Source organism: Haliotis rubra, unplaced genomic scaffold (genome assembly GCF_003918875.1).
Source record: "Haliotis rubra isolate DU_JTF1 unplaced genomic scaffold, ASM391887v1 Scf240, whole genome shotgun sequence".
NCBI lineage: Eukaryota > Metazoa > Mollusca > Gastropoda > Lepetellida > Haliotidae > Haliotis > Haliotis rubra.
Genome location: NW_025766448.1, coordinates 570,001 through 685,432, shown reverse-complemented (window position 1 = coordinate 685,432; position 115,432 = coordinate 570,001). Strand labels below are relative to the sequence as shown.

General features: G+C 39.8%; 1 protein-coding gene across 1 annotated transcript; it reads left to right on the top strand.

Annotated features, from left to right (window-relative positions):
- Positions 1–41,105: 41,105 nt before the first annotated feature.
- LOC124278710 (LIM/homeobox protein Lhx9-like) lies at positions 41,106–106,034 on the top strand. The gene is made up of 5 exons (XM_046714483.1): positions 41,106–41,493; positions 46,919–47,130; positions 56,633–56,970; positions 98,570–98,784; positions 101,564–106,034. The coding sequence occupies exons 1-5, from the start codon at positions 41,389–41,391 to the stop codon at positions 101,843–101,845; spliced, it is 1,152 nt and encodes a 383-aa protein (XP_046570439.1). The 5' UTR covers positions 41,106–41,388; the 3' UTR covers positions 101,846–106,034.
- The last annotated feature ends 9,398 nt before the right edge of the window (positions 106,035–115,432 follow it).

Below are 115,432 nucleotides of genomic sequence, written 5' to 3'. Positions count from 1 at the left end.
AATATGGACTCTCGGAAACCTGACATCCGCATGAACGTCAAAACGTTCGACACTTGTAAATGTCAGTTATGCGGTCATGTGACTGGTCTCTCGTCCAATGGCAAAGCCACAGGTTGTGTAAACGCCCCATTCAATATTTGATATACTACTCTTTCATTGCCATAGTTAATATGTCATGCCATGGTAGATCAGCTGCAGTAATATTAACGAAAGGGATTTTCCTTAACTTGTTTTGGGTAGTACTATGCAGCTATCGATGTTCCAACATGGTTATTCGGACTGACGAGGTTTCACTGCATGTATAGCGGTACGTTACTGAACTGTCTAAACATGCCTCTTCTTTGTGATATTACCTCTGTAATCCGGCTCTGTGTATCATCGACAGCGAGAATCTGTGTCGATCACCACTGTGTACAGCTGATATATTTAGCCTGACAAGTACTGACTTTCAGGAGCTATTCACTATAGGCAATGACTAGGGGTGACTATTAAGGGGAAACAACTATTGCGATAGCGATAGTCTATTGCGATAGCGATAGTCAACTATATTGCAAGCAATAGTGCAATACTATTGCAATAGGGTTTTTTCCTCGAATTATCTCATTTGAAGTCATTTCCCAAATGAATGTATAGTTTATATGAAATGAAACCAAGCTGAAGTAGTTTCAGTCTTTCAACTGACAAGAAAATTGAAACCCAGTTCAAGTTTGTTTAAGAGGTAACAGGGGCGGGTAACTTTAAACCAAAGTGAACGGATCTGGAACTTCCTGTATTTTGCGCTGCGCATTTATCAACGGAAGTCAATTACCAAACTATCGATAGTCACACATACTATCGATGCATTGATAGTTTTTCGTTTCTACCGTCGATTAATTGCTATCGGAGACTGAACAATTGCAATGCATTGATAGTTGGATGCATCGTTACAGCCCTAGTAATGATGACTACTTTATTACTTGTATACTTATTGTATGTTCGAATCCAGCTACCAGTGCATGCCAAGAAACGGTATCGGTGTTCCCAGAAATGACGTCCCGTCTCGACTGTCGACGCATATGGTTTTGGAATCGATGTATCAAAACGATTGTCCAACATGGGTACAAAGTGTGAAGCCCATTTCTGGTGTCGCCCGCCGTAATATTGCTGGAATATTGCTAAAAGCGGCGTAAAACTAAACTCACTCACTCACTCACTACAATGGCCTAGGACAGAGGACTCCAGCTTTCGGGGTCTTCGGATGGTGGTACCAAGCTTGCAATGTTCAAGGATAGTGGTTCATGAGTATACCAGCCGCAATCGGCCATTGGCAGTGTAACCTAATGATCATGTCATTACATTGTTCTCTTGAGATAAAATTCTTACATATTTAGAATTACGTCAGGATTACGTTATGTTTGCCTTTACACCCGAGAAGTTTTGAGCAAGACCGAAACTTTACCAGTTATAGAGACGACAACCGTAGTGCTGAAAGGATCTGTGAAAGTCTCTGAATATATACGAACGATATTAAGAGCTCTTGGTCAGTGAAGCCAGGGAATGTACACATGTATATTGTCGTGTAAACTTTGAATTTAGGGACACGCCCACTGCTCGTAATACAAATGATGCATAAATGCATACGTCTACATCATATAAATCGTTTCACTTATGCTGTCACACAAAAGGCTCTCCTCCAAAGAACCAGGGCCTAGATTTTCGAGATTTCTAAGATAGCCGTAAGTTAATGTTAATGTTCACTTAGCTATCTTAAGATAAAATCAAGCCGTATGTTAATGTTATTGTCGCGTGCCCTCTCAAATACAAGCAAAATGAGGCAAAATTAACGCGACTACAATCTGGGCGAAATGTCGCGTTGTCGCGATGTCGCGTGTCGCGTTTTGGTTTATTTTGCCTCATTTTACTTGTTTTTTGGGAGGGCGACAATGCGACAACGCGACAATGTCCCTTCTCGGATTCCATACCCATGAAACTTGCATGCATTTCTAATCAGTTTTGATAGAGTACTGTAGCCATGTTAAGTCCCATTGTCCTTCTGAGAACATTTACATGTGAATCTAACTCGGAAACGATATGCTGATTTCAAATGAATATTCTTCCAAGAAGGTTTTCGACACTGAGATATTAGAACGTCATTTATTCAAACTCGAATATCTTTGTTTTGAGAGTATATCAACTACGAATAGACACTTACAATGTAAGCTGTGTGATGGTACAAAGATGGAACATCTTTGTCACCTTCATAAAGACGTCAGTCCATTCTGAAATCATACGAATATGCAAAGTTACGGGTAAACGATTAACCCTTAAGTAGTACCGTCCATGTAATTACACCATGCTCTCTAAACAGTTTATCAGAAAGTCCTAACAGAGTCCAGATTAACGGGGGTGCTCAGTACTAATATTGTATTTAATTTGAGCGAAAGATAAATAAATTATTGACATATTCTTCAAACATTCGTCATTCAAATATTTAAAATGTCAAATTTAAAAAAATACGTCCAACAGTCAAAACATTTTGAATTAATAGACTTCAAACATGTTGGCTTTATATACATTCAATATAGCCAAAATTAGTTTGGGTCATTAACTCTCAAACTCGAGCTTAAATTCGCCTTTTCATTTGTCGAATGACGTCATGCTTACATCAAAGGAAGCTGAACCAGGATACAAGGATGGTCTAGCGGTTGAAAGCAAGTTCTGTAACTAAACAGAGACCTTCAATTATCGGCTGATAAATGTAGCCGATGTTTGAGTGATTTCAATAGCCTTAAAGGAAGCGAGATGAGTTTGATGCTGTTGAAAGTCCACAACGTAACGTAAGTCACTAGACGTGGTTTGCTCGCCCTTCGACGCATCTTTCTCCCGCTAATGAGCTCCAAACGAGGCTGCAGCGCGCGCACGGCCGACGCACAGAGCGCATAATTGGACGGTAATGAAGCCACTTTGGACGATGCGGCCCGGTCGACTTCGTGTATGACACAGAAGTCCGGCTTACCAAGCTGTAATTTTCCGGTTTTTCATTGTTAATCAATTCAACCCTACGAGGAAAAAGCCAGTCAGAGGATATGAAATCAATTGATTAATGGCCGATCAGGGAGGGAATATGTTTTGTCGCGCAATAGTATACCCGACGTGGAGATGATTTCGCGACAGGGCTCCTATTAATTCGTGTAGTGATTTGAGGGGCGAGCAGACGACACGAGTCTGAACAACCGCCATCTTGGAAAGGGCGAAGAGCTACTGTAATAAATCTGTTTGTTGTCGAATCCCGAATGACAAATAGCAGTCAAAGGCCGTTTTCTCATTCTTTAAAAAACACCAAGAAAATGTTTTTGTCCCCAGAAAGGCTAAAGGTTTCTTCCAACAGATGTGTAACAATTTTATTTCAGAACGTGGACGCCATAACGAACTATTTATACATTCGATCCGTAAAGCAAGACAATGATACTGCACGTTCAAAAGATGATGTTTAATCACATGATCTGAAAAAAGTTGGACCATAACGCGTTTTCAGATTTGTTTCATATTTGGCGCGCGGACTCGAAACATAAAACCAGTATTGAACATCTTTTGTCCTCAGAGACTGTCGAAAATCTCATCAATAGTCAAGAAAACGTTCGCAACAAATTTGTTGATGGGAAAAACATTTTCTGTTTGCCTCGTAGAAATAATGAGGAGATGAATTATTTCGCTTTTTTCATCCAATTATAAACAAAAAATCGTCAACCAAAGCCGTCAAGAAGTGAAAGATCCCAAAGGCGATGTGGTAACTGATTTTCTTTTCAATTGATACATATGTTTTAAACACACGTTGTTGTTTAACATTTGTTACGAATTGGGAACACTTATTGATCTGGAAGCCGAAATGGGAAGATAGAAACGTCGATACATTGGGCGTGATGACGTCATATAGACGAGTTCGATTGTATCATTGGTACAACACGTGCACCAATCAAGGTTTGTGTGTGCGTTAAACACCTATAGCTATTACAGAGAACATGAGCTTACTCTAAAAGACTCGTATGATTCTTTGTCAATAGTTGAGACGACTAACGGGATCGGGTGGTCAGGCTCGCTGACTTGGTTGACACATGTCATCGGTTCCCAATTGCGTAGATCGATGCTCATGCTGTTGATCACTGGATTGTCTGGTCCAGACTCGATTATGTACAGACCGCCGCCATATAGCTGGAATATTGCTGTGTGCGGCGTAAAACTAAACGCACTCACCAATTGTCAAGAGTTGTTCCAGGCAGTCAAGGTTATAACATATTCACGGTCATAGTAAAGATTTCCGAACCTTCGATGATGGAAAAGTGGAAGACATTTCCAACTGTGACACATCACTGACGAGTGAGTGAGTTTAGTTTTACGCCGCTTTTAGCAATATTCCAGCAATATCACGGCGGGGAACACCAAAACTAGGCACATCACTGGCAAAAATAATGTACCATGGAATTGTCTATTTTGAGTTGTTTTTGTGTTTGGTGTTTTGTGAAATGTGTCAATCCCAAAAATCCCATGGGTAATTTGAAAAATCGTTACGTTAAAACAAATCCTCCTTGTTTTAGTAACGGTTAACATATTGTAACGCCGCTTTTAGCCATATTCCAGCAATATCACGGTGGGGGACACAAGAAATGGGCACCTCACTGACGAAAATAATTCTCTATTTTTTTGACAACGTGTTCCCGTGATTTGTATGGAGCAGTTCACTAGCGTTTGCAAGTCTCCCCTTCATGAAAGGGTGTGTACTCGCTGTAGTAGGAATGCCGTTGAAGATGAATTACATTTTCTGGTTAACTGTGATTATTATTCAAATCTCAGATATGATCTTTGGAAGGAAATAACCAGTGTCCATCCTACATTCCCATCTATGTCAGCAGTAGATAAAATGGTATTCTTACTTACAAATAACCAGTTCGTAAAGCCCCTTGCCGCACTCATCCATACTATGTTTAGGCGCCGGAATATTTCTGTACAATAGTTAACTCTACAATGTACTTAGATAATAAGGTCAACATGTTTGCTATTTATGTAATTTATGCATTTTAGGTAAGAAAGTGTAAGTGTGTGTGTGTGCGCGTGCGTGCGTGCGTGCGCGTGCGTGCGTGTGGGTGTGTGAAGGTGTATGCGTTTTGTGTTTGTGCAGGTTCGGCCTGCGTGTGTGTATGTGTCGGTGTGATTTTATTACTAATGTTTTATACAACTGTGACATTTGTGTCTCATAGGCCTTATGGCCGGATGCTGCTTTTAAATTCTTGCAATAATGTACCGTCTTATTTTAATGTTCTGCAGCATGTGACACATTAATAAACTATATTTCTTCTTCTTCTTCTTCTTCTTCTTCTTCATGTTTTTGTAACGGGTGCAAGCGATGGGGCAGGATACGGTCACCTTTGTAACTGGTCACATCGCTATTTGATAACTCTTGATATGATATCTACTGACTCGTACAGCGGAATCAGCTATAAGTAGAGATTTCGTATGTTTGTGAGAAAGTTTTGGCCACTATATATTTTGACATAGTAATGTAACGGTCGCTCTCTTCTGAGAATAGTTAGTGTGTCATTCTTGACAATATCTTTCAACGCCTTGTTCTTTTTCTATTGTTTGGAATTTGTTCAATCTTTTGCTATACACTCATATTAATTTTAGTAACAGGTCTTTGATTTTTGTACTTTTCTTTGTCGACGATTTGGGGTGTGTTTGTGTAAAATTGATATATCACTTTTGTCGTTGCGATGTGTCTGAGTTATGGTAGCATTGTTACACTCACTAAAAGGATTTAAGGATCAATCAGCACATACAGCAAGGAACACGATAACCGCCGATCCTTATGAGTGAGTGAGTTATTATTTAACGTCACATCGGCAATATCTCAGCCATGTCGTGACGCAGATCCTTATGTCTCGTCGTATAAACTACATCATGACATTGGCCTCATTTTAATAATGTATACAATACAGACTATACTGTGTATGTTTCTCAATATGGTCGCAAGGCAATGGGTTGGTGGGGTAGCCTCGTGGTTAAAGCGTTGGCTCGTCACGCCGAAGACCCGGGTTCGATTCCCGACATGGGTACAATGTGTGAAGCCCATTTCTGGTGCCCCCCGCCGTGATATTGCTGGAATATTGCTAAAAGCGGCGTAATATCAAACTCACTCACTCAAGGTAATCGACATGTGATGTGGAGAAGCGGAAATAACAGTTGCCATGGAATAGTTCCATGAGTAACTAAACTGACTGACTGAGTTTGGTTTTACGCCGCTTTTTTGCAATATTCCAGCAACATCACGGCGGGGACACCAGAAATGGGCTTCACACATTGTACCCATGTGGGGATTCGAACCCGGTCTTCGGCGTGACGAGCCAACGCTTTAACCACTAGGCTACCCCACTGCCCCGAGTAACTAAACAAGCATGTCATTACATGCTAGTGATTATTTCGATTAATATTTTTCAAATGATTCTGCTATTTCTCGGGGGAAAAAAGGAAATATGTTTGCCGGAAAATGAATATAAAATATTCCCTTTTCACCTATTTTATATGAAAATATATAGAAGTGTTTAATCTTTTCCAGATGTATATACTTTAAAGTAACAGTCTTTCATTATGATTATTCATATGTTGTTTCTCAAGCCGTAAGACTCATTTGAGCAACAAATGCAGGGATTAGAATCAAAGTTAATCTCATTAGTATCAATAAGAATCAATATAATTATTTCATGTTACAAAGCTGTATTTGCCTGAATGCTTTTCTAGCTATTGTATTTGTGATGCATAAATTTGCCTCACTTTACACGCCTTGTAACAGAAAATTCAGAAAGAAAGCCCCAACGATTTAAGCAAATAACTATTTTACCTCAAAACTGAAAGTGTTCTAACTCGCATGGTATTATTTTCGCTGCATTCACCCTGCTTCAGGTAGCGAAAATTAAGGAGTATCAACCAAATGCAAATACACTCACAATGGCATAATTTCCTGTAATTTCGATAAATATTATCATTTCCGTACTCAATTCGCTGACACCATGTGTTCGCGCCACGGAACAGATGAGAGTGGGGGATACCCTCCAGCGCTCGCTATTTTCCTCGACAGTCGATCTGGAAGTAATACTACGCTTGCATCGCGGCGGGTTCCGAGTCGCGCACTGTGTTCAGCAAGGAGAGCTTTTCCCTCCCATCTCTTTTACTTCCACGGCGCATCTTTTGTACGTGTCTCTCCTTCTGGGCAATCGTCGCGGCCTTCCTGCAGACCATAAAATCTGACCTTCAGCATTGTCCACCTGCATATCCGCCGAATACCTCCGACGAGGGAGGCCCTACCCCCAAAGGATTTCTCGACAAGCCCCCACCCTCCTCGGGCTAAGTTTTCTTCCGACGAAATCTGGCATCGCCCAGGCTTGTGTGTCTCGCTCGACGTTGTATTGAGCGATTTTTCGGCTTTTAATAAAAATCAATACCTTCTCAAGATGCCCGAGGACGAACCGCTACGTAACATGAACGCTCTCCCTCTATATTTATTCCCAGACGATTCTGGTTTTGCTCACTAATTAACGGGCATTTTAATTAGAGAAGAGGACAGGATCTCCTGAATGGGTACAGATCACCCCTAGGCAAGTTATGTGGGAAGCTGAACATGTAGAAGAAGAATCAGATTTAACCTTCCAAGTTGTGGATATCTCAAAGATAAAGGATATTTAAAAATAAATATCGGACTATGATTCTTTTATAGATTCATCATGCAATAAACACAATAACTTACTTTTAAAAATTGATTGGGGGTCGTTCTAAACATGGGAGTTATATCTGAGATGGCAAACCGATATCTTAATATTCAAGCAATATGAATTAATTGTAAGAAGATTCACTTTTAAAAAAGCTAATTTCACGTGTACTTCAGCAGAGCGTTTCATTCACTGCGTCGATAATGATTTGAACTCGGGACAAGTATGTGTGTCTATTCATTAATGAAGTCATTATCCAACGTTTGCATGTTTGTGCGTTGTTTTGGTGCGCCAGTGAGATGGTGTAACACCACTTTGAACAGTATTTCAGTTATAACACTGGATGACTCGAACATGGGTTTCTTGTTTCTTAAGGGGCGCAACTCAACACAGCTCATGGCGGCGCCTTAGAAGGCCACATATGCCCGTATCTATATTGATAATGATAACCAATATAAAAATGTTTTCGGGCTCAAGTAATATTCCTTACAGAAAGTGACAGATTGCAATATGCTTTATACACTACTTTCCATAAATTCATGATCTCTATGGAGTGAGTGAGTGAGTTTAGTTTTATGCCTCACTCATCAATATTCCAGTTATATGGCGGCGGTTTGTAAATATTCGATTGTTGACCAGACAATCCAGTGATCAACAGCATGTGCATCGATCTGCGCAATTGGGAACCGATGACATGTGTCATCCAAGTCAGCGAGCCTGACCACAAGATCCCGTTAGTCGCCTCTTACGACGACAAGCATGGGTTACTAAGTCTAACCCGGAACTTCCCGGGTCGATCTATCTGGAGTAGCCAGTTTATCCCATAGTGTGTATTGACACAGCATTCTTCCTTGATCAAGACCTTAATAAACCTTGATCATTCAGCTGACTATATTCATGATGAATGTTGGTGTCAGTCATTGAGGTTGGTTTAAAGACACTTTGAATATTAAAAAAGTCGGGTAACGAATGTATACATTCATGTTTGATGGCAGATAATAATGAAACTAAAAAAGAAATGATTAATAAGCATGGGATGTATTGGATACAGGTATTCGAGTTGTGTTTTGGATCTTATATATGATTTTTTCGGCGACTTCTTTCAGCCTTCTTTCGTTTTGATAACGTTTGTATTGCTTTAGTGAAAAAAAAAGAATTTTAAAACGCACACTTTCTTTTGCCCGAGAGTATTTCGGATGTATCTGTTCTGGTGTCAACATTACGAAAGACAAGGAATATCCTCCGCATGCACTTTAATGGTACTGTTGGTACCAAATGAATAAGTTAAAGATTACCGTATTCGAGAAAAAGGGGCCTGACTTAAATTATAAACCACAAATAATATCGATGGTAACTACAGGATTATATATGGCTAGAACCATATTAAATGTATCATGGAATCTTTTCTCTAACTAAAAAACAAGCTATTACCCTATGGACAAATAATGCATGTTATACTACTGAAACGTTAAAATTAGTAACGTAATTAAGTACACTTCAATAAATAACATTCTTCCGAGAAATCCGTTTGATTTAGTACAACAATATTTACAGCCGATGTCTTTGCCGTTTTGCTCTCGAAAACGTTGATACCCATATTAAAACAGTTACTTCCATTGTCCTAGAGAAAAAATGTCAACACACCAGTCTTCAAATCATCGCAACCGTATGCAAAGATAATGGCTTGGCTCCTGTGTAACAGTAGATCGAAATGTACCCTAGAGAAAACCAGGGGCCCAGTGCTTGTCAGAGACTGCGAAATTTGAGCTGTTAACCTGCACGTGTCTCGATGCTTCCTAATTGCAACGCATCTTTCTCTCGCCGATTTTCGGCCCTCGAAAACTCCGTGTTCGAAACTTGATCAATCGTCTGTAAAGATGGCCGTCCACGTGCCCTTACTCAATGCACGTGCGTACGAACGCGCGTGCGTTTTCGGCACCTGCTCCTGTCACGTGTGTGTGGTTGCAAAATTTGGTATCTGAATCCAAAGACAGCACTCTATACTTAGTGTTGACACCATATAATCTAATCGGTCACTTTTGTCCTCCAAATATTTTTTCTTCTATTTTTGTTCCTATCTGATACGCCCTCTGAAACGAAGTAGCGGGCCGAATTTATAAGAAGTCGGCGGATTCAAATTAATTTGCAATCAGTTAATCTTCTGAAAGGTACTTATAGATTATATTCAAATCTTGAGAGGACTCGCGTGCTCAAAGTACGTGTAAATTTCTCTCACTCTTCATATGCACGTGCGATTTTAATAAGCTGAAAAAATGCATCTTAATTTTGAGCAGGCCATTAGATAAAAGCAGTTTCTGCATATTTGAATTTCAGGAGAATGATTCAAATGAGAAATGAATTATGATATTTATATTGTAAACACATCAATATTATTTATGACGTAAAACAGATTGTGTGATAGGAGAATATCGGAAATAGTCGGGCTGAATATCGGCTGAAGGAAACACGTTTATAAAGAAGCAAATCATACACCTGATTGGGTCAATACGTGTTCGGCAGTTTGGAAATGATTTATTCATATTTACACCCTGGACTCAATAGCTGTTACACGTATTATTGGTGTATTATTTAACTCAAACAGAGTAAGAAGGCGCATGCAGAGGTGGTAAGGGGGATACTAGAGTGGTGTAAAATGGAGAGTCTCGCTTCTGTACACACAGAAACAATGATGAATAGGAGCGTGAGAATGGTTTTTGACCGCTTTAAGCAGTATTCAGACAACGTCTTTGGTAATGTTTACGAGGTATCCGACTTTGGATCAGAGTGAGTGAGTTTAACGCCGCTTTTAGCATACGGTGGCGTGTGGTCCTGTGACTAGAGCTCAGGTCACAATCAGGTGAAGTTAAGCAACGTTGGGTGCGGAGAGTCCTTGGATGGGTGACCGTGTTTGGCAGCTTGACTCCTGAGAGTTTCTAGCATTACAGTCCTGCCCCACAACGAAGCACATGAGACATGTGGTATCTCCTTGGGCAAAGTGAGTTTGTTCAAAATTGCCTCTGTTCACCCAGCAGAAAATGGGTACCCGGTGGGATAAGGCATGTAACCACTAACCTTCTAGCGCCTCACAGGCAGCTTGGGTTATCCTTGGTAATAATAATCAGTTTGTTTGGGCGATTCGAGCATGCATTGTGCATGGAGAAATGCGCATGATAAATGAACTATTATTACAATTATTATTTATTATTCCATCAATATCACTGGTTGGTACATCAGAAAAGGGCTTCACACCTTGTATCCATGTGGGGAATCAAACCTGAGTTTGCGAACGTTTTAACCACTGGGCTACCCCACCGTCCTAATATAGTAGAAGAGAAGAGACAGGTATAAAACAGAATGAAATTCGTGAGAGCGAAGGCTAAATAACGAAGGTGGGGAGACTGATAAATAATGAATGAACTTAATAAACAGGAGAAAGGGTGTTTGAGTGCATGATTCATCCAGATGAATACTCAAGGAATAATACCACGAGGATACTTAAGTAATACAAGAATAACCGATTTCTCGAGAAATGTATGAATAATAACAGACAATGGGATAGCCTAATGGTTAAAGTGTCCACTTGTCACGCTGAAGACCCGAGTTCGATTCCCCACATGGGTACAATGTCTGAAGCCTATTTCTGGTGTCCCCCGCTGTGATATTGCGGGAATATTGCTAACAGCGGTGTAAAGCCATACTCACTCACTCACTCACTCTCAGAATGAATAGTACCAGGCGAATAGTCGAGTTCGAGTACTGTGAGACGCTTATTAGGTATTTTCTGTCTCAGAATTTGCAGAGGACCGTATACAAGGGCATGCCCACATGTTTGGACATGAAACATAATCTGAATATTCACCAGAAGAGGAAATATTTATAGATAATAATAGATTACGAACTCATTGTTGTTTCTTTGAGGTTTGTATCACGGAGTAAATCCAGCAACAAATGTAACAGGTGGTTTTACCTCTTACGACAAACAAAGACCTGTTTCTGACATGTCGTAAACAACCGGCCACCATCAGGCAGTGATGACATTGCCACATCAGAGAATCAAAAATAAATATTTGGGTTTCTTGATTTATTTATTTACGCTCTGGTGCCAATCAACAATTCTTGTTTCCATATTGCGCAGTCACAAAACCCCTCGCTTGCTTCGGTTTACACAGATGGGAAGGCGTGCATCTGATAACTCCTACATCTGAGCATGTGCGTAACAGTGCCCTCTACTGGAATTATGTAACACGGTAATACAATACTTCCTTGCTAGCAGTCGAGGTAGGGCTGAGTCGCAAGAAGATAAGTGCTTGTTCCGTCTTGGTCTCTTCGTCAGATATAAATGTGAACAACCGATTTCAAGATTAATGAAGACTGGAAATTACCTATAAATTTTTATCGAGAACCCGTGAATCTTTGATAAGAGCCCTTGCAATTGTTAATAAAATCTGGAAGTCCAGATCTGATTTCAGTTAGGGGCCGATGGGGTCTTGGGGAGGTTCATAAGGCGCATTTGTTCATAACGGAGTAACTTCTTCATTGTGATGGACACGACTATTCGGAGTATATTTCACACTAAGCACACAGCACACACAAAAAACAGGTAAGCACACAAACAATTAAACATTCGATTGATTTGTTTTTAACAATTGCAATTAGTTTTCTCACTACATGTATATAGTTTCCAGCAATATGTGAAATCATCTCCATGTTGGACTGTGAACCTCCTGCTTTCCAATTGTTGCATCCATGCTGGAGCTGAGCTTTGATGGAAGAAACTGTATACCAAACCGTCACCATTGTCGTGTATGTAGTTGTGCGGGATGCAGCGTCTCTGGAGCGTGATTCGCGAAGCCTCTCCAGTTCATTAGTTATGAGTGTTTGCTGAAGTGCCAAAGGTTTTCAAATTAGCGACATTGACTGCAATGGGCACGTTGAAGCGTCACGCTCGACGAAAGAAACCTACATATTGTGCTTCAACTTTCTGTAAAAGCATTCATTCAAAACAAATACAATTGACAGCACACGCTCGCCAATGCTATGTCACATACATACGATGTATCCAGCTCTTAATGAGTTGTAAATAAACTGCATGATTTACAATAACAAGGGGTTGTTCAGTCGCGGGCTCTTTCACACCGAAATATATTCGTGTCTATTTCACGGTGATAGATATTAACATCCAAATGTGTCAATTACCGCTGATATTGACAACCGGTACAATACCCTGACGTGTGGCACATGGGTCGGGTTGTCCGTGCACGTGTAGGAAGTCTATATTCGGCGGCGACAGGTACGGGAGACAATGCACGGGGCTGTCCATTATGGGGGTGAAGATTTAGCACCGTTGTTCCGCGTGCAGCGGATATTTCTGACAGGTGATGGGTGTCTGTCCTTGGACTTGTGTTTTGTCTGTGTCTGTGTCTGTCTCTGAGTCTAAGTCTGAGTCTGAGTCTGAGTCTGTGTCTGTGGTTGTGTCTGTGTCTGTGTCTGTGTCTGTGTCTGAGTCTGTGTCTGTGTTGTTGGTGGATGTAGTGACGGTCGCAAAGGGACTAGATAGATCGATAATACCTCATGCTTATATTGTACCAAAACAACCACCTTGTATGTACAAAAGGAGGGTAGGACAGAATCCCATAGGACAAAATCCCATAAGACAAATTGTCTGCACTGTGGACAAAATCCCAATAGTGTGAAAACTGACACAGAATTATTTTGAAACAGATATTTTTATTTTTCCTCACAAATAAGCAGTATTGATCATAAGCACTAATAACATGACTAAACGCAATGTCATAACATATATGCATCATCCTGGTGTATTTTCATGGTAAATGTAATCATCTATAGCATCATTCTAGAACATCATCATCTTTGTACATCTTATTTGATGTATGACTGGGTGACAATGAGATGTAACAAGAACCGGATTCTCCATTGTCAACGATGCTTGATGTACCCACGACATTCTAGAAATGCACTTTTTGTTGAACATTCCCACCAAATACTACACTTATTTGCAGTGTACAAATATCCATCAAATGCTATTGTAACTCCTTCTTTATTGCTCTCCAGTACTTCCATTTTGGAACACTGATAAAAACTGTCATCATCACAGACACATTTACACAATTTATCAATGCAACCACTGGCCTCTGTTACGAAAACATGCTAATCGACTTATCTCACTGGCTTCTGTCATGAAAACATGCTAATTAAAACTGGTGAAAAAGTGTAGCGATAACATATAAAAATGGGATTTTGTCCCATGTTGGTCATTTTGCGGTGGATTCTGTCCAAAGAAATTTTGCCCAATGGGATTTTGTCCGGTTGGGTCCGTACCCCGTACTAAGAATGTGCATTCTCATGTTCCCCGCCGATTAGTTGTAGAGCTAAAGGTTAATAAAGAATTGATTTGATAGATGAAGAAAAGAACAGGTAACAGGTAAGGTAAAGTAAATGGATAACAGATGGACATAAACAGTTTTGGTAGAACTTCGAAAGCCGGTATGGCCACACCTGTGAATATCGATTGACAACCAGGTCTCATATAACGGTCAAATCCATGAATCTCTGTCTGAACTGTATGGTTTTATGCCCAGCTTATAAAAAACTTTCGAGGGTAACACGAAAGTAGATCCGTCAAGAATGATTTGGCAAGCGTTGGTTGTTTAATCTCTGGCGTACAATTAAGTTAGTTCAGGACACCAATTGGATTTTTCTTATTATATTTCCATATTTCTAGAAGTAAATTTAAGTTGATTGTGTTGTAATCATCGATAATCAAAACACAGATGTAATACCTCACTGTAATTGTACAGAACATAGTACCCTGAGTTGAAACGTCGAGATTATGCCACTTTTGCGAAGAGCATGAACGAGTGCTTGATAATGATTCATAAATACATGTCCGTAATAAAGTAGGAATCTTACAGCGGATCCTGCTTTTAGAGACTTTTAATGAGAAAGGAAATGGTTTTGTCGCTTGTATCTACACTTTTCAGACGTTATTCTCCACAGTGATAACAGTGTTGGTGTATTCAAGCCAGGAATATCCAGAAGCAAGGGGCTCATCTTTCATATCATTAGTATGATGCTTGGATTACCTTTTGTATAGAACATGATTGATGGATGTAGTGGATAGTTGGTCTATAGCCCGGGGAAGACAGTCAGACCGGCTCTATCAGGGGGGAAGTGTCAGCGGGTAGGGGGAACGAAACCCGGGTGGTCTGTAAACTAAGTTAACGCATTAGCCACTGGTCAGTATCACCATGTCTGTCCACATGGTCAGTTACCAACACAATTGGTAGTAATTTTTAAGTAATACTTGGACAGTTTGTTACTGCTTCCTGATGTCAAGTACTTGAACAGTTTCTCATTGTTTCTGATGTCAAGTACTTGAACAGTTTCTCATTGTTTCTTATGTCAAGTACTTCAACAGCTTCTCATTGTGTTCTGATGTCAAGTATTTAAACAGTTTCGTCAAGTACTTGAACAGTTTCTCATTGTTTCTTATGTCAAGTACTTGAACAGTTTCTCATTGTGTTCTGATGTCAAGTATTTAAACAGTTTCTCATTGTTTTCTGATGTCAAGTACTTGAACAGTTTCTCATTGTGTTCTGATGTCAAGTACTTCAACAGCTTCTCATTGTGTTCTGATGTCAAGTATTTAAACAGTTTCGTCAAGTACTTGAACAGTTTCTCATTGTTTCTTATGTCAAGTGCTTGAACAGTTTCTCATTGTGTTCTGATGTCAAGTATTTAAACAGTTTCTCATTGTTTTCTGATGTCAAGTATTTGAACAGTTTCTCATTGTTTTCTGATGTCAAGTACTTGAACAGTTTCGTCAAGTACTTGAACAGTTTCTCATTGTTTCTTATGTCAAGTACTTGAACAGTTTCTCATTGTTTCTTATGTCAAGTGCTTGAACAGTTTCTCATTGATGTCAAGTACTTGAACAGTTTCTCATTGTTTTCTGTCATGTCAATTGTTTTCTGATGTCAAGTGCTTAAACAGTTTCTCATTGTTTTCTGATGTCAAGTATTTAAACAGTTTCTCATTGTTTTCTGATGTCAAGTATTTAAACAGTTTCTCATTGTTTTCTGATGTCAAGTATTTAAACAGTTTCTCATTGTTTTCTGATGTCAAGTACTTAAACAGTTTCTCATTGTTTTCTGATGTCAAGTATTTAAACAGTTTCTCATTGTTTTCTGATGTCAAGTATTTAAACAGTTTCTCATGTTGTCAAGTATTTAAACAGTTTCTCATTGTTTTCTGATGTCAAGTACTTCAACAGTTTCTCATTGTTTTCTGATGTCAAGTACTTAAACAGTTTCTCATTGTTTTCTGATGTCAAGAACTTGAACAGTTTCTCATTGTTTTCTGATGTCAAGTATTTGAACAGTTTCTCATTGTCTTCTGATGTCAACTGCCAACCAACGACGAGCTGTCCCGTAAAAGCAGTATCTTCCATGACGTAAAGAATATGATAATACATGCTTAACAAACTCAACAAAAAACACAATAATTGTTTCAAGACAATAAGTATTGTCTGTGTATATAAAAGGGGTTTTAGGAGGACGCACGCTTGAGGAGCGGAGGCGGTGACGGGGGCAGTAGCTGGAGGAGTGGGTGGTCTAAGGTTCTCGAGCTAAGCAAGACGGAAACCTGTCATCGCGGAATACCCCTTGTTATGATTCTGGTATTTTGTGGATTTTTTGCACAGCTTTTAAAACTCACCCAGTCTAATCACGGACACAAGGAAACCATTGCACACTTTAGACCAAGGAGGTACCCGAAACGATGTCTCCCAAATGACAGGTCAAAACAAACCTTTGGAAATCACGGAAGTACTTGTTTTATGTGAGTTTAGTTTTACGCTACTTTTGGCAACATTCCAGCAGTATCACGGCGGGGGACACCAGAAATGGGTTTCACACATTGTTTTCACACATTCGACAAAATACTACACATCTATAATCTGTACTTAAACTCGTATAACGTGAACATTGGTCAAGTCGTAAGAGTACGATTAGACACAAATATAGCCGCCACGTCAAGCAGTACGTGAATCTCAGATTTGCCTACAAGAAGTGAACTTCCCACCCCGTCGTGTTGGTTGTTTGTTTGTTTGGTTTGTTGTTTAACGCCGCACTCAGCAATTCCTGCTGTATGGATGGCGGCGGTCTGTAAATAATCGATTCTGGACCAGACAATTCAGTGATCAACAGCATGAACATTGATCTACGCAATTAGGATAACATGTGTCAACCAAGTAAGAGAGCATGGCCACCCGATCCCGTTAGTCGCCTAACATTGATCTTCACGGGTCTCCGTAGTGTTATGATGACACGTATTCAACCGATTGAGTGAGTGAGGCTAGAAGGCTGCTTTCAGCATTATGTTAAATATGCGGAATTCTCATTATTGGAGAAAGTGATTCAGGTGTGAGGTGTTTACCACTTTTGTGAAACCCACGGATAAAGATATGATAGTGAAAAGCCTAGAAATAAATCAGGGCGAATGATTTCCTTCTTCCAATGCAATAATAGACTTGGAAGAAGTCGGTGTCGAGAGTCATATTTCTCAACTTGAGATCCAGCTTTATTCAAAACCGACTTTTATAATCAAAAGGTTCTACTGATGAATAGAATCACGTTCTACTTTACAAATTTCAATAAATTAATCATTTCTTTTATTATTTCGACAGCATGTAGCAAACAATAAGCAAACAATTATCCAACCGTTTACTATACCGAATCTTCCATTTCATCACCGCACGGAGACCTTTCAAGCGACCAGTGTCTCAATTTCCTTCGAACATGGCTTGGATCAAAACTCTCGTGCAAAATCTCGCCAACCGCTTCCGCCAACTGCAACTCCGCACAGAATGACTGTTCCGCAGCAAATGAAAAGCCTCACTGCTGTTCCAAGCCCAAACATCACACGAAAAGGACCTTTTTCGGGATCTGAGGGCAGCGCGAGGCTCTGGTCACGTACATCTCCAATTTATCTCAAACCAAGGTCCCAGACCACCGCAACGGCTCCAAACACACACGGCTTCTTTTGTCGACGAAATCCTTTTGTTCCTCTTTTGCAATCACCCGCACAGAACTGAGGCGTTAGTCATGGAGCAAAGGTTAATTTTCGGAACGTGTTTCACCTTTGTGGAGGTAGGACCGTCAAGTCGCGGGGAGCTCGCCTTCACACATTCGACCCCTATTGGCGACAGGCTGAAAACAAAAAGCAAATTTGGGGCTCAACATTTCGGTGTCTGGTTTCAACCAAAGTGTAATTTGAAATGTTTTGTGTCAGTTGTGTCATTCAGAGACAAACGAGGGCTGTGATGTCAACATACACACTTTCAGGACTTACTGCTAAAGATTTCAATTTCTGAACCTGACATGCTCCTGGCTCTTACAGATATCACACCTGCTTGTTTCTCGTTGACCCTAGTTGCGGTTATATATTAGTACCTGGCGATGAATAGGTCGTCAGCTGCCCATAACGGAAGAAAACACATACATGTAACGTTGAAATAACACTTTAGACAGTGTAATTTTGCATATATATTTTATTTTTATCTACAAATCTGCTTGATCAATCAGGAACGAGGAAAAGAAGTTTCAGTTTAATGAAAGCAAATTGAGCGTTTTAATCACGTTTATTAATGTAAGCGAATCAGTCTGAGATAAGTCGTAATTATAAGTGTTCACATCACCAGTAGACAGGCTATATGCTAACCGGGGCGGTGGGGTAGCCTAGTGGTTAAAGCGTTCGCTCTCCACGCTGAAGATCCGGTTTCGATTCCCCGCACGGGTACAATATGTGAAGATTTGTTGTTTGTTTGTTTGTTTGTTGTTTAACGCCTAACATAGCAATATTCCAGTTGTGTGGCGGCGGTCTGTAATTAATCGAGTCATGGACAAACAATCCAGTGATCAACAGCATGAGCATCGATCTACGCAAATGGGAAACGGTGACATGTGTCAACCAAGTCAGCGAGCCTGACCACCCGATCCCGTTAGTTGCCTCTTGCGACAAGCATGGGTTTCTGAAGATTAATTCTAGCACGACATTGTGTGATATTCGATTCTGATTGGCTGAGAGCTCATCAAAACCGTACTTAAACGGCAGTTTAAAGAACGCTAATTAAAGTGACCGATTCACCGCGTATGAATACAACGAACTCGTTGATCCTATTGTTTGTAAGCAAACATGTCGGACATCGGCAATTTCAATCTCGGCAGCATCTTTGATGTTTTTGAAGTAAAAAGCGAATGGTTTGAAGAAGAATTTCTTGACCCTAATCCAAGTGAAGAATCTACGAAGCTGGAAAATCCGTCAGCAGCGCAAAAGCGGCAGTATATTCAAACCGGGTCCAGATCTACGTGTGTTGACGTCGACAACACACGTCGGCCCACACGTCCTAACCTGACCGCTTCCGTCCCGGCCGTAATGCCCAGTCCTTCCACTTCCACTGTCCATGTATCCCACATAAAACGTGGCATGTCAGGTCTTTTCCAAATTGGGAATAGTAGGGTGGTTATCAACAAAGTTAGCGGCGATTAAACTTAGCGGGTTCACGGCTTGAATTTGGGCGAGTCGATTGTCATACAGTAGTGGAGATCAATAATTCGCTTGAGAAAAATCAAATAATTGTACTTGCTCACAGTATAAACTGTATTTTTTATTTATGTATGTTACTTGTTACAAATACAAGCATACTGGTTCCTGAAATAAAGCAATTATGTTGTTGAAAATGTCTAATTTGTTCATTACACAACTTGTCCCTCAACGGGACGATTCCAAGCGATTTCCAGGAAAAAGGCCCCTTTGCGCCTTGTGTTCTTGCGCGCCAAACAGTTCGGTTTTAAAACGCTTATCAGTCGCGCTAGAATGAAGCTAAAGCTACTCTGTTTTCAATTTTGCGGTCCTTTATCGTTGATTTAAGACCGCTAAATGTAATTTAAAAACCGAACGCGTTATCTTCTAATTCTAACCAATATCTTCACGGGTGCAATATGCGGAGCCCATTTCTGGTGTCTCTCGTCGTGAACATGCTGGAATATTGCTGAAAGCGGCTTAAAACTAAAATCACTTACAATATGCTAACCGTTACTAAAACAGGGAGGGTTTGTTTTAACGCAACGACTTTACAAATTATCCATGGGATGTTTGGGATTGGCCCATTTCTCAAAACACCTAACACGTAAAATAGAGAAAAATATTCTCACAAAAGTAATGTCTCCTTTATTGTTTCTCTATTGACCACAGACTGTTTCAAGGCGGTGTGGTAATATTTCTGTTCATTTATCCCCTTCGTTCCAGTTGCTTTACGTCATAGTCACTAATCTAATGAGTCAATCACAAGTGTCTCTACATGGTCGGGTTTCATATCAAAATGATGTATAGAAAATCATGACAGGATCAGACACATTAGGATATCGCATCTGAGACGAACTCAAGAAAATGTCAACTTTTCGGATCACGCTATTTAACAAGAAACTGTCAAACGTTCTATTTATTTGTGTCATAGTAATTAATAATAAATATTGGATAAAACTTACAATGCCTTCACATAGATATCCAAAACAATTACCAATGTTCACGTAATACGAGTTTAAGTACAGATTATACATGTGTAGTGCTTTGTCGAATTCCAGATCTTATAACTCTTAACGTGATATGTTTCCTTTCAGGTGCTCAGGTAGTCTGTCGTACAGACCCTGAAGCAAATATATCCATGAAAGGCCACGCAAGTCTAGAAAATGTGGCAAGTCTAGATTTACTTCAGCTTCTGAAAATGAAGAAAGTCTCAGGGCTCCTTTTCATTATTAATTATTTTTTTTACTATGAACTTTTTTAGGTAAAATATGTTCATTTCAGAGACTAGTTGTTAGTCTAGTGCTCAGGACAAACGGGGCGATGGGGTGGTTAAAGCGTTCGTTCGTCACGCCGAAGACCCAGATTCGATTCCCCACATGGGTACAATGTCTGAAGCCCATTTCTGGTGTCCCCCGTTGTGATATAGCTGGAATATTGCTAAAAGCGGCGTAAAGTTAAACTCACTCACTCTAATTGGGCAACCTATATTAAGAAATTGTTATTTACCTATGGGTTTGGCCATGTTTGGCTGTGTCAAGGTGTTGGAAAGTAAGATAATTTTATAAAAATGTTTACTCTAAGAGTCATCGACTGTGCGAAGCAAAACTGGCATTCTGGACTATCACAGTACTAGGAAAGAAATCTTTATGTTGCTAGTCATCCATTAAAACTGTACTTAACAAAGAACTGTATATTAATGCTGTGAAGAAACAAAAACACCGAAGGTCATTACTTCTATTTAGAACAAATCTTAATCGTTTAAGAGTACAATATGTTCGAAAAGGTTTTAGTAATGCTGAAAATGATGATGCTGAATGTCCCCTGTGTAATGTATTAGAACATGATAAACATTCATTTTATCAATGTCGACGTCCATTATAATAGTCTCCGTATGGAATTACCTGTCCCTCTACAACGTAGTATACGTCCGGGTAATGTTAAACATTTACTGAATGCAAACGATACAAATACTTTGTTTATATTAGGAAAATACTTAGATAATAATGTTTAGATCCATCGACAATTGTAACGGGCATACGCATGTCATTCCGTATATACTTGTATGCATAATGGATCATTTGGTCTTGAAAACATATATTTATAATTTACGTTTTTAATACTTGAAACTTCACACCGGCTTCGAATTGAAACTGGCAGATATGCTAATGAAACTAAAGTTGATAGATTATGTCTTGTATGCAAAGAACGATATATTGAAGATGAATACCATTTTTTATTAGTATGTAATGTATACCAAGATCTAAGGTCTTTACTTTTGCCAAAGAAATATTATTTGAATAAATTTAACATGTTAATGTCAGAGATAAATCCAGAAACTTTAAACAATCTAGCAGTGTATGTATATAAAGCTATGCGTCTTAGACAGTCATTTGTACATATTGTAACATCACCGAACCGTATGTTATTGTTTATATTGTATATTGTATATACTCTCTCATAGTCAATTGTAAATGTAGAATGGGCCTGTGGCCTCCACTACAAGAAATAAAGATTGATTGATTGAATACTTGAAACTATCCCTGTATAGTATAAATACAAGTTAGTTTCACTGTACAGCACATTGTCATAAACATAAATCTGCTTGCACTTTATTAGCAGCTGGTTTCTGTTCTTGAATGAGGTTCGCTTGACTTCTCTACGTTTCACAACTTTGCAAAATAGATTCATATGATTTTATGCGTCTCGCACACTTTCTAATTTATGTTAAACAATCTGGCTTCATACGATTTCATACGTCTCACACACTTTTTATGGTAAACATGTTGCGGAAATTTACCCGCATCAGTATAAACAGAAAGTATGAACAGTACAAGTACACGCTATTTTACGTAATTCCCTAATTTACATTTGGAAACTTTGCTAAAGGCCTTACTTCACTATATTAACTGTGCACCTTTATTTGTTCTGAATACTATTTTCTCTGGTGGCTGAGGCTTATAATATACCCAAATGAAGGTTATGTTCATTTTCTCCTTGATTAACCCTCGAGATGTATTGAAAAGTTGACAATCATGGAAAATGAATGCTTCGAAAAGAATTAATATAAAACCTTTAATGATGTTTAAAACAGTCACTAATAATCCTGCTACTAGTTGTATACTTAGAAAACAAATGTGTTGGGGTTGGGGGTGGGGGTTGAGTGGGTGTAATTTTAAGTTTAAACACGCTTTTAGCAACATCACGTTGAGTGACACCAGTAATGGACTTAAAGAAGGAATTGGAGCATATCATTCTGAACTGTCTTTTGAAAACACACCTCGTAATTTCGGTTACACAAAATGTGTTAGATAAATTGACATATAATTGCAGAGTGTCGTGTCATAGCATACGACAAAATAATTAGAAGCATTTTAAAATATACTCATGGAAACGAATAAGGGAACACATGAAAGTACAAGTGTTCCTTTATTTTTTCCCAGGTTTCGTCACAAGGTGTGTATTGCACTGTGAGTGAAATTCTGGAAATAAATAAAGGAACACTTGTACTTTCATGTGTTCCCAAAGTCGTTTCCATGAGTATACATGTATATAAATCATCGTTTCAATTAGAAAGGTTGTTTTTGCGTAAGAATTTCGACTTTTTAAACATATCAAACCACCTTTCATTCTATTTTTATTAATAATATTTGTCAGTTGGTACTTTTATCTACAACGTGTCAGTTTGTACGTCAAACTTTCCACTAAAGTTCTGCATTTAAAGTTCTGCGCTTATATAATCAAGCCTGTTCTTACTATCGTTCCAATTAAGAAATTAAATTTTCACGTCTAATTTGAATTCAAATAATCACATGCAGCCACGCAATACGCCACGTGCCCCTCTCTTAGCTTCTGGTGACTTCCCTCGTAATTTCCCCGAAACCTGCTCTCAATGAAAAGCTTAAGAGACACTGGACCGGAAGTCCTTTTCCGCCATTTTTCTCACTCTTGCCAGCCTCGTTCCGGCATGAAGGAGTGGGGCGTGAGAGTGAAGAGAAGTGCGTCGGTCTGAGATTGTTTGATACTTTATGGTAATTTTTCCCAGAGCCCAAGTCACGTCTTGTTCACATCTGACCCTGGTAACACAGGGATAGCCCACCGTCTGGACCCCTGTGACACGGGCTCTCGGGAAAAAAGTTGTTTTGTTCTATTATTGGCCAGATTGTGGGCGTATGATATGATAATGAATGATATTTCCTGTACGTGTTAAAGCTATTGTAGGAATATTACCAGCCACGCGGGCCACTGTACTTATGACGCCTCAGAAATAGCGCCACCTATCATCAAATATATGTGCATGGACCTCGGGCAACTGGGGACCGCTGCCTGTACATGTGTTCGTATTGCAGTTAAATAGATAATAGTTATTCTGTATCGGCGAATGTTTTCGGTCCAAATACATTAGGAATAATTTAAGTGTGATCAAGTCTAGGAATTTGACTGTTTGTGTTGTGTGTGATTTCACGACCCCGGTTTGGGGTATCGAAACCAGAGTTTATAACGCGTAAACCATTTAACCACAAAGTACATCCTGCGCGCCAAGTCGATCGTTCATATTAAGTGAAGGTATGTATTAGTGTTTAAAACTGACAAAATTCCAAGCCAGACAGCCGGACTGGTAACTTTGAAAAATTACCAGTCCGGATACAAACTTGCCTGTCCGGTTTTCAACAATGAAAACCAAAAAAAAATCAGGTTTCTGAATACTTTACTGTTTGTAGGCATCGCAATGAACAACATTGCACTAACAGGCAATGCACCGAGTTTAGGTAAACTGAAAGTACATGTGTTGTGATTGGTTATTGCAGAATGAACTGTCCAATCGTAAATAGTTTAACATAATTATCATAATACCTTAAACACCTCAAACTGACGACAAGAGAACCTGTCTGATATTATGGAATATTTACTGTTAGGGGTAAAAACATCTACCAGACCACCGGACAGGCTACTTTTGAAATTTGACCGTGCGAGATGAAAATAGACCGTTCCGGACGGTCGGGCAGGCGGGAATTTTAAACGCTGTATTTATTACCAAATTATAGACCTTCATATGGAGCGAGGCCTATTCCTATCATCAACAGAGGTTTGGGGGTAGCTATGTGGTCAAAGCATTTGCCGAAGACCAAGTTTGATTCCCAACATGCGCATAATGTGTGGCAATCGTATTAAAGGAACGTGTTGATCATTCTTGTATCCGGGTTCAGCTATCCAGTCCTGCTTTATACACTGAACTCGCTGTTAACACCACGTTTGAACGTTCCAGGTTTTATAAAATTATATGAAGGTGTTTTACATCAGCAACGCTTATATCTAGAGTGAGTGAGTAAATATTGCTTAACGCCGAATCAGCACCAGTGTTGCAGCAAGGTTAGAGAGGGGAGAAGTTACTTGTTAAGTGGCCATACCAGCGAGTGAGTACAGTGAGTGAATGAATTTTGTTTAACGCCGCACTCAACACTATATCACGGAGGCATGTAAATAATCGAGTCAATGCGAGAACGCGTGACCGAAAACATGAGCAACGATCAACAAGCCCATCACAAAACCTTGCCACCCAATCCCCATTTTAGTTGTACAAGCAAGGTCTTCGGGATTTCCTACGAGATACATGCAAATAAACAGGTTAATACAACTACACTGATTGAATTGAAAATTAAGTCTTAACACCAAAATGACGCCGCTTTTAGCATTATTCCAGCAATATCACGGCGGGATACGCCAGAAATCTGCTTCACTCAATACTGTTCACGACTGTACTGACACCTTCAGTGTGGTAACCTTGATCAGGCAGCCGTTGAGCAAGGCAGGTATGACAATAATTGAAAGCTTCGAAAAAAGATCATTGGTTGATTGATTGATTGGTTGGTTGATTGGTTGGTTGGCTGGTTGATTGATTGGTTGGTTGGCTGGTTGGTTGATTGATCGATTGGCGCAGCTCTCAGCAATATTCAAGCCGCATGGCAGCGTACCCGACAATCCAGTGATCAACAGCATGAGGATCAATCTACGCAGTTGAGACACGATGACATGTGTCAACCAAGTCAGGAGGCCTGACCACCTGATCCCGTTAGTCGCTTCTTACGACAAGCGTTGGTTACTGAAGATCAGTTCTATCCCGGATCTTCACGGGTCGAAGAAAGAACATGTTTGACTGTACCTGTAAAGTTGTGGAGTGCAGTCATCAAAGCTGCTGGAATATTGCTCACCATATAGGAGACGTTGACCAGTGGAAACCGTTGTCTGTCGTACCACTTAATTAAAGCTTTGTTAAGTTCTGTATGCTGTAACCCTAAACAAACATCTTTAAGCAAAAGGTCAGGTAACGCCTTTTGACGTGCTACAAGTAAGACCTTTCTCGAATGTAAAAGGTTATTGATATTCGTTGTGAAATGTAAACAATAACGGCTGGAGATGCTCGCAAACGTCTCGATGTGAAGGGTAAACCGAATATTGTAAGCTGAAGGCATCCCTCTTCTCCCATATAAAGGCTTTGGTCACACTAAATATTTACAGATATAAACACAGACAAATCCATTTTAGGCCATAACATATAAAATACTTGTTTCTCATTACCGCCCGACCCAAAAATTCGACCCAACCCCAAGATTCTTTTAGATTTTTTACACTAGAGGAAATGCAAACTTGACTCTCAAAATGTTCATGAAATTTTCACGCTTCTAAGTTTTGATTTGGTGTAAATTTTGAAAAGGTGTAAATTTCCTCAGAAATCAAGGGGTTTTTTTACATAAAATAAACTAAAATATAAAAATATAATCCGCCCGCCCGACCCATGTTTTTGAAAAGGTGATAAGAAACAAGAATATTTTGTATATGGCCTGAGGGTGTCTACCCTATGTGGGTAAATGAGTGGAAGGGTAATGTCTATTAAGAAATGTATATTTCACATGTCATGTTTCTGTAAAATAAATATTACTATATTTTTTTAGAAATTTTTTGTAACTCCTAAATGTCAGTAAACTTTGATGACTGGTGCAGAAAATAAGAGTGTGATATTTACCACTAATGTTACGCATTAATCTGTTGATCTGTCAGTGAAGCATATGGCTCGCTTTGTGACGTTCACTATTGTGGTATTATGTAATAGCAGGAGGTGAGGGGAGATCGCTAGGATTTGACGTCACAGCTTACCTCCACATTTCACACATACAACGTGTTGATTTCATTCGCGTGGATGGGTTAACGCCGATGAGGGCGCTTCCTTTTGTTGTTAATTTCACTGATCAGTGACAATTACACGACCAGCGTGATCTCTTCGTAAGTTTGCGTAACTTTTGATAAAATACTTGATAAAGATACGCGGTGACAATGAAATTTCCGTTTTATTATGTTGTTCGGTCGCTATACTTTTGATACGAGATATTGATCTCGTGGTTGTTTAAACGCTGTGTGTGCGTTGTACTGTGCCCTTTGTTTTGAAAAATTGTAACTGAACATGATTTTGGTAACCCAGACCATAATATTTTTTATCAATTACAGTGCTCACTGTACAATTTCAGCCGCGTAATATAGCGTTTTATCACATAATGCAATTATTAGCGTTAATGAGCAAAACAAAACCAAATATGCCTCTTCAGGTAACGTGTGTGCGCGTGCGCGTGCGCGTGCGCGTGCGCGTGTGCGTGTGCGTGTGTGTGTGTGTTGGTTTGTTTCGTCGTGTGTGTGTTTCATTGTGTGTGTTTGTTGTTACATGCCACAATAATATTCCAGCTCTATGACACCGGTTTAAGGAACGGACAACCCAGTGATTAACATCATGAGCATCGATCCACGCAACTGGGATACGATGATATGCATCACAAAAGCCCAGGAGCCTGACTACCCGATCCCGTTCTTCGCCTCTTACGACAGGCATGTCAAGCTGAGTACCAGTTCTGTGTTTGTGTGTAGTGAGTGAGTGAGAGAGATATCTGAGTGAGTGAGTGAGTTAAGTTTTACGCCGCACTCAGCAATATTCCAGCTATATGGCGGCGAGAGATATCTGATGATGCACTAACTAAACATATAATTATACAGGATGTCTCAATCAACATGTGTACTGATCTGGGGAAATAAGTGGAATATTATAATTTGGGAACATTTTGTCCGGCACCTAATCGCCAGCACAATGTTACAGCTACACTAATACAGTTACATGTATTTCATATTTCTTTCAGTAATATCAATAATTATAAAATTCTTCAAAGGCATTTAGAAGTTGGCGTAGCAATACAAGATACGTGTTATGGATAACAACTTCTCGGTTTATAACATTAATCAAGAAGTTGTTATAATCCATAACCAATTGTCTTGTATCAATAATTATAGTATAGCTGGCATATGCCCAGTCACAACCGACTCGGTACTGTCTATGCAAATCCTTAGCATATACATTGTATGTTATTTGAGACGTTACTGTTGGTATAACGGTACAAGGACACCTCGCATGACAACAATGATCATGTTTTGTAGGGCTGTTTAATATAACCGGTTTACCGGTATTTACCGGTTCAGACATGAAATCGATACGTATTGCGATACGCTAATCGAAAACCGGTATTTCGACATGCATTCGGAAAACATCGTAACACTCGGAAATCTGGAAGTTAAGTTCGGTTTGAAGTTGTGTTCTTAATTTTTGTTCAAATGTTTCGCAATGTTTTGGATCTGAATGTTTTAAACCTCAGGGCTTTTTTGAGAGTGGAGAAACAAGTTCAAACTGGTAACCACTGTGTTGATGTTAAATCGTTCTTTTCCTTGTTTCCTCATGGTTACAAGTTTTTATTAAAGCTTAATCAAGCATAGAGATTTTGTTGTGTTTTAACTCGATCATAAGTAGTTTTTTGTTTTAAAAAGATTCTTGCAATATATGCTTTCGCATCGCAATATATCGCAATATGAAAATTCTCTGCAATACCCATCCCTAATGTTTTGACAATAATAGGTAAGCATCCCTATTGTGGCATGCTTCACTCCGAATATCGCACACAAACACTGAGTGAGAATGGACTGGATTCCTTCTGTGTCTACCGCCTAACACTGAGTGAGAATGGACTGGATTCCTTCTGTGTCTACCGCCTAACACTGAGTGAGAATGGACTGGATTCCTTCTGTGTCTACCGCCTAACACTGGGTGAGAATGGGCTGGATTCCTTCTGTGTCTACCGCCTAACACTGAGTGAGAATGGACTGGATTCCTTCTGTGTCTACCGCCTAACACTGAGTGAGAATGGACTGGATTCCTTCTGTGTCTACCGCCTAACACTGAGTGAGAATGGTCTGGATTCCTTCTGTGTCTACCGTCTAACACTGGGTGAGAATGGACTGGATTCCTTCTGTGTCTACCGCCACACACTGAGTGAGAATGGACTGGATTCCTTCCGTGTCTACCGCCTAACACTGAGTGAGAATGGACTGGATTCCTTCTGTGTCTACCGTCTAACACTGGGTGAGAATGGACTGGATTCCTTCTGTGTCTACCGCCCTAACACTGGGTGAGAATGGGCTGGATTCCTTCTGTGTCTACCGTCTAACACTGAGTGAGAATGGACTGGATTCCTTCTGTGTCTACCGCCTAACACTGGGTGAGAATGGGCTGGATTCCTTCTGTGTCTACCGCCTAACACTGAGTGAGAATGGACTGGATTCTTTCTGTGTCTACCGCCTAACACTGAGTGAGAATGGACTGGATTCCTTCTGTGTCTACCGCCTAACACTGAGTGGGAATGGGCTGGATTCCTTCTGTGTCTACCGCCTAACACTGAGTGAGAATGGACTGGATTCCTTCTGTGTCTACCGCCTAACACTGAGTGAGAATGGACTCGATTCCTTCTGTGTCTACCGCCTAACACTGGGTGAGAATGGGCTGGATTCCTTCTGTGTCTACCGCCTAACACTGAGTGAGAATGGACTGGATTCCTTCTGTGTCTACCGCCTAACACTGAGTGAGAATGGACTGGATTCCTTCTGTGTCTACCGCCTAACACTGAGTGAGAATGGATTGGATTCCTTCTGTGTCTACCGCCTAACACTGGGTGAGAATGGACTGGATTCCTTCTGTGTCTACCGCCACACACTGAGTGAGAATGGACTGGATTCCTTCCGTGTCTACCGCCTAACACTGAGTGAGAATGGACTGGATTCCTTCCGTGTCTACCGCCTAACACTGAGTGAGAATGGACTGGATTCCTTCTGTGTCTACCGTTTAACACTGGGTGAGAATGGACTGGATTCCTTCTGTGTCTACCCCCTAACACTGGGTGAGAATGGACTGGATTCCTTCTGTGTCTACCGTTTAACACTGAGTGAGAATGGACTGGATTCCTTCCGTGTCTACCGCCACACACTGAGTGAGAATGGACTGGATTCCTTCTGTGTCTACCGTTTAACACTGAGTGAGAATGGACTGGATTCCTTCTGTGTCTACCCCCTAACACTGGGTGAGAATGGACTGGATTCCTTCTGTGTCTACCGTCTAACACTGAGTGAGAATGGACTGGATTCATTCTGTGTCTACCGCCTAACACTGAGTGAGAATGGACTGGATTCCTTCTGTGTCTACCGCCTCACACTGAGTGAGAATGGACTCGATTCCTTCTGTGTCTACCGTCTAACACTGAGTGAGAATGGACTGGATTCCTTCTGTGTCTACCGCCTAACACTGAGTGAGAATGGACTGGATTCCTTCTGTGTCTACCGCCTCACACTAAATGAGAATGGGCTGGATTCCTTCTGTGTCTACCGCCTAACACTGAGTGAGAATGGACTGGATTCCTTCTGTGTCTACCGCCTAACACTGAGTGAGAATGGACTCGATTCCTTCTGTGTCTACCGCCTAACACTGAGTGAGAATGGACTGGATTCCTTCTGTGTCTACCGCCTAACACTGAGTGAGAATGGACTCGATTCCTTCTGTGTCTACCGTCTAACACTGAGCGAGAATGGACTGGATTCCTTCTGTGTCTACCGCCTAACACTGAGTGATAATGGACTGGATTCCTTCTGTGTCTACCGCCTAACACTGAGTGAGAATGGACGGAATTCCTTCTGTGTCTACCGCCTAACACTGAGTGAGAATGGTCTGGATTCCTTCTGTGTCTACCGCCTAACACTGAGTGAGAATGGACTGGATTCCTTCTGTGTCTACCGCCTAACACTGAGTGAGAATGGATTGGATTCTTTCTGTGTCTACCGCCTAACACTGAGTGAGAATGGACTGGATTCCTTCTGTGTCTACCGCCTAACACTGAGTGAGAATGGACTGGATTCCTTCCGTGTCTACCGCCTAACACTGAGTGAGAATGGACTGGATTCCTTCTGTGTCTACCGTCTAACACTGAGTGAGAATGGACTGGATTCCTTCTGTGTCTACCCCCTAACACTGGGTGAGAATGGACTGGATTCCTTCTGTGTCTACCGTCTAACACTGAGTGAGAATGGACTCGATTCCTTCTGTGTCTACCGCCTAACACTGAGTGAGAATGGACTGGATTCCTTCTGTGTCTACCGCCTAACACTGAGTGAGAATGGACTCGATTCCTTCTGTGTCTACCGCCTAACACTGAGTGAGAATGGACTGGATTCCTTCTGTGTCTACCGTCTAATACTGGGTGAGAATGGACTCGATTCCTTCTGTGTCTACCGTCAAACACTGAGTGAGAATGGACTGGATTCCTTCTGTGTCTACCGCCTAACACTGAGTGAGAATGGACTCGATTCCTTCTGTGTCTACCGCCTAACACTGGGTGAGAATGGACTGGATTCCTTCTGTGTCTACCGTCTAACACTGAGTGAGAATGGGCTGGATTCCTTCTGTGTCTACCGTCTAACACTGAGTGAGAATGGACTGGATTCCTTCTGTGTCTACCGCCTAACACTGAGTAATAATGGACTGGATTCCTTCCGTGTCTACCGTCTAACACTGAGTAAGAATGGTCTGGATTCCTTCTGTGTCTACCGCCTAACACTGAGTAAGAATGGTCTGGATTCCTTCTGTGTCTACCGCCTAACACTGAGTGAGAATGGACTGGATTCCTTCTGTGTCTACCGCCTAACACTGAGTGAGAATGGACTGGATTCCTTCTGTGTCTACCGCCTAACACTGAGTAAGAATGGTCTGGATTCCTTCTGTGTCTACCGCCCTGTGTCTAACACTGAGTAAGAATGGTCTGGATTCCTTCTGTGTCTACCGCCTAACACTGAGTAAGAATGGTCTGGATTCCTTCTGTGTCTACCGCCTAACACTGAGTGAGAATGGACTGGATTCCTTCTGTGTCTACCGCCTAACACTGAGTGAGAATGGACTGGATTCCTTCTGTGTCTACCGCCTAACACTGAGTGAGAATGGTCTGGATTCCTTCTGTGTCTACCGCCTAACACTGAGTAAGAATGGTCTGGATTCCTTCTGTGTCTACCGCCTAACACTGAGTGAGAATGGACTGGATTCCTTCTGTGTCTACCGCCTAACACTGAGTGAGAATGGACTGGATTCCTTCTGTGTCTACCGCCTAACACTGAGTGAGAATGGACTGGATTCCTTCTGTGTCTACCGCCTAACACTGAGTGAGAATGGACTGGATTCCTTCCGTGTCTACCGTCTAACACTAACACTGAGTGAGAATGGACTGGATTCCTTCTGTGTCTACCGCCTAACACTGAGTGAGAATGGACTGGATTCCTTCTGTGTCTACCGTCTAACACTGAGTGAGAATGGACTGGATTCCTTCTGTGTCTACCGCCTAACACTGAGTAATAATGGACTGGATTCCTTCCGTGTCTACCGTCTAACACTAAGTGAGAATGGACTGGATTCCTTCCGTGTCTACCGTCTAACACTGAGTGAGAATGGACTGGATTCCTTCTGTGTCTACCGCCTAAGACTGAGTAAGAATGGACTGGATTCCTTCCGTGTCTACCGCCTAACACTAAGTGAGAATGGACTGGATTCCTTCCGTGTCTACCGTCTAACACTGAGTGAGAATGGACTCGATTCCTTCTGTGTCTACTGCCTAACACTGAGTGAGAATGGACTGGATTCTTTCTGTGTCTACCGCCTCACACTGAGTGAGAATATGTCACCTCTATCGCCATTGCCTGGACATTATCTCAGCAATATTCCAGCTATATGGCGGCGGTCTGTAAAAATATCGAGTCAGGACCAGACAATCCAGTGATGAACAGCATGAGCATCGATGTGCGCAATTGGGAACCGATGACATATGTCAACCAAGTCAGCGAGCCTGACCACCCGATCCCGTTAGTCGCCTCTTACGACAAGCATGGGTTACTGAAGGCCAATATTCTAACCCGGACCTTCACGGGTCCACAAATTAAGAGCGAATCTAGAATAGAACTAGATGTTTTTGAGTTAATTATATGTTTTCCTGTTTCACTCAATACAGTCCAGGTATATGACGACGCTGCACCAGTCACAAACACACACAAACTGTGTCCAATAGATGTAGCAAGCTCGAGAAGAACGTGACATTTGGTATTATTTCCATGAACTTGGTTCTCGTTACACAGAAATCTTTAGAATCATGTATAAAACATGTACAGAATAAAGGAACCCCTTTAAAAAGCCTTTAAAAAGCAGGCAATTGTTGATACGATCCCTGTCGATATATTCATGTATGTTGTGGGTGACGTGGCGTCTCTTGCTATTGGAAATCGCTCGGAGTGCGCAGGTGCGCAGATACACCTATTAACGAACACAGCAAACATTGCTGATTTCATAAATGATTAAAATATTGTCGTGTTTGCATAATCCAAATATTAAAATGTTTCGTCAATAAACATGAAGTCAGTGAAAATATTGACAATAGTGAAAACCGCGCCAGACAATTTCATGACCATGATATTTGTAACATAAACCGAACCTGTTAATTTCAAAACAGCGTGTCTTGAACCAAATAACTAAAGAAAAGCACGTTATCAGAACAAATGAGGCATTTAGAAATCCCCCTTAATTGTATAGCGTATAAACCTATTTCAATTGAATAATCCGAAAGTGCAGCGATTGTTCTTTAGCAAATACAAAACGACCAAGAGGCAAGTACATAGCAAGATAATGTGTTTGCTTAAAGAACAGGACTTTAAAACATACTAAAAACCGAAGTTTACATTGGAGGAAGGATAAGCGAGTGAACATTGTTTTATGCCATTAAACAATATGTCACCTCTATCGCCATTGCCTAGACATTATCGTGAGTGAGTGAGTTTAGTTTTACGCAGCTCTCAGCAATATTCCAGCTATATGGCGGCGGTCTGTAAATAATCGAGTCTGGACCAGTCAATCCAGTGATCACCAGCATGAGCATCGATCTACGCAATTGAGAACCGATGACATGTGTCAACCATGTCAGAGAGCCTGACCACCCGATCCCGTTAGTCGCCTCTTACGACAAGTATGGGTTACTGAAGATCAATTCTAACCCTGATCTTCACGGGTAGACATTATCGAGTATGTGTAGGAAAAACAGTGGTGGATAACATGAGCAGCGACTCGTGTCGTCGGAGTACGATCACGTAGTCTTCGTGAGAATTTCACGCAAAACCATACTCACTCACTCCTATTCCAGAGTGTGAGAGTTTCTGCAGGAGGGAGACATACAGACAGTAACAAAAGCTTATAATTGTCTCAGACTGTACATGCAGGAAACAACTGATGCAATACAGAATCTTTTTGCAGAATTCTGGGGTTCTCGCTATAAGATAATACCGTAAAGCATGATCCACATAAAAGATGCTTTCTTCCATTCAGAACTAAGAATCTGAATTTGCCACCTCAGAACTAAAATCCTATAGTAGTTTTCGGACATCTTAATTTAAAATAAGCCATAGTCTCCTTTCTAGCATCGGTTAAATATCAATAAACTAAGACAAGATAGATATTGGTCGGGTATAGGACATCTTCTATAATTTAACAAAGAGTCACTTCCACCCAAATAGCTCGCATGGGGCGCCGTTAACACAATAGTTGTATATGAAATGCACGTACTGGTCTTTACGATAATATAGTAGTTGACTTCATATATACTACCCATCAAACGTTTATATTCACCTAAAGCACGTTCTATATGTTATGCATATATATATTTATGGTTAGATCGAAGATGACTTTCTCCACTAACATGAGGGAACCAACTGCAAACCTTATGCAGATGAATTGCATGAGGATCATGCATCAAATTGCTGAAAGGCATGTGCAAATATTGTACATGTGAACAGCTGCGTTTCGGTGAAAAGATGTGTGAAGAATTCTCCGGGTTTCATCATTTATTGAACCTATGACAATAACTTTTTCAACGTTACGAATTTGTTTTACAATACATCAGTTCATGTGTAAACAGCACCTTTAAACAGTATGGAATATTTTGCAAAATCTAGTTGAGAACAGTTGACTGAAGTATGTGGCTACATTTACACTAGTGAGTCTAAACTTTTGATGGGTAGTATAGATATATTCTGGAATGCAACATACAGTTTAAACAAATGTAGATTAACCATTACGACCAACAGAGCATTCACTTGTACATGTATAAAAGTGTTCAAGCTGAAATATCATTTAAATATTGTTTCGCTTAACATCAACTTCCTTTTGTCCTCGTTACAACGATAAATGTCACTTGAATCTGTAAAATTGTGTTTGTTGTTTAATGCAACAACGCTACACGGCTGTAATATCTCCTGAATGTGATAAAAGTCAGTATCTTAAATCAGAATTGAAAGAACATGATATAGTAAACAAAACTATATAAGGGGTATGTAATATTTAAACATGCTTGATACATAGACAAAGATTCATTTCAGAAAGACGGGGTCAGTGAGTTACGGGCGCTTCCTTCTTCTGTGTGTGTAGCACAAATACCTAGTCTGTCTCACAGTCCCTGAACCACATTATTTTCCCTACAGCCTAGCCTTCCCTGTAGTGCTAAAGCCCTAAACGAAGCAAATCTAGTCTGAATCTCTGGTCTCCCTAGGGCTCCTTTTCAATTTAAATGGGCTTGTTTGTTACTATCACAGTTATATATATTCAGAGACTAAGCCTTAGTCTACACAAATACCCTGCATAAGTCATGCCGGCACAACATGTGTGTATCCTGGATACTTGAGGCTAAAACTGATGGTCCGAGCAATATGGTCATTGTCGTGTATGTCCATATGCCATGCAGTTATCCTTTCGTCACGTGACAGAACGGGTCAGGTTGTTCTTAGATACTGGTTCGAGGTCCTGACTAATCAATTATTCTCTGACTGTCACATCAGATTCTCCTGAAGGAGTAGGTAATAGAATATACTCCGAAATATATCCTCAAATTACAGAAGTTGACATTCATAAATCCCCCATTATGTGTATTAATTTCTAAACGCCATTCAGAGATTGTATTCCAATATGATAACGTCACATATTACCGGTGTATATAACACCGTCAAATAGTTGCAGATTTTGAGGAGAAAAATGACCGATGTAATTACTGAAATACCTTAATGAGAAATAGTTGCTTGGTGTGTTCATACATGCATTAATCATCATGTACCGATAAAAAAAATACCTTGTCCACGTGTCAAATATGAATATTTGTCGGTTCAATGTATCATTTGCGTCCTGTCCGATTGCATTTCACTGTCATATATTGATCCTGACAATGTTCTTGAGTAGAAACGACAATTCCGTTTCCACGTCCGTAAGAAATCTCTGCTAAAAAGTACAGTGGGTTGTACAATTCAGATTGTATCATGAGTATGTGTTTTTTCGACGCCGCAGTCATCAGTATTACAGCTGTACGTCGCTGTCTGAAGACAAGCATGCCCGAATATGTGGCAATGTCACATTCTGCTGCAATAAATAAAAAATATATTTTGATACACTAAACAACGTAATAATTAATCGTAATATTTATATTCTTAAACTCGGAATATTTCCTTCAAAGGTTTTGTTAATCAAACAGAACAAATGTATTTTAAGTGGTTTAAATTTACGAATTAGACCCGAAGCAATTATTTTGAATTCATATTAAACAAATATCGACTTGGAAAATGTTTTCTTCCGTTCGCATTAATATTTAAAGACGATGCCATACATTATTCTATCACGTCCTAATCAATAAAAAATAACCAGACACATTGTGAGGCCTTGGTTTTTTCAGTGTATCGGATAAAGAAGGAGCGGTTTACACAGGGTTAAGTGTAACTCAAGCCCATTTCCACATGCTCTCAACTCTAACAATGTCGGCAAATTTGCACCTTTAATTAAATATAATCATGTAATTAGCATGTCCCAAGTCAGCTAAAATATAACGTGATACGCCACGCTAAAGCTGACTCGTCCTTTGTGGCTTTACATTGACCAGTGTCCCCCTTAATGGTACCAGGTGGTCAGTGAAGCTGACTGACAGAGTTGTGGTCAGGAGCTGGACACACTCAGTATTACGTTGTCAGTTCAAGGAAATTAATTACACGCTGAAAGGGGCGTGTCACGTCGAACAAGGTGTTACATTTAACGGCTGTGGGCGTTGTTGAGGCTGTTGAAAGATTAGTCGTGTTAAAGGGGTTTGGGGACGACTTTAATACAGTCTACGAATAACGGAGTTTTGTTTCGTTTGTAACATTTAACGGTCACGTCTCTGATGATAAGCAAATGCTAAGGAAATATGTTAAATATTCGGTTATAGTTCCAAATGTCCTATAAATAAGATATTTTCTACTAAAGCCGATGTATTCCATGTATTTGACCTACCTACGGGATATAAACGTGACAAGAAGTAATGTAAAATGTATTCGGACAGATTCCCTTTAGATAGGATTTATATTCACAGCCAATTGTTATGCTATGGTCCTACAGAATGAACGGGTTGTATTTCATTTATTATTTTATCAAAAATGTACAGAATGGAACTAAGTTCTGATAAAAGCAACTTGCTGACCCAGATAATGATTTCTAAATGTCTATTCTCGTTGTTGCACTCGTCTGAAACAGTGTGACTGTAGTTCGTAAATGATATGAAGAAAAATACATGTTCTGAAAGAAATTAAACATTAAAACCTTGGAGGAAACAAATACGTGACAGGTTCTCGAGAAACTGCACACCATTATTAGATATGGAATATTTACCTATGGTAAATGCCGCAAACAAATTAATGATTCTGATTCGATACTTGAAATTTGGATATGTGATAAATACGAATAACCCCTATTGACATTCCGTACAGATGTTTCAATATTTCACAAGGCATATTGATATCAGAGACACTGTGGCAGACTTTTAAGACGCAAACGTGTATATATGCCACTATGTATAGCTGATCGTTTCTAATTCAAACGGTATGTAAAAACTTTATAAATATGCCGGCGTTTAAAATATATGCTCTGTTTGAGATCGTTATGTTGTTTACGGTGAGGTATCCTGAACAAATAGGTGCATATTTATAAAGTTTCATAACAACTGAATACATAAAATTCATTACAGTCAGCAGTGATCGGTCACATTTGGGTCCAGCCTAGAATATTTCCACAGCTATTAACGTTGCGTAGTTAACCACTAAGACCGAGAATGCAGCTTTATTTTCTACTAAGAGTTTTGCTGAAGCAGATGAATTATTTACACTTGGTTAATCAGTGTGAGATTTTGTACGATTCCCCTGAAATATTCATCATAGGTGGGTATCGACTTATTATCAAAATATGTCGATATCAACCTATGATGAATATTTCAGGGACAAGAATAAAGCTGTAAAACCATCATCAAATATTGATACGGATAGTAATACGTCACTGGGAGATGATGATGCAGAGTCATTTATAGGGAAACCCGTACTACACTCACGAAAGTCGAATCGGAGATGTACAGACTAACACGCTCACTCCGTACGATACCGTTAACACTGCTGTCGTCAGTTCCTTTTATCGGACCAGTAAAATCGAACACTTCTATTCCCATTATGTACAGGCTACACTGATCCTAAGATTTGGCCACTCACACCCGATGATAGACAGATTACAGTCATGTAGCTGGAATATTGCAGAATATTGCTGGAATATTGGTGTTAAACAACAAACTATCAACAGGGTTCATCTTTATACGATGAAACCATTTATATATTATAACTGATAAAATATTTGTTAAAAGTAGCCAGGTGGAACTGAAAGTCTACGAAATATACAACTGCATATTCTATGTAAATTTATATATAAACGGCATCAGATTTAAAACACTTTTTTAATGAGCTGAGGTAATAAAAAGATGTTTGTTACTCATTCATGACTGTTTGTTTATTGTAAGAGTGAAGACTTTAGTTTCATGACTTATGCTCTGGTGGTTTATATGTAAGTGGAAATAAACAGTTGTACTTAAACACGGGACAAATCTCAGTAATGTTTATTGACTAAGTAGCTAGTTTCGCCATTGTATCAGATTTAACATACAGAATGATGGAACGTCCTAAACATATCAGGTGATGGGATTTCGAGTCTGTTTCACTGCTAGTATAGTTTTACTCGATTCAGGTCTTTCAAAAATCATTTTCTTTGTCTGCAAACAGAAAGGTCATGATATGTATCGGTTCAGAGTGTAATTACCTTCATTACACAAAGACAACGGTCTCGGTTTAAAACCGGTCATTAACCGCGAGTAGAATTTGTAGAATCTGCTACTAAGGGTAGAGCTTAGTCCCTTATTGATTGAATACAACAATTTTGTCATGTGCTGTTCTAACGGTTCTGTCATCAACGATGTACTATGCAAGACTCTTTTCTTCGACGAACACTTTATCAGGCAAAGCCTTGACAATCAGTTTCGAATTATTTGAAATGTAATTTTATTCATATCTATCTTATGTTTATATCATATCTATATATTTTATGTTGTATCAAATAGCATATAAAACCTGTTTTCAAATCATGTTTTAGTAAATAATGCCATGGTATAACATATGTCATATTTGAGATTACACAGTCTTAGTAAATCCCAAATATAACATATGTTATATTTGACCACGTTCTAAATGGCATTGTGTAATCAATGCTATGGTAGCCGGTCCCGAAGTGGTTGAAGGTTTAAAATCTATTCATTATCTTTTAGTTTGAAATGTTTTCTTTTAACCAACAAAAAACCTTTTCTTAAGTTTATAACAATTATCATGAAATTTGTTCCCGCAGATATTCGAGGCTGATTATTTTAAAGTGGTGGCGTTTGATATTCAGACTAATGTACAAATAACAGGCATTCGTCGATCGTTAATTGTAGAATTATTGGAATTTGTATCACCATATATTTAAGAATGAATACTTTGATGATTGGGGACAGACCTGAGTAGGAAAGAGTACACTTAGACACGAGGGTCCATGCTGATTGGTTCATGTGTGCGCTCATTAGAGGGAAACCCCTGGTTTGGATTTCCTATAATGGTAGTATGTGTGATGCCAAAATCTGGTGCTCCCTTCCATTATTGGACGGAAGTAAAACCTAAATCACACACCTACACCTAATGAAACAACAATATTCAGTACTGCAAATATCGTACTTGACTTATGCGTGATAGCTAAGGCTAACCACCACAGCATCATGCGTACGGAGAAGTACACGTGTCTTTTAAGGGAATTATCCACCATATTGATTAAACAGGAAAGTAAAACTATGATTGCAGTTCTGTATTGAATGCTTGACTGCATTTACATATCGTACATATTTAAGGAAAATAATATATTCATCGAAAACGGAAACTGTTATTTTTTTTTTTAATTCATTTGTTCAATTCAATAACAATTGAATCGTATTACCTTTGTATTTGTGTAGTGAGCACCTCTCAGTACTAATTGTGTTAAGCATAGGCAATAAATAAAGTTTATATTGACGTATAGGTACACATTGTATTTATAATAAACAGTAGAATTTTTTTGTAATTTTAAAATGTTCAAATCTTTAAAGAAATTAAATATATTTTCAGAGGCATATTTATACCAGGTGATTACGTTTTCCGCACTCACATCCGTTATCAGAGTCGAGAAATAAAAACAAATCAAATCTTTGAGTTGTTATAAAAGCCTTGCATCTGCCGTTTCCAAATAATGGAAGCCTTACGATCTGCTTTAGTACATACCGTGTGTCAATATGAAACACAATATGGAGAGAGAGTGAACACGTTTTATTCCGTTAGTTCTTAAGAAATTATTGAGAAATAAAGATTTATGCAATAAATACTTCAATACAGTTCATATTTCAAAGCTATTGTAAAATATGTATTCCCCGGGCTAAGTGGTAAAACGAACGAAATAATGGTCATTGAAAATTCCAAATTTGTTCTCAGTCTTGAATTACGGACCTGAATTAAACTTTTACTAAATAAACGTGGAGCAAATACTTTTACGATCGTCGACCCAAAGAATCGTTTATTTTAAAGAAAAGGATAAAAGCAGCGCGTAAGGAAAAGCTAGGAGCGGCGTGTCAAACTCGAGGAGTCTTGTGCCTAGTCGGGCTTTCTCGGTAGGAAGCGAAAACCGAGATGTCGACTCGCTTTAGATCCGCTTCGTATTATACATGCAACCCAAGGCAAGAGATTGACAGGTGTGACTGTCAGGAACAGATTTCATGCAATTATCCAATCAGGACGGCGCTGGGTGTTATCGACCAATGAGAGCGGACCCTGCCGCGCGAAGCGCGATCTGAACAGTGGCACACCAGCAAAGCAAGTGCCTGGTGTGCCCCTCCCCTTTTATTGTGATCGTAAAGTGCTGGCATAGAACACGGCCCTTGACAAAAACTAGTGTAAGTCCATTTCTAAACAATCCACATTCAGTTGAACCGGCGGTGCACCCGCTTTCACTGTCCCAAAACAAATAGGTTTTTACCGGCGAAATCGACATTGTTGACTACGTTGCAGTGGTATTCTGTGTTTCCAACGCAGGGAAGTGTTGCGATAGTTGGACGGACGTTCCTTGTGTCAGTAGTGTGAGGATTCTTCTCGGAGGGTGGGACTCCTGTTCGAGCTGGGTCCCGTGTCTCACGCATTCGTCCCCGGGGACTGTTGGATACCCCTCCGCGGACACACCAACATCGGCATGGTGGAAAAAACTATCCTCCAACCCCATGAGGGATCGGGAGAGTTTCAGAGCCGGACCGTTTCCCCAGACAGTTTAGCACTGGATTGTCACGTCACAACAAGGGTAAGGTAACTTCCTGGAAACTCCAGGGATCTTTCATCCGAGTCTTGTGTTTGCATCTTGACATATGCACACGTACATACCACAAACATCTAACCAGTGACAGATGACACCCCTTGTATAGCTGCAAGATACAGGTTCACACTCGGCTTAGCATCGAGACTGTAGACTCTCAGAACCCCGTTTCCAAAGTATTCACACATGCACGTGTAAGCCCCACCTGTGTTTCAAGGATAAGGGCAGATAGGTTTTGGGTACAGCTACCAGGTAGCGCCGCATATGTTTCAGGAAATGCACGTGTTTATCTGTTTATTTTCACCGCTAAAACTTCGACGTATAACCCAAGAAAAATATCATCGTTTCACCCTTCCTAGCAATTCGCACTATCTCTCAGTTGTCGTAACAAGCATAGCTTAGACATTAGGACCAAATTGTCGCGTCAACTGGCATTACAAATCAAGGCACGTGGTCCTGGTTTTGGAGTATCTGAGATAACTGGAAATCATTTTCTGGCTATCTCTGTGGGCTTGAGCAAATTCTCCCATCTGGGTACGGTCCATGTGATGGATTGGAGACTGGTAACTGCTTCCGTCTTGTGTCCTTAGGGGGCTAGGGTTCCCTATCCTTAGTTCGATACAGGCGGCTGCAATTGCCGATATGTGATAGTTTAAAGCATTGATAAACAGTAGCATTTACCGGTACTCCAATCGTGGCAGAATCTTGTAGTACTTATGTTACCAATTATTTTAACTTAAAAACTCCGGATTGTTTATATTTACTTCAAGTTATGTTTATATTTACTTACAGTCGTGTTTATTAATTTTGGCATTCCGATTTGATGATGCATGGGTATAGAGGTCAGAGATATGACGAGAAGCTGGTCTAATTTGGATAAGCATTGTAATTATATATTGGCATAGTTTGCAGTTTGGATAACTAGGATGTCTAGTCGTGTTTACAAACAGAAATCATGGTGTTAAAATAAAATAAATACATTCATTTAATTAAATGATTTGTTATAAATCATTGTTTCATTTATTTCATGTAGGCGGGTATTTATCATTAAAATAGCATGTGGTTCTTGTCAATTACACGACCCTTTCTTACACAGGTAATAACATATATTAACCCATTTGTCGAAACGGTTTAGTTTTTTGTTTATAATTCACACTTAGTTATTTCAATATTGAATTATTCAAAACCAAACTTAATCTACTTAGATTCACTATGATGCTGTAGATGAACATATTGTAAAAATTCTTTAAAATCTGTTCCAATTGAATTTATTTTCAAAGAAACCAAACGCAACTACGGAAATGTTAAGTACAATTTTCGTTAGGTACTAACGTATACATTGATGGCTTTCTAAAGGTGCAATTTGTTTAATTCAGTCTAATACAGCTCAACTGATACCTGTACATATTGAGGGAAGATGCAAAGTGTGTTATTTGCTCTGTTTGACTGCAATTTTGTTTCCGTCACGCTTCTAGGTGAAATCGACAAGTAATCCAAGCGCAATGTAATCCCCTTTCTCTCCGATAAAACACGTCAAAGCTGCAAGCTTGCTTGATATTGAGTGAAATTCATTTGTATCGTGTTGAGCAAACGGTAAGCACCTGCTCTTAACGGAGATGGGAATATATTTTTCTCATTGACAGCTGTGAAATTATGCAGCTTGTGAAAATCCTTGATTGAGGTTCATTTTCAAAGGGTTTTTTAATATCATTGTTGAAGGGAAGACTTGTGCGTGTATCTGTTTATATTCTTGTGATAACCGTTCCTTTATTGAGTCAACACGCTCTGTATTGGTACAAGAATCGTGAATATTAGTGCACATGCTCACAATTACAATCATATTTAAACAGTCGATACATTTGATTTTAAGGATAATCGATTAAAAATATTATTGATTGTGGCATTACCTCGCTACAGATCATGTTAAATAACTGTAAAAAAGTATAGATAGAACGTATTTTTAATTCCGGAATGGTATCACTTATGTCAAAGTCTTTTGAAATTTTAACATGTAAAGAGATATTGACAACCGGTAAATAAAATTACAAAGAGGTTTAATCGATTACATATTTTTTCCGAAACAATTTACTAATAAGTCTTATGGCACCCCACGCACTTATGAGATGTAATCAAAGACGAAAACCAACGTTGATTGTGTTCGGATCCAACGATAATTACACTATTCGTTTGATTTATTGTTTATACCCGAAACGTGTAATTTTCACCGTCAGTGACAGCTATAGACACGCACTTGTCACTTGCTGAAATATACATGACCGAGAATGCACATTTCTATCTCCAAACAAACACCGTTTATAACAGTTACCTTCCCGAATGACAAGCTTTCATACATTTCATTGCTTGGTTGACGGGTCGTCAAAAGCTTCACCCCAGGAAATTACGGATAAAGAGGGTAAATTATTGAACATGGTGTAGAGACTTCAGCCTGTGAGTTAGTCAAAACAGGTTATTTGCTTGGAAAATTTCCTGTCTAAAAAAATAGGAAACGCTTAATTTACCCTTCGTTGTTTAAACTTTTTGGTCTGTCGGATTTCATAACTGCTTTGCTCTCAGATTAAACTTCAACTTTACAAATTTATAACGCGCCATGAAAGCTGTCTTTTCGCTTGTTCTGGAGTATTATATTTGCAATGGACAACTGTGTGATTTTCCCAGCGTGATATTTCTGGTATCATCTATCCTTCACATCTTCACAAAGCATGTCGTGGATCGGGATGGGGAGGGAAGGGGGGACGACGCCGGGGACATTAGCCGGTATGCTATGGGGAAGGACGGATTTGGATGGGAGTTTATATAACAGGCCAAAGCGCCGGCACATGGGGGAAATCCGATCTCTTCAGTGCGCATATCTATCAATCTCTTTGAATGGTAGGATTGTCGGTTGTACTATGGCCGATCAGTTATATCTACAGGTCGTCAATTTCTGCTTCCTAACAAAGAAATATGCTGTGAAATGTATATCATTTTAGGTGATTTCGGGCCGAACGCTGGGGTATAATCAAGAATGTCTTTATGTGATATTTACTTTTCTGATAAGGAACTATGTAGGCAGTTGATCAGTTAATCACTTTAAAATTATACATGTCGTTTCTTTTCCCGAAATGGTCCTTACTGTAAAAAGAAATGTATTTTGACGAAAAGAATAGTAATGTTGGTGAGGAACTGCAAAATATACTTTCAGATTATACCTTTCTTTCATGGTTCAAAATCTTTGAGTGTATGGAATTAACGTTACTTTTTACTATATTTGTGAGATATCATTGATATTTATGAAAAACCTTCAGTGGTTATCCTGGTTTAATGTTGCAACTTTCCATGTGTGTATAGTTAAAAGAAACCATAATTGCCCAACGAATATTTCGAGCCATTCTCTTAAATTTTGACCCTCATTTGACATTCATTTGCCACTTGTCTCTAGGATCTGTTATCGTTTCAAACTAACTACTACTAAGGCGTAAAATAAATCACCTTTATAACAAACCTATTCAGGAATCGCAAACCGTAAATTAATTAAAAATTAGAAGTTTATTTAGAGTTTAAATAATTTGAATGCACGCATGTTAATCTGGAACATCACAAACGGACAACGTTAAAGAGTAGCGCAACATCCTTAAGAGTAATTATGTTTTCACATCCTAATGGCCTTCTAACATGTATATGCATTGCAGCAACGTACTGTGTGTGCTATTCAGTTATATTGCTGTTTGTTGATATAACAGGATATAACACACTTAGTAATGTAGCGTAACAGTTTTGGGGAGTTCCTGTATTTTTACCAGTTATTTATTGGACCAGATTTACAATGTAAACCAGACGTGACGGCACATCGCATATAGATATACATTCGTAATGATATGTATCTTCGTTATCCTTTAAATGTTGTTAACAATTAAAAATAATATACCGGAAAGGCATTTTTTATATTTTTCTGGTAGTTGGATGGAACATTGCATATGTCAATAGACAAGGCTTGTGAAGATTACACAAATGTGTATATATACCATTCAAAAAAAGTAGGGGATATTCCATTTTGCGAGCATACCTTTAGCCAATGCATAATGAGAAAAAGTAATATATATTCATACAAATGAAACATTCCAAAGGAATGGAATAAATTGTCACATTTTCCCTTAATTTCGCTTCATCATCTCCTTCCTCCTTGGCTTCATCATTTGCATTTTATCAATCTTGTAAATCCAATATCCCCTACTTTGTTTAATGGTACACCTCATGGAAGAGCTATTTGTAAAATGGATATCTGGACAAAATTTACTTTTGTAAATAGCTTCAATAAGTAAAACTATAAGTTTGATCTCACTATACTGCTTTGTCTTTCTGAAGGTTCACGGGTATATAATGTTTACATATTTCATCATGCGTGATTGGTCGTATCTGAGAAATTATCTTTTTATAAGATAACATAATGTATATTTGCCATAGTGTCAAATATCTACATACCTACCTTTCATTGTCCTAGCAACAAAACTTGCTATATTCAAACAAATGTAGTTAAACACTTATGAAACATGAATAACACAGTACAGTATAGACGTTGTTATACTATTGAATTCCTGTTAAGTAAACATGTTATTAATAACAAAGGTAATTGAATGAAGCACCGGTAACTATACTGCCTAGAGTGTGTATACATATAGATATTTCATAGATAGATATCTGTATTTAAATGGTAGTACCTCCTTGCTGTGGCTTTCTGATGATGTGTTGTTTTTGTAGCGATATTACGCCTTTCATGTCCATAGCATGTCATTTACTAAGTTGTATAGACATACTGCGCTGTCTCTATTATGACAAGTAATTCATAAATTAAAATTTTATGCAATATGTATATCGGCGATAACTCTCTCTCCTTTGAAATACCTTAGTTGTTGCTGTCACTGGTTTAGTGGGTTCATTGTTAACACTAGTATACTAGAACACACACGCTCTCTCTCTCTCTCTCTCTCTCTCTCTCTCTCTCTCTCTCTCTCTCTCTCTCTCTCTCTCTCTCTCTCTCTCTCTCTCTCTCTCTCTCTCTCTCTCTCTCTTTAACACTAGTACACTAGAACACACGCTTTTTCTCTATCTCTATCTCTCTCTCCTCATTGACCCACATGGGCACAATGTGTTAAGCCCATTTCTGGTGTCCCCCGCCGTGATATTGCTGGAATATTGCTAAAAGCGGCGTAAAACTAAAGTCAGTCAGTCAGTCAGTCTCCTCATTGACTTACCGTTATGACATACACACGTCTGTTGTGATGTAAACTCTGATATAGGTGTACAATTCATTTAAAAGTATGTGTGGTATTAAATATACATGTGTTTAAGTTATTTAAAATGTTAGTTGCATTTGTTACAGACTATTGTCTTTCAATTTTACATGTTATGTTTTCAGCATCAGATGCCTCTGAACAACAGCGGTGACGACTTGCCCGGCGTTTGTGCCGGCTGTGGTGGTCGCATCGTTGAACGCTACTACCTGCTCGCCGTAGACAAGCAATGGCATGTGTCCTGTTTAAAATGCAGCGATTGTAAATTCAGACTCGACTCTGAACTTACATGTTTTGCCCGGGATGGTCTCATCTACTGCAAAGAGGATTATTATAGGTAGGAAATATTAACATATATTTTCATACTCGTGTGTTATGACCCTTAACAATCTTTTTCGAGATGACTCAAACAGGTTTAAGACATTTGATCGAATAAGGATCTACCTAAGAATTGGGAAAGTTTTCCTTTTGGGTACAGACGTTGGCAGAGTATTCCTTTGACATTCTCACAAGTTGTAATTGAACTGAATGATTTATGAATAAACGAAAGGGGAATATACGTTCGTTAAGTCGTTCTCTTAGAGAATACTTGCTCTTTCCCTCTGCTTATTGTGTATCACTCCACAGAGAATAGAGCAAACCAAACATAGTCAAGTGTATCCTATACACACAACAAGCGATTAACTTCTCAAGGGCATTTTATTTACCACTTTAGCAGGTGGCAATTCGGTACCACTCTGTCATGTATCTCATATTTGTTTTAAAAGATAATTCAGGAGCCAATAATTTGTTATCAAAAGTAACTCTCACAGAACGAAATCTTGACAATGTTGACAAATGAATCTGTGGATATACGCTGAACCAAGCTAACGTTCGGAATACTGGGTGTCCGTAATAAAGAGGTCCAATTACGCCTGTTCCTTCTGTAATAAACAATTATTGTAATTTATCAAAATCAAGTTATAACTGAGCCCAAAAGACCGGTACCAGCTTCTTAAATATTCAGATCTCTTTAACAGCAGTATTTGTTGTCATTTTTTGTTGACGTTTCAAATAAAGTCCTGCTGTAATAATCAGATAATACATCAATGGACAAGTAATGATACATGGAATCCCTACGTGATTATTTTAAACCTTCCCTACTGCGGAATTACAATCGACAAACTCCACACCGTGTTGGTAATATTCTCTAACTCTCCTATCCGCTTGTGGTGATGATATTGGATTCATCTGACACCGAAGCTTGCTTTTCTAGGCGCATCATAAGGCGTTGTAAAGAGCTTAACAATAACCTTGCGTTGTAATCTGCCAATCAAAACAAATTAATTTTCCGGTTGCGCGTTAATGGTTTCATAATTGCATGTAACGCTCGCGAGGCTTGAACGACACCGTCACACGACACTGCACTGAGTTTTCACACGAGATCGCAATGGGGATGAAGACCCGCTTGCTTGGGAAGAAACTACAAAACAAATCATAGCGTTGGATAATCCTTTTGTAACTAGAAGTTGATTTTTACCGCTGACGAAAGGCTGTAATAGAGAGGGGTACGGTTAAAGCGGACAATTTAATACCGGAGAGATTTGTAATGATTTATAGGCATTTTGTAGTCTATACGTTCAGGTCCAGTGCGGAGCTTTGGGTGAATGTGTAAAATTTGCTTTCTCAACAAACCCAAGGTTTGGGACAGTGGATAAGGTTTCATCTCAGGTCGGCACTGATTGAGTTCGGCAATTCTGTGATAGATCTGATCATAAGGGCCCAAGGTGGGGTTGCACTAAAATGGACAAAAAAACTGTTATGTTCACCTCATGAATAGTTAAATATTCCAGGTGATTTCTGATGTGATTTTAAACATTTGTGTCGTTGTCTTTAAATGTGTGTTGATGACATATCTTGTTTGGATAAAGGCAGGTTAAAGTCATGTTTTAACAAGAGTTTTAATCTTGTGTCTTAGTGTTAACAATGAAACCAACTAAGGTATATGTTGACCCGTCATCCTGTTTACACCGAGAATGGAAACTTTATCACAGCGAACCTTGTCATTTCATGAACTCCCTTACTGGACAAATGTTTTGTTTCGTTGATTCGGACCAGTGGCCCATTAAATGTTCTATAAGTGTGATTATTGACAATACACTTCTCAAGTATATTACGGATGTGTAATCGACAATACAATACTTCAGTTATAGTGTTTTAAATTATGAGCGCTGGCGACTCAACATGCATGTTGTAGGCATGTTTATGTACTTCTCTTGCTATTCTACAAACATTTGTATAGTTTGGCTGACAGCACTAAGATGGATTTTCTACAAACTCTTGAAACATATCTTTAATTATTTGCAAGTAAAGAATGTTTTTGGTTGTTTTGACTTTTTACAGCGGGTGAAACACCGAGCTCAACGAAGATCTCACTAGATCTGCTGATATTCTGGAATATTTTCTCAACACATTTCTTCTCAATATCAAACAAACATGTTGACTTCCGTATCGAGTTTTTTTCAAACAAAATGCCACAAAAGTACACCATCATTCGGTCATTGCAATTATCATATGTCCTCTTAGCTTATTTTACGTTTATTTTGACAGTTCAAGAAAGCTTTTCCCTCTGTCAGTCATCATTCCAGAATTCTTTCACCGAGTAATTTCTCAACTGATATTTTCACATTTCTCGACTGGCCGCCATGTTTACGGACGCAAGAGGTCCACCCATCACCCAAACTCACGGAAAAAGTAAATACAGTTTTTGTTTCCATTCCCCTCAAATGATGAAAATATCTTTCTACATTTTTCGGTCTTTTCTTTCACTGTCTAAACCCGGCAGCGACCACGTGCATTTTAATTCGAATTCAAGATTTTGCTGACACTAAACGGTTTACCATCTTTCCTCTCTGCTTGCGAGGAACGGTTTTGTAGAATACTGTTTGCCTGAAAACTGCTTACGTACAGTGATGAGAGATAGCCCAGCTGATCGAAACCATATGTGCTCCATGGCTTGATTGTGCATGAGAGGATGGTCTAATTTTCCAATAAAAATCTTATAGATCGGTTGCCATGGTGAACCCATTTAACAATGGATAATTGCAGGGAATCTTAAGTTGGTGTGCCAGACATGTGTTTTGTGATTTGTCGTTACACACATATGCTAAATACGTTATCACATTGCATTACCCTAAATGGCACGTTATATTTTTACTTAATCTACAAGGAATAAAAGTTCAATATTGTAAGATATTATTGATTTTTGTCAAAATAAAGTTTCAAAGTATAATATTGACTTGTAAGTGATATGTATAATTTATTGCTCGTAATGATTGTCATCATTAATATTTTCCCATTATTTTTAAAGGTGTTCTAAAGCATGTGTAAGATTTCGACAGATGACGCCACGTGTATTCAGCATTGCCGGATAATTGTCCAACATAGGTACACATATATCCGACATCACGACATCGTTCCGGAATATGGCTCCTCAAACTCACTCACTGTCGGCATCAAAGACGCCATGAGGACTCTGTATCACTTGTGTTGCAAACCCTCGCCTGAAGTCCCAATATCTCAAGTAGTTTAGCTCCATCCGCCTGTTTGATCACCCGATCGATCCGACACGATCGATTACGACAATCGAACCGCTTTACGGTTGAGAAAAGCCCGCGTAGGAAAACCACGAGTCGATTTTCGGCGTGTCGTATTTGCCGTCTCTTCTCTTAGACCAGATAGTATAGCGGTGTTTATACAATGCATGAACAGCCAGAATTATTTATGATATGGTTGAATAGACTGTGCCACGGCTTGAATTTTATCGAATAATCCCGTATCATCAGCAAAGAAGAAACTTTGTTTATTCATGGATTTCATCAGTAATTACATCAAACGTATCTCTTATAACCTTACCCAAGTATCCGCTGTCGTTCAGAAAACACAAGGCGTGCTTTGATATCAAAGATTCCGATTGAATCTACTTAAATAATTAATAGACAATGCGGGGCAAATCGGATGCTATTGTGCCAGAACCGACGCGAAGCTGTAGCTTTTATTAATCATTCTATCGATATAGCTATTTTGGTATTGTTAAAAACGGGTTAACTCCGCGTGTTTAACTAGACGATCATTGTTCCACTGCATACGGGTATTGACCCAAAATGTCCTCTCTATCATCCGTGATTTCTTCATAGGGGTTCGTAGACAATACATTTAGCGGTTTTGATGTATTTTACATGAAACCCTAACTCTGTTTAACAGTACGCGTGTGAATAATTAAAACATAAAAAGAGAATTTTATATCGGTGTAACGAGATAGGAATGAAGCCAAGGTAGTCAGTTGAAATATTTAGTATTTCAATATCTTAAGGCATCGTTGAATTTTACTGTTAGGTTAGCTTCATTTTATTTGAGTGCTTTCTACATGCTAGAATCTAACAAAGGCCATGATAAACAGCTGTAGAACCTCGGTGTTTATGCGCTTGAATTACACATAATGTTGTCGACTCACCGTTAGAGTGAAATATTATTCAAACTTCTCTCTTTCACGTCTCCGCTTCTAGCCAACGTTCACATTTTGAACACGTGTTCTGGTGCAAAACTGATTTCATAACGGGACAAATAATAATTACGAAAATACCAGACAAAACCATTCTGGCGAAACCTAAGCCTAACTCCAGTTACAAAAGAAACTCAAAGAAGAATGCTTGAAAATCTTTTTCACGAAAATTCGCGAGCTTTCAAGATAGAAATGACGACAAGACCCCTTGAAGATTTCAAGTACTTTCTCCCAAACTCTCAAGACTTTGGCAAACATTTTGGCAAGCAAAGCCATCCCACGTGGGCCCCATTGCACGTGCAGCGTTCGGATTTCTCCCCCTCCCTCCTCAAAGAGCGGGTCCTCCTAAGTTCCCCTAACGCGTGCCCCATGCAGAGAAAACCAACCGGTTTCTATTAGATTCTACAGTGCCAACAGTTTTTGTTGCATTCTTAGTAATAAAATGCTCAAACTTAAACAAATTTGTCAAATTGGCCCTGAATTCTCAAAGGAAATGAAATTGGGAGTAATATTTAATCCGAATTTTGAATTGTAAACAGTTTTGAATTTTCTCAAACTTTTCTGCTTTCGGTGTTTGGATGTCCTTTCGCGTGGGAAACTTTATTTTTATCAATCGAGGTAGATAGTTTAAAGATAAGATAGAATAACCTAATGGTAATGTCGAAGTTCGTCAACAGAATAGTACGTTTAAGCAATTATTACCTAAATGAGAAAGACCAGCGAGTGTGTTACAATATGGCGTCAGGTCGCCATTACTTGAGCCATATAGTGATGAGACAAGTTGTATGGATAAACAGCTGTCATAAAATATACTTATATGTAAAAATGTATAACATATTGAAGATTAAAATTTCATTTATTTCCAAAGCTGATATTTCGAATCCCTTACTGCTAGGTTGTTACATCAGAACGTCGATATTGACATTGACAATGACGTTATTTACAGAAGAAGATGAGAGTCGAATTTGATACATCCGAACTTATCCATCGACTTTTGGTATTTACAGAGGTCGATGATTAGAATACAAGCCGACATAAAAAAGATCAATGAGAATTTATATCGGGAGGAGGGTGTTTTCACTTAATAACAAATTCGTATTTCGTAACAGTAACAAAGCGCTCTATGCATGTAAACCGACGGTCAAGTACCATAGGTTCGAATCCCAGATGCTACCCGATTATAGTACCTAGTCTACATCACCATTCTCGTACTTGTGGATGTCACAGAAGCGGTAAATGTCCATGGCCTTTGTCACTTGATCATTTACATCATAGGCATATGATATGACTGGGATATCGTTCAGGATAAAACAAACTCACTCACTCACTAACTGCAGCGTATTCTCTTAGTTCGACACCCACGTGCACGATGTCAGTTAGCCTTGCTCTAAGGCGGAACTGAAGGCTAAGCCATGGGTGTATAGTGATTCTACCCTCTCGATAAGCGGGCAGTACATAAGGACGCCAGTTTGTTAGAGGGATATTTATATTTTTTAGAAATTATCCTTTAAACTATTAATAACAATACCTTAGAGACTTGTGCAAGTCGAAATGTCAGTGTATGGTGGTGCGTGAGTTTATGGTGTGCTGCGCACAGATCACGGATCAGGCAAAGACGAGCCAGAATGTTGGATGAGAGTAGGTGCATGGGTGAAGGAGTTCGTCAGGGGGAATCCGGAGAGTTTATTAGTCTTTGGTCCTGTCCAACACCTGAGTGTATGTTGTATCTGCCTTCTCCGTAGACAAGTGAAATCTGTTCGAAATATGCCTCACTTTACCAAGCTGTACATGGGTACCCGTTAGAATGATATACTAATGTGACTGCTAACACACAGACTGCGTTGTGTACAGTACCCCAAGGAACTGAAAATGAGAATCGAATTAACACCGACTCATCATCTTCATCATCATTATCATCATCATCATCTGAGCGTATATGTGCGATAGATAGATAGATAGATAGATAGATAGATAGATAGATAGATAGATGAGTTTGACTCCGTTTTGTGCCTCTTTGTACACATCAAGTAGAACTTTAGTAGCTGAACACCTGGCATAATGCTTATGCTTTAACATTTCGCCAGCATATATTTGGATCGAATTCCGTGTATAAATACGTTTGCATTTAAAAATATCTACAAGAATGTTATGCACTCTGGAAGAGAGTTTGTACGCATTATCATCCGTCAAGTTCTACCAGTCCAGATAGGCTTTTCCACGCGTCTGCTTCTTTCTCCATTTTACCCAACAGCAGACGTCAACTTCCGCCATGTTGGATTATTCTCCTGTCGAAGGCAGATGCGGTGGGTGGAGGAACATATGCGAGAAATATGTCCCCCAATATGTGTCTCGGGAGTTTGTGGGACAATATGTGTTCTGAAATACACAACCTCTGTCAGAAACCCACCTGCAAGACATATTTCATTGTCGCCTCCATTGCCAGTGGATTTCCTTTCCACAGAAATACAAGCCATAATGGCCTAAAATTCTCATAAGATGTGCTATCAAGTATATTTTTGAGTATATCAGTAACAACGTATAGGTTAGATCAATATATCATTCTCACTTGACAGTGCGTTGGAATCATGAGTGATTAGCGCTCTATTCTTGACTCAACATAAAGTTTAGTGAAACAGTTTGGTGGTAGTTACGATTTGAAATTGATTTTAATGTAGGTGTATTCTTTATCATACAGTGCATAGATGTATTATGTAATAATAAATTAAATTATTTTGTGACGACAATGATGCAAACGTAAGAGAGAGAGAGAGAGAGAGAGAGAGAGAGAGAGAGAGAGAGAGAGAGAGAGAGAGAGAGAGAGAGAGAGAGAGAGAGAGAGAGAGAGAGAGAGAGAGAGAGAGTTTAGTTATACCCAGTAGCCTTCTCAGCAATATTCCAGCTGTATGGCGGCGGTCTGTGAATAATCGAGTCTCGACGAGTCAATCCAGTGATCAACAGCATGCGTATCTGCGCAATTGGTTCGAACCGATGGTTACAGTGGTATTTAAATGATTCTAAGACAAGCACTCGTCATGTTCTCCCCGGTATTTCGTTGGAGGAACGAAAATGAGACACATTCCATTTTGATCATAATGACAATGGAGTATTCGAATAATTATGGTAATTATGCCCTTCATCTTAATAAATCATCTGTGACACAGAACCTGTATATAAGTTTCCCCATGAGTAATTGTAACAGTAATCCCCCGGAAACTGTTATCGTCCGGTATAATGAGTGTTCAGTGTATGCGCAACAAGTACACATGAATGTATCTGAAGGTTTTTTAAACCAAACGATTTTTCGTACGCTGTTCTGCACCAGAATGAGTTCATAGATCGCAACCCTTGGTCAGGTTCGCCACTCGTCAATCACGTGTAATAAAAGACTATGTTTGTCTGTTTGTCAACTCGATCGCGTTGTTTAATCATACGGGCTTGGTCAATTTCATTCATGACGATGGTGCTGTGTTTTCCGATACACGCTGCTGTGAAATGTGTCAATTTCACCGGACGCGGCTGGTATCTCCAGGTCCGTATTTCCCATAAAGTGATCGATTGCATGTAGATTTCAAATTAATGTCACTTTCGCCATGTAAGTTTCGTAAAGTTGCACTGATTCCTGTATCTGACAATCGATGCAATCCTCATCATGTCTGTATTATTAACTGTCACGACTTGTACAGTGTGAATCTTTGTCAAATTTCATGAAGATATGTGCTTTGAATTATTATCATTATTCTGGACAGACATCAAGATAGTAATCAGTTTATGTCACGTCACTAGAATAAACATTATAATTTCATGAAATATTAATCACTTGAAACAACAGCTGCGTTCACTTTGTCATGATGTTGTTCTAAGATATTGTAATGCCAACCAACGGCGTGTGTTGAAGCTTCGTGTGATATTCAAGGTTCGATCTACATACATCAGACATGAATAAACATTTAACAAAACTCCCAATGATCCCAATCAGCAGCGGCGACTACAGTCGGGCCACAAATATCGGGGAAGTAGTAGTAGAAGTAGTAGCAGTAGTAGTAGTAGCAGCAGCAGTAGTAGTAGCAGCAGCAGTAGTAGTAGTAGCACCAGCAGTGGTAGTAGCAGCAGCAGTAGTAGTAGTAGTAGTAGTAGCAGCAGCAGTAGTAGTAGTAGTAGTAGTAGTAGTAGCAGTAGCAGTAGTAGTAGTAGTAGTAGTAGTAGTAGTAGTAGTGGTGGTGGTGGTATAATAGTAATCCATTGCTATCAACGATATATCATCATCAGGGGCGATTAGGTAGTCTGGTGGTTAAAGCGTTCGCTCGTCACGCGGAACAGCCGGGTTCGATTCCTCACATGGGTTAAATGTGTGAAGCCGATTTCTGTTTTTTCCCCGAAATGATATTGCTGGAATATTACCAAAACCGGCGTTAAACCATATTAACTCATCATCATCATCATCATCATCATCATCATCATTGCCATGATATACATGCTTGACAGCCAGCCTGACAACGTCATCGGGCCACATCGACAAACCGTTTCCCTGAGAAATCGACATATGACTTGACATACGTAACGGTCATCTGACGGCAGCCACAATCTCCCCGGTTATTACCGTGTCCATTTCGCCGGCAGTTCACACACAACTACTCATTTGCCTCTCGAAAAGAGCACGCAATTCCCCAATATTTGTCAATGAAAGAAAAGGCTGTGTTTAATTTGTCGTCGTATTCAATATTGACTTTACTGGCGTTTAAAGATCGCCTATGATAGCCGTCTTTCCATATAATGTTTTCAGTATTTAAGACTATCATGGTTGTGATAATGTGAGTATGTTTATCATCATGTTTGATACCGACATGTGAAAAGTGTTATTGATTAACAGTCTGTCCCAGCACCGAGAATATTTGTGGAGTATTTGAGGACGTTTAGGCAAGGAACATAAAAAAACATGACAAAAAATTGGTTCGCTGTTGGTGTTTCAGGTAAGAAATATTAAGCTGGAACTACTTTTTCGAAAATATGAATATGTCAGGTCAGTTGACATGAAATCAAATAAACGACGTGCCTTTTAATGTAATACCGACTGGTATTTATTTGATTTGTATTTGAGGTTATGCTTGATATTCATCAGTTATTGATTTCATTGTGGCACATACCGAAGAAGTTTATCGATTTTATGTCAAATGTTTATTCAAGAGCACGAACATTCACCTACATTTCAAGAACGGGTTCAAGATGAGTCTAATTAGAACCCAGAATAACTCCCACCGCGAACATTATTTTGCAGAACCTTAAGCTTTCGTTTCTGTTTCAGGAGATTCGGAATAAAGCGATGCTCGCGCTGTCATCTTGGAATTGCCGCCAACGAACTTGTTATGAGAGCACGTGACCTAGTGTATCACCTCTCGTGTTTCACGTGTAGTTCGTGCAACCGAGCTTTGACACCAGGCGAACAATTCGGAATGAAAGATCACCTTGTTTACTGTAGAACAGACTATGAAATCATATTTCAAGGAGAGTATTTGCAAAGTCTGTCACCGGAACTCGGTGGACCAAATATTCCCTATTATAACGGAGTGGGCGCGGTCCAGAAAGGAAGGCCACGCAAACGGAAGAGTCCATGTCCAGAGCTTGAGGGATGTCCATCAATGGGTAAGACACATTGCCTATAAACATCCATACTTGTCATTGTATGTTTATTTCAGGTCAATTTCATAGACATCTTAAAGGCGTTTCAATGAAACCCCTCTCCGTGAGGTTTCACACTTACTGGATGAATGTTGATATAAATACAGTTTCTTGACTTCTAGACAAACGCTTAGTCTCTGAATAAATAGGATTATGATAGATTCAAATAATTCATTTTAAATTGAAAAGGAGACCCAGTGAGGTACGAGATTCAGAAACTGAGCAAATCTAGACTTGCTTCATTTAGGACTTTAGCATTGCAGAAAGGGCTGGACAGAAGTGGAAATAATACGGTTCAGGGACTGTAAGACATACTAGCGGATTTCGGGTCAAGAACGTCCCAAGTTTTCCGTTATTTGACGTAATGGCCGATTATAATGAGGATAGTGTGGTTAGAATGTGGATCCTGTTGGTTAGAATGTGGACCTTCTTGGTCTGGATGAGGACCTTGTTGGTTAGAATGTGGATCCTGTTGGTTAGAATGTGGACCTTCTTGGTCTGGATGAGGACCTTCTTGGTAAGAATATCTTATACTTTAGTCTATGGATAATTCACCATGCTTACAATCACGTTTTTCAAGCTTCAATACTTACAGGCTAACCTGCTTTAGCTTATTCATCGTTACTACAAAACTATTATAATTATATCGTTTATAGTGTGTATAGGTAGACTGATCTATACTTCATGATAATAAATAATGAAATGATTGGAGATTGCAAATTGATTAAATACTAATACAAACGCACAGTTGATAGTATTTGAATAGGCTGTACAAACACGTCATCAAACGCGTGTAGTTACAGTATATATAATCTGGGCTCCAATTTTTCATGCATTCCAATGGTGTCCTCAAATGCCAAGTGGTTTGGTTTTTCTCACACTTCAACGCTGAAGTCAAAGGCCACCTGCGCTGTGGAAATCGATGACAAAATGTTTCATAAATGACCTCAACAGTTCTCCACTCTTCGACTCAATTACTTCGCCGCAGATGTCACAACCTAAAAGCCATACCATTGATGCTAGTTTCGCCAAAACAGGTTGTCCAAATACCAACACAAGCTCGGCTTTGAAGTTTTAATCCTATCCGAGGAAAGCTTTTATCAAACTTTGCCATCGAGAAGTGCTGAAAGGCAGACAATGCGCAATGGAGTCGTCAGGCGTCTTTAAAGGTCTATTAGCAGTGTAGCAATGGGTGAACTATTTCAAGCCATTGGCCACAAATAACCGTGTCCGATCAACATCAGAATCTTTTGTCCATCCTTAAAGAGTCTTCTTACCTCTCATCGTAAACACTACTTCAGGAGCGGGTTCCCAAAGGTGAATAATCGGGGCTCATTTCTTGCGCGGCAGGATACCGCAATTGTCCAGCGGTGAAGCGACCAAGCCTCCATGCCTCTGATATGGGTTGTGCTCGTTTGACAAGATTAGTGCTCACTGTTCGACCTGTCAAGTTTATCTTTCACGCTTGGTTTAAATCTTAAGATTATTTGTCAGACTTCTGAAGTAGTACGGTGAATATCGTGTGTGTTGTTACGTAAACTGGAACCAAAGCTCACTTAAACACGGGTATTAATGAGACGTTAAGAGTATTATCAACGTAGCCCTCCTACGGGAACTCCCAAGATTCAGAGATTCAAAGATTGAGTTATTTGTCGACTACAGTTTATCCGTACCTCATTACGTAATATTTTTCAATATTTCACACACAAAAGAATCAGTAACATGACGATATGCTACTTATGAAACACCTCATAATGCTCTGATTTTAGATGCAGTAAATCTGACTTTAAATTTCCAGACATACAAACATGTATTTTTTTTCAAATAAGTTATTCTGTCTCTCCGAAAATATCATCTCTGTAATCCATCTAGGAAAAATACAAGTACAAATATGACTACGTTTATTGTTTCCGAAGCAAACAGCTTCACAATTCGAGAACAGATTTTCCACATAAATCCTCAATTAATCTTCCTAACGCTGTTAGCCCAAATTAATTAACAACCAACTGACAATGAACTTGACAGGCGTTCTTTTGCCCTTGCTGCTGCTCGCTTCATGCCTCGATAATCCAATAATTACTGGTATGATAAAACAGGTTAAAGCAATTAATTAGGATCAGTTGTGATTAGTAATCATCGGATAATCAACGGCTACGGTGTATGGAGGGTTAATCGTAGAATTAACGCATTCATTACTTCCATTTAGTCACGTTTCACGTGAAATGTTGAATGAATCATGCATGAAAGATCAAAACGTGAGATATTTATTGATGTGCACTTTGGTATTGTGCTCGAAAAACAGAAAGATTTGGAGTATAATCTTATTTTTAAAATATGAATATTTCAAATATTTATGGTATAAAAAGGTTTCGTTCTGATGTCGTAGTTCAGGTACAATAAGTGAAGGTATGTCCATAGTAACCTCGCTATACTGGACAGTGCCCCACAATAACTGCCTTTAGTTCCCGAGCATTTAAAATCGATTGCTTTATATAACTGTCGTAAAGTATTCCAATATATCTTGGTAAGTTATGAAAGAAATTTTAAAAATGATAAATTATTTCCGAATCTCTCAAATAAACAATTTTGGCGCACTATGGCATATACATGTGTTTGACATTAAAGCTGCACCATAAAAAAAGAATATATGTTTTTGAGGTCTCGGCATTATTTACCCATTACAGTCAATCTAAATCATAGGTATTCAAGAATTAGTTTACCCGTGTCCAAACACACATCAGACGAGTTGTTATCATAAGCTAGATATCTTATTGAAACAAATGCTACGTTTCACGTGTGTTGCAACTTTTAATTTCCACGTGGCCAGGTGAGCTATAGCTGTATAGGGGCGGTGGGGTAGCCTAGTGGTTAAAGCGTTGGCTCGTCACGCCGAAGACTCGGGTTCGATTCCCCACATGGGCACAATGTGTTAAGCCCATTTCTGGTGTCCCCCGCCGTGATATTGCTGGAATATTGCTAAAAGCGGCGTAAAACTAAACTCAGTCAGTCAGTATAGCTGTATAACCATGGCACATCGCCTACCAATTGTCACAACAACGGGGCATATCGCGACCAGTTCCTGTTAAATGTATCCACGATGAGCGGTATGGAGTCGTTGCATGTCCATGAGAAAGTTCCAAAACCAAGTGTTCCCAGGCCTGTGTGTGGAGTCTAGACTAACGCTTAGTCCCTGAATATATATAATTTTGATAGTAACAAATAAACCAATTTATATTAAAAAGGAGACCTCGTGAGTTAGGAGATTCAAGGCAAATCTAGACTTGCTTCATTTAGGGCTTTAGCATTGTAGGGAGGGCTAGGCATTAGGGAAAATAATGTGGTTAAGAGACTGTGAGACAGACTATGTGGGGACACAAGAAGCTATTTGTATAATGGTCTTGATATAGGATTTCCTGCTTAAAACTTGAAACTGCCTGAGATTCAAGAAAGATGTAAGTTTGTTGTGATCTATTCTTAAGTTTTAATATATGTTTGTTTTCTGTTACGAGTCCAAAGTTAGAAGATTAAACTTGTAACTGAAACAAATGCTAAAGCCTTATACCGCATATGATACCAACTAGTCCCATTCGCCCACCCACTGAACAAACGACGACCCATTGAAGCGATCAGCTTTGTCCACGAGAGCCATTACAAACAACACCGGATATCACGAACTGTAAGTTCCGTATAGTCGAAGTCCTGTGTCCACATAAACATGTACACCATCTCCTGTGGACAATAATTGGGTCCGCTATATAGAATATTCGATACGTTCAATACATCAAGCTGCCTTAAGTAATAAACACGAATGACTGAAAGTGGTACAAAACGGAAACTTGTAGGATTAGATAAAGAGAAAGGTTGGTTCGAGACATCAACATGCTCGAAACATCACATGTTAAAGTTGGAAGTCATATTAACAAAAAGAAAACGATTAACCTGTTTTCGTACAAAAATTAACGCCCATGGATGTCTAAAAGAATCTGGTAAAATGTTTTCCGATCTATTTTCGTTTCAGGAGACCAAAAATGGTTGACGACTATTCTTGCGATATAAACATTAAATTCCAAAGAATTTGCAGTTCCTTGCGATGTTATTGGCCCCAGCTGTAGAATATAAACGTTTCTTTAAACACCTCTCCTGATAGCATCATGGCGTGTTTGCGCTTTGTCAAATTAGATAAAAAGTTGGAATCGATATTCATACGAGAACGGGAACTGAGAAGATAACGTTAAATGTTGAGAGTATTATAAATTCGAAATGGGTGCGGAAACGAAATTTGATTGACATGCGTATTAAAAACAAACAGACTACTCATTCCGATAGTATCGCTTCCGGGGCGACTCAAATACAGATCAGTAGCTGGGTCATAGGATTACATGGACAAATTTGAAATGTCAAGAATATTAACAGGAATGCTTAAAAAATGCCCTTGGCAAAATGAATCTAATACACGTATTTAATACTCAAATGCTTTGTGAGCCTAATACCGAGATAGAAGCCGGTCCGTTCAAACGTGACTTGCTAAATTTAGCAAAATATGTTTATATTTGTACGTGTATCTTTATATGTTTTTTTAGTATTTACTATGGGACTTTTTACTGTAATTAAGACGGATGAGCTTATTGTCGATTTTTTTATGTAGTGTCAGTTAGCGAAATAGACACTGGCCCGCTAGCCCGTGGCTTGTATAAATCCAGTCGGGCCAGTCAATCTCCACAGTCACTGGTCCGACTGGCTAGTGAATTTTCACGGGGTCATTTTGTAAATACATCACTCTTTCCGACTTGTTAAGTTATAATACACTTTTAAATCATGCAAGATTATGGCCTGATAAAAGTGTTCATCATACTGGCAGTTCAATGAGGAAACCCGTGTCTACATTCAAGTTTCGGGCTTGTGAATTATTTTGGGGGCTAGGAACTCTCAGGCATAGCTAGACCGACTGGCTAGAAAAATTGGAAACTATTTCGCACACTGACTGTTGTGTCAATTGTCGGTGGAAAATGTGATTAATGATTAAAAATGTAATAAGATTTGTTATAGTGATTAAGTTAATTGAAATAAACGAACGCTTTTTGCTAACACCCGGTGTCATCAGTGGTTCCTGTCATTCATTCTTATAGTTTCCCCATATATATTCCCTTTTACGCCACAATGGAATGTTTCGTCGGACAATGGAGATTGGTTATTCACTGTCTTTGACGTTCAATATGTAATCCAATATTTCGTATGTATAGAACAAACGGATATGACAGTGTTTCAACAGCCTTGTTTTAGTACTGCATGCAATGCACTATGGGGTTGAAATCAGTGAAAAACATGTATGGTACAATAATAGATATACAACGTGAACGTCAGGAAATAATAGTAATCGACTAGGCAGCGTTTCCTGAGAGAAGTCCCATTCGCTGTCTGGGCTGCGTGTGGAGGGGACAAGGGCTCTGAGCTGATGATGAGCCTTACCAGCCTGACTGTGCCAGGATCACCCAAACCCTCTCTGTTGCACTTTCATCTTAATCTGTGAAACATAATAATAATGAAAATAGTATTGAAAAATATATGAATGGTAAACTGAAAATGACCAACTTCAAACCAACTCCAATCTTTAGATATTGGAAGGGTGGAGTTTAGACCAGAGCGGAAACCAGACATTCAGGTCTAGACAGGACGGATAGAGACAAGTATTGTTGCAGCGACCACTGATTGCCCCAATGCCATCGTCCCTGGGCTTGTCTCTATCAGAAGTAGCTGGAACTCTCATGTCGGTTTGCAGGAAATCTTAAAATATCTGAAGAATCTTCCAATGTTTCAAGTTTGCAAGCCACCATTGATCATCGAATAAGGCCAACTTAGTACTATTTGTAAAATGAATTATTGATATGTATCGGTGCGCTGTATGCTTGGAGGGCCCGGCTTGTGTACACATGGATATTTGCTTTTGCTCTGCAAGAGCAAATTCTACAGGGATCATTTTATTGATGCACCGCTTTTCTACAAAGGCCAAGGGCAACTCGCATTGACGGGGCAGATTTTCATTATAGACTTGCAAATTTGTAATTCGATTGTTGTTTTTTAATCCATTTCTTTTTTATCATTTATTTGATTTTTGTCCGCGTTGACATAAGATATTAAGATGGTTTCAACGGGTTGTTCAACGTTGTGGAGTACGATATTCGTGAGAATCTGCAAAGGTTGACGTCTAAATGTCAAAGTTTAATTTTGGTCGTGCGTGGAGACTGGGGACTAGCGTTCTTCATCCACGCGTTTCGCCTGTCCAGACAATAAACCCACAATTTCTATAGTAACTATAGATACTTACAAAAGTAAGTTAAACGCATGTGAACTTTCATATCCCAAAGCATTCACCCCCATTGTGCACAAACTCCATGCAGCTGGTGCTTATTAGGTGTAGATCAGGTAGACCAACTAGTTTCATATTTCAAAAACGAAAATAATAAAATAGACTCTTTACGAACGTGAATGATGATGTGGCTCAAGTGATTCAACGCGCAACCATTAAATCACGCTAACAAATACTGCCCACAGCTTATAATGTCCACCTTTCAACCTTCAAACTGCCCAATGTCTGGGCCTGATAATCCTTTAGCCCTATCCCTGTAGGCCACGCGTAAGTGTCCGGTTTTATGCAGGTCAGCTTAAGGATTTCTATAACCGGGACAACCCCTAAATCTCACGCCATTGTGACCAACATAAATGAGCCTCGTGCCACAATTTCGTGCCTGTATCCCCTATTTCTTAATTTACTCCCAATGTTTAAATTTGTCAACGGCTGACTTAGTTTGGACAGTGGGGACGTTTCGCCTCTGGGGTGCGGCAATTGGTCTGTGGGGACCCACGGTGGGATAAGGGCTATTGACTACACCTGCTTGTTGCTTGAAGATGGTCCCATTTAAAAAGATTTAAATCAACCTCAACCAGTCGTTTAAATTCGATCAACTTCGACATGAAAGAATCGGAAGTTCACTCACAGTTTAAACTCAATGATATCAGTGTTTAACGATTGTGTCTGTATGCGGCTCATTGAAAACAGTTTTGAAATGTTTACAAACATACTGGCCATACACTTTATTCGTTGTTTTGAGTTTTTACTGTGGTTATTTGTGCCTGTGAATCCTGCAACAGACACTTTGGCAGTATATCATGTTTAAAACGTCAAGGCCAGGGAATGACCAGCCTGAGGTACCCACCGAAACGTAATCTATATAAGGGCAAAACTATATTATGTCAATATTATATGAAGAGATCATTGAATACCAGTGAGGACACCGGGTGTCAGTGCTGTTCACACTTAGTTAATGTCGACGCGAGCGATGACTTTTACAACACAAGACTTCATTATAGATCTAAAGACGTATCAGCTGACAAACAAACCGTAGAGATGGTTGACATGAATGGTTAATAATCATTTGACATTCACGATATATACCACAACCGGCAATGTGTTATGTCATGAATTATAATTACAATTACAATGGTATGGTTGATGAGCATTCATTTAATAGAACAAAAATCCAAGAGAACAGTCAGTTTTGATTTTCTGCCGAAGGGAAAGCCACTGGGCCTAAAAAGGCAAAACAGTGGTGAAAATTATATGAAGGATCACTGGATATTAGAGATGACACCGGGTGTTCTCGAGATTAACTCACTCACTCACTCACTCGAGAAGGGTAAACACGTCAGCGCAGATTACTTTATATTTTTAACACTCCACCCTTCATAATGATTATCTCTGCATCGTTAAAGAGCACCGTCCGCAATTTACGGTTATGTTACTCTCGAGAAATACATTCGCTGTTGCTATTTCCAAACCTGACAGTGATGATTTTGAAGGAAATTGCAACCGGTATATCATCGTACTATCAGAGAGGTCCCTTCGGTTTAAGAAAAATTAAAGATTCACGTCACTGTAGTCCCAAAGTTCATATCATCAGATAATGATGTGGAACTCAGAAGCCGACGCCAATCTAAAACCCATCCACCTTACTCTCCGCCTTGCCAACACAGGGGAAACATTTACAAACAAACACGAGGGACGTATTTGGAAAGTAGGGGCAGATGGAACAGTGCATACCTAACTGAGGGCCCGAGGGGTCCAGGCATGGCCCCAGGGGGGCTGGCAGGGAGGGCTTGTCTTTCTAGGTCTTTGATGTGTTGACAGAGGTCTAGGCTAGGTTTCCTGGTCTATGAGTCTGGCCGCTCACATTGATCGGGCTCTATATGTGGTCCGCCACCATTCTCCAAGCATCTCTCTTCTATCCCTCCTTTTGAAAATCCCCTCCCTGGCACAGCGTGACTTCTACCCTCCCCACAATTCACTGGCGTAGACTATCGGTGTTGAATGGTGTCCAGAGTATGTATACTTCTCTAGGTTCACAATGGAGGTGTGACCTTGTAGGTAATCCTGATCAGCGCCGGGGAGATGTGGAGTGTTGCCGGATACCCTATGGGTCATTGCACACCCACTTGTCATCCCAGTCTTGTGTTTACTCAGTTGTGTTGTCCACTGTCCAACAAAACATTAACGGTATTAATCATATCATAAGTTTTCTTCAATATATTGAATTTTAGAAAATGCATTGATCATAAAATGGTGTTAACGATGCGAGGTACATATCCGATAAACTTTGAATCACGATCTGCTAAGTAGCCCATGATGTCCCCAGGAACGAATTGCCTCATTCTGCTTCATTCTTCTTCATTCTGCTTCATTCTAATTCAGTGTCTGCTTTCTCAACGTAATACTGACTAGCGTTCGCAAAACGTATAGGGTGGGTGGGCGAGGGTGTGGTGTGGTGTGGTATGGTATATTAACGTAAAAAGACATGTCTACAAGTCATTGAGCACTATGTGATATATGGGACGGTTTACTGGAAACAAATTACATACATTTCTTCAAGTTAGTTAATATACGAAATTAAGTCTTCTGCATTGACTAGTTTAAGAATGACATTTTCTGATATAGGGATTACTACCTTCGTATGTTTCCTATTGTAAGTATCAAATATAGGCATATGTGCAATGATGAATGTGCATAGTATTATGTTTAATGTCTGTTATTATCATTATTATTTACATCGTGTGTATAGGTTTTGAGGAAGTATAGGTAGGATTTGACCAGGAGAGCGGAAGGTCAGACAACAAGCAGGGTGCGCAATTGTTTGGAACCTTAGTCATTTCTACACGCAATTACAAGGAACAACCCCCTTTTTCCACCCCCTCCCCCCTTTCACCCCCTTACGCTCCTGCCCAACCCCACAAGTGTCCAGTTTCTCAGTTTGGCCTGTCATCAGCGTTAGTCAGTTACGCAGTTACAAATCGCTACAAACATCTCCGTTTCTGAAGTAGGTCGCCATTGTTCTTATGTCACACACGAACCAAGTGTCCGGTTTTTTCATAAACTGGGATCTGAAACTGACACAGCCGTTGCTGTTCGCTCACATCTTGTTAACCAAACTGACGTCATGGGGAGCCTCGAAGTGGTTACTCGTTCAGACATGTTGAATTGTCGTCTGATGAGCTGCAAATAGCAGACGTTAACTTGATCCCGTACTTTAGCAGACGACCACTTGGTGCTCGCAGTGAATGTCGTCTGCTAAAGTTGGTGAATCCCAAACGTGTGCAAAAAGCGAGGAAGTATGTTTATGTTGAAATTGTCTGTGAAAACTAAACGTGTTCAAGTTTAATTCATTTGCACAACATGTTGCCTTCTGTGAAACTTTCAAAATGGCGAGTTACCCCGCCTTGATTCGGCTTTTTCTGCTTCCGTCTTCCGTAAACTCCTCACCGCGTGGTTTCTGAATGGAAACGTTTGAACACGCCAACTACCCCACGATTGATGAGGTTCTTTCTCTGGCGATCCACTCTCACTTAAATTTACGAGATATTTATTGATATTTCACGCACGCGTAAATCCTACAGTAAACAGACATGTCTACCTCGCGTGGAACAAGCCGACGTGACGTTAAGCGTTTTTTATGGAATATCATATAATATTACATTCGTTATTTTAGGCAAAATCTGAAATTCACATTTACAATATGTATAGTCATTCCTTCTTTTTAGGAAACCATAAACATTTGTCACGTCACGTGACGTTTTCATGGACTATCTTGAATAACATTATCTGACATCATGGGTCTGGCATGTCAATGATTCAAGAGACCCATTGGTGTTCCTATTCAATGGAAATGGAGGTTTCAAACAGACGCTACGTATGTCAAGCCATAACTCGACCGAAATAGGCATTTAACTCTTACAGTCCATGTTGGGATCGAACCAAGTCCTTCAGGACCAATAAGCAAGCTATCAATTGGGCAACCCAGGTTTGAAGTTAACAGTTTTAGACATCGTGCAAAAAGCTCAGAGAGTATGAGCAGTCGCATTTGTTTTGGAAATCAATCGCGCCAGACGATTTATATTCATCGATAGGATCATCTAAAAGTAGGACTGGCACATAGCCCGATACAAGAACCTATTGCTTACAGAGACCGGCGCACTGTTATTGTAGTTGGTTTGTGCACGTATTGCTGTTCGGACATTTAAGGTTTTCAATGAAGGTCAGTCTACTGATAATCATCAAAGAATTTTCGAAGACAAGTAAAACATTCATGTCGGGATCAAATTCCGCATTCCATTTGTAATAACACCACAAGCCACATAACGTTTGTCGGAAGCCCTACAACACAAGCCATGCTTGTTGTAGGTTAAAGCTCTCAACACTGAAAGGCTCTACATCATTTACCGGACAAAACCTGTAGATAATGTAAGAAACTTTGGAGAAATTTTCTTTGAAATATTACCTCTTTGGAGATTATTATCTGCGCTAGGGGCAGCTACGTTACAATAAGATTTGTTAGTCTTGCCAGGATTCCCCTTCAGAGAGCCCCACCCCCCGGGGAAGGAACCGCAGGGGTGGGACAGAGTTTATCTCGACCCACCAGCTCTATTCGCGCTTACCTCGCTGGTCTATTCATGTAGAAGCGTTTTAATGTCGTGTCTGCACTGAATATTGATACTTCACTGTAGGAAGTCACGGTCGTTCTGTCTAGTGTGGGGATCTTTTCTTACGTTGGAAAATCGAGCCGAAAACGACCAGAGCTTGAGTTCGGCGTGGAAAATGGGAGCGGGTACCCTGCTGGGAGATTTTAAAAGCGAGAAAGATGGAGTTTACTCAGCCCAGCGTTTTCCATTCATATTAGTTCAGGAGCTAACGCCGTGAAAAGCAAAGATTAGCGTGCACTATTTTTTGTGGAATAACACCTGTCAAAACGAGTGACTTCCGCGAGAGACAGAAAGACAGGACTATTTCACAGGTTAAGTATCATTTAAATAGCAAACCCACGCGTAATATTACATGTACATGAAGCATTTCTCAGCGACATCGGGGTTCAGAGATGGATAAATCCCCCGAACTGCTACCCCTAGATTGTAGAGATTAGGCGTGTCCTAATGCGCGAACTCGTTTTTGTATTAACACAACAATACAGCGAGATAACATGAAAAATCTCTACGCTATCGTGTTTCTCTAGTCAGAATTGTACTAAGATCACAAGGGAAGAGGCCCGTTGTTGTATATTCATACAAGATTAGGGAAACGAATTAAAGGATTGAAGCAAAAAAGTGGTTATTTCCAAAACAGAGATGAGTGTATTATTGCATATGTCTGCATGTCGCTGTGAAACAATCGGAAAATTGCATGTTTCCAATACCAGTGAGGCTAGATTTAGTCAGGATACCGAAGGGACAATAGTTTCTCTACCGTGGGAGACAGACTTTAGCATTGCCCGGGTTACACATACCAAGAAGGGGATCAAATGTTATTTTATTTTTCTGAACATGGATTTAACATTTAAGGCAGCTGACATACTTGTTTCGACAAATGAATAAAGAAACGCTTGGTTTATAGTTCTTTGTTCTGGAGAAGCGTTGTATGAATGTAGACAGCTTGAGACCCTTTCATCCATCCTGTATGGATATAAATTCTTTGAAGTATTTTATGGTAATCATCTTAACCTTATATTTTGTGATTCAAATGTAGTGTTGTTTAACAAGAGGTTAGTGTGAAACAAACAATTTATTAACGTAGAATGTGTTAGCTGAGAGTGTTACCGAAAAGGCAGGACATGTTTTTTATTCCTTTTCCTGCAACCTTGGCATCAACACTAATTTCTGTGATCCATTTGTGATTTTCAGCGCTATTTTGTCGAATAATCGAAACTGATCATTTTCTGGCGTTTACGATTTATGATTCCATTCAACGGTATTTTCTTCCCGTCCTCCTGTTTAATGCCAAAGACATTCTTATTTAAGCTACGATAACTGTAAACAAACACTGCAAATGCCACTCTGGCGATAGTGCGATATCGACGACGCAAATTGCAATACAAATCCGTAATCCGTTTATTGACCGAATCATAGTTTTTAAACTTGTCGTGTCACAGATCAGCGAAACGAAACCATATAAGGCGCTTACCGATTCCAAGTGTCACCATTTCTTGTATTTAAACACACGGGGAGAAATATTATGTTTCCACCTAATGCTAAACCCCCGTTTCCTTTCATATAAGCCGATAAGAAGCCAAAACAAGGCGATTAAGACTGAATATTATCTGATAAGGACCTAAACATACAATGATCGGTCAAAACGTGCCTTACAAATCAGCCAATCAGGTTCTGGCCTTGGGCAATATGGCCGCTGCAGTGTCTGCGGGAAGCGGTGGAAACTGGCATGTCAATGTGTCTAGTTAGCTCAATTAATGGAATTTACTTCTTCAATGGACAGGCTTGTGCTTGCGGTTCCAGGGGGGAAATCTGGGAAATGTCTTTCCAATATGACGCGAAGCGAGTAAAACTTCTCAGACTCAAGCTCTGCTGGTTACATATTAGGTAATAATTGATTTGGTTAGGGAGAAGCCGTTGGTAGGATGTGCAAGTTGGTCAATAACGGTTTAAGACAGGGTTGATCCCTTGCAACCATTTGCACATAATCATGTGATGATGTATGTAGGGGTATCACGTTTCCAGCAAATGTCGGTTATGAGAAGACTGAGAATGATAGATCTGTCAAGTTATACCTGAGTGGGAACTAAATTCATTCAAATGACTTACTGATAATGGTCGAGTCTATTAATACCAATTGCAACAACAATTATAACCATCTGAACTCTCTTTGTTGAATTTTGCAGTTTAATGTGTAAATAATTCCATGAATCAGAATAACAAATTCCTGTTGTCAGTGCTCCTTGGGAGAAGTCCCACTCTCCTAGCTTCGAGGAAAGTCTGCAAGGACCCTGAGTTGTTGATAATCCCAACAAGGATGACTGTGCCGGGATCACCCGAACCCTCTTTTATGTATTTTATTCTGTAAAATAATAATAGTAATATCTTGTGACATGTTTATTATATGGGTGGCGCCATATATAACTGTTGGTTCATTAGTACCATCACCGTTTGAAAGTCAATTGTAACTGAATCGTAGAATGCCTACATTCTACAGTAATAAGGAATTGCGTTCTTGGTTATTAGTGAACGTTGACGAAGTTAGGAATATGTTACTGAGCATGCACGAATATTGGTATTACAAAGGCGTACGTCAACAAAAGTCTCATAACAGCACAAATCCGAATCTCAGTTGATGAGAATATAGTCCCATTATCATCGTCAACCTGGGTCATACTCAACGCTGGCCATCTGGCTTCACCCTCAGCCCCCAGCAACCCCCAACCTTCATCACCACCCTGCACACCGCGACCTTCAGCTTGAACGAGCTCTTACATTACACCCGTAATACCCGTCCTTCTCTGCTCATGTCACACTTCCCAACCATCTGTCTTCATCTCTTCACAGCATGCCCGACCCCCACCTAACTAAGCCCGACCCCCACCCAGTTCCCACCACACCCCCATCATCCCCTTAACGAGATATTGATGGATGTGTGGGTTGTGGCCCACCAAGACGATTATGACATGGGTATTTTCACAGTCAATATTATGAACCCCAGGACTCCATCGCCTAAACGGTCTATCAGCAGCCAACAGGGCCGTCTCACGTTCCCATAGTGCTTCAGCGGCAAACGGAACCGGATCTTATGCAGGTTTTAGGTTAACCCTTGTTTGTTTAAAAAGTCGGACTGGCTTGATACACGAAACCGGCGACAATTCTCTCTCACTCTGGTATCGACGTTGTTTTGCTTCGAAGGAGAGGGTTTGTTATGTGTTAACAAGTTCTCAAACAGAGCCGGATTCATAGCAGGGTGTCTGCGGGTACGAGTGCCTTGCTAAAGACATTATACCTCTGACATTGGCATTTTGATCGCTTTTTGACATGATAAAACCTCGCAGATGGGCATTCCCCGAGTTCTGTAGTCCATGTTTTTGATAACACCGTCATCTCGTGTCGCTGCAACAATCGGCAATTTCATCCCACCCATTGTTGTCGTTGGGATTTGTATACATATTTCTTTCATGTAATTTGTCATGCTAAATAGTTTCTGTCTCTCGGTAAGAACCCGCGAACAGAAAATGTGAAGTTTGGTGCACACTTAATCTTACAGCTCTCAGCTCTTAACTCTAAGCTCTTACAGTCCAGAGCTTCAGCTGTCAGTCACTCCCTTTTCGTTTGTGACAGGGTTGGAGATCATTTGGAGTTCGTGATTTATGACCATATATGGTCATTATTATCTCCCCTTCAACACAAACACTCTCCTAATCGTAACCTCCGATTCTGTTATTTCATCTTCGGGGCGGTGGAGTAGCCTAGTGGTTAAAGCGTTGGCTCGTCACGCCGAAGACCCGGGTTCGAATCCCCACATGGACGCAATGTGTGAAGCCCATTTCTGGTGTCCTCCGCCGTGATGTTGCTGGAATATTGCTAAAAGCGGCGTAAAACCAAACTCAGTCAGTCAGTCAGTATTTCATCTTCCGTGATTATCACTATATCTTTATCATGAATGCCTTAACCAAACCTGGATAAAGTGGAACCCTGTGTTAATTGAACCCTAAATCGGATTCGTACTGTCCATATATTTGATATGTGACATATAGCATACACACAATTGTTAAAGTGGACATATTCTGATTTCTCAACATTTTGCATCTTGAAGTGAAATTGCAACTCCCTGAATTTCAGACTAATAATGGTGGTCGTATCTCAGAGTAGTGCGTGGATCTCACAGGCATGCAGTGTTTACCTCAGTACTGGATGTATGAAAAGTTTCTCTGACTGACTGACTGAGATTGGTTTTCACGCCGCTTTTAGCAATATTCCAGCAACATCACGGCGGGGGACACCAGAAATGGGCTTCACACATTGTGCCCATGTGGGGATTCGAACCCGGGTCTTCGGCGTGACGAGCAAACGCCTTAACCACTACGCTACCCCACCGCCCTGTTCGAACAGGAAGCGTCCATGGTGTTAACGCGGCGTATACTATCCGTACAACATATCCATCAAACCACAGACAGTTCATCTGGGGAAGTGGAGTGGGGAAAGTAATCTACCACACAATAAAGTACATACGAAAAGACCCGGGTTAGAATTGGTGTCCAAGAGACAACTAACGGGATCGGGTGATCGGACCGTCCAATTACGTATAGAGACGTCAGTCACCAGATTGTCTGGTCCAGACACGATTACACACATACTACATCAGTACATACCACCATCATATAGCTGGAATATTGCTCTGTGTTGCGTTAAACAACAGACCAACAAAACAGACGAACATTAAAAGTTATGGCCTGAAACGTCCTGGTATATGTCCTTCCTGGCACTGACAAGACCTGCACCCTGAACAAAACAAATAATCCCCATATTCTTCTAGTCATAACTAAATGTTATACATATCCTTTATTTCAACTATGTCGGACCATTTGGTACACAATGTACACAGGAAAATCCCTAGATGCGCTTCAGACGAAAGGAAATCGTCTTGTCAGTAGTACTAACACAATCATTCGCCCATTCCATGATGGAGTCATTTATTATCTATCCACTTAGCTGATTTATTCAACAGTCCTTGGACATAAAGATACCTTCCAGTGATAACGAGGAAGATTCCTTCAGTGCACATGGAAGCGTGGTCACATGGCCTTTCAAATCTATGATACTCTCGACCCTCGTAGATAACCTCGAACCGTAACAAATTTACACATCTATTGTCAAGCACAGGGGGCGCTGCATTGTGATCATGCGCAGTAAAGCTGTCGAGGCGCCCTTTACTGCTGGAGTATTTTCTCGAGTATTACTGATAGTCTGGACCTTTTTTTCGGAGAAACCAGCCATTTCTCATCATCACCAGGTGCGTGTAGGTGTGGTCTCTGTATATGTTATTTCTCTATGGGATGTATAGCACAATGTTATCGGTAGCAATTATTCATTGTAAAAACTCGAGGGGAAAGGTCTAGTTATAGCTATTTTGAGATAAAATATGTATTTTTTAACTGATACTATAATATATTAAATTTGTACTTTTCGAAAAGAAAATACATGACAGTCAAATATATTTCAAATTTATATATATATGATTACTGTAGCTTTAATATGTGTACTTTTGTAAATTACACGTTTACAGGAAAATAGGTTGCATTATAACGAGCATCACTGGTGGTACACAACAAGGCGGAACGGAGTGGAATAAGCCTCGCAATGTTTATATATCTTTTAAAGGAAAAAACATAACATACAAAAATGCATTAAATATTAAAGTGGGTTAAGTTAGGATTAGTCATGCTGCATAAATGGCGAAACAAAGTTGGTGAAACACATTCTGAAATGGTTTTCACTTCATGCTGGCGCTAAAGGTATGAACTCTCCACTAATTAAGCCCGAGGGTTCACAGCTTACACCTTAACGCCTCGCCCGAACGTTGAATCAAATGCGCCCTCTTAGCTTTTAATTTTCCCAATGTCGCAGAAAAGGGCTAACAATGGCAACACCGGTTGTAATAAGACCCTTCTCAGACAGATAAGACTAGAGGGCCCGAGGTCACGTGTCTTCCTGGAACATCTAACGCGAGACCTTGGCGAGAGTTGAAGAACAATTATTTTTTTTCTTCTCATGTAATTCCCTTTATCTCGAGTAGGGCTTGTTTTTCTGTATTATTTTAGGATTTAGTGATCGGTTTGCTCCAGAAAGAGAGAGAGGACATGGATCTTGAGGGTATTTTGGAATTGCTCGTCGTTATCACTGTGGGTTGTTTAAAGGAGAGATATGTGGAAAAAATGGTGGAGAAAAACTTTAAGGAAGTGAAAGCGCGTTTTAGTGTTTACAGCATTGTAAACAACTGTGTTTGTTTTGTAATGTATATAACTAATATTTGATTCGCAGACTCATTTTTCTCACGGTTGTAACTGTTGATACTGACGCACACGCATACACTCACGCACACGCATAATTTAAAAGTAATGTACAGTAGAGGATCAACATTTTAAGCTAGTTAATGAAGTAAATATAGAATATCAAGTTTGTTAAATGTATAAGAAAGTGCGTAACCTTAGCAGGTTCCAAATTTGTTCTAGTTTGCTACCAGCAGACCATTCGCGTCGATTTCATCAATTTACTCCTTTGGGAGCGAGTTCGATTCCAGATATACCGTACTCTTGCACGCAGGTTTCACAAAGGAGGTGTACGTCAAGGGCCTTCATCACTTCAGACGTTCTTCCCACATGAAGATGACATGTCGTTAAGTGAATGAATGAGGTGTACCCGATTTTCGCAATATCACGGCAGGGGACACCACAAATAGGCTTCACATATTGCACCCATGCAGGGAATCGAACCCGTGACGAGCGAACGCTTTAACCACTAGGCTATCCCACCGCCACTTGTCGTTAAGAACTGAAATACTGAACAAGGCTGCATTAGCCCATACCCGCTAACTTGTGTTAAGTAACCAAGGTTCAGAAAGATGTAAAACGCACACCAAAACCTCGAGATGGACATTTGTCTCATTGATCACAAAAGAACGACTCAACCTGGTTTTAAAAATAATGAATTATATTCACGTTTTCTTTTAATTTACAAATACGGCACGATACGTGTACTTATTTAACCCTTAATTTTAATGGCTCATTTAAAATACCATAGTTACTTCATATCCTTCCCCATCGCATGTCGTACTAATTGAATGAGTAAACACCCATTGTATTTGCACGTATCGTGAAAGTTGATACAAGTGCGCATGCGATGGCTTGATTTACTTCTTCTCAATTGAGGATACATTTGCTCTTAGCTTCCTGCCTTCGACTCTGAAGGGTTCCACTCGACTCAGACCAACCGGAAGTACTATTGTGTGACTAAAGTGGGAGTTCCGGTTTCGGTGACCCGAGCAGGTGTTAAACCGTGGAATGTTGCATGATGGGAGTTGCAATTAACACGCAATTGATGACGTGTTTTGGGTAGCCTGATGTAAGAAACGTTTCATCACTCACTTTGACATTAATATGTCGGATGTGCATATCAATAAAACAGACACAAGGATGAAAAGGAGCGGAACCGAACCTGTAGTTTAAAGTTAATTATACATTACAAACTTATAGAATTAAATCAACGTCATATCCAGATACATCTGTCAATGCATTGTCGGGAGGACTTGATATGTCACGCTGTCCTTATCGATATTGATATGGTATGGTAGATCTCATACCAGCGTGTCACTGGGCCTTGGGTGGTCTAGCGGTTAAAGCGTTCGCTCGTCACGCCGAAGACCGGGGTTCGATTCCCCACATGGGTACAATGTGTGAAGCTCTTTCTGATGTCCCCCGCCGTGATATTGTTGGAATATTGCTAAAAGCGGCGTAAAACTAAGCTCACTCCCTCATTCACCAGCGTGGCTACAATACACTCATAATGTCTTGTAGAGAAGCAGGCACATGGTAGGACGTCCATCTCGTCAAGTGTGTCCTGTTCAATCAAATTCTTCACCCGACTCTACATCCGACTCTTCATCCGATCGTTTCCCTTACCCTGGACCTCTCCATCCGCACATCATCTTCTTCAAGCAAGACCTTCATCTTACCTCACATCCACCCTGACTTATCTGATTTTGGAGTCATACCCGAACTTTAGTCACACCCCATCAATTTCACCTAACTGTTTAAATCCCCTCATTAGCCCTAACTTCTTCTATCCATAGGAATGACAAGTGTTTATGGAAGATCAATTTCTTTATTGTACAATTGCGACGTTTCGGTGTAGATGCTTAAACCGTTTTCATCATGCTTGAAAACTGTATAAGCATCTATACCGAAACGTCGCAATTGTACAATATAGAAGTTGATCATCCATAAACATTTGTCATTCCTATTGCTTACAACTTCAAGAATGCCTCTCAGACAGCTCTTCTATCCACCCATTGCAATCACAACCACCATCCCCACCTAACCAGTTAAACATCACCACTGTTCCCTTCCCAAAACACAGTCGACTACCGAGATCGGGTGGTCAGGCTCGCTGACTTGGTTGATGCATGTCATCGTATCCTAATTGTGTAGATCGATGATCATGATCTCAATCACTGGAGGGTCTGGTCCAGATTCATTATTTAGTCACCACTTCCCAAACCCCTAGTTTGTCTCACAGTCACAGTCCTTGCCCTCCTGCAACCACATTATTTTTCCCCTACTGCCTAGCCCTCCCTGCAATGTAGTCTGTCTCACAGTCCCTGAACCACATTATTTCCCTACTGCCTTGCCCTCCCTGCAATGTAGTCTGTCTCACAGTCCCTGAACCACATTATTTTCCCTACTGCCTTGCCCTCCCTGTAATGTAGTCTGTCTCACAGTCACTGAACCACATTATTTTCCCTACTGCCTAGCCCTCTCTGCAATGCTAAAGCCCTAAATGAAGCAAGTCTAGATTTCGGCAGGTTCATCTCTGGTCTCTGGGGCTCCTTTTCAATGTACATGGATTTATTTGTTACTATCAAAATTACATATATTCAGAGACTAAGCGTTAGTCTACCCAAACCCCGTGCCCTATTTCCTATGTCAGCCCACCCTCAGGTTTCCGATCTGTCCATTCCGTCACATGACATGAAAAATGGTTGTACATGCCCCGACCCCCCAGAGGGTACTCTCAACATGGGTGGGTCTTCAAACGGTACCCTGCAGCGTGTTCATTGTGCAAGGAGGCATATCCGCTTACCATTATCACACAACCCCGTGTTGTTATGACATTAGTACCAGGGAACATCGACTGGGATGAAACTGGTACGGAGATGACGTGTTTGTTGACACTGTTGCCATGACATCACACGTGCAGAGGTGTTGACACGTGGTTTACAATATTCTTGAAGTCTTTGTGCCCTTACAAATTAAGGAATTGCATATGGGGTGTAAATATAACAGTTATTGTTTGCAAGGTGGTGCTATTATTACATCGCATCTGTAGGTCCCACTCAGTGGACTTAAACGCTGATATTGACATTTCTATTGGACAATTGTATGTACGTGCATACATTTTTCGGTTAAGGGTGTGTTTTTCATGATTTTCACATAGAACTGACTGACTGAGTTTGGTTTTACGCCGCTTTTAGCAATATTCCAGCAACATCACGGCGGGGATTTTCACATAGAAAGGCATGTGGCATATAGTCGAAAGTTTGTTGGAAATATTATATCACATTACGTTGTACATGGAAGTAAGCAGTCGTAACATGATAAACAATGTATATATACTCATGGAAACAAATAAGGGAACACATGAAAGTACAAGTGTTCCTATATTCTTTTCCAGGTTTCTTGACAAGGTATGTATTGCACTGTGAGTTAATTCTGGAAATAAATAAAGGAACACTTGTACTTTCATGTGTTCCCTTATTCGTTTCTGTGAGTATATATAATTGGCGTTGCTCATGACATCAGTCACCGGTTTGTGGAGAAGAAATTATTACAGTACACCGTCATAAAGCTGGAACATTGCGTGTTTAACAAAAACAACACTACGCAAAACATCACCCACAAGCTGGAATTTCGAACGAAGACGCTGGCAACATACAAATCTACAAGATTACATTTTCCGACATTTGTTAAGTTTGGCGACGTTCATGTACTTGGAACAATATCGTATCAAGAAAAACATTTATTGTGTGGGTCCTATCCTCGTTATCGCGTACTTCCATCAGCTGCATGTCAACGGCTAGCCTACTCGTCTGTTCACTGGACATTAATGTTACTCGTCAGATATATCGCTGTTGCTGCTACCTCCCCATCCTCCCTCCCGTAGTCTGTCTACAACAGTGCTACAATACAGAGAATTGATATGTAACACAGTGTGTAGAGAGAGCCTTTTCTAAAGTTTTGTTTTCACTGTAGAGAAGACTTATTTTGTCTGGTGCAAATTTTGAAATGTTGGTTTTTGGAGAACATGACCGTCTTTGGTTGTTCTTATCATCATCATCACCGACATCATCATCATCATCATCATCATCATCATCATCATCATCATCATCTTCTTCTTCTTCTTCTTCTTCTTCTTCTTCTTCGTTGGGCAGTGGGCAAGCCTAGTGGTTAAAGCGTTGGCTCGTCACGCAGAAAACCCGGGTTCGATTCCCCACATGGGCACAAAGTGTGAAGCCCGTTTCTGGTGTCCCCAGTCATGATATTGCTAGAATATTGCTAAAAGCGGCGTAAAACTAAACTCACTCACTGTTCTCCATCGTCACTACCATTCGCTGTGCAGAGTGTGCAACCTATAAGTTTGAATCCTGGTCCTCGTTGATTATCTATCCAGGTTTATCGGCACCAAATATACCAGTGCTACTAAAATATCTCTCCTGACTGTCCTCCCACTGCAAGTCGACAAGCCGTGGTGGAACTGGAATATTGTTCTAAGCGGCGTTAAACCAAAATCACTCACTCATTCCTATTGTCATCATCATTTGTATCATTCTCATTCTAACAAAACAAATAAAAGTACAACACAAAGCAAACTCACTAGTTTTGTTCAATGATTGCCCGAAGAATATTGTACATTGAGCTACACACAAAACGTCTGTAAGACCAAGTGTTGTTTATCGGGCAATACCATTTGACTCAGAATATCCTCTCCTCGCAACTATTGTGGTTGTGAAGGCACTGGTCACGCTATACCTCCTTAATTTGGGTATCCATTTACCCAACCTATTGCTACGACTAACGAGGTGTCAAATTACATGATTAACAGTTTGTTATACTTCTAGTCTGTCGGGAAATGTTTTAAAATATAGTCAAGCTTATTTGATGTATCGTAAAATCCACTTTCGGTCATTTTTCGTTCATGTTAATACAGATGTATTGTGCGTGTTTGAAACAGAGTGGAACACACGTAGGTGTTTCAACAGACCCCACACAATACCCGATCTCCCCTCGCTGTCCCTCCCTCCCCTTCGTCCCTCTCAGACCACGGGGGACAGGTGTGCTTGTGCACCACGGTAGACCTGACAGGTGGAACCTGAGCGTTTGAAAGAGAGTATCCCAGCGGCCTGTGTCCCCCGTCCCCTCCCACCCTCTTAACGAAGAATGGCGGCTGCCTCTTCACGATACAATATGCTAACACGGGATCTCGCGAGATGTAAAGCTGGAGATGTATCACCTGTAACGTATTGTTGTAGCACATCAACAACACCGTGATGCAGTTGGCGGGAGGAGGATGGGTGCGGAGGATAATGGTGGGAGCACATTACTCTCACGCTGGAGACCTGGAGGCTTCAGTTGATGACATGTTTAACATCACCTTTATTGGTGATTGCCAAACGTAAACGTTGTATTATTGTTCTTATCGACATCGTTGTCATCTAATACCATCATCATCATCATCATCATCATCATCATCATCATCATCATCACCAAACACACCATTGTCATTATCATCATCATCTCAAACACCATTGTCATTATCATCATCTCAAACACCATTGTCATCGTCATAATCACCATCATCATCATCATCATCATCATCGTCATCACAGACACCGTTGTCATCGTCATAATCACCATCATCATCATTACAAACATCATTGTCATCGTCATAATCACCATCATCATCATCACCATTACAAACACCATTGTCATCATCATCAACATCCTACCAAATTCATCGATCATTCATTCGCATGAGTCCAGTGACGATAATAAAGTGGTTCCTATTGACGATTAAAAGTAAATATCATCATAATCATCATCGTTATCATACACATCGCCACCATCTACATCAGCACCGCCATCATCATAACTTGCGTTTCATTGTTATCATATTTGAGGAAGGGTGTTTGAAGTTGTTTGTTCAATTTCTCGCTGTTTTCAAATGCTAACGTCGACATATAGTGCAGGAAGAACGATATATGGATATACTCCATAACCATGGTGATTTGTATGGATAGGATGTATGGAAAACTGATAAACATAAATGCGCTGTGTAGAACTACAGAGACTGTGACTCCATTGTTTCAGACTCATGAAACTTGAGTGGCTTTCCGAAATCCAAATAAAAATATTGCAGTTTATTTACGCTTGGTCGTATAAGTTATGAGTGAGTGAGTATGGTTTTACGCCGCTTTTAGCACTATTCCAGCAATATCACGACTAGGGACACCAGAAATGAGCTTCAAACATTGTACCCATGTGGGGAATCGAACCCAGGTCTTCAGCGTGACGAGCGAACGATTGAACCATTAGGCTACCCCTACCTCCCCGTATATGTTAGGACTACTAAATGGTGATGTAATTGTCAAACGACAAAGTATTTTGAACTTGAACTGAAATTTCAAATTTTCCTTTAACTTTTACATAGAAAAACGTATACAGGGCTTATATGAAACACTTTTGAATAATTCAGATATTATAGCGTATTACGTAATGATATTCCCCACAACAGCTTGACCTCATGTACATCAGCTGTGAATCACCGGACAATGTCTAAACTATTCAATTAACTACGCCAATATTTGCACAATTACAAACAATTGCTAATATCAAAATACCCGACACAATAAATCGCACTACTATTATTTGTTCTATTGTTAACGCAGGTTTTAAATTTAGAGAACATGTTTCATTTTTTCACGATAATATTCCTCCGATCGTAAACACAAAACGGGGGCAGCAATCACGTGCATGATTTTGTCCGCACTGTAGCTATTTTCTCCCACCCCTTTCAAATCCCGGGAATGGGGGGAGGGGACCTCCGACATGCGTTCCCCCTCCCTTTTCAAACGTAAAACCCTAGAGTGCAGGTGTGTGACAATCATAGCGTTTGAAAGGCCGGTGGGGTGTGTGGACGGGTGCGACATTCCCGTCGTCGCCAGTGGCATTAGATGTCTGTGGAACATGTAACACATTATAAGATGTACTATCACTTAAACCAGTCTCAATTTAAGGGTATCCATGGCTAAGTTAACGGCCTGTCATATTTCAAAAGAGATAGATTATAATCTAGCGTAGATTTCCCATCATATCCGCGTGTTTCTTTCAATTGCACGTGTCAGAATTTCGGCGTTACCTGCACGGATTCGTCGTTGCAATAGGAAAATTACAGAGACATAAATGGGTTAAGCCTGTAATCTGGGTTACATTTTAAAGTGATATTAGTTTTGATGTTTGAAAGGGATGCATGGTGTTCCAGTGATTGGGACCTGTTATTATGTTTGATTAAATATGTGTTGTTGGCTATTCATGTCGAAATAACGCATTACCCTAAGTGTGTGTTCACGGTCTTTGTCTTAGGCTCTGATAGATATCGTTTTGTTTCGTCGTTTGTATGATGCCATTTTTCAACTTTAATTCTTGATATTTTCAATCAATTATGCCTTACACTTTGACTATACACACTTAAAACATATATCCCACACGTAAGACGCCGTTTCACACCCACAAGAAACATATTTACCTCGCGTAAAACATAATTTCACTTGAATAAAATATGTACATCAGTTTCATTTTTTGATATAATGAATGAACATTGATAAAACTTATGGCAACAATACTCTTTAATTAGAAACATAAAATCAATTCTAAAACATACCGATTAAATCGTATTATTTTCAAAACCGGCAAAAAAATGTTTATAATCGATCTCACGCAAGGTAAATAGTTTTCACCAATTAACGTAAGAACTAGGTTCCAGTAGAGTTCAAAAGCTGAGAGTCTTGTTCATCCTATTGAATCTTTATTATGATTCACACCGTAATTTATCAGAAATAGAATTCGTTTTCATCAATTATCCCACGTCTGTATTATATGTGCGTGTCTGGTTGAGAAGCTGCCAGGAAGCTATTGTCTTGAACCAGAAGCCGGTGAGATACGCCTATTGTTGTTACGACAGAGCATAACTGTAATTAAATCTAATTAATGCGGTATTCAATAAACAGATTCCGATCTTCGGCTATCCTATTAAATCGTGGCATGCAAAATTAATGACACTGTGGTCTCCTTTGTAAAACATCAATGCGTGTTTTCAATGATAAGATTAAATATTTACTGTATTCGATTCTTGTGAATCGGTTTGGTGGCGATGCGATTGGACAATTAGGTGATCATATTAATTGGCATAGTTTCGCTTATGATTTTCGCTTGTACTAGAAGTCACCCATATGTTTAATCTCCACCAGACCTCCTCGTATTAAATACTAACGGCGATGAAGGGAATATTCGTTAAGGGCAAATGCAGGCGTATAATTTGAAACAGGAATGCAATTCAATATATATAGTACGGAAAACCCCTTTAATCCGGATCCCTTTAAATCCGGAAGCCCTTTAATCCCGGATCCCGACTGTCGTTCAGAATGTTAACATAAAGAAAACATACCACAAATAACAATATCTCGTTAATCCACATACTTGTCAATTCGGAGAGTTTCTATGAAAGGGAGGCCTACGGCGCTCGGTTTCACAGAGTACCATAGTTGTTCTTTGTAGATAAGAAACTACGGCAAATTATACTGTTGGTATATAGTTCAGAAAAATAAGTATGAACATTTCGACGTTCGCTTTGAGTTTTGAATAATTTGCGATTCCGTTTGTTTTCTTTATTTCTCGTTATTGTTTTCGTGTCAGTCACCAGCCTGGGTTCTCAGGGTGATATGTACATGGTACAACAACAGACCCACGTGCTACGTATCAGCGTTATCGCCTATCTTCACTATGGACATGTATAAACAAACATGATATAGACAACATAGCGTGGAAATAGACAAGGGTAGTATTCACCGTATCGATTGCTCGCTGTGCTGCTTATTAGTGTCTTTATTGCAAAGATATTAGGGGGGAGGGGTCTGTATTGGGAAGTAGAATCATCACACACACGCACACGCACACGCACACACACACACAAACACGCACAGAGTTTCCTTTACGTTTTGCGTCAAATGCGGGACACAGACAGGTGTTATCATTATCTACACCGTTATTTCTTTTTTTAAAGAAATTGAAAGGTTCATTTTGTTTATTAGAAAATGGATATCATCATCATCATCATCAACATCAACAACAACTAGACACCATTATCATAACTAACGTCGTTATAACGTTTTGCGTCATCGTCATTGGCTTATCTTCTGATAAATACCCTGTCACAATCACGTGCACCCCAAGTAAAACCAGATTATTGATATTATAATTTGCAAATTATATCTATTGTATTTGTGGAATTTATTCTTAACTGGTGACCAGTCTTCAGTGGGGGCGTGATTTGGCAGTAGCACTACACAATATGCCATGTTGACCGGGCATCGTGTTACCATATAAGGTCAAATTCGTTTCAGGAAGAGCTGTTCTAGTTTTAGTATTAACTCACGTCCTCAACTGGTACTTCAGGGTTACAAGAACTAGGGAAGCGCAAGTACTTCACTTAACGTATTTCCTACAGTGTTTGGCCTATATATCCTTGAGTGGGATTGGGGACTACTAAAACTGGGCCTTTGATATCGATATGAAACTGCACACGGGAAATCTGAAACGAAAAAGGTTCCATGCATCTTAAGTCTTTTGTTTATTTTCACCACTTAAGTTTTAAGTGGCCCGTGTATCTGTGATTGGTGAGAGGCTACAGTTAACACGTACACGCCAATCTCTAGGTCTCTTTAGTTTAAATAGTAGTGGCATCTATAGTTGATTTGTGTTGATTATTTTGAAAATGTAACAAAAGTAATATTATATTTCCACATGCGCATCCTCACACGTATTTCACAACTACATGAGTTACGTAAACGAACCAGAAGTTTGCAGTGTAAACAGTTAAACGATAGTCAGCACCAAGTTTCCTAAGGTCAGAGTTTAGAATCTGCTTTATTGTCAGTGTTGACCAGCCTTGCATGCATTTTAATTACCCCGAGGACGATTCGAAGGAGGCTGCTGAAGTTTGAAAGACTCATAGCCATGGCTTGGAAATTGACAAGAGACAATCTGTTTAAATAATCCAACAAATAATCCTTTTCCGCATGCACGGAAACAGTGCACCTTTTGGACACTGCCGCAAATGATTCCAGATCTTCTTACAACTTTTCGGTATGTCGTAAGAGAAGTCGTAATCTGGCACGAAGAGCCGGAAGCCGATTGACAGATGACAGAAGTCTGTCGACAGGTGGCGCAAGGTTCCGATTCGCCATGTTTATCAAAAACAAATCAGCACAGACATAAATAATGGTCGTTTCGTATGTCGGCGCGAGTGAGGGCTTGTCCATCCAAGCTGATCTAAATCGAGCAAATCCAAGCGATCGTTTCAGTGTCTTTGTTGACGGGGCGAGTCATTTCGTCGCAAACCTGATTCTGATTTACGACAATCCGTCTTCCGTTCACCGGGGAGCGACGAGGGATCAGGCTTAGCGGCATATACTTAGAAGTCACGGAATACTCTCGGATTTTTACAAAGCTCAACATCAAAAAGCTATCAATTTTCTTGAGCTTCAGTCAGTTGAAATCCTGTTTATATCCCTCATTAAAAATAATTATTTTTATTTTCGATTTAAACAGATAACTCTATATTTTAGTGAATGGGGCGTCGGTTACTCGATGCAGACAGTCGAGATGTCAATAATGATCTGATTTATTTCAAATACATTCCAAAGTGAGTGAGTTGAAATGCAGCTTATATATCCAGTTGTGGTAACATCATGTGTTTTCACCATAGCGTGTAATCTGCGAACACCCGTAAAAGCAAGAAACTGGGGGGTGGGGGGGGCACTATTTTATTAAACACCCCAGTAAAACAGAGTACATTTGGGCTGATGACGTCCGCGTAATGACCGGTCAGAAGTGATCAGTCACAATATTTATACTAGAGGTTTACTTCATATCAATATTGACTGTAAGATAAATTTTTCGTAAGAAAAGCCAGGGAGAAGTTTTGTAACATAGTTTTCTTTCAGAGCAAGGAATCAGGGACAGCTGCGAACATTTAGCTATCATGTTATATGTTGTGTCTGAAGAAGTAACTATCTTTCTGTACTATAGTTTTTACCATGCATGATCTTGAAGATTCAAGCTAAGTATCACAGCCAAACGAAAACCACATGGCTTGAGTAAAACAGACTTCCGTTGAAGATATGTTTGTGAAGAATTATGTTTACTAACAATACATAAATCAGGTGTGTATCTCTTTCACCAACTATCGATCTTTTTAAATTAAAATGGATCGCACTTTTTGAAGATTTTACTCTTTCTATGTCGAAATGTTGCATTTCCGTTCATACCTTAAACAATCATTTGCTGTTAGCTATGAAATATCAAATGATCCAAATTATTTGATCCAAAATAATTTGTTTATATGACATATACTGTTTAACAATTGCTGGCGTTATTTCTCTTTTTTTTGCAACATTTATATATCATTCACATTGTACATTCATCATGACATGTTTACTCTTCCTTCCATTGTACCCCGGAGCGGTATTCATATAAGCTTGTGCTTGTTTACCAATCCGGTTCATTTTATTGGAAATAAATATGTTTAAATCACAAATATTATATGAATGAATCTTTCTTGGGTGAATAAACAATATTTGATGTTGTATCAGCATTTGTTTCACATACACGCTGACAAAATTAAATTAAAAGTCATAGTTCAGATATCCACTGACCAAAGTGGTCTGTATCTGGTTGTTTCAGACAGGGGCTAGTGGTGAATTATGTAATCAGGGTCTTCTGTAAACCTTGACGTGTTAATAGCACATTGTTAAGCCTTTGAGAAGATAATATTTCTACACACGAAGACGAGACACTCACCAGTTTAAATTATCACCCAAATGTTTGTGTAAACAATGTCGTTTTGCTACATAAATTCTTAGACGAGTCGAGCTTTCACTCCGGAATTTACGACATCTCGGTTTACATGAAAATGGGGATCGTAAATCCACCGGTATTCTTTTCCGAAACGATATAAATGAGTCTCCGAGATCTGTATCGCGAATTCGTTATCCAAATTCGATTACAGCTGTAAGCGAATCCGTATTTTCACTGATAACAGCTTTACGGCTTTATTTCTCACCTGGTTAACTGGAAACTGAAGACATTACGCGTGAAATGGTAACATCTTTCTTAAAGAACATTAATGAGAGTCAAAGGAAGTTATGAATAGATATATATTTCCGCTTCTTTACATCATTAACAAAACGACATGAGGCTTATTTTGGAACTGTTGTTATTGTTGACTGTTTTTGTGGTTCGTTTTAATTTTATCCCCGTAAATGATTTTCCAGATTAACATCTATTTTCCGAAATGAATACATATTGCAGACAAAAGGTTAAAATATTTTAATTGTGATGAAAAGGAGCCCAGGGACTGATTTTCGTACAGGCATGGGCTGTATTTGAATTATTTGAATCCATAATGGTTACAAACACAATAAGATTTGTATCTTGACACATTTTATCTTCCGTTTTCGTTTGTGTCATTGATACATAATTATATCGGTTATAGATATTTCATAATCTAAAAAATATAGATAATACATTAATCTTTCACAACATGCTTCCTAAAGAACTTATTGCGTGCGTATTTGAAATCCCCACCCCATCATTCCCCTTCCCGGCTAAAGACATTGTTAGTATGAATTCATCTAAATATATTTCACCCGCCCCCCTGCTAAAGGCATTTTTAGTTTAAATTCATCTATTACCTCACGTGATGATAACTGTTTTTGATGTGATTTTCATGCTGTAAGTAAAATCTGAAGATAAGATTATTTTGTCGACTATTAACAATGAACAATGCTTAGTTCTAACACAAAACAGATCCTGTTCCGATTCTTAACGAAAGTGAAAACATAGTGTAAACGTCTCAGCAAGCAAAGTATATACCTTCATTTGACACATTTATACAGACTGGGATAGAAATCTGACAGTGTTGTGTCAACATTCGGTGACATTTCCGAGCAGGCCACGACTGCGCATGCGCAGTATCGTAAGTGTTTACTGCGGTTGCGCAATGAGAGATAACTCCGTGGAATTGAGTGTCTCGCTGACAGATAGAAAGCAACGGCTCTGTCGGGTAGTGGTGACAGGTGACAGATTTATGGGGGAACACGTTGATGATGGAATGTGCAGATACCATTCACACGTGCTTCATTTTGAACAGTATCAACCGGTGGATCGTCTCTTATGTGTAAATATTTAATGTGATAAAGAGAAATTGTGAATCGTATGCTAAATATATAGGAAGATACAAATGCCTGCTGGAGGGGATGCTGGGTTGTCGTGGACTTGTTGCGTGTGCAGATGTTGGAGTTGAGGTGTAGGGGTAGGGTGTGGGTGTGACGTTGTGCAGGTGTGGGTTGTGAGTGTGGATAGCGTTGAGGCGGTCAGGATGGGGTAGGGGTGGGCTAGCGGTGTGGATGGGGCTGATAAGGACAAAATAACCTCTGTTCTATGTACAGTATATGTATGCTCGAGATAAACATATCAATGTAGTTTCTCATGAAAAATTGAAATGCAAGGAATGAAAGCATAGATATTTTGTGTGCGTGAGTCTGTGTGTCTGTGTGTGTGAGATAGAAAGTGTGTGTGGAGTGTTAGGGTATAAATATGTATACGTGTATATGTGTGTAAATTGGACACACTTGAACGTTTCTAGACGTTACTTCGTTGACGGAAAGACTCACCTCAAACCTAACCTCAGTTGCACCTCACGACAACTCCAAGCGCGCAATTGCAACATGTGGTATGACCTTGGGGTTTGATAGGGAGGGGTTGTCACCCGGGGGGTATGTATAAAATGTCAAGTGTATATAAGGAAATAATTAAGCAACATTTTCATTCAAAATTCAAAAAAGCAACAGTATAGCGAGACGAATATTTCACAGGCATGTCAAAATGGGTCATGATCAGAACTGGGATATTGTGGAAACATGAGAGTGTGTTTGTTTTTTGGTCTAATTTTCACGGTTGAGTTGATGTGTTGGCAGGCTAAATACTTGATAAGTCCCCGCGAAGCCTTCCTGCTGATCTCAGCTCAAAACCATGGCACTCGCAATCCCTCAGTCAGACTTCTGCGAATTCCAAGTACAAGCGGAACATTTTCCAGGCTTCTTGCTGGTATTTGTGAGAGGTTTTGTCCGATTTTTTTTCCTGGAACGGAAAGAGACCCGCTTGTGGAGGAAAGATATAAGTATCAGCTAAACCTTAGGCAAGTCACCTGATTACATTGACCATGTTTGTTTGATATTTTTAACTGTAAAGGCCTACGGGCGTTGAAAAAAATGTGTCTTCACAAAACCATCTTTCTCTGCGCAAATGTTAAAAAAATCAACCTACATTTTTTACTAATATGTTATGTCTAATGGAGTATGTTTGAATAAAAACGGCATAAACATTACTCATAAATATGTATGATTGTATCAAAATATAAATCATATCATTTATATCACCTATTTTTTTAAAAAGTAACAAAACTACAAGCAGTGACGAGAGGAAAAGGAGATTGGTTTGCTTGGGATGAAAATGTCCAATTTTGTGCAATGTCATTGACGATTAAAACTTCAGAATGAAGACAGTTTTACAGTAAATTAATATCCACTGATATATGTTCTTATTTATATTTATTTTTATGTATATTATCTCAAGTTTTACCTAAAGAGCGACAGAGATTAGGAACATTCTGCACCCAAAGCCAAGACCGTAGAGAGATATCCAACTGTCCTACCAATGCATTCATCTCCCTCATGTTGTGTAAAGGTAGCACAGCCATATATACATAGGCTAGAGATTTTCGTCAACAAACGACCTATATCCCAGCTACCATCAGGTACGCGCAGATAGCGCCAACAAACAGTCGCCCGTCAGTTTGTTTCATGTCTGTTTTATAGAAATATACACTCGTCGTTGTTGCCCCCAATTCAAAGCCGTTTGTTTTATACACTTTTTACAGACGGAGGAAAATATAAGCAACTTTAGCTCCGGTAGATAAATGAGCTGTGAAAATACGGAGTCGGATGATCACGTGTGACTGGTGTATCGGTTCCAGCTGATCAACACAGGTCATAAGTCAAACAGATGTCGAGCTTTAATCTCTTTAATATCAATTCTCTTACAGGTGATATCGGGAAGGAAGTTCAGACTTACTTCCCTTCCCTTGTGACGGTGAAACAGAGTTATTTCCCTTTCCTGTTTAACTTCCTGAAAGAGTTTTTTGAAAAACGAAGCACATATGGCGCTGTGTGGGATTATGCGGTAGTGATACTGTTTGACTTATTTTCGATAACCTGATTATATTTCCTTGTCACAATATTTTTTAAAGATAAATATTCCAAAACTGCCAACTTGCACATGTGTGAAAGCACATGCAAATACTGCATGTTTGGCAGATCTGATCATTCTTCAAGAAGAATGTTTATTCGCCAAGAAGATGAGTAAACAAGAATGTAACATTGAAACCAAATTAATAATATATTTAACATATCATAGTTCTGTTTTAAAGCTTCACAGACTGAGAATATGTGGCTGTACCGTTTAAATAAGTTAACGGGACAACAGCTATACCACAGGGCAGGCAACTAATTTATTTAAAATATTTCGGTATTGAAATAACAAAACAATAAGTTCAAAATCGAATAAACTTGAGGTCGTTTCTTACAATAGATACCACACTATTCTATTCGACATACTTGAGATTCACCATATCTGCACAATCGGAGACCAGTTGCATATTGCATAATACAGCCATATTTCCCAACGCCCTGTCGGCCAGCATTGTCTTCTCACTCATATCAAATTTGACAGTTGAACATCTTTTTATCATTGATAACACCCGCCTGACGACTGTTACAAATTTCCTTATTGCCTTTAGATGATCATCGGAAATAGTCCCCACGAGTCCTGCTGATTTACCCGTTAACCAATCCTGTCCATCTGAAATCTCTGTTTATTTGATTCTGTGAAAACTTGCACCTTGCAGAGCAAATAGTTTGAACAGTTAATCTAATTTTCGACAAAATGCCTCTTTAGCCCAGCGGGGTAGAGCATTTATCAATGAGACGATCACTAGCAGGCGATACGATGCCGCCATTTTGAATTCACAACATTGTGCGTACCGTAGAGGATAAGACTGATAGTAGTTGTACGGTATTTTGTGTACCTGTGTGAAAACGTCTATATTGTCACATTGTTTATTAGGTTACAACTTTTGAATCCGATTGTACAAATATATTGATTTATTTCTGTTAAATTGTCGCCTTCTCGAGTGTAGTCGTATACGGACCACTTAAGTGAAACTTTGTGCGGTGTAAAAAAAATGTAATCCCCTCAGAAATAATAAGTGATAAAACAATAATAACTCCACGACAATCTCCACCCCCACAAATAAATGTTAATGAGAATACATCCCTAGAATACATACAAAGTCTCTCCCTCTCCCTCCCTCCCTCCCTCTCTCTCTCTCTCTCTCTCTCTCTCTCTCTCTCTCTCTCTCTCTCTCTCTCTCTCTCTCTCTCTCTCTCTCTCTCTCTCTCTCTCAGTTGAAGTGCCACTTCAACAATCAGACAGCAAATCAGTAACGATCGTCTTACTTTCCCCTACCCCTCCTATCCCACACCCTCACACCCGACCCTTATCACCCCAAGACGTCAAAGTGTGGGAATCCCCTGGGTCCGTGCAGACCCCCTCCCTGCCGAATTACCAGCCCGGGGAATCCGAGTGACTGTCGCCCCTACGATGCGACTTTTATTGGGAAATGACTCTCGGTTAGTTCACGGCATTCGGATGTCCAAAATAAACATTTTCATTCCTCGGCTGATCATGTGGCTCTCGCTGACTGTTATTGCCGAAGTTGAGCCCCCCTCCGCGCCATGTGGCTGGCAGATTACGGGGATAGGTGGCCAAGTGCGCGCCCCTCCTATGAGGGGGAAATGTCTTCACTATCTTTCCATTTGGCTATCCAGCTTCGTTGTATCGTGTACGCGACGTGGGAGCCTCGATTTGCTTGCGTCCCGATACCGTTTGTAACTTTTGGAGCATGTGATTTTAAGAGTTTTTACAAATTACATAGTTAAATTTATATCCTATAAGATTTGTTAACGTTTAAGAGATTTCTCAAGGGACGTTTAGAGAGAGAGAGAGAGATAGAGAGAGAGAGAGAGAGTGTGTGTGTGTGTGTGTGTGTGAGTATATGAAGAATTTGAAGGAAGAATGTGACTGAATATTAATAAGGGGATACAAAAGTGCCACATAGTGTATGCAAAATAAGTCTGGCAATGATGTGATTTTGTAAATGTTACATTATATGTATTTAGATTTTTAAAATAGTACACGGATAGTCCGTGGTTAGTGAGTGAGTATTACTCGGTGAGATGATCAACCATGACAAAAGACACGATACAGACTTTAATAACAGACAATCTGACAGGCAGTTGAATGGCTGACTTGTCCCAGACAGTCGGAAGCAATCGCATCGTGGTTAGAACGTCAAGGCTAACAGACGCAGAAACGTTGACCTTGACAGGCGTAGCCGAGTTGCATAACAAGGGGTGTATGTGGATTAACAACAAACAGACATGCAGACATCAAACAGACATGACAGACTCGGATAATGTCCGGACTCTTTCAAATATACGTACATAAAGCTACATTAAACTATGTCACATAACATTTTTGGACGTGTAATCTCGGGTTATAATAATAATAATAATAATAATAATAGTCCATTTAACATGCTCATTTCTCCAATACACAATGCATGCTCGAATAGCCCAAACAATCTGATTATTATTACTCCGGATAACCCAAGCTGCCTGCGAAACGCTAATAGGTTAATGGTTACATGACTTATCCCACCGGGTACCCATTTTCTGCTGGGTGAACAGAGGCAATTTTGAACAAACTCTCTTGCCTAAGGTGAGACCACATGTATCACATGTGCTTCGTTGTGGGGCAGGACTGAAGTCCTAGAAACTCAGGAGTCAAGCTGCCAAACACGGTACTGAAATACTTGTCAAAGCGGCGTAAAACCAAACTCACAGGTGCATTTCAAACACTGCTATTGTATCATTGATTAATGCATTAATCACCCTGGCGCTAAAAATGATGATTAAGTAATATCCCCAGTCTGTATATTCTGTCAAATTACAGTAGAAATAATTGCCGCCTAGGAACACCAGTAATTGCAGCCCATGAACGCTATAATTTCGTTTAGTTCTTGGTGACATTGTGTACGGAATAGACGGCAAATGTTGGTAACTGTTTGATCTTACAGACAAGAAACCCCCCTTGATCAATGTATTGAAATAACAAATGCAACAATCATAATATTATCTCGAGTGTTCCACAGCACACACTACGGTTTTCGAATAATCGAACTTTAAACATAAACCTTTCACAGTTTTGTTTGAAAATATTTTCTGCAGAGGTGGCGGTTCGTTTTATTTTTCCTGTGCAGTATTTCTTATTTTTAGACAGGAATGTTTATTTTCAAGGAACCGTTAGAAAAAAATGGGCGTGTCACGTCCTACAATGTGTAACATCTTTCTTCTCTCATAACGTTGGTTGTCAATTTTGGACGCATTTTAGGTGATCAGTTTTGTTTTTGTTTTGTTCCCCACCATGCTTAAAGCTGTGTGTAAGTTGTTATAAATGGACTATTTTGTTAGATGTTGCGTTGTTCTCCAGTTTCTTTTATTTGAGGCACGGTGAATTCTTTACCGACCTAACGACGGAAGTAAACACTGTAAATATTTGAAGATATTAAACACTAAACTTATTTAACGAACAGGGAAATGACAGTAAATATATACAATCAAAAAGCGACAATTATGAACGAACGAACTATACGAGCATCAAATTATCGCAATATATGAACCAAACACGAGAACTAGAAGATTATGGCATCCGTAGATGTATAATAGATGGATGACAAAGATCTATTCTGAATTTATTCCCCTTTTAATGCAAATGTAGTGAAACAGAATACTTTGTTGACATGAAAGTTCATGAGTAAAAAAACGTGCTCTTAAAAAGGCTAGATAAAAATGTCTGCCATACCGCGAGATAAAACGCGCACGTGCAAAACATGCTCTATTGGCCGACCATGCACGTGTTACACATGTGAGGTAACACCGCCCGAAATGTCACGAAACGAAAAATAGAATGTTTACATTAAGTGTCAACTGCCGACATTAAAACAAAGCTCTGTTTCTATCAATACCTTTATAAACACTACTTAATAACACTATATGTCTCCTATCTTCTTAAACACAGCGTGGTTGATTTCAACCTGTCGCATGTTTATTTCACATGACCGAGTGAGCTTATTCGTCTGGCAGTCCAGTTTACAAATATTGGTTTATAACAAGCCTTGCGAGCTGGAATTAATGAGGTCATACCTATTTCTTCGAAAATATACACGTGTGCCGCATCGTAAATGAGAGTGCGTGTTTATACGTTTCACGGTATATGTGAAACATATTTGATTTGGTGAAGAGTATGGAATCTGTCCCAAGCGGGATTTGTAGATATGAAAATCCCGTGAAAAAATAACAAATCCTAAAAATATGCATCAAAGGGCAAGTTCAGTTATTTTGCCAATTTCTATTCTTTGAAAACGTTAAAAAATGTGCATTGAAAACATTTAAGTTTCACGATAGATTGTTGTGGGTACAGTACCTGGGATACATCCAGGTAGTGTCAGATATTAGTTTCTGGCGTTTGTATCCAGGAATAGAAACGAATGCGTCATTCACAATGCTTAAATGAATGTCATATTTACATAACTCTTACAGTCCATGTCATTAAATGTCGAATATTAAAAAAATGGCCTCACATTCATTCACAAATGCAAGCCCTCTCAGATAAGCAGAAAACGCAGGATGACTTAATATTTTGACCCTGACGATAACCCAAGAACCTATTTCAAATCGTAGCTGATACCGTATGTTGGTTAAGAAAATATATGTATATCTACATTTCAGACGTTTAATGTTTGTTTATAAATTGTATTCATCAATGTCAAGGCTTGTTTATTCCATGCTACACAAATCGCCCACTAGAGATACAAATACATTTGGTGAAATGTTTTAACCATTTTTTACGCGATATTTGAGGATTATATTTGACACCTGCTGATGTATTTTTTTCATTTAAATTTACAATGAATTCAAAGAAATTGGTAAAACATTTTAGTTGATCTAGAAATAATGATTAAACGCTTATCAGGCATGTTAAAACCAAGTTCATCCCCTTCAAAGTAAATACTCTGGCCCGGTTTTTTCGTGTCAGTAATAGACCTTCCTCTATTACTTGTTACTGACATTTCTAATTTTCTTTTAAAAATATTATTAATATTAATATTATTTTACACAGCTACCTTACAGCATAATTGAAAACATATCTGTTTCGTAGTTTTCTGTTACTGAATAGCTTCACACGGGAGCTGTTCACTTTTGTTGTTGTTTTTTGTTGTAGTTATTCTAGTAGTTGTTGTTGTTGTTGTTGTTGTTGTTGTTGTTGTTGTTGTTGTTGTTGTTGTTGATGATGATGAGGAGGAGGAGGAGGAGGACGTTGTTGTTAAATCCATGTCCTGTCCACGTAAAGATTTATAAGCTCATGAGAATGAGGTAACATCTACCATTCTACAAGATAATTGTACAATGAAACTGGTGGATACAAGTCTTACCTAGGAACAGTTAAAAATAGCATGAAATCTAGCAAAAGATGGAGTATATTGTCTTTCAAAGTGTGTTTGTCAAGTAAACGAAAATATTCACCAGACGACAAGGAGAGGATGAAGTTATCGATTTATGGCAGGAAAACAGTACTCATTTATCAGTTGCCATGGTAACATATATATGAAGTATTATTTATTTCTCAGACTTCTGTCTTCGCGAGGAGTTAACAAATTTATGACCAGTGATATTGAATAGCAATTATATACATTTGCCGCGAGAGTACTCAATCAGGCGACTGTATAAGCCTGAACGTGGATACAGCTGAGCAGGGAGTACTTGCCCAGCAGAACATATTGTTCTATTTGTTTTGTGATTATTTTTATAATTTAACTGTGAGTACAATCTACATAAATTTACAAGCTTTGTTTTTTCTGTATAAAAGTATTTTTTATTCCCTGTCAACACCAAGAATGTATAGTCTAACTATATTCAAAGTTAGCTCGAATACATGGTCGCACGTCAAGACAACTAAAGAATTCACCAACGTTATTTTTTCTACTTATCAAAACAAACAAATACCAAACCCACCTGTGTATTTGGTAAGAATTCATAAAATCTGCGAATCGAGGGTGGACTAAATATTCCCGTTTTTTTCAAAGACATTTCCATGTCAGTGCAAAGTCATTCCGCATCCTAAACCGTCAATCACTTTTGTATGAACCCAGAGGGATTACAAATATTATCCTGGCTTTAGTCGCGGATTCGGATGCGTTTCGGGACTTATTAGCTCAATTTAATATTTCTCTTGCCGGGGGAAAAATTCCTTCCGTTGAAATCTCTCCCCGACCACAGTAAATTTGGGTCTGAAAGACACGGTTCCAGACCGCGTTTCTTAGCGAAACAGGAAACGCCAAATTAGAAGAAAATCATGAATGCACTGAACCTTTTAACGATTTTAGCTAAACGGCGATTCCGTTTTCTTCCCGGTTTCTTGTTTTTATTTGTACCGTTGATTTTCACCTTGTTCCTATTGTTTTCCAGTAAGAGCGGTATTCCATTTCCGACATCATGATAACGTGATTGTAAGGGTTTGTTTTCAGAATTTCTGTTGACACAAATTGTCTTTGTAATGATGGATTTCCTTGGTTTAATTGACTTTTATTGTTTCTCGTTTCCTTAGTTTCGTCAATAGCATGTACACAATAACTTATCCAAGAAGTTGAATAAACTAATCGCACACTTAATCCCAAAATTTAAAGCAACAAAGTTTTCCTATTTTTGTTGTGAGCGAATTTTTTGGTTGGTTTGCAAGTTGAAACAAATTTCACTTTACATATTTAACTCGGAGTTATAATAAATGCTTAGTTTATTTCATCTCCTGCAGATAAAGGACATTAAAACAATACAAAGGCGTTCAGTCTTTTATGTTTAAACACAAAAGTTTGTTCTTTTAACACATTTGGTAATCAAAAGAAATATATTGTATAAATGATATTACTATTCACAAAGGTTTGAAGTTTACTATCGACATAAACCACTCAAGTCTGATTTGAAATTCGTTAACATGAGATTTTTTAAACCTGCCCCCGGTATGAAATGTGATATACTTTCGAAAAATCTAATTGTTTGCAGCTGTTCATAATTTTAGAACAGATTATGCTTTCAAGCGAAATTAATCTGTACATTAACAAGGGTATGTAATAAACAAATCTAACTTGCTCAATATTCTGACGCTGGTATTGATTTTTCGGAAATGCTCCCGATTCCGGGGCCGCAAAAGAGAAATATGCTAGAACTAATGATGACTGATGACGCTGAAGCAATGATTGATTGCTATAGCTGCCAACCGAGGACTTCTTCACCGGCCACATTTTATTCATATTTCGTTTCTTGAGTTTTAATTTTGTGATCCGAGGCATTTTGGTGCTGAGGGTTGATTGATATGTAAAGTCAAATTTGAACCATATGATGTTATTATTCATTTATTAAATAACTGTTATTGATATTGTTGATACAATTTAATCATATAAAATTTTCCTCGATAATAAATGCGCTCACTCTCTTTGCGTCTTAACTTGACTTATTAGCGAAACCACTGACACTATTTATACTGTGTATTGCTGTTCTGTTCTGAGCTGAGCGGTATTTATTAAAGCAACAGGTGATAAATATAAACTGACAAATACGTCAACACAAAAACTGTAATTATTCCATAAATTCCCGGAGCATGTGCCGATTATCTTGACAAAACGTGAACTAGTTGACTGGAAACAGTATCTTAATTCGATACACCGTTTTCAGTTGAATTCTTCCGGTATCAGATTTATGAATGAATGACTGCAGCTATCTCGTGACCAGTCGAGTTTGCGTTGAAGGGCTAATTAGGAAATGCTATTCGACGTACAACTTCATTTGACTATCCTGTTACCGTCATTAATTGAGCTTTCAATCCTTATGCCGCACGATTGTGAGAAGGCGATCTGACAACCAAACCCTGTTATATTTTTTCCAGTGTCATAAGTAGCCTCGTTGCTTTGGTCCGTGCAGGTATCATCTAGTAAGAGGGCGTGACTTTGAAACTATTTCGTGCATTTGTGACTCCGCGGGTCGTGAATTTATGAATGAAAGGAGACTAGTCGTCAATCTATTAGTATCTTTCTCTGCGTTAGAATTCGCGACGTTGCATGCTGGGATAATTAACACTTCCTACATAGTGATATGACGTCAGGTAGCCTTGAAGCATGTCTTATATCAATATGTAAATATTATATTAATATATGATGATATCCACTATATTCCAATACGCTAGGGTAATATATGTGTCATGTTACAGCAATGAAAGATTTCAGCGTTGAGATTCGAATATTCCGTTGAAATTTCCGTTACTAGAAAGTTATTAAAATTATTGATACAGTTTCAAATTTCAAAGACGATTTTATCAGTATTTCGAAGTCAAATACGTGCTTACGTCGACTGGAGCTCTGAAGTCTTGAGTGTTTGAGTATTCCGAGAAACGTACAGTTATCTCTGTTGAATACTGTTCTTTTCCTACGGTCAACTTAGATTCGTAATAACTAGGATCAGAAGTCAGCGACAAACCACTCTTGGCATGACGAATTCAATGTGATAATATCAGACAGTTCGACTCAACTGAATTGAAGTTAACTATATGTATCCACATGGTCATTTTGCTACTTTGGTATATCTGAACGTGATTAATTTATTTTAAAATAATTATCCTATTACTTTATCAACAGGTCTCGTGTGTATGTAAATCCGGCATATGGAAGTTTTGTTATAGTGCTGTAGATCGGTGCTCATGATATCAGTCACTGGATTGTCTGGTCCAGCCTTATTTACAGACCGCCGTCATATAGCTAGAAAATGTCTGAGTGCGACGTTAAACAAAAACCAAACAAACGTTGGTGTAAGTGGACGTAGTAATTATAAATAATTATTTAAAATTATATTTCTTTGTTACAGGTCTTGGCCCTGGGGAAAACCCTGACAGACCCGGGGAGGTACTCGACCGGGAGGGATATCAACACCAGACCCCCCGACAGAAGAGGGTACGGACGTCGTTTAAACACCATCAGCTGCGGACGATGAAATCTTACTTTGCTCTGAACCACAACCCTGACGCAAAAGATTTAAAACAACTAGCTCAGAAAACGGGTCTCTCCAAACGTGTTTTACAGGTATGTTGTTGGATATTAATCGTTACAGTTGGTCTGTGCATTCATTTGTATTTGTTATATCGATTCATTGGTTCAATTGTTTATCAAACTAAATTATGACCTCTACCAAGTGTTGTTACTGTTTATATTATCTATAGAACAAATCACTATCATTAACTCACCCCAGCATTCTTGTACAGGCGTTCATTCTTATTAATATTAATTGCATTTACTTTGTAAAATTAAAATGTAACATTTATACATTTTAATTAATTTCAGTTGTGTGGAAGGTAGTCCGTATGATAATTATTAATATACCAAGAACACTGTCCGCGGTTTCGTTAGATGATTGACAGCGTCGTGGGTTCTAAAAAAATAAAATAGGCTGATGAAAAATATTGATATCCCACTCAAACTAGATTAGATAAACATTAAAAGCGATGTCCGGACCCTATTAAAAGCGCCTCAATGAGTATATCGTAACGCTTGCAATGGTTTAATACATTTCCCTACAATGAGCATACGTTACAGGTTAATGCTGAGATTTTTCAAATTTGATACTCATTGAAATTCAATGAACCTCAAGTTTATCGCCAAGTATTTGTTCAAAATTCAATAAACAGGCTTGCTATTTATATTCCACTTGATAGCTTTGTGAACAGAAACACATGACATGAACACAAGTGCAGGCAGGCAACGGGCCCACTAAGTCCCCTAAACAAGACGTGCAAAAGCGACCAAAAACTGACGTTATTGTCAAAAACGGGAAAAGAGGCCTATTTGTCCCTCCGTTGCCATGGACCACACAGGATAGGGAGAATCCGGGTTCGTTTACCTAGTGTAAATTTTAGTGTTTACCGAGTATCATTTTACATCTACCCAGTCCTCCACGCACCCGGTGAATGGAAGGGGTAGGAGAATGTCCCCCTGCTTCACCGATGTAGTTTCTATGGGTTTTGTTGCTCAGTAGTTTTGTCATTGTTCCTGTCAACACCTTCCAATGTTTACCAAGCTAGGAAGACTTCTCTTCAATTGAAATGCATTGAAAAATACAGAAAGACGATATTAAGGGAGTTGTAACGCTCCTGAGAAGTGCACTGCACTGGTGAGTCAAATCAATCCACAAAAATATTTTAACTTTAATTCAATTTTCTAAAAAGATAAATTGTTATTATCGAGAGAATTATATGTTAGATTACCTTTACAAACTGCCTGCAAATAGAAAGTATACACGCATGACATTTTAGAGGGTGGTTGGTCGCTGTTAAAAGGCAACAAGCAAGACGTGGTTATCCAAAGTTGATGTAAAGAACAGAGTACATTTTATCTGATTGAGTTGTTTCACAGTAACGTTTTGATAACGTAAGTGAGTTTTTGGTCTGATTAATTTTTAAGTGTCAGCTTCCATTTGCCAGGGCGTTAGATCGATACTCGTATAAAATAAATTCAACATACCGAAATATGTAAATGACAAGTATTTAATGTAAAAATATTTATCATCTTTATGTCCCAATTTAATTATTCTTGCAGTTTCGTTCCAACAAGATAAAAGTGTAACAGTTCTAATGAAAACAAACAGCACGGACAAAATGATTATCGTCTTCGGTAATTAGGGGTGGTTTCCGCCCTTAAGATAGACTGATTCTATTGAGGGTTGTGGTTTCACCTTTAGTTACAGAGACCATTCACAATCCCCCGTCTTACGAGATGGGCGGGTTAGTGCTTAAGGTTTATGTACCCCCATGGTCCCCGGTTCTTCAAATATTTGTTGCCCCTCTTAAAAGGCAAAAATAGATTTCCAGTCGTTTTTGACACGTTCATAGTTTTATACACACCCGCTCCTTGGCTCCCAACGACGCGAGCACGTCGCTATGTTTACCTTTTTCTCACCCAGGACCGGTAACTTCAATAACCAATTGAGACGAAACATTGCCACCCTCTAAAATGTCATGTAGTTCCCGAAAAAGTTTTTAAAAGCCTTGGCAAAACTGTATAAATATCAGAAACCGAAATTCAAGAGGCGATGTGCGGATATTTCAGATACAAAGCAGTATTCATGTCCCGCGTGAATGGCTTCATGTTCCGGTCTAAGTGACGAGCATTTCCAAGCAGTTTCGTTTATGTACCTAAGATCTTCAGTCATTTTTAATCGACCGAGTAATATTAAGTAGCATATTTGTCGAGCAGTTGTAACCAACAGGGGTAAATGTTGGAGTTATTGTGCGGCTACTTACGTCATCAGGGTGTATTGAAATCGAAGACCGTGTCAGATTACATTACGATAGTCATAGAGCTTTGAATACATCATACGTTAAGGTGTTTATTGCTGATAGAAGAGCTATTAACACATGTCACTTGCAGTCATGCAATGTGTGCAGGAGAAGTGACACGGGTGAAACTATTTGGGAATTGACTTCTGTGACCATAGCGACAGGTGCAAATGTTTGCATAGTTACTAGAATGGCATCGTGGGGCTTTTAATTCTGAAGGAGAATTGATTCATGCTATTTATGTGCTGATTTGAACGAAACATGCGACTGGAATACATCGCACCTGTGAATATCAATCCATCAAAGATGACAGCTTGAACACATATTTGTGTATTGCATGTACTCAGAGTAAGTGAGTGAGGGACTGTTCGCTATTTACACTAATACAAGACTCATGACTTAAGAAATAGGCCAGATATGTGGGGCGTCGAACCTGGGTTTGAGCGAACCACTTACCCACATGACCACTCCGCCCAATATCCATATGTATTTTTAATCTACGTATACTAATGGTTGAATATCGTTTGCAGGTTTGGTTCCAAAATGCACGTGCAAAATACCGCCGAAATCTACTCAAGCAGCAAGACTCTGACAAGGGAAACTCCAACACAAACGGGAGCTCGAACGGAGATAAATCCAAAGACTCTCACGATCAGTCACTCACCGATCTCTCCAATACCCGATCTCCCGCCCTGTCGGACATCAGTTCGAACGCCTCCCTGTCGGACATCCAAACTCCAGCATTGGACACAGATCAGGGCAGCAACAGCATATCTGATCTCTTCTCAAGCACAATTGCCTCAATAAACTAGCGAATCCGGACACCTGTGTACCAAACAGAGATTATTTTCAATTCAACCTATGTTATATTTATTGAAAGACCAGAATAAAGTCTGGTTGACATGGTGTACAGTTAAGCGGGAAAATTCCGCGATTTTGTAATCGGATGTGTATAGTTCGACATGTGAAACAGTTCGGCAAACAGACATGAATGTGGACGAAAAGGCCTGATAGCATTATGTCGCCTAGTTCGGCAATGAGACATTGTTGATGACGTTCGGCTGAAGGTTTAAAACGATCTACTTTGTAACAAAAAGTGCTTTTGAGGTCCCAAACAACGGATATTTTTTTCAAGTGCTAGCTAGCTGAAATGAAATTTATGAAGAAAACATACTCAACTGAAATGATTAGACAACCGGAAGTGCTATGTGTGATGGGAACACTCACAGTTATTCAAAACAAAACCCAGCAAACGTGAAATTGACTTTTTGCTCGGCATACAAGTGTAAATAGTTGGAGAAGGACTATGCTAAAAAGTTGGTTTCTCGCCCAGAAGCGAGAAAAACACTAACTGCTCAAATATGCCGCACGTGCAAGATTTGGAAAAAATGCTTTTTGTGTGGACCGTTTATGATTTTAAGGTGCAGCCAACTCAAATGTGTAGCAGATAAAAGACGGAACGGCGCTTTCTTTGTATTCTGTAGATACATTGAATTAAAAACAGTCAGTGGTTCCTCTTTGAACTGATAGCGAGCATGTGTAATGTGGTCCACGTCCTCTCATGATGGCGGCTGGCGTTTGGATCCGGGCTGATACAAAATCAAAAACAGATTTCAGTCCGGTTACGGAACCGTATGTGAGACGAAAATACTTTAGTAATACAAGGCACATTCCAAAGAGCTGCATGTGCAATGCTGATGTAAGCTATGAAAAGTAGGATTCCTAAACGGAAACATGGATTCATAATCCACGCTCTCAGACTGTCGAGCTTTACAGTAGGTTTTATATCGCATTCATCATTGGATGGTTTAGATTTATAGATTTTGATTTATATCGACACAGTTATTCCTCTTTCGCAAATGTGATATGAAGTTTTATCTCAACTATCGAAATACAAACCTAACATTATAAAAAGGCATTTAATCTCATCACCCAATACTTTCTTTTAGTTATAAATGTTGAATATAATAATTTAAATTTCAGTATGTCGAGTTATAAATATCTACAGGTGTACAATACAGGTGTAAAATGGATTGGTAAACCCAAGCTAAATCTCACATATCGCCTTCTCTTTGATGATTTGATGTGACTGTTTAGGTAACTTTTACATCATACTACCCCCATGTGTTGTTTGGGGGAGGACGGGGTTATTCTTTGGGGGAACTGGCAAGCAGATGGTGACGTGAGTGTCTGGGTACAGCGAGGGCAGAATGGGTAAAGGGAATGCAGGTTAAAACACATTTCCTTCTGCTCAGCAGATTCTGTCGAGCGCTTGTGTCGATATACCAGGTGCAATATTGAATGTGGGAAAAAGGTGCAAAGTCCGCATTGTTTTATCCGCCAACTGAGCTATGATTCTGGTTCCTATTCAGCTCACTCGCACCGGAAGTTCTAACAAAATTACGCCCCTTTTCTTGAAATTTATTAATTTCAACCTGTATCTACTCTTCTTTATGAATCTTTTTGTTTTAAGTCATTGATGGTTTTTAATGCTTGGACTTAGTTGTGCCAGCCATTATGATCGTGTCGATGTGAATCCCAGATTTCCTTATCGTGAATTAGCCGTGTGTGTTTCAGGATATTCTCACTTTCTGATCCAACTAGCACAAAAGGCGTATAAATTGGGATCGGGGACGAAGGAAACGAAACGAAAAAGAACTCAAAGACCCTTCACGTCTGTAGCTCATTAGAAGAATGTAAAGAACCTAACATGGGACAGAATCATTTTTATTGGTTGATATTAACAGCTGACATGCGGTCTGCTATTTCGCCTTTGGGCGTGGCTCAGATAAAAGGGACATTTTTATGATAGTCTTTTCACCTTAACCTGTCCCCTACTCTTCACACTCTCGACCTTCGATTTCGCCTAGCATATGGAATTCGCATTTTTATCGGAATTAGGGATATCAGGTGTTATTAAACACGATTTCTCTAATAAGTGACCTCGGTTTTACCTTTGAGGGGAGATAACTCTCGATAATCGGCGTAGTGTTTGGTTACCAGGGTCAAATGACGACTGTTATCACTTGGAATGGGACAAGGAAATTACTTATTATTTATGCCAGTGATATGCTCGGCCCATAGCCGGGTGTGTTTTTTTAATCCCTGATACTTTGGTCACATGTAGATGCCTGCTTTGTGAAAAAGAACGGCAGCCACCGAAACAAAGGCAAAATACCATTGGTTTGCGGAAGGGGTGAGGATGTCGGATTCTCAGAACATGTTTCTTCATATCAGGGGCCTCTAACGTGGAAAAGTATGGCACTAATTTTGAAGTTGAATATTTTTCTGTTATCCCCACATCACATTTTCGTTCTGACAGGATTGAAATACATTTTCCTTCAAGCCGTATATCCCCGGCATCAAATCAACTTCTTAGATTGTTTGTCTGGCACAATGCACGTGCACACCGTACGGTAGAGTCAGCCCTTCATCAACCTAAATTGACGCCGTCCCTTGTGGCAGGCGATAGGTAGGAATCTTATCTCAAGTTAATGATATTAATCACTCCGTAACGTCAACAAAAGATACAAACATCTTTTTTCACAGCGATTCATTTCCACACTGTTTAGCAGATCCAGAAATTGAAATCAGAAACTTTTCAAATAGTCTCTTTTACTACCCAACATGAACTTTTAAAACCAAACATTTTTATTTAATTCGACTGGGTAAATGTGTGTCTTCTCATATACTGATGTTTATTAGGCTGGAGGTCGACATTTAGCAAAAGGATTATAAACGTGTTCTGTCGCGGAGGTATTTTCCCGATAATATACCTCCTGTTTCGTTTCTTTCTCCCCAGACGCTGGTCGAAGGCTACATCTGACTAAATCAAATCTAAATGTGGTAGCTATCTAGGAATTCCGATCCGTGTTCGTTTTCCGGTTCGGGTTTTATACTGACAACTGTGACAACTGCGGGATTGCCGATCCAATATGGCAGCCATTGAGAAATTCCTATACTCTCTCACGGCGAAGGATTCGAGCATCTGTTTTTATTTATCTGACAATCTGGTGGCCATTTTGTAAAACAGTTTATCCAAACAGAAACAGTCTGGCTGTGGGCTGCAACGGCAGCGACTCGGCCTTTAATTTTCGTTTACCTTCGCAAATGGCTGGCGTCATTTCGGCCACTTACCCATACACGTGCGCAAATGCCCAATAGGATTAGAGTCAATTTCCTTCTCAACGATGCTTCAAAACACGTATCGCATATTCTTCTTTTTTTAGGATTCAGTTTTAGTTGTAAACTCACGTGACGTGAATGTCTCACGTGACTAACAATTCAGTAAATACATTAATTAATTAACTGAACATATTATTAAAATAATAGAAGAAATAAAAGAAGTCTCGCAATATTTACATCCATAGAGATTTGCAATTAATGTATTATAATTAATGTTCTTTAATCTGTAACACCTCCCAATAGTTTTTGCTGCGTTAAATATTCATCAAGCCAGAACAGCACATTTCCTTTTGTCGATTAATGATCGTCCAGTTTTTTTGCCCATCTTGCGCCAGACGACATTGGAAGCAAGGGAGCAGACGATCATAGATTCGCGCCACCTGCCCCGTCTCAGTCCTGCTCTGCTTCGTCGGCAGAATTAGAATACCAAAGCATTGTAACTGTATCAAATTCAGGTGCGCTTTCCTTCAAAATAATCGTCTAGAATAATTTATTTTTGAAACTGAGAGCATTATTCTCACCGCTACGTGCGTTACAGATAAAGTTTGGAAAGTAAATGATGAGACCCGTGCACTGAGGATTAAAATTGTATCTTTAAGGAGTTGTCTTCTCAAATTTCTTGAATTCGTTTGCTGAACCTCGAGTGCAGGCGTTCATTGTATACTGCTATCGCAAGTCCACACTAATTTACTATTTCAATTTAACTATAGTTGACGTGATTAAGACGGGGAGTTTTGTAGGAGGTTTGTATGGTTCCAAGATTCTATTTTATGTGTTTTGTGGGAAGTCTTCTTTTTAAATCTGTATTATCTGTCCTTTTTTCATTTATTTATTTGTTGTTGTTTTTGTTTTTTGGGTTTTTTGGGGGTGGGGGTTGCATTTTCTTTTCTTTCTTGAGGAATAACTTACTGATTTCGATTGCTCTAGTTATTGCTGTCGATTTGCAAGAGAGGAATATTTGTGTCCGGTACATTCAACAAAATATTTATTAACAACAAAATCACTTACCCTCAAAAAGATTTAGAGAACACCCTCCTTCAGTTGCTACAGTTATTCCTTCTTACCATAGACTAACTATAGTGGTACTAAGGAACTAGGTGCTCTTTAAATACTTTTGAATAATTTATGTTAGTATTTAGTTATTAAATAAGAAACCTTAACTGTTGGATTCATTGAGAACAAGTCAATAAATGCTTTGTGGTACATGCAGAGAACATGACGTATTGCAATCAACTGGAATGAATACGTATGGTAAACGACAGTTTGTAAAAAGACGATGGAATGTGAAAATGCGGGTCCATGGATAATAGACCGCTCTGCGTATATGTATATATTGTGTGTTCAATATCTGTATATGAGGAATCACTTCTGTTGAAATCGCTTGTTTTGTGATGTACTAAGAGTGAATTCAATCAACCAGTCGGTTTTTGGTGGTGCTTTCAAAGATCCCATTGGTAAAACCTATCGCTTGAAGTTTATATTGATTTATTTCCATGTCTCTTTATGTCGAACGTTTATCAGCTGTTTGAGTTCATTCCTGTGTAAAAGCCATGGCATGTTTAAGTCGAAATGTTCACCTGGTGTCTTAGACATTAATTTCTACGCATTTGAAAAGTTTGCCTCAAAACAACAAATTCATGATGGTTTCTATTGTTTTGTTTTTTAACAATGCTTGGAACATCCTAAATATGAAAGATATCTTTTATAGTTATGGCATGCTTTCACTTCTGATAAAAGTGTCCAGACTCGAATCCGTGTCGATTCTTCAAATGGAATTCCCCCTCGCAGCTATACTATATTGTTCTGTCTCATGTCGTCATCAACTTTGTTGGTTTACATCACTACTTCGTGTGTATTACGTCATTGTAGCGTGCGTGTTTTACGCATTGTCTGTTACGGTCAGTTTTCTTGACAAATCATTTACAGTTTATTTGACTGTGTATATATATACATCGAAATAAACAAATATGTTTAAACAATATCGTATTTTTTATTCATCAAAGAAAGACACAGATCTTTCCAACGAGGTTATACTCTGCAAAAGGAAAAATAGTTTGTTTTCTCTGTCTCTCTGGATGTTCGTCCAGAAGTGGCACAGGTCGAAGTCCGCTGAAGTGCAAAACACGAGCGAGGGTATGGCGCTGACAGTGAGTGTGTTTAGTTTTACGCCGCTTTTATCAATATTCCAGCAATATCACGGCGGGGGACACCAGAAATGACTTCACACATTGTACTCACGTGGGGAATCGAATCCGGGTCTTCGACGTGACGAGCGAACGCTTTAACCATTAGGCTACCCCACCGCCCCTTGGTGCAGACAAACCCATAAACATAACGAAGACGAATCTAAATTCGAACCTTATATTAGCCAGATAATGATCCCTGGCTTGCCACCATGTCCTTCTTGCGTTTACCCGGGTCCGTTTCCACACACATTGTGTTAAACCCATTTCTGATGTCCCCTGCTGTGATATTGCTGGAACATTTTACACTAAAATCGGTGTAAAACCATATTCACTCATTAGTCACATTAAAATGGTACACACTTTAAAACGCACTTGTTGCCAAAGAATAGTATGCCAAAAGCATCGAATGGTAGAGTGAATGGTATGTGACACATAATTAGCTTCATAAGGGTGGCACACAACATGGACTGCCAAACTCGTGGTAAATAGTTATTCCAGTCCTATAAGACGTCGACCCCTGAAGGTCCGGGTTAGAATGAACCTTCAGTAACCCATGCTTGTCGGCACCCCTGAAGGTCCGGGTTAGAATGAACCTTCAGTAACCCATGCTTGTCGGCACCCCTGAAGGTCCGGGTTAGAATGAACCTTCAGTAACCCATGCTTGTCGGCACCCCTGAAGGTCCGGGTTAGAATGAACCTTCAGTAACCCATGCTTGTCGGCACCCCTGAAGGTCCGGGTTAGAATGAACCTTCCCATGTAAGTAACCCATGCTTGTCGGCACCCCTGAAGGTCCGGGTTAGTAATGCTTGTTTGCACCTTCAGTAACCCAGTATGCTTGTCGGCACCCTGAAGGTCCGGGTTAGAATGAACCTTCAGTAACCCATGCTTGTCGGCACCCCTGAAGGTCCGGGTTAGAATGAACCTTCAGTAACCCATGCTTGTTGAAGGTCCGGGTTAGAATGTACTTCAGTAACCCATGAAGGTCCGGGTTAGAATGTAACCCATGCTTGTCGGCACCCCTGAAGGTCCGGGTTAGAATGTACCTTCAGTAACCCATGCTTGTCGGCACCCCTGAAGGTCCGTGTTAGAATGAACCTCCAGTAACCCATGCTTGTCGTAAGAGGCGACTAACGGGATCGGGTGGTCAGGCTCGCTGGCTTGGTTGACACATGTCATCGGTTCCCAATTGCGCAGATCGATGCTCATGCTGTTATCGGCACCCCTGATCACTGGATTGTCTGGTCCAGACTCGATTATTTACAGACCGCCGCCATACAGACACATGGAATATTGCTGTTGATCACTGGATTGTCTGAGTGCGGCGTAATATTGCTGAGTGAGGCGTAAAACTAAACTCACTCACTCACTATAAGACGTTGAACTACACATCAGTTGTTAGAATACGACAAAACCCGTAATCCCCACGGATAGAGGTATTCATTGAGCACGTATTCCAAACGCTGCTTAATCACCAAACGAGGCTTACATTATCCTGCTAAATGTAGCATCACTAGGTTTTCTAGAGATCGGTCCTACCCAAACAGTTGTGATAACACGGGTGTAATGAGCAGAAAGGGAATTGCACTGTGCTGTTTGCGGTCACGTGTTACTTTAGCTCTTGCAGCTTTTAGGTATCGCTCCATGGCTATCTTCAAAACTTCTGACTTCCTGACTTACTAGTGGTCGAAGGCTAAGGTCAAGGTCCTCTAGGTTGCGAGATCATCCGGGTTACCAGAATTCCAAGGGGCATAAACCCGTGTCAAGTTCGGGGCCTCAGCTAACACAACTCGTTTGTGGAATGTCATTATCTTCGCCTGGTGGTAGGTTTCTACTATCTCCCCGATGTACAGAGCTGTCACGCCAAGATGAGACTGAAAAACGTAAAACGTGGCGCTGAACCTAGATTGGCTCACTCACTGTTCAGACGACGAGCAGAGAGTCCAGAATATTTCAATTCGATGTCCAGCGCCCAAGAAGCCAATGTGCAGTAAAATTACACAAATAGAATAATCAATAGTGCCAGATTCTACGTATATTACGCCATACTGTTCCATTCAAATGGAACCTTGTGAAGCTCCATGCAGAATTCCTCAGCGCCTCTCTTATGGCCTGTGAAAAAACATCAAAATGTCCTTAGATGCCGTCCTCGTAGACTCAAAAGACATCAATAGAACCAGACATTTGAAAAGCCTTCGAGGAAATATTTTCTTTCCAAAAATCAATAAACGAGTCGCGAGGATATTCTCAAAAACAAAGCCCTATTTTCAAGAGGCGCGGTTTGCCGCAAACGCTGCTATTGGCCGGAAGCCATCTTACCACCGTCTGGATAAAAGCCAAACTTAATTACGCGAGTATGAATATGTCGCCGGAGGAACTACTTTTCAGGTTTCGACCAGTGACAGTACAGGGTTTCTTTGTTGCTGAAATTTTGCTTGAAACCATATCTGGGTAAGAACAGCGGTGTAAAAACAAAGGAAATTCCTCGGGCAGTTGACCCAAAATTTGCAAGGAATGAATAATACTCAAAGGTCTTTAAGTAAAGCTCCGTTTCCGCCGGAATTGATGAGAGAATTGTGGGGAGAATAAGAAATAGGGGTCGTCTCAAAATTAGTGAAGGGGAAATACTTGAGAGTTCACGGTGCAACGGGGAAATTATTTTCATAGCACATTGGTCTCCTATGTATGACTCCAGCATATATACTGTATATTTGAATAAAATTCAATTGCATGCAACCAATCTTTCCGAGTTATCTCATTTCGAATGTGTATGGATTTCGCCTTTTTTTAAATATATGGGCAGCTAAACAGAAAATCAAGAACTATATGCCTGTATAATAATTAGACACGGTTTAATAAATATCTTCATAAGAATTGAACACTAATTTTAATCGTATTATTGTTCAAATATGACAAAAATACAAAAACCGAAATTATGCTTCGTTTTGCAGCAATTCCATGGCAGGGCAGATACCATACATTGGTACATATCTCTGGCAAAAGTATGGGCTTGTGACTTTCATCGTTTTCATCTTTCTCTGCTTCAATGCATCAAATGATGTGACCCGATATTTGTGATCTAGAGGTTCTGGAAACGATGTAACAGTGTTCCTGTGTCAAGCTCTGTGTTGTGCGTGTGTCTTGGAGGCCGTAGTGTTAAAGAAGCCAAGGGCCGACTTTGGGATTTCAAATGTCTAGGCGCTGTGAAAATCGCGTCACTTGGGCACTACACACATATTTATTGTTGGTTGGAATCTGGGTTCGAACCCGATTCTCTTTCCAGGTTTGTCAGTGTAGTGTTCACCAAAGAGGTTAACGTCTCAGACTTCCATCTGCTCCGGGGGCGGTGGGGTAGCCTAGTGGCTAAAGCGTTGGCTCGTCACCCCGAAGTCTCAAGCGGCGTTAAACCATACTCACTCACTCACTCACTCCATCTGCTCCGACCTCCTCCCACGTCAAGGTGACAGGCCGTGATATAAGGAAAATACTGTTCCAAGTCCATCTAGATCCGGGTTAGAACTGGCCCCGATTAAGTCTGAGTTTTTACTCAAATTTGAGAAATGCATTTCCCAGAATGAAATAAAACCGATATTGAACTCAAACATAGTAGACAATTTGGGTTTGGTGTATAAAATAATTAAGTTGTTTGGGATTTTATATTTTAAAAAATGCAGCTGAGTTAAAAATCCAACTGTTTCAAATTGTCAAACTCAGTCTGAAATTTGAGTACAAACTTAAGTTTGTCTCGAGAAATCGGGGCCTGGTCTTCTGCAATCCATGTTTCTCCGCCGTTAGACTAACGCTTAGTCCCTGAATATATATAATCTTGATAGTAACAAATACACCCATTTAAATTGAAAAGGAGCCCCAGCCAGACCAGAGATTCAGAACCTAAGGAAATCTAGACCTGATCCATTTAAGGCTTAGGCATTGCATGGAGGGCAAGGAAGATTGGAAAACAGTGCGGTTCATGGACTGTCATAGTCCGCCGACACGTAGCTGGAATATAGCTGAGTGTGGCATTAAACAACCCACGCTCCCACGATCCCAACCACGCTCACACCCAAATCGTCCTTGGGATATATAGTGAGTGAGTTTAGTTTTAAGCCGCACTCAGCAATATTCCAGCTATATGGCGGTGGTCTGTAAATAATAGAGTGTGGACCAGACAATCCAGTGATCAACAGCATGAGCATCGATCTGCGCCAATGGGAACCGATGACATGTGTCAACCAAGTCAACGAGCCTGACCACCCGATCCCGTTAGTCGCCTCTTACGACAAGCATGGGTTACTGAAGATCAATTTTAACCTGGACCTTCACGGTTTAGGGGTATATAGATACAAAGAAGCAGTTTCACTTAACCAGTTACTGGGTTTCTATACAATAACGCGCTTTGACAAACATGGATTCTGTTCGGATAATCTGCTTTTCCTCCTGAGATGCTGCAACAAAGTCCATCCTCCATACGAGCACACCTTTACATTATCAACGGTTTTGATCAGTAACAATTGGTGTCGGGCTACTGTTCATTACGTCACTGAAGTTTTAACACTTGAAGGGTCAAGTGTGTATTTGTTCCGTGATATAAGGGTCAGATCAGATAACCCTGCACGGGAGGTGTTGAGGCGAAGCCAGTCGGTACCACTTGAGACAGGAGAGGGGTCGAGTGTCGCTAGGGGCTCGCCACGCGGGTAGTATAGGGGAGTGGGTAGGGGATTATGCCGCAACATTACCGACGGATATTGGAAACGTTGTAACAGTTTGGTCGGCGTGACAACGGCGCCAGCTTTTGAACTTTCTCAAGATGTTGAGAACACAATTGGCGCCATGGCGGGTGAGAGAAAAGAGAGAAAATGACTCCGAACTGACCAGCCCATGGTTTGTCCGTTTAACGCTTAACACCATGCACGAAAACAACAAATTGAGCGTGTTTAACATATTTCTTATATGGCAGGATCGTTTTCGTGACAAAACCATACACACGATTAAGGCGTATTTAGGATTCGAACCAATGATCAAATGTTTCTGGCATGCCTAGAGAGTGAGTGAGTGAGCTTCGTTTTCGCCGCTTTTAGCGATATTCTAGCAGTATTATGTTCGTGGACACCAGAAATGGGCTTCATACATTGTACCTGCATGGGAATAGAACTTGATACTTCGGCATGACGAGCGAACGCTTTAACCACTAGGCTACCCCACCGCCCGGGACACCTGAGGGAAAGAAACAGTATAGTTTACAGAACTCGTGAATTATGAAGAAACAGAGCTACAATATTGACCAGAAAATGCCTTAGGCTCCTCATTGTGTCCAATCTTCTGACCAGATTTTGTTCATGACTATCTGCTGTTCATTGAAATCAAGAAGTCTCTCAGTATCATCCACGAGCTGCTCAACCAATGTTATGCACGCAATAGCCCCTTCGACATGAGAATAGACTCGCCCCAGCTCGTGCAGCGACTGCGTGTGAAACGAGCGTCATAGCAGGGATGTTCAAGGTGATATACTCGCCAAGAAATACCTCGGGTTCACGTACTCTGTCCGCCAAAACCCATGTAAGCCGATACACCAAAAACAAATTTCGCACGGCCATTTAACTTGTCTAAACAATCTTTAAAAGCGCATTGAAAAATTGTTGTATCGCTAAATATGATGGCATGGGCAGTCTATGAAAATGTCACTCAAGATGTATGCTTTGCCCTCTACCCGAGTTTCCACACGGCACGTCGGGTTCCGAAATGAATTCGGACAATAACAAAACCTCTTCTCGTGTCAAAACGAAATGGGATCCGGATTGAGTGTTCGCTTTGGCAATGAATGTCAGTCTTGGTCAATATTATACTTAATTTTCATGGCGTAAGTGTGAGTTTAATTCCACCTGTTACATAAAATTGTTGATATTTGAATCTTGGTACCGGTTTGGACGCAGCATGGTTCTTCTTGCAGATGATAAAGAGACTTTTGTAGGGGCTCGGGTTGGATTTTGTCGTCTGCTCCTGACGCCAAGCGGCATTTATGCGGTATTTGTTCTCATTAATTGAATTTCGTTTTTATACTGTATAATCACCACTGTATTAAGTTACAGATAACATTATCAGTTCGTAATGTAGGCGGGTGTGGATTCCCACCGTTAAATATACAGATTTGGATCACACTGCCGAATGACCAGAGCGACGTTTGAGCGATATGTATGTGGAGATATAGATGATAAAATGGCCGGGAATGACAAGGAAGCCACATACAGTCGTGCGAGTGAATACAACGTGTGTGAAAAATAGATGGACAGACAAACATCACGGATCCACCTAGGAGGAGGACGGGTGAAACGGATGGACAAATTGACAAATGGGCAAGCATCACAGATATACGACAGAGGGAGACATATGAAACAGATGCACAGACATAGGACACACGGATGAAACACATGGACAGTCAAACATCACAGATATACGACAGACGGATGGAACACATGGACAGACAAACAGCACAGATATACGACAGACGGATGGAACACATGGACAAACAGCACAGATATACGACAGACAGGATGGAACACATGGACAGATGGACAAACAGCACAGACAGACGGATGGACAGACAGATGGAACACATGGAACAGATGGACAAACAGGGATGGAACACATGGACAGCAGACAGACGACAGACGGATGGAACACATGGACAAACAAACAGCACAGATATACGACAGACGGATGGAACACATGGACAGATGGACAAACAGCACAGATATACGACAGACGGATGGAACACATGGACACAAACAGCACAGATATACGACAGACGGATGGAACACATGGACAGACAGATGGAACAAACATCACAGATATACGACAGAGGGATGGAACACATTGACAAACAAACAGCACAGATATACGACAGACGGATGGAACACATGGACAAACAGCACAGATATACGACAGACGGATGGAACACATGGACAGATGGACAAACAGCACAGATATACGACAGACGGATGGAACACATGGACAAACAGCACAGATATACGACAGACGGATGGAACACATGGACAGACAAAACAGATATACGACAGAAGGATGGAACACATGGACAGATGGACAAACAGAACAGATATACGACAGAGGGATGGAACACATGGACAAACAGCACAGATATACGACAGACGGATGGAACACATGGACAAACAGCACAGATATACGACAGACGGATGTACTGACACAGCAGTTGATAAAAATTCTCATCGCTATGAGTGTGTGTCTGAGAGAGATCATTGCATAAGATGTGTTTTGGTCTAAATTTATAATAATCAGAAACATAATTGACAGAGGTAACATATGGCATATCATGAAAAATACCAATCATAGTGATCTATTTAACCTTGAATGTATTCGAAGGAGGATAAAAGGGGGATGCGATGTGGGAGGGGTGCATAAGTGAAACATTTGGGGGAGACGAGTGAGAGACGCGGTGGTTGTGAAGCTTCATCACTGCAGATATTCATAAGTAGGCTTTGCTATCAATATTTCTTTTAGGCCACAACACCAACCGATAATACCCAAACTGATGTTCAAGAGAAGAAAATATTTCAGTTATTTTATGCGACTGTGGGTATAGGAGGTGCGATGAATAGAAAAATTATGTCCTCAGCCTCGAGTATATTATTGTACACGTCCAAATATTGAATATACACAGAAAACCCCTCAACGTCGACAAATAAAGCCTTGAGTTTGCTGTCTATTATGACGATTGGTGAGATTCACCGCCCACAGTCCGTGTAGGGAAACAAGTCTCTGGGTGGCGACGGCACCTTGGACTAAGCTTTTCTGTGCTGATGACGCTATCTTAAACCACACAAATATTGATACAATGTTTGACACTTTCATTTAAAGAGAGCGCTCCCATTTTCCCGCTTGTTTTTCTTCTTGATGCATACGTGTGTGAACTGTTTTCGAAAGATCATTTTGCGTGTCGTCATTAAGAATAGACCCACCCCCCGCCTGCCCCCGACCCAGGCACGCGTGTACCCGGA

Bases quoted from the DNA above. Each gene is read 5' to 3' on its own strand.
- LOC124278710 (XM_046714483.1), top strand. From the start codon at position 41,389: ATGGTGGAAAAAACTATCCTCCAACCCCATGAGGGATCGGGAGAGTTT. The intron at 41,494-46,918 runs GTAAGGTAACTT...TTATGTTTTCAG, and splicing joins ATTGTCACGTCACAACAAGG to CATCAGATGCCTCTGAACAA. The intron at 98,785-101,563 runs GTATGTTGTTGG...TATCGTTTGCAG, and splicing joins TCTCCAAACGTGTTTTACAG to GTTTGGTTCCAAAATGCACG.